The 144179-nt window shown below is 33.8% G+C and overlaps 1 protein-coding gene across 1 annotated transcript; it reads right to left on the minus strand.

Annotated features, from left to right (window-relative positions):
• Positions 1-9246: 9246 nt before the first annotated feature.
• Ndufs4 (NADH:ubiquinone oxidoreductase subunit S4) lies at positions 9247-110581 on the minus strand. Its single transcript, XM_005319642.5, has 5 exons — positions 110422-110581; positions 68472-68550; positions 37204-37376; positions 26663-26736; positions 9247-9460 (listed from the first exon to the last, which is right to left on the minus strand). The coding sequence occupies exons 1-5, from the start codon at positions 110517-110519 to the stop codon at positions 9357-9359; spliced, it is 528 nt and encodes a 175-aa protein (XP_005319699.1). The 5' UTR covers positions 110520-110581; the 3' UTR covers positions 9247-9356.
• Positions 110582-144179: the final 33598 nt, after the last annotated feature.

The raw sequence follows: 144179 nt of genomic DNA on the forward strand, positions 1-144179 counted from the left end.
CTTGATGGCCGGTTCCCGTGCAGAAAACCCTGCTGCAGGCCACAAGTAGGAACTCCGGCCATCACTCCTGTGTGGACCCCCATCTACCAATGTGGGGCTCTTCCAGTTGCCTCCATCTTGGGGCACTGCAACCACTTCCACAGTCTTCTACATGTGGTAGCCTGCACTTGGGAAACTACACTGGGACTGGTGACAGCTGCCAGTCACAATGCTTCATGCCAGAGCTGCATCTCTGAAAAAGCGGCCCAATGACACTTCCCGACCCCACCTGAACCACATCACTGAAAGCAGCTGCCTCCATCTTGGGACACCTTCGTCGCCATCTTCAGTTGGGGCAACTCCCAGATTAGAACACTGGCTGTGGCTTAGAACAATATCAAGGTACCAAAAGTCCCCAATTCTTCCCCTCTCCCCGGGAGGCAGCAGATGATATACACAAGTTAAACAGATCATTTGCAAGCTATGAAATAGAAGATGCCATCAGAAGCCTACCAACAAAGAAAAGCCCAGGACCAGATGGATACATAGCTAAGTTCTACAAGACCTTTAAAGAATAACTAATACCAATACTCCTCAAATTATTTCATGAAATAGAAAAAGAGGGAATACTTCCAAACTCATTCCATAAGGCTAATATCACCCTGATTCCAAAACCAGACAAAGACACATCAAAGAAAGAAAACTTCAGACCAATATCTCTAACAAACATAGATGCAAAAAACTTCTCAATAAAATTCCGGCAAATCGAATTCAAAAACACATAAAAAAGTAGTGTACCACAATCAAGTGGGGTTCAACCCAGAGATACAAGGTTAGTTCAACATAAGGAAATCAATAAATGTAATTCATCACATCAATAGACTTAAGAATTATATGATCATCTCATTAGATAACAGAAAAAGCATTTGACAAAATACAGTACCTTCAGGTTCAAAACACTAGAAAAAATAGGGATAACAGGAATGTATCTCAATGTTGCAAAAGCTTTCTATGCTAAACCCCAGACAACTTCATTCTAAATGGACAAAAATTGAAAACATTCCTTCTAAAAACTGAAACAAGACAGGGATGCCCTCTTTCACCACTTCTATTTCACATAGTTCTTGAAACTCTAGCCAGAGCAATTAGAGAAAAGAAATTAAAGGGATACAGATAGGAAAAGAAGAACTCAAATTAGCACTATTTGCTGATGAAATGATTCTATACCTAGAGATCCAAAAAATTCCACCAGAAAACTTCTACAACTAATAAATAAATTTGGCTAAGTTGCAGGATATAAAATCAACACCTATAAAATCAAAGGCATTTCTGTATATCAGTGACAAATCCTCTGAAAGAGAAACTAGGAAGTACCCCATTTACAATAGCCTCAAAAAAAAAAAAAATAAAACAAAACAAAAAACCTTGGGAATCAACAAAAAAAGGTGATAGACCTCTACAAATAAAATTATAGAACACTAAAGAAATAAATTAAAGAAGACCTTAGAAGATGGAAAGATCTCCCTTGTTCTTGATAGGCAGAATTAATATTGTCAAAATGACCATTCTACCAAAAGCACTATACAGATTTAATCCAATTCCAATCAAAATCCAAATGACATTCCTCATAGAAATAGAAAAATGCAGGCATGAAATTCATCTGGAAAAATAAGAGACCCAGGATAGCTAAAGATATCCTTAGAAAGAAGAATTAAGCAGGAGGCATCACAATACAATACCTTTAGCTATCCTACAAAGCAATAGTAACAAAACAGCATGGTATTGGTGCCAAAACAAACTTGTAGACCAATGGTACAGAATAGAAGACCCAGAGACAAATCCACATGAATACAATTATCTCATTCTAGACAAAGGCACCAAAAACATATTGGAAAAAGGATAGCCTTTTCAAGAAATTGTGATAGGAAAACTGGAAATCCATATGTAACAAAATGAAATTAAGCCCTGGTCTCTCACCATGCACAAAACTCAAAGTGGATGAAGGACCTAGGAATGAAACCAGAGACCCTGCATCTAATAGAAGCAAAAGTAGGCCCAAATCTTCATCATTTCAGATTAGGCCCTGACTTCCTTAATAAGACTCCCATATCACAAGAAATAAAATCAAGAATAAATAGATGGGATGGATTCAAACTAAAAAGCTTCTTCTCTGCAAAAGAAATAATCAGTGCGGTGAATAGAGACCTATGGAATAGGAGCAAATTTTTACCAAATATACATCAGATACAGCGCTAATCTCTGGGATATATAAAGAACTCAAAAATCTTAACACCAAAAAACAAACATATAACCCAAACAATAAATGGGCCAATGAACTGAACAGTCCCTCAGATGATATATCATCAATCAACAAATATATGAGAAAATTGTTCAATATCTCTAGCAATTAGAGAAATGCAAATCAAAACTAAGATTTCATCTCACTCCAGTCAGAATGGCAGCTATTAAGAATACAAACAAAATTAAGTGTTCATGAGGATGTGGAGAGAAAGGCACACTCATACATTGCTGGTGGGGCTGCAAACTGGTGAAACCAATATGGAAAGCAATATGGAGATTCCTTGGAAAACTTGGAATGGAACCACCAATTGATCCAGCTATCCCACTCCTTGGTCTATACCCAAAGGACTTAAAAACAGCATACTGTAATAATGCAGCCACATCAATGTTATAGCAGCACAATTCAAAATAGCTAAATTGTGGAACCAACCTAGATGCCCTTCAGTAGATGAATGGATAAACTGTGGTATATATATATATATATATATATATATATATATATATATATATATATATATACACACAATAGACTATTACTGAGCATTAAAAGATAATAAAATCATGGGATTTGCAGGTAAATGGATGAAGTTAGAGAACATTATGATAAGTGAAGTAAGACAATCCCCAAAAACAAATGCCAAATGTTTTCTCTTATATGAGAATGCTGATCCATAATTGAGATGGGGGGAGGGAGCATTGGAAGAAAGAGGAGGGAGGGGAAACGAGGCTGAAGGAGGGTGTAGAAGATGGTGAAATGAGATGGACATCATTACCCCAAGTACACGTATGAAGACACAAATGGTGTGACTCTTACTTTTTGTACAACATGAGAAATTGTGCTCTATATATGTACTATGAATTGAATGCATTCTGCTGTCATGTATAATAAATTAGAATAAATTTAAAAAGAAATCAAATGATAATTTTATTAACTTCCTATGTTTTTCATTTTCTAATCATTTCTTCTTCTGCTGGGAAGGAAAGAAATAATAATAGTTCCATTTCTAGTTCCTTCAGGCATGATGTTAGATTGTTTACTTGGGATTTTTCTTATTTTGTAATGTAGGTGTAAATTTTCCTCTAAGAATAACTTGTGCTGTATCCCTATAAACTTTGGTATGTTGTATTTCAATTTCTGTTTGTCCTAAGGCATTTTTTTTAGTTTGTCTTTTGATTTCTTCTCTGACTCATTCATTGTTCAGGAACATATTGTAAAATTAGATTTCATCTGTGAAATCTTGTTTATATCATTGTGGTCTGAAAGATACTAGACTTTAGTTTTAATTTTATTAAGATTTGTTTTGTAGCCTAACATATGGTCTATCCAGGAGAATATTCTATGTGCACTGGAGGAAATTTTATATTCTGCTGAATATAAAGTTCTATATATGTCTGCTCTATCTATTTGATTAAAACTACAATTTTAGTAATTTATTTTGTCTGATTTAATTACATATTGTCAAAAGAGGGGTGTTAAAAGTTCTCTACTCTTACTGTTTTACTACATATTTCTCCCTTCATGTTCATTAACATTTGCTTTCTGCTGGGTATAGTGGCGCATGCCTGTAATTCCAATGACTTGGGAGGCTGAGGCAGGAGGATCGTGAGTTCAGAGCCAGCCTCAGCAACTTAGCAAGACCCTAAACAACTTAGTGAGACCCTGTCTCTAAATTAAAAAATAAATAAATAGATAAAACAGGCTAGGGATGTGGCTCAGTGGTTAAGCATCCTGGGCTTAATCCCTGGTACCAAAACTACAACAACAAAAACAACAACACTACAACAACAAAACCTTGGTAACAACAACAGCAGAAAAATGGCTTTTTATAAGTCCTCCAATATTGGGACAGCTTTTGACTTTATGATTATTTTATCAAAAACAAATATAGCCACCCTGGATTTCTTTTGGTTGCCATTTGCATGGAATATCTTCTATCTTCTATCCCTTCATTTTCAGCCTTTGTATCTTTAAAGCCTAAATGAGTCTTTTATAAGGAGGATATCACTTGGATTTTGTTTTTTATTCATTTAAACAATCTGTTGATTGTAGTATTTACTCTATTCACATTCAATACTAGTAGAGATAGGTAAGAACTTAATACTGTTATTTTAACATTTATTTTGTGGTAGTTATATACTCCCTTTGTTCCTTTCTTCCTCTTAGTGTCTACCTCTGTGATATGGTAATTTTCTGTACTTAGTTTTGTGGTTACCATAAGGCTTATATAAAAGCTCTAACAGTTATAATCTACTATTTTAAGTTGATCATTTCTGTTGCATTCAAAAACCATAGACTTTTTTGATGTCACAATTTACATCTTTTTATATTGTGTATTCTTATCAGTTCATTGTAGCTTTAACTATTTTCACTATTTTGTCTTTTAACCTCATAGTAGAGATTTGTGTGATTTACACAATGTCATAATAGTAGTGGAGTATTCTCGATTTGACAATGTATTTATTTGCCTCTACCAGTGGGTTTATACTTTCATATGTATTTAGGATAGTAATTATTGTCCTTTTGTTTCCACTTGAAAAATTTCCTCAAGCATTTCCAGTAAGGCAGGTATAGTGGTAATGAATTCCCTCAGCTTTTGCTTACCTGAGAAAGACTACTCTTTTATTCCTGAAGAATAACTTTTGCATGGCATAGTGTTCTTGGCGGACAGATTTTTCTTTAGGCACTTTGATTGCATCATCATGTAGTCTCATGACATGTAAGGTTTCTGCTGAGAAATCCACTACAGTCTAATGGTAGTTCTCTTATATGTGACTTGATGCTTTTCTCTTGTTGCTTTAAAAAGTCTCTTTCTTCAACTTTTGACAGGTTATAATGTACCTTATAGAGGACCTCAATGGGGCTGAGTATACTCAGAGACAAAATTTTGAGTTTCAATCTGGATGTTCTTACCTATTTTTTCAGAAAAAAAAAAAATTCCCCCAATTGTCTCCCTCTTAAACTACTATACTGTAGATACCTGTTTGTTTACTGATGTCCCATATGCTGTCTTTATTTATTTTCCTTCCTTTTTTCTTCTGATGGAATAATTTCAGAAGACCTGCTTGGTTTTGCCTGACGCTCCCAATTGTACTTGTTACTTCACTGATTGGAATCTTCATTTTCTTTTTTAATAATCTCTGTTGAATTTCTCATTCAGATCATAAATTTTCCTGAATTCATTGAATTGTCTATTTGTATTCTCTTGTATTGTTTTCTTAAAGTTATTATTTGAATTGAATCCCTTCTTAATTTGTAAATTTCCATTTCTTTGAAATGTTACTGAAGTATTTTGTTCCTTTGGCATTTGACTTTTTCATATTTTTTATGTTCCCATGTTAATGTCTTTGTATCTAGTGGTGCAGTCATGTATTCCAACTTTGGAGTGGCTAGAGAGAATTCACCCATAGATAGTCTAAGGGTGCCAGTTGGGCAAGGTGTGGTAACTCTGGTTTTGTGTGGGTGTGGTGTGCTGAGAGCCATTGCGAGGTAGGAATGACGTATTGAAATTTCCTTGCTAGCGTACCCCATGTTGCTTAGAGGAAGGACTCGTGGAAATGGACTTGCCTTGGACATTTTGCAGTGACATTGCATGTATGTTTGAGAAAGGTGACCCTGCTCAAGGACCAGAGTAGATCCAGGTTTAAGGAGGATCCTACTGGATTAGGGCGGATCAGGTTTTAGGGAGTATCCTGCTCCTTGGGTTTAGGGTGGTTCCAGGTTTAAGGTGTACCCTGTGGGGAATAGGGCGTATCCTGCTGATTAGAGCCTGGTGGAGTACGTGATTTTTGCCCAGAACGTGAATTTCCCCAGAACGTGTTTGTAGAGGGCCGGTGTGAGTTCGGGAATAAAGAGTTGCTGTTCGAATCTACAAGGTGTGAGTGGCTCGTGATTGTGTGCCCAGCCAGACTGCGGCAGTGGTGGTGTGGTTTCCAAGCAGCTTCTTCAATTGTGATCAATGCTAGCAATGACTATAAATGCGTCAGTGGTCTAGACAGTGACAGTGGCTGTGCAGATTATCAGGGTAAGGGCTTTAGGGATGGATGTTCCTTTCCCTATCTTCCCCACAATGGGGAATCTTAACTGAGGGAATTTCTTTGGGTGCTGGGTGTGACCATCTCACAGACAACCATACAGGTGCTTAGAGCAGCAGTGGAGTCAGGTTTCTGGGTTCAGCACATTATGAAAATACTGTAACATCAGTGACTTTGAGTCTTGGGTCCCTCAAAAAGCCTGAAGCCGTTTCTCTGAGGTATCCTCCAGTAGCTCAGGCACAAGGGGCTGCAAGGTAGCCTTGATTCTTACCTACGTGGGAGGGGCACAGCGCTGGTATAGCTCCAAGGAAGAAAGGATGATCTAGGGGCTTAGGGCATAGCTGTAGTTTAGAACCAGAAACCAACAGAGCACATGGCATCTTGTGCTTTGAGGGATAAGATACCATGTAGTTATGACTCTGAGCCCTCAGATGGTGGGACATAGCAGTAGGACAGGCTCTGTAAGCCAAGGTAGAACAGTAACAAGGACCCAGAATTGGCAAGATGCTGTTAATTTGGGCTTGGGGTTACAGAGCTGTAATGTACCCACTCCTGAGGGAGGTGGGGTGCCTTAGGAAGCTCAGAATGCAGGGGAATATTCTACCTCTAGATAGGTGAGAAAACTAATAGCTCCACTCAGCCAGTGCAATTTATTCCGTGGCATGTTTAGCACCAAGAAGCATAGCTATATGGGTCACTGGACTGTCTGCATAATTAGGAATGGGGGTGCCACATCAGCTGTGATACTGGTAGGTACTAGTGCTCTGCTCTGATGATTCCAGAGGCCTGGAACCCCTGGGCACTGCTTCACAGGAAGGGGAGGGGTTACTTCCAGTGTCTAAGTAGCCCGAGTCCCCAGGAGGCAGGGTGTCACATCTGCTCTGGAGCCAAAGATATTGGTTTCTCTCCACACCCACACCTTGTAATGCATTTGGTTTGGCTTTGTGACAGGGGCAATGCTGGCTTTGTAAAATAAGCTTGAAACTATTTCTTGCTTTTCAATTTTTTGAAATTTTTATTAGTTCTTTGAATGTCTGGTAGAACTCAGCAGTGATGCCATAGGTTCTGGGCTTTTCTTTGATGACATTTCTAATACTGACTGAGTCTCTTTACCAGTTATTGGTCTGCTCAGATTCTGTTTCTTCATGCTTCAGTTGTGGTAGGTTGTACATGTCTATGTATTCACCCATTTCTTCTAGGCTAATTTGTTGGCATATATTTGTTCATCGTTATATGATCCTTTCTATTTCTGTGGTTAACAGTCTCTTCTTTTGTGATTACGAGTGTGCCCTTTTTTTCCTAACTAAATGTTTGTAGTTTTTTTCTTCTTAGTTTTGTTAGTTTTTGTTGCTGCATCCCATAAATTCTGTTATGTTGGAATTCTATTTGTCTGCCTCAAGATATTTTAAAAATTTCCCTTTTAATTTCTTCTTTCACTCATTTGTTGTTCAACAGAATGTTAATTTCCATGAATTTTATAAAACTGTTAACATCTTAACAGCTATATTTTTTCATTGCTCAAAGTTTACCTTTCACCTGAAATAACATTCTAATGTAATAGTTATTAAACAATACATATTTTCAAGAAAAGCTTAAGATAGCCAACATGAATTATAGTGAAACTTCATGTATATAACTGTGTATATATACAGGTGTGTGTGTGTGTGTGTGTGTGTGTGTGTGTGTGTGTGTGTGTGTATGGAAACATTTGCTACACTGTCACTCCCACTGTCACTTATTATTCTTGTTTTTTTTTATGTAGCAATATACTTGAACATAATTCTTAAAAGTTCATAGATATTTCTTGTTATTTTTAATAGGTGAATAATACACCACTTAACTTCATTAAATAGACACTGTTTCAAATTATTAGCTTTTAAAAACAATTCTGTAATAAATATTTTTGCATATTTATCTCTGTATACCCTCAGATTGTCTGCCTAGAATTAAATTTTTTAGAATTAACATTTTAAACAAAGATTTTCAACATGTTCTCCAAAACAAAGTTGTATAGATTAATACTCTGATGTATTTTCTTACTGATCTAGATCAACGTGCTATTTGTTTTTATGAAATGCAAATATAACTTTTAAAACATTAAAGAACATATTAACAATCCAAAGAAATAAGCTGTCATTAATCAAGTCTATTTCTTTGTAACCATAGTAGTTAAGGATATTTGCTTTAAAGACAAGATATAGGTGCCAGTCCTAGCTTTGGCACATAAGATGTGTGTGATCACGAGCATGTTATATAATCCTTGTAAGCCTTAATTTATGTTTTTCTTTAGTAAATTGCGAAAATAATAGTACCTATCTAATGGTTATTATGAAGGTTAGTCTACAAAGGTTTATTAAAGAGCTTAAGAACATATAACCTGATAGTTAATCAATAAAAACATGTATTTACTTATATTTTCAAAAAACTACTGAGAACACTAAAGTTCCCAACAATGAACTTTTTTTTTTTTTGAGTCTTTCATTTCCTAACTATAAAATCTTCACTGGACGCTTCATAGTCATGAAGTGTTGATGGGCAGAAATTAGTATGGAACACAATTCATTCAGTTTTATAAAAGCTTAGAAAATAAAAAAAAAGTTCTAATTAAAAAAAGAGTTTTAATAAGGAGATTTGGGCTAATGTTTATCAGATTGTAGTGTTATATACTTCTCTACTTATGATAGAACAGAAGAATTTCTAAACATTTTAATAATCATGGCTGATATCTTAAACACCATTAACTTGAAAATAGCTATATAAAAGGCCAAGCACAAAAGTTCAAGGTTGCAACTGATTTCAAGCATTCCCTTTTATAGATTCTAAGTATCACAATTTCCTATAAGTATGATCACCTAAAATCTCCTCTCTACATAGGAAATTGTAACGTGTTTGAGACATTAAAAAACAAAACAGAAACTGCAAAATATATCTATCTATAATTTTAAGGTCAAATTTATTAGGTGATTAAGAGATGTATACATGGGCTATAAATACTGCACAGCTGACTTTATTCACAGTCAAGTAGAGATACAGTCAGTGCCAATCTATTTTGTGGATACTCTTGTTCTTTTGTTCCAAGAAAAGTTTGCACCATAAGACTTGGACTTGGGTTTCGGAACTTTTCTCTCTTCAATGTCATAGCTCCAGCCTAGAAGGGGAATAAACAAAAATATAAACTCAACAGAAACAGAATTTAAGAGGATAACTGAAGAACACAGCAAGCAGTGGCTATTATAATTTAATGTTCATTTACCAAGTGTAAATGTCAACACAACAGACATATAAATACTTAGTAATTTGTTCCTTTATAATCCTCTGTGCCAAGACGGTCCAAACATTATCTGAATATGACTTATCAGATCTCAAAGGTATAATTTATGATTTAATTTCTCCTTACTCAAGTACTATGGTTATGTGTTATTTAAAATTTAGTTTTCTCTATGAAGCTTAACATGTGACTTCGTTAATAAATGCAAGGAAGAACAATAAAATTTGTCTCACTGTTCTTCTAAACTCTGGTGTCTGTATGTGAATTTAGAACTCATCTGAGATGATGGAAAAACTTTGTGTGTGTGTGCTGTGTGCACAGGGCATATATTCAGTTCCTTCACCAGTTTTTTTCAACATGTGTTTCAAGGACTATCTGTATCAGAATAGTGTGGAAGTACTTGAAAACTACAAATGGTTAGGCTTGACTAAAGGCCCATTGGATTAGAGTCTCTGGTTGGGAACCAGAGAGCTGTCCTTTAACTCTCAATTCCAGAAGCTTTTATGCATGGAAAATTGAGAACCACTGGTCAAAACTGTCTCCTAATTTCCTACAGTTTACAGTTTCTCTATACATTCTTTTCAAGGTTTATAATTTTGAAAACCGGTTTTATTTATGTCTACATATTCTTCATGTCCCTGTCCTTCAGTCTAAGAAAAGGGGAGAAGACTGAGCAACCCCTTTAACTTTTACTTTTCATCATAAGATCCATCTTCTATTCCTGTAATTTATCATTCTTCTATCTGAGGACTTTCTTTAAACAACTCACCTTGAAACATCTGATTCACGTCAGTCATGTATAAAATGTCCAAACTGAATATCATACAGTTCAAATAAGTGTTTCTTGATCTTATTGCGTTCCGAGGAACTCTAGTGCCTCTTCGTGAGTACAGTACTTGCTGCCACAAAGCTTATGTCTCAATAATGCTTTAGCCGAAGTTTAATTTTGTCACAAAGTAAAATCTTTGAAACTTAAGTCATTGAAATATACTACTTTGTGTCCAAAAAAGGAAAATAATAACATTTAACACAATACTTCAAATTGATCCTTTAAACTACCCTATTCCTAATGCCAGAACTCCATCTTCAAAGAAAAGTTCATTAGCTATATAGAAATAGGAAACATGAAGGCAAATTAAACATCAAAATGTGAGAGAGAAAATACTGATTCAATAATTTGCTCCATATAACCTTACTTTCAGAGTAGAAAAAATTGTTTTGAGTACTCTCCTACTCAAACTCACTCCTATAAAGTAAGTATATTTATAAGTAGTTATTTCTCTTTCAAACAATTTACTAAAGAACATGAAATAGTTCCTATGTCATAAGGCTGTCATGAGGATTAAGCAAATGTATGTAAAGTGCTTAGAAAGCATTGGCACTTAATCATTTATTGAGTTCTATGAGAAAGGTACTTTTTCTAAAACCTATATATAAATTAATGATATTCCCTTTGTATAGCTGAGTAAAACAAGGGTCAGACAGGTTAACTAATACAAAGTCATTCAGCCAGGAAGGGGTACAATTAGGATTTGAACATTTGATTCTAGAGCCCATGCCTGAACTATATTGCTGTGTTATCACTTGTGATTTATCATAAGCACTCAATAAAGGTTAAGCTATTATCCTAATTAATAGCTTTTGTATAAAGGGTGGACGTGAACACATTTCCATCACATTGGAGCTCATTAAATTTTAATTTGCAATGTTGTGAGAAGTTTGCTATAATTTAAACTAGTGATTTACTACAGACCGGGGCTTTGGTTTTCAAATAAACTCAGCATAACTTTATAAACTTCTTAAATACATCCCACAATAATCAGCAAATGTTAATAATTACAAAAAATACTCAATTCAATACAGCAGGTATAAACAATAATACTTACTGAACATTTGCTATTCACTTAATTATTGATTGCCTAATTTGTGTCAAGGACAATTTTCAGACACAGAATGCAAGACAATAAACTAAACAAAAATTTCCCAAACTTCTTTAGGTAGAAAAGAGAAATTAACAAGTAAGTGCATAATATACTAAGTTCTAACACAGTAATGCCTAAATTAAAATACTTATTATAGGCTAATGAGCACTAAGGAGACAACATTTCAGACCAAAAAGACAAAGAAGGCTCCTTTCTCTGAAAGGGTAATATTTCAGACTTTCAGGAGGTCAGGAATGAACCATGTCGACATCTCTGAAAAGAGCTTTCAGACAAGAGAACAGCAACAACTACAAAGGTTTTGCTATAAGAACATACATGGTGTACTGTTCTATGCTCTAGACCCTGTGTTAAGTGCAAAAAATGTACTTTATATATATATTTTTAAGTTTGTAAGTTCCTTGAATTATGAAGTATACCTTAATTTTATATTTAGTCATGAGGAAAAATAAAGCATAGAGAAAATAAATCCTAAGTTCACATGGCTAGTGAGTCCCAAAGCCAGAATTTTAATCCAAGTTGACTTTAAAGCTATGCACCTAATCACCTCATACAAATAACTAAATTATTTTAAAATTCCAAAATTGCAATTTTTATTTTGCCCATTTCCTTTCAACTCATGTGACTGTATAAATTTTTTCCAATTAAAAAATATTTTGAAAAGACTTAAGAATCCCTGGAAAATAAGTCTGTTTCCCCAGTCCCTGCTGCTCCATACCCAATTATGGAGAACATACATAGGTTCAAGTATAGTTTTATATTTGGTTATAATGGCCATTAGCAAATTACTCAAAACCTCTATAATCTTTTTGCTAAGTGATGGGAGTGAGAACTTGTGTTCTTTTCACCCTCAAAGGTTTCTGAATACACCTGCCAGATCAATAAGACCATTATGAGAGGAAATGCAGAAGAAACAAGAGAGCATTTGGAAATATTTAGGAATCGGAACTACAAACAAACACACAATTGAGAGAAAAAGAATTCATTTTACTACATCAGAACTTGGACATAGGTCTGATATCTATTGTGGTCAGAAAGTTTCAAAATGTTGCCAGGGTCACTGCAATGTGAGAAGACTGGAGTTGTTCCATAAAGGAACAACTGGTTTGGGTTTTCTCCTGGGAATTGTGAGCCAGATTCTAGTTGCTGTTGACGGTGATAACAATAAATAGAAATATCATGATAGTGTTTGGAATGTGGATGCAAAAAACACCCTAGGAAAAACTAACAAAAATACATGTGGAGGAAACCTGCATTTGTCAACATAATCTCTTTATTACTATGCTACAACCATCTATGATTGTTAGGTTTATCTCCCTCAAATTTTTCTGTGGAAAATAACTTTGTTACTAAAGATGAATAAACAACCATGCTTCTCTCATTAAGTCAAAGCAAAGAATGACATGAGGGAGTTTTATGGCAATTCATAGTAGAAATGGAAAATAAAACAAGACTAGAAAAACTCTCCTTTTGGTTTTTCTATCCATCATTCAGAAAACTTTTCTACTATATACGGCTGTTATTACAGTACATTTTGCTCCTTTTTGTTATACTGTTAAAGAGTCTGATCATATTTTCAAGCATCACCCCTCCAAAGTATTTTACCTTCCAGTGACTAGAAGAATACATTTACTGGTCTCGCTATACTTGAACGTAAACATTACTGGGGTAAGTGGTAAACTTTGGCCAAAAAAAGACAAAGAATAACAGCACTTGAAAAGACATTAAACATATACTTATCAATGGGAGAGTTACATGAATGACACTTGTCTTTTCTATATACACTTGAAATTTGTTTGTAAAAGGGAATAAAGCAATGTATCTTGCAAGAAATAAAGTACTGCAATTTAGGAAAGAAATCATTTTTTTTTAGCTTTTTTATTTTTTAAAATAACCCAAACATTTTTCTGATGAGTTCAAATGAAAATACTTGTACCCTCAAAAGAATGCTTATATGAAATGAAGGTACAGTCTAAAACAATGGTCCCATATGTTCTCTTTTTAGGACACTTAAAAACTAGCCTTTACTCTTCCCAGCTGCGCAATAGAAGATCAAAGCAACTGAGTCTGAGGCAGCAGTCCAAAAGGATGGGGTAAATCTCTTAGGGCTGCCATCACTTCCCTCTGAGCAGAGTAGCCATATGGCATGGATTTGCCACAAATCCAACCACCATCACCTAAATGATAAGTAGCTGATTCCTTTTGCTATTTCACACTGGAATGCTTTAAACCCTACTATGGGAGCAGTACCTCTGGAAAATGCTCTAGTAAAATAAAAACGTGATCTTTTAACAGCCAATGTCCAATTTTTTTTTTCAAGAAACATGTCAATTTATTTTGTAGATAACCATATTGTGGTTGGAATGTTCTATTTCCCATGATATGACTGTTTGGTGTGACCTTTTCATACACCAAAGGAAGAAAAAGCCCCTGAACAAAATCAGACAACAGCAATGAACTTAACAACTTCCACGTATGAGACAAAAAGATAATTAATTCCATTCATCTTTGTTTATGGAACCATTTTGTTTACGGTTCAGTAATGCAAAAATAAAGACAAAATTTCATTGATTTTTTTATTGTCTTACCTCTAATAATATTAATTCATGTCCTGTGAAAGATCTTGCTCCTTTAATAATATAATCACAACCCTGACTTTAGTTTGGAAGTGAAGTTTAATTTATGCCAGAACAAGAACCATCACATAATTTGGCACAAGCTGACATAACTGGAAGTTACTGCTAACTATGGGATCAGAATAGCAAAGCTTTGGGAAGCTAAAGAGATGGGCATTGGAACTTGCAATGTTTCAAGATTCCTCACTAGGCTGTACCCTGACATTATACCTGACTGAAAGCAAAGCATAAACCTAATGTATATTTTAAGGTGGGGGGATAGCTTTTCAGGAATTTCACTTTATAAAATGTCCCTCTACTTTGAAATTAACCAAGTATCTAATATAGCGATTCTGAGAGAGAAGGTTTAGAATAATTTAAAAGTATCTTAGATATTCTTTTAGGAAATATTATGGAGGAGATATAATAAAGTTTTGTACACGGGCAAAGCAGTTATTTCCATGAAATTATCTATGATTTCACAAGCAAATAATGTGCAAACATGAGGCACAGTTGAAATATATATTATTAATATCCTATAGTTACAATACCTCTCTAAACAAAAACTCTTTGATATCAGTTAAATGATCCCCTTAAATTTTATCTTTTCAAATAACAATTTGCTATATAGTTTATTCTTATTTTCAAAGCAGTAACTGGAATCAATGGTATTCAGAATTTGCCACAAATCAAAAGATTTTAATTATTGTAGCTTTGTGTTCCAAAAGTACATTTGAAACAATTGTTAGAAATTCATAACATGTTTTCTGAAGAAAGAAACTATACATGAATAGCCCAAAATCACTCCCAGAAATTTTGATGTAATTGATTTGGGTATGGGCTATGCATAAGAATTTCCAGAATTGTATTTGACCCATAACACACTAAGCCACTATGTGTAACTCTACCAATATGAGAAAATTTTATTTCAAATTTCTCTTCTTCCTCCACCTCTTTTGCTGCTTCCTTCCTGCCTTCCTCCTGAGTCCCTGGGACTAGAGACTAGAAGGAAAAGAGCTAGGTTAAAAAATAAACACATAAAACCCCAAACCTTTGTAGGTACAAATAAACCTCATTATTTGTGAATTCATTTACTAAAATTTGTAACTCCCATATTAACACTCTTAGTGGTCCTATGGTCATTTATGACATGCACAGAATGGCAAAAAATTTGAGTTGCCCAATACACATGTTCCCAGTTAAGGTCAAACAAGGTAATGTTCTGCCCTTCTTGTTTCAGCACTCACACTGTAAACAAGTGTATTTTTCAAGGTCTATTTAGAGTCACATTTTTTTTGTGTGTGTGCACACACACAAGTGCACACACGCGCACACTTCTTTTTGGTGATTTCATTTTTTAAAATGGTCCTCAAAGCATAGTGCTGAAGTCTGTCTAGTTTCCCTAAGCACAAAAAGATTGTGATATATCAATATGGGTGTTAGATAAGCTTGTTCGGGTATGAATAACAGTGTTGTTGGCTTCAAGTTCAATGTTGATGAATCAACAATAATATTAAATGAGGTGTCTTAAACAGAAGTACTTGGCATTGATCTGTTAATGAAAGGACATAACCAGAGGCTTGTGAAAACCCACCTGTGTTATTTCCTTAGGAACAATTGTTCAATATTTGCTAATTTGGTGTTCCTGGTGACTTTACAAAACATGATTATCATGAATAAGGTGAATAAACTGTAACTGACAGATACAGAAATTCTGTCCTGTCTCATTGTGATTTAATTCACCATCCCACTTACCCTAGTCCTGGAAAAAAAACAGTTTTGTTTCCATTTGCAATTTATCTCAATATTCCTTTACCCCACATAAACTTGTGTTGTCTTGACTTGTTTGAACTGGTTTATAACATCTACCAGAATCACATAAATAACATAAATTATTTAATACATGTTCATTTTATATTTATGTTAGAATTATGACTATTTTCCTGAAAATTTTCTCTCTACAATTTTGGAAATCCCATTGAGATATCAAACAGATTCAAAAACTAAAAGCAGGCAAACTTCTCCACCAAAGAAATGGCACACCCATTCTTAGGCCCACATATATCTTTTGTCTCCATGAAGTGAATCCAAAGCAGCAAGAGACCTTTGCTGTTTTGCTGTCTTTGATTTTGAATTAATTTTGGGAATTGGTTTTACAACAGTTTGACCATTTGATGATCTCTGTAAGCAGATTAATAGTTTATAGGGGTCTATTCTCTGTTGGGTAAGGTAAGACAGAGAATCTGGTTTATTAGTTCTTTGTATTCTGAGCTCAAATCAATTAAGAATTTATACTCAGTGAGAAGAGAACAGCTCTTTGGCATGAACCAGTATATTTCACAATTCTGTGTTTATTAACCCTTGGCTGATACTTTAGAATTGAAGTAATAAATTCTCTGTGTGACTGACAGAGCTACCAACATACAGTTATTACATACTATAATACAGAAAAACCTTTTCTGCTCAAGTGTATGTAGGTAATGTCTTTCTACCTCCAGATGACATTAATGAATTAAATTATAAAATTTCTTTAAGTTCTGTTCTGATTAATTTATACAGAAGTTATACTAATTGAATAACCCTAAAATTCTAAAAAACAAAACACCCTGAATTTCTAATATCTTCAATCTTCTAGATTTACAAAGTATTATTAAAGAGATTAACAAACATTTTAAGAATTCAAGTTTGCATAATGTAGGTAAATCTTTGGCAAACAAGACTAATAATTTTGGCTTAATAAAAACAATTATGTTTTCTGACTGTCATTGTTAGATAAAATACAAACATGAATTATTTTACTTCAATATGTTCTTTCTAAAGTTGTAAGAGTTTACTGATGGAATAAATTAGCATTTTTGTTTAATGTGTATAGTCATGAAAAATTTAAATTTGTATTTTAACCAACTTGATCAATTTTTCAGGAATCTTTGTTTCAAAAGCAATTATTTCTACAGTTATGTTACCTTAAAATTAATTTCTAAGATTATTCAGTAACTTAAAAACTTGGATGGTATTAATGGACATTTATTAGATACTTAGGTCACTTCTAAGTAAGACAGAATACTGAGCCATTGATTATGATGGGGCTCAGGATACATTATCTCCAAATGTGCCTCCTTGGCATTTAAGAAAATAGCAGAAGCAAAGGGCAACTCTTTCTAAGCCCTTATCCTTTCAAGCAGTACATAAAAGAATTCCTTGGCCTTCCTGTCATTTATCCTATACCCAGAAGAAAGGAATGCCACAGAGGGACACAGGATAATCTGACCAGGCCTAAGTTCTCCTAGTTTATTACCATTGGTTGTCCAATCAAAATTCTATACAACTATGCACTACTTCATTGAAACACACAGGTTTCCCTTTCTGAGTATTAATTTCTGAAGTCCATGTCACATAAAATTATATTAAATGAATTTGTGTAATTTCTCTATTTAATCTGTCCTTTGTTATAAAGTCTTAGCCATGAACCTAGTAATAAATGAGAAAGAAATCTTCTGTATAAGCACTAAGCTAAATTTTGAGTTCATACATACATTATTCTCCTTTTTATATGCTACTGACAGGCTCTAACTTTACTGAACATGTTCATTTTTGCCACTTGGAGAAGCTGTGGCATGAGTTCTGCCAGTTGACTAAAATACTGGTAAGTTTTAAAATTATTCCAGTTTCTCTATGAAATCAAAATAGCTTTGGTTAAAAGATACAATGTAAATGAATGAAACTCTACTAGAAGTTAATAGGGGCAGAGAGGTTATGACTTTATATTAAGGTAATGAAATAACTTTGTATGCAAAATGACAAGATATAAATTGTATACTAGAGGAAAAACAGTCATGTCCTAAAGTAAAGTGTGCCAGAAAAAAAATGGTAAAAGACAAAAACTGGACACAGAAAGTTATATAAGATTTGCAAGAAAGAAAATTTTATTTGCCTTAGGTTAGATTTTGTGCAAAAAAAAAATCTGAAAAGCTATGAAATATATTAAAATCTTAGCAAAGTTTGCTCAATTTTGCTGGGCTTGTTTCATTACTGTACTGTTTTTATGCTTTTTCACTTAAGAATTAAGATTCTGTATAAAGCAATAAGTTTTATTGTGACTTTGAAATAAGCAGTCAAATTTATCATTTCTTAGGCACCTATGATCCTGTACCTATCCTAAGTGTTCACATCTCCCGATGACTTTTTTTTGTTTTTGCAGCACATGCTAGGTAAGTGCTCTACCACTGAGTTACATGATTAGAACCACAACTTTTGATTTTTGCCTTCCTCAAATTAAATACTAAATGCAAAATAAAACTTTCAGGATATCTTTGCACCTAAAATTATCTTTGAGATTTTGCAAGAGGGCCTCTGGAAAATCACAAAGATATACACTTTCTTTCTGTAAAAAGAGAACTGCTTGAAATAATTAGGTTTATTTGATATATTACTACTAAAGAGGTTCTATGGAAGAGAGGAGATGCAGAGCAACCCTGATATTAAGTTTGATGGGTAAAATGTTATTAAAGTAAGTGTTCTCAAATTGTGTGATATAGGGATTTGTCAATGCCTTCAATGTCCACAATATGTTCTATTCATAAGAGACCTTGTACTATACTGCTTGATAAATAGATAACTGTTTTGGTCATATCTTTTGTTTAAATCTCGTATCTTCTAGGCTAGAAAATATCAAGTTGGAATCCACATCTCTTGTCTGACTTATATTAATATACAGATATTTAGGACCTACCCCTGACTTACTAAGTCTTTTCATAATTTCTATGTTTCTTCAGAATTTTTGTATAATACTATAAGCTTGGCATATTCATCTCTCAAGTTTTTTTCCTCTATAAAGCCTACTGTTGGGACTCAGAAAAATAACACCACAAAGCATGATGCTTTGGCATGCTAAGTTTCTGAACTAAAGGAAAGGAGCTCAGAAGGAAGATCTTTTTGACCTGGTCCTGCAGGCCAGAGAACCAGAATTCCTCTTCCCCAAAGGTGGGTCATTGGCACTAGAACTCCTTTTCCTCAAAATTAGCCATAAAATCTTAAAATATTACTCTAACCTCCCCTGACTTTCCATATAAGAGCTAGTCATAAGGAAATTCTCTGAAGTGCCTTATCTGATAGACATTAAGACCCTTCTTTCAGAAGTGGGTCCTGTCCTTTACCTAGAAAGAATGCCACACAAACAGGCAAAGAAGAATCTGAACAGATAGGCCTTGCTGCCCCGCCCTCTTGAAGAATCTCAAAGATAATTTTATTACCATTATGTCACACTCACTTTGTCCTAACACATTTCTAAAGGTCTATCAATTTTTCATTGTACCAAAGGTTTGTGTATCATATTAAAGCCTTGATTAGATCTTCATCATGTGGGATTAGGCCCCATCTTCCTTAATAACACTCCTATAGTGCAAGAATCAATAAATGGGATGGAATCAAACTAAAAAGTTTCTTCTCAGCAAAAGAAACAATCTGTGAGGTGAACAGAGAGCCTACATCCTGGGAGCAAATTTTTACCCCTCACACTTCAGATAGAGCACTAATCTCTAGGATATATAAAGAACTCAAAAAACTAAGCACCAAAAAAACAAATAACCCAATCAACAAATGGGTCAAGGACCTGAACAGACACTTCTCAGAAGAGAATATACAATCAATCAACAAGTATATGAAAAAGCGGTCATCATCTCTAGCAATTAGAGAAATGCAAATCAAAACTACTCTAAGATATAATCTTACTCCAGTCAGAATGGCAGCTATTATGAAGACAAATAATAATTGTTGGAGAGGATGTGGGGAAAAAGGTACACTCATACATTGCTGGTGGGACTGCAAATTGGTGCAGCCAATATGGAAAGCAGTATGGAGATTCCTGGGAAATCTGGGAATGGAACCACCATTTGACACAGCTATCCCTCTCCTCGGCTTATACCCAAAGGACTTAAAAACAGCATACTATAGGGACACAGCCATATTAATGTTTATAGCAGCACAATTCACAATAGGTAAACTGTGGAGCCAACCTAGATGCCCTTCAGTGAATGAATGAATGGATTAAAAAATGGGTCATATATACACAATGGAATTTTACTCAGCAATAAAAGAGAATAAAACCATGGCATTTACAGGTAAATGGATGGTGTTGGAGAAGATAATGCTAAGTGAAGTTAGCCAATCCCAAAAAAACAAATGCCAAATGTTTTCTCATAGTAGGGTAGGGAGGGGGAGCATGGGAGGAATAGATGAATTCTAGATAGGGAAGATGGGTGGGAGGGAAAGGGAGAGGGATTAACAAGGATGGTGGAATGTGATAGACATCATTATCCAAAGTACATGCATAAAGACACGAATTGGGCGTCAAAATACTTTAAATACAAACAGAGATAAGAAAACTTGTGGTATATATGTGTAATAAGAATTGTAATGCATTCCGCTGCCATTTATTTACTTATTTTTTAAATCAATAAAAAGAAAGCAAAAAAACCTTGATTAGATAAACCAGATGAGTGTTCACTGTTTTCTTTGAAAGTATGCTTCAGTGATTATATTTTACAGATATTTTCTCAACTATTTGGACTTGAATTTAAGTTACCTTATTTTTGTTACGAACTCTGGTGAAAAATATTTCACTGTGGTGAACTATTCCACTGGTGAAAATTACAACTAATTTAAGTCTTTTATGATCTATAGTTTTGTTTCAGGCTTATGCTTCCCTAAAAGCTCTTGTAATGAGTTATAGGCCAAAGGCCAAAGTACTTCATCTTCAACAAAGGAGCACTATCTCAGAATCCCATAGAAAAGGACTAGGGGATTATAGGTTTTTGATGCTGTCCCTTAATTTTAAGACCATTGCTAGTTGAATGGGTCAGGATTTCCAGTACTTTAGTCAAGAAGTAAAAACATTATGATCCACTAGAATAAGAATTATATAGGACTGAATGAACTGATAAAGGATGACCGTAGTTTTGTGTTTGGGATGTTACTGATACTGTTTTATTATTCTGTATTTTCAATATATCAGGAAACCCTTTCTTTTTCCTAAGATGTTACAACTCATTACAACTTAGTAAAGCTTTCTTTGTAAATGGAAATACTACAAATCTCATTCTACCTCCATGACACCTCCAGAATTTGGAATTTCTTACTGAATATGCTTAAATTTTATGGTAATATAATTATTTGCGTATGTTTAATAGCAATCTATCCTCCTTTTAATAGGATGTGATTTGGAGCATTGATATGGAACTAATCCTTACTTGTAATGAGATATTTTAAAATGATGCTCTTTAATCAGATATGAGCAGACACTGCTAAGGAACAAAGTTTGACTTTATGCAGGAAAAGTGGCCTGGCCCCTGGCTTATAGAGTTCTTTGTCTTATAGGGAAAATATTCTGGGGATTTTGAGAAGGGAAGATTTGCCCAAATCAATAGGTACTGCACAACACATATACAGTGGCAAATTCTTGGCTTGGATTCCTAATCTGAAGAGACTTAAAAAAGAACAATCTGAGATTCTTTATGAAAACTCTGACTAAAGCAAACTTAAGAAAACATATGATAAATTAATATTCTTAAAAATTAATTCTTGCTACACCTATGTAAATAATCAGGGCAAAAAAAGTACATCAATTTTATTTTGTGATCATAAATAATCCCTATTTGAGATTATTTCCTATCAAATAGGGAGAAGCCAGGTACAATGTTGCATGCCTGTAGTCCCAGATACTTGGGAGGTCAAGATGGGAGGATACCTTGAACACAGGAGTTTCAGACCATCTTGAGTAACACAGGGAGACCCAGCCTCAAAAACCAAAAATGTGGGGTTGGGAGATGGGGTTAGGGGAAGAGCCTGACATAATTTCAATAGAAAAATACAGACTCTAGCATATCCTTCTCCTTCAACATTATAAGGCTTTCAGCTCATTTTCTTGTCTTTATCTATTTAGTAACTCTTTTTAAGTTGTATACAATTATACACAAACAAACACACACACACACACACACACACACACACACACACACAGATTCTATCCTGTGTCCCACTGGTTCTTACAGACACCCTTCTTCCCCAAGGAAAATAACTTTTGTCCCCATTTGCAATTGACCTCAAATTCTTTATTCTACATAAATTTGTACTTGTTAGAACATCTGCCTTGTTCACTAATATTATGAAAATAAACTGTTCACTTATATCATGAAAAATAAATTATTTTACTTGAATTTTGTACCCATTATGAAGAGTTTGAAAGTTATCTTTTAAAAGTTACCTGGATATGAGGTTGAGCTCATAAGAGGTTAAAGTAGGTGGGAAGTCCAGACCTAACTGATAGAAAAAAAAAATTGCTGGAGATACACTTCAGGAAAGTTCTGTCTTTTTCAGGATCCAGGGCTGGACCTGTGGGCTTCCTTTCCTGCTTCTACCTTCTGTTACTTCAGAGGTTGGTTTTTCTCCCCAACAGACCCACTGTGAACACAATGCAATTTCACAGCTTGTCCTCTGCCCTCCCTTATTTTGAGAATTTCAAAGAGTTTTTATAGCTAACAGCAATGAGAAAAACACAGGGGGCAAAATGACATACCAAAGAAAAGTCACAAAGTTTCAAATTAGATCAAACAGGGGTGGGATGGGGGGGTGGAGAGGCATTTCTGGTTTTCATTAGCATGTAAATAGTAGTAGATCTTAGTCCTCTACTACCCACATTTTCCACAGCTGTTTTCTGCCACTTCTCTCCATGATGCAGCTTCCTTCTCCTCCCCATCCTTCACATAACACAAGGACAGACAAAAGCCACAAGGGTGAGAAAGGTGGGTCTTTTCAGTACACAAAGAGTTGAAGTAAGGTTCATCTACATTTCAGAGGAAGCCCCAGATATTCTCTTCTAATAAAGAAAGGTTATCTTTGAAGAGTTCCCTTTGGAATAGATGGTGAGCTTAAAGAGAGATGTTTAGGATGAGACCTTGCAATGAAAGCCACAGACACAGGGGTACTTATATTTTCTTGCTTTGTGTATTAGTATGTTGAGGGTGGGAAAGTGAAGGATGGGAAATGGGGAAGGAAAGAAATTGTAAGAGGCACTCAGTCTTTTCTTCTTTCCTTCCTACTATGAAATTTCAGAAAACCAAGCTTTCAAAAACAGCAAAAGCAGATAATTACAGAAATGATCAACAGCAGGTAGGAAACTACAGTTTCAGAGATGAGTGTACTCTTAACCATTTTTCTACAGGTCTTTTTATTTAAGAAAATTAAAACAGGTGTTAACAGGGGATTTTATAATGTAATACTGGTCTTAAATATTTTATTTCACTATTATATGCAGTATAAATTTCCACTTATCCTTGATTCATAATAGAACTCTATTAAGTATATAATTCAAAAGATGGGTCCAATGGCACATGCCTATAATCCCAGCAACTAGAGAGGCTGAGGCATGGGCAACTTAGTAACACCCTGTTACAAAATAAAAAAATAGAAAGGGCTGGAGATGTAGCTCAGGGGTAGAGTGCCCCTGGGTTAAATCCCAGTACCAAAATAAGAAGAAGAAGAAAGTCATTGGGCCAGACGGTAAGAAATAAAGGCATATGAGCTGGTTCAAGGACTTAAAATCCTGAAAGAATATAGTTTTGAGCATCGCCCAATCAAACTACTCATTTCAAAGATGAGATAAATATGTTTATCAAACATTAAGTGCAGTGAAGCAAGAACTGTTAAAGCTTTCCTGTGAAGGGGATAATTGTGGAATTAGAATCTAGGTTACCAGCCTCTTAATCCTATAAACCTTACATAATAGTACTGCTCAACTAATTTTTAAAAAAAAGTCCTTAAATTACCAAAACATTAGTTCACCTAATCTTCAACAGCACTGGTTCAAAATAAAATGATGATTGGTCTGAGGGGAAGGATTCTTTTTCACCTTATCACCTATCCAAAAGAGGTAAATCAGAATAGAGGGCATTGCTGAGGAATCTGGAAAAATTCCTCTAACACTTGATTCTGTAGCATTCCAGTACTGTTTATTTAGATCTAGCTTCCAGTATAGCTGAAAAAGCAAGACTTATTTATTAAAAAATACATAATGTGTGGTGGCACATGCCTGTAATCCCAGCAGCTCGGGAGGCTGAGGCACTGAAGCAGGAGGATCCCAGGTTCAGCAACTTAGCAAGGCCTAAGCAACTGAGGGAGACCCTGTCTCTAAATAAAAATACACAAAAAGAGCTGGAAAGAGCTGGGGATGTGGCTCAGTGGTTAAGTGCCCCTGAGTTCAATCCTTGGTACCAAAAAAGGCTGATTACAAATGAATTTTAGGGTGTATATAATAACTGAGGAGTTCCCCAGTTGATCAGAGTAGCTTCAAGTTATTGAGTAGACCAGTATATTTTAGAATGTCTATAATTTCACTTGCTACTAACATCATATGTCAGCTTTTGTGCCAGGTGCTTGGGACAAAATAGTGACCAAGACAGATAGTTCCTGCTGTGAAGCAGGTTAGAAATCCTAATCCACTGTTAGCCTTCAGTTTTTCTACTCACTATCCTCTATGTTTTTTCAAGTTATATTTCCTACTGATTTGGACAATATTCTTCAGTTTTCTTTCCTGGGAGGTAGAATTAATTGAAAAGGCACCTGATTTCAATAGCAGTAGTGGCTAATTCACACCTACAATTCACATGGCAACTGCTGTCATACAGTCCTTGTGATCACTTAGAGACTAATCAGGGATTTAACAGTTTAATTAGATTTCCTGTTATTAAACTCATGTTACGGACCTCAAATGAATAATTTTCAAGGTGGCAGTCATGAAATATAGTAGGTTGAAAGGATAGAAAACATTAACAAAATGTTTTTGATAACTGGTAGTTTAATTAAAATATTAGTCTAAATCAAATAATATCTTGATAATATTAAGTCAAAATAATAAAGACTGACCACTTTGAGAACAATTATGTAATTAAGAAATTTAGAACTTGTCAAACAAATATTAATATGGAAATGCACTTAAGTCCTTTGTAAGTTTCAGAAGTCTATTTTAAAAACAACCATAATAAGATATACTTATATACTATTATATACTTAGTATGTGTCAAAACCAATTTTAAGTATTTTGTTTTTTTAACTCATTTAATCCTCACAGCAATTCCCATTTTACAGATGAGGAAATAAAAATACAGTATATCATAATGACTCAACATGGATTCAAACACAAAGTAGTTTGGTTTTATACTATTTTTTTGTATACAGGACTGGAAAACCCCCAGGCTCTTGAGCATACTCTACCACTATGCTACACATCTTGGTCTGTGGCTTTAGACTTTTAATTACAATCTGCAGTATTAAGTGGGGAAGAAAAACATTTTAGATAATAATGATCTTCATAAGGCTTTCACAGTGCTTTCATATTTATATGTCAAATAGATTAGAAAGGGCTGGGGTTGTAGCTCAGTGGTAGAATGCCTGCCTAACATTTGTGAATCACTGGTTTCAATTCTCAGCACTGCATATAAATAAATGAATGAAATACAGGTCCATCAACATCTTAAAGAAATATTTAAAGAAAAAAATGATTAGAAAATGCTATTTTTTTACATTTATATAACGGCTTATAGTAACAATGTATTTTATGTATTGCCAAACAAAATACATTAGGTACAAATGTATATCAGCATATTTAAATCTGCAGGACATAAACAAAAGAAATGCCAGATGGAGGGAGATGAGGGTCAGAACTAATCTTTACCAAGTATCTATTATATACCAGCTTCTCTATTTCAAATATGAAGAAGCATTAAGTCCACTATAAAATTAATCCAAAATCATACTGGTTCAAGGTGGAATGATTAGATTAGAACCCAGAGTGGTCTAGCTGCACATTTCCTTTCATTGTACTATTGACTTAACAGCAGAAAATAAGAAAAATATTTTGCACTATTGTTGATAGTAAGATCAACATAATCCAATGGTATAACATAGTTGTCCCCCCAAACTAATATACTTTTAGACTACATTCATTTCATATCTAGAAAAGTAGCAAAGGCAGATATTTAGGCTTAATGAAAATTTAGTGAATATGATAACTATTTTCAATAAAAGAGCTGCTATATAGAATAATATGCATTAGATTCTGGATCAAAGTAAAAGAGAACTTAATAATAAAGTGTCAAAACTGCACTATGCTAACCTTATGACATAAGAGTTTAAATAACCAAATGTTAGTAATTTTGTAGAGGAATTCAGAAACAAGGTAGGTGTGTTAGACAAGTAGTCTTATTCCCTGCCCTGATCTGACTTCAGATTAGAGCATTTTGGCTTTTACATGTAACACTGGACATTCCATTTTAAATTTTTCTTTGACTTTCTTTTCTTTTGGAAGGGGGTTGTTCATCCTGTTGCAGCAAAAAAGCTAAGCACCACTGAACCAGATATTTACTGAAAGATTTCTTTCAACTCAAAATTTATATTCCTGAATGATTTTAGTTAAGAACATAAAATCATATCTTAACTTTATTTGTGAAAAGAAAAAAACAAAAATAGACCAATCATACCATTTTTTTCTGCAAAGGCAGCTGCATCTTCTTTAGTACTGAAGGTTAGAACCATATTGGACAAAGGATCAGCCCTGTAAGAAAAAAATTTTTTTAACAGGATTTAATATTAAGCTTTGGCTACAAAAATATATCAATATTTAAAATAAATATCTGGAAAATACACAGTTGCTATAACGTTGAATACATACATTCTTGATGTAACAGTCTATTTGTAACAATCTAAAACTGTTTGTGGGCTGGGTGCTGTGGCCCATGCCTGTAATCTCAGTGACTCTGAAGGATGAGGCAGGGGAATCACAAGTTCAAAGCCACCCTCAGCAATTTGTGAGGCCGTAGGCAATTTAGCGGGACCCTACCTTGAATGAATGAATGAATGAATAGGAAGGAAGGAAGGAAGCAAGCAAGGGAGAGAGGGAGAGAGGGAGGAAGGGAAAGAGGGAGAAAAGGAGGGAGAGAGGGAAGGAGGAAGGAAGGAAAAGAGGGAGGGAGGGAAGAAGGGAAAGAGAGTAGAAAGGAAAGAGGGAGGGAAGGAGGCAAGGGAGGAAGGGAAAGAAGGAGACAAGGGAGGAAGGGATAGAGGGAGGCAAGGGAGGAAGGGAGAGAGGAAGGAAGGAAGGAACGAACGAACCAAGGGAGGAAGGAAGCGAGGAAAGGTTGAGGATATTGCTCAGTTTTTAAATGTCCCTGGATTCTATCTCCAGTATATTCCTCTTGCCACCACCCGCCCCCAAATTTTTTTTAGTAATTTACCTTTTTCTGTGTTAACTATTGGGAGATATTTTATAACATGTATTGTCAAATAATACAATTTATAATTGCAAAGATATCCAGCTAGTCTTTAATAAAATAATTTTATTCAACATTTTAAAATATATTTTTTAGTTGTACAGACACAATGCCTTTATTTAATTAATTTATTTATTTTTAAGTGGGGCTGAGGATCATCGAACCCAGTGCCTCACATGTGCTAGGCAAGCACTCTCCCACTGAGCTGCAACACCAGCCCCCATTTTATTCAACTCTTTAAAAAAAGCAAAGAGCTGGACATGGTGGCTAACACTACTTGTGAGGCTAAGACAGGAAGATTCCAAATTCAAGTATAAACTTGGCAATTTGGTGAGACCTTTCTCAAAATAAAATTTTTAAAAAGGCAGCTGGGAGTGTGGTAGGGTGTTGGTGTCCCTGCAAAAGGGCCAGTGGTAAAATTCCTGATTTCAACCCTCAGTGCAGTGTGTGTGTGTGTTTGTGTGTGTAATTAGGGGTGAATTAAAAAGTCCAGGAAAATTCTCAAACTGATCTTATAAATTTAATATCAACATTACCAAAGAGTACAATTGCCAGTACAACTGGCCCCCAGTTTATAACGGTGTGACTTAGGAATTTTGATTTTACAGTGGTGCCAAAGCAATACAAATTCAGTAGGCATTGTACTTTAAATTCTAAATTTTGATCTTTACTTGGGCTAACAAAATGTGGTATGACAATCTTGCAATGCTTACCACAAAAAATAGACAATACTACCCACTCTTAACAACTTTTTACCATTAATAGTATTATTTTAGGGCACAGGCCTAGTTTTAAAAAAAATGCTACAAGATATGACATCCAGTTGAGTTCTTCAGTTTAGAATAGTGTTAATATTTACAATTCCATATATATTTTTTAAAAAGTGCAATGTTATTTCAAAGATGCTACTTTTTATATATGAAAAGGTGGGACAGTGTTTGCTACAAGTAAACTCTCAGAAGTAAACATAGCATTCTGAGGAACTTCATTTAGAAATATGGAAGAAAATTTAGAAAGGACTTCAGAAGTAATTTGGATAATGGAGAGCAATGATATATAAACAAAAGAGAACATGGAAAGTAGGTCTCCTTGAGTCAAAGTCCCACAAATTGTTGCTGAAATTCTGGTCATATACTACAGTTGCTATTCTGGGACTCCTATGATCTCCCTATAATCATATACATTCCTATCATAAACCCCTCTTGTATGCAAAAGAATTTCAAATGGCTGGCTATATTAGTATCAATAACTGATGGTTTTATATTGATATTCTTTTTGAAAGCGGATAAGTTTTCTCAGTTCTAATTAAATTAGTTATACTGAGAACAGAAGTGCCAACATAAATATGGTCCAATACTTTGATAAGTGTTGACAGGCACAATGTCTTAGTTGAAAATATGAAACAATAGCAAAAAAATTGTAGAAAAAATCGAGAACAGAGCTCTATTTTCTACAAAGGCAGTATAGCCTTTATTTAAATTATCCTAACTTTATTTATGAAAAAATATATGTTAATAATAAACATTTGTACCAGTAAGTCTCCATCTTTCAGCTATTTGGTTTCTACCTTTATTAATCTCCTTCATCTCCTATGTTTTGAAATTCTTGATGGATATGTTGCCACCAATATCTCCCTAATTGATCTTTTTGTCTCTTTTCTTAACTCCCATTTACTCCTTGCTACGTTACCAGATTAAGCTCAAAAACTTCAAATAGTTCCTACTTTCCAGTCTTTTTTTTTTTGTATCAGGAACTCTGGGGTCTTTACCACTGAGCTGCATTCCTATCTCTCCCCCTGCCCCTTTTTTGACACAGGGTTTTACTAGCTGTGGAGGCTAGCTAGGTTCAAACTTGGCAATTCTCCTACCTTCGTTTCTTAAGTAGCTGGGATATAGCTGGGCACCTGGCTGTTTTTTTAATTACTCCCCTTAAAAGTAACCCACCAGTCAAATCAGACTCTTAATTTTTCTTATAAACACAGTCTGTACTTTCCCAGCAGTTCAATTTGTTCCTTCAATTTAGAATACTCTGCCATCTTCACTAATGGAAGTCCATCCCAACCATCCCTCAGGTTCACCATAAATACCAACCTTTTCTATTAAGTATTTCATACCCCACCTTCCTCCAGCTATATATAATTTCTCTTTCAATCTTCATTAAATATAAGTTTGCTTTTATTTTTATATTCAATGTACTTAATTCTCAATTACTAAGGTTCCAATTGAGGCAATGACAGAACAGATCACAACTCAGTATTTGTGCCAAATAACTACTCTGAACAAATCAGAAAAACCTGTGTTTGAAGGGACCTGAGAATGACCAAGGAACTCTGGAGAGAATTCAACCTTTCAAAGGAATGGCGGGGGGGACAGACCCATACTGAATTAGATTCAAGTTTATATTCTTTCTCCCTCCTGTCCAGATAGTTAGGAACATAAGGAACTCAAGGAAAAGTCTAGTCTTATCAGCACAAGGAATATGGAGATGGAGTTTAGGAAATGGAGTTTAGGACAGCTAGAGCAGTTTGAAATTTTGTTGGTCAGGGATGGTTGTATAAAAGGGAGATTCTGAAGTGTACATGAATGGGTAAGGCTGAAAGAACTGAGCAGAGATTTCAGCAGCTGCCTACTACAGGACAAAATGAGTCTGGAGTAAGAAATTGGTAAACCAACCTCAGAGAGATCGTGCATATTAAAAATTTTAAACACTATGTTCTAGTTGTAAGCCATAAAACTGAAACAGATGCACTCTAACAAAGCATAAAAATCAATCCTCTCCAAGTTCAAGGTGTGCTCTACCAGTTATTTTTCTGCTAGAACAAAACGCATCACATAGCTGCTATCATTAACTCAAGAAAAATAAGGAATCAGAGAATTAATAGATTATTGATTCTTCTCTACAAATTTTTGAGATTATTAACTGTTTTAGGGGCTAATCAGCATATCAGGAATTTACACATTACTAAAAGATCTTCACTTTAGTATTACACATAACTCCAAATGAAAATGCTGCTTATCAATAGTGCAATAGATAAATTTTGCAAACATAAAGTTAAGCAAAAAGAAACCTGTTTCAGAAGAGTACATAAAGGATAATTCTCTTTAATGAAAAATAAATCTATATAGTTAGAAATCAGAATAGTGGTTATCTTTGGAAAGGGGCATGGAATGAAATGGGGACTGAAATGCTATTTCTCAATCTGGGTACATACTGAATAGATTTCATTGTAAACTATTACCCACAGTATTATTATTTTTTTAATTTTGAAAGGCCATTTTTTCATATGTAAGACTTTTATATTTATTTTTCAGTTGTATTGGATACAATATCTCTATTTTATTTATTTATTGTTTTATGTGGTGCTGAGGATCGAACCCAGGGCCTTGAATGTGCTAGGCAAATGCTCTACTGCTGAGCTACTACTCTAACCCCGTATGTAAGATTTTAAGGTTAACACGTGAAAATTAGTATCATAAGCATCAAATGACGTTTGACTTGACCTAAGAGAGCTATGACTGCATTAAAAATATTTGCAAAACCTTTGGCATTGAGAATTTTTATTAGATATTCTCTAGAAGGCAGAGAATGATAAGCAAATGAGTTTCTATGTGGGAAGGTTTGGCTTTCTTTTTTTTTTTTTTTTTGTTTCCAGTTTCAGTAGCACTAGTTGTTAGAAAGGGTTCTAAATGCTGTCATTGAGTAGCATCATTTAAAAATGTCAGGTTATCTTTCAGTAAACAGAATAAGGAATAGAGATAAAGACTAGAGAAAAAAGTAAGATTTATAATCAATATCTTATGGTTTTTTGCTTTAAAATATTTCTGAAGTAAGGAATGTCAGAGTCAGGCAATGATAAAACTTTAAACTTATACTCCGTTAAGGATAGTATGCGTATATGTGCGTGCAAGCACCTGCGCACGCACATACATACACACACACAAACTCTTCTTTCACTCTTACGCGAATTTCACTGATTGAGTGAGAAAATCTGAACTACCTCAACAAATTAAATCAAGCCAATATATAAATTTGTGCCCCATTAATAATTATCTAATTGGATCAGAAAATAGATAAAAATATATATAATTAAAGTCCATTACATGACAACAAACTAAATGTCCCTCAATAGATGTTGGGAGAACATTTAATAAAATTCAATACTCATTCCTGATTTTTGAGATGAGTCTCCCTATGTTGCCCAGGCTGATCTTGCACTCCTGGGCTCAAAGATCCTGCTGCCTCAGCCTCCTGAGTAGCTGTGACTACAGACATAGGAAACATTTCCAATGAAGAAGGAAAGAGACAATAAGAATGTTGTATATAACCATTAACCGTCAACAATGTCTGAAAATTCTACTCAATGAAGTAAGGCAAGAAAAAGAAATTAACTAAGTGTAAGAAGAAAAAACAAACTACTTCACGTTTTAGATTATACAACTACCAAATCAAAGTGAATTCCTTGGAAAGTCATAAAAACTAATGGGACAATACACGGGATGGCTCTGTGCAAAATTAACTTAAAATACTGGTGATACTCAACTAGAAAATGTAACAAAAAAAATCATCCAAAACAATAGTGAAAACTAACCTAGGAATAATTTTAATAAGAGATGTGGTTTTCCTATGATAAGAAAACCATCGAGTTTTGCCTTGAAGACCTATGAAGTCACATGTATGCATATACATGCAATGAAAAAAGATCCAGGAAAAACAATTATTGACAAAGTTCACTTCTAAGGAGGGGGAAGGTATGTGGACAAGAGACTAGTTTAATAGGTATGGAGAGGAATAATTGATAACATTCATAGTTTATACTGTATATATCCATACTATTTACATCTCCTGTGCAAAACATTCATTTACTTGTTCAACAAAGTCAATAAAGAAAAGTAACAGAAACCTTTATTGAAAGATAACAAAAAAAAAGGGCCATATGAGTAAAGCAAATTTTAAAAGTGCCTTTGCATTGAGGTAGAGTAGTGTAAGACAGAAAGATGGGACAAATAATACTTCCGTTTGCTACTTATAAGCCAAAGGACTATCTACAAGACTAAGTATCCACCACTTTGATGACTTATTATGGCTTAAGGATCAAGTATACTACATGAATAGTTAGGCAGTGAGAGAATTAGCAACATCTAAATTAGCATACACCTCTGCTTAAATTAGATGACCTTCTATGTTCATGATGACATGGAACAAATCCTTGTTTCCAAAAGCTGAATGACAGTTCACAATTCTCTATTGAAAATTATTTTAAAAATTAAATATGGAAGTCATACTTTTTAAATATAATGAAATTAACACAGAAGGTAATGAGTCCAAGACACTGATTATCTGTTGGACTCATTACCTTCTGTGTTAATTTCATTATATTTAAAACAAATACATTTAGGTTTTACTAAAATTAAAGTCCTTTATAGAAGTAAATGAAAACAATTATCATTCCAACAGATAAAAGATTGTTAAGAAACATTAACAACGTTAACATAAGATTATTAACCAATAAATAGCTATAGTATTAAATGGGGAGGAATCAACCAAACACCTGCCTTTGCCACCCCATGGGATCAAGATGATTTAAACAGTAAAAACCTTGGGTCAAACTCAAGGGAAGATTTTGAATCTTATTATATTTTTCATGTTTGCATAAAGATAAACCTTTTACCTTTGAATTCTAACATTTAAAGATTCAAGTAATTAAAATAGCATAAGAACAATTCAAATATGAAAAAGAAATGTAAATATAGTATTTTAAAATGTGAATTTAAAAACCTAAAAACAAAGATCAAGCACATTTATCTTAAAATCCTACATGTGAACAAATGTAGCCTTTTACAATTATAAAAAATACTATACAGAAATAAAACCAAAATTTATTTAGTGTATTTTTTTAAAAAATCATATTAAGACAACTTTCACAATAAGGCCTTTCTTCTGCCCTCACTGAAAAACATTTGAGATTTCAAATTTCTGTCACAAAATTACCACAAAGGTAACTTTAAATTACCTTTTCCATTAGCATTGCTTCTACTGTTCAAGGAAATAAGCATCGTTTTCTTTGTATTAATAGCAACTGCATGGAAAAAACCTCCAAAGGTATACAAAGATTATCTCTCTAAGTGTTATATTTGTCATCGTTTTTATCCGACATACTTCTTAACTCTCTGTAATACTCCTATGTCATCAGTTTTAGGTGTCTATTAAATTCTCCATGCCACTCCATCCATGTGGCAGATTCTAGCCAGACGGAGAAAATGAATGCAGTTAAGCACACATCCTCTATCTTATGAAACTTTGTCTTTACAAATGAACATATTTTGGGTATAGAATGAAAGGTCATTTCTCTTTTAGTATATCCAGGAATTATTTCTTTGACCAATAGCAAAAAATCACATTAAAATATTAACATTCTATTTTTCCCATTAAATAAAGTAATTCTCTCATTAAAAGGAAATATTACAAACCTATATATCTACCTAGGTTTTAAATACTTTTGCTATACTCCATAAATCAATGTTAGATAAATAATGATAAAATATAAGCAGACTAAGAATTTAAAACTGTAATAAGCCATGGATTTATCTGGGAAACAGATTTCTTAGTTAAAACAATGAACACTAAGTAGATGATGAGAAGCCTTCATTTTCCAATTATAACAATTTTATACAAGGGCTTAAAATGTCAGAAATTAGTATGTTCAAGCAATACTTATTATATACTATCTTTTTGTGTTAAAATGCTAAGAATGAAAAAATATAACTTTGATTCTAATATTAGCAAAGAGCCCCTGTTTTAATAAAATAAAATAATCAAATATTTAGACATAATTTTTTTTCATGTTAGTGGTTTAAATATCAGAACCAAGAGAAGTAGTAAAGATTTTCTGTTGTTGTTATTTAAGATTCAAAACAATGCTTCAGACAAACCAACTTTATAGAGAGTTCTATCATTTCAAAAATACTTTACTTTGGAAAAACTACATTTTGAAAAGAACTTTATTTCTTTTATTTCCCAAACATAGAGTATATAGCTCATTTTCAATTCATATGCAATAAAAGCAGTATTTCCCTATTCAGGCACAGTAGGTTTAATTTTGTTCCAAAAGCAGGAAGGCATTAAATAATAAGTATTTCAAAAGTTAGTTGTGCTATTTCTAGAATCAATACTATGATAATGATTGTAAAACATTTTGCAAGCAGAGCAAAGTAAAACTTAACCTATAGAAAGGGTTCAGGACATGCTACCCCAAAATATGGCATCTTGGCAGATGAGAAAACAGCAGAATCAGGAAGTTATCTCGGGTCTTTGCTTATCCTTCTCCCTTGAAGCAAGTTGTAACAATTCTCTGACCTCTTTCCAAAATAACCTGAGACCATCATTCTAAAGTGTCTACTCTATAACTAGAGGAAAGGGATCTCTGAAGACACAGGGGCACAGAAAAGAAAATAAACAGGCAAGAACAAAGTTCCCCCAGCTTATTACCATTAGATCATACCAGCTTTGTCCAATCATGATTATATACAACTTTTTGCCAACTTTAGTATAAAAATAAGTTTCCCTGTTTCTTTGGGTGTTCATTATAGGGCTATGTCACTTAAAAATTACTATAAATGAATCTGTTTGCTATTCTTATTAATTTATCTTTTTATAAATTGCCTCAGCCTTGAAACTTGTGGTGGATATGAAGAAAAAGTATTACTTTTTCTATTCTACAACTCTCAACCTCATATTCTTACATGAATAAGTATTCAAATAAGAGTATATCAATTTAGAGTACACACAAGGTACAAATATTCAAACAATGATTTATTACTGAATATTGTTGGAAATGTATTACAGCGAGTCTCAGATAACACATTAAAATCACATAATTCAAAATGAATGAGCACAACATTTCAATCATTGGGTATGAACAAAGTTTTTCCTTAAAGATTTCTTTAATCTTTAGAAGAATGTGATTTACAAAAAGACTTCATATATTACACAAAACAATTTGTATTTGCTATACAAATATCTACAAACTAGCTTTTGTCAATGATCAGATGACTGTGTTGGTTTGTATCTGTGTCTTCCATTCTGTTCCATTGGTTTGTGTGTATGGTTTTTTAAATTTTTTTTTTTTTTAGTTGTAGATGGACACAATACCTTTATTTTATTTAATTTTTATATGGTGCTGAGGCTTGAACCCAGTGTGTCACATGTGCAAAGCAATCACTGTACCACTGAGCCACAACCCCAGCCCTGTGTGAATGTTTTTATGCCAGTACCATGCAGTTTTTGTTACTATCGCTCTGTAGTACAATTTGAAGGCGGATATTGTGATGCCTCCTGTTTTGCTTTTTTGGCTTAGAACTACTTAGGCTATTCTGGGTCTTTTATTCTTCCAGATGATTTTAAGATTGTTTTTTCTTATTCTGTGAAGAATGTTACTGGTATTTGATGGAGATTTCATTGAATCTGTCGATTGCTTTTGTAATGTAGCCTTTTCGATAATAGTAATTCTGCCTATCCATGAATAGTGGGAGGTCTTTTCATCTTCTAGTGTCTTTAATTTTTTTCTTCAGTGTTTTATAATTTTCATGAGGTCTTTCACTGCCTTGGTAGGACTGATTGATTGATTGATTTTGAAGCTACTGTGAATAAAACTGCTTTCCTAATTTCTTTTTCAACAAATTCGGTATTGGTATATAGGAAAGCTATTGATTTTTGCCTGTTGAGTTTCCTATCCTGACATCACCAGCTTTTTATAAGTCTCTTGTGACTCAGTTACCATATCAGTCAGCTCTATGTCCTTTTCTCCCTCCTTTCCCTTTGCCTTTTTCCATTCCTTTTTCTTTTTCCTTTTTCACTCTGCCATTTTATAACTATAGAACTTAGGATAATATGTTTAATTCTCTGGGGACAAATGCATGGAGTACTGCATACATGCCTACATTAAGGGCAGCTAAGTGGCAGACGCCCCTCATGCTAGGGTGTGAGCAGCAAACAGCTTACCCATAGGCATAGCCCTGGGCATGAGACCACAGTGTTGCAGTCCCTGCGCTTGCTCCACCGCCCATTCCTCAATTTGTTGCTGCAAGGACAGTTGGCAAAAAATTGTATTGGTGGCTGCCTGTAATCTGCCTCGCTATTGCCCAAGTATATATACATGGTAACTGCAATAAAATCAGAACTGCTACCCCCCCCCCAAAAATCCTACAAACTATACCTGTATATCATTTGCTTAATAACATATAATTCTATTTCAATTGCAACAGGGAAGATTAACAAAAATTCTCCCAGGTATACTGAAAAGATGTCCCTGAAGAGTTTATTCCAATGCACTGAAAAAGTAATTTATTTTTCTCAAGAATTTACACGTTTTTCTCAAATTAGCTAATTTCTAAACTCAATTCCCAACTCCTTACAAACAAGATATGTAAAGGAGTTTTACTTTAAATTTAAAAGCAAGTTAAAAAGTGTCAATAAATTAGCAATCACATAGTATCTTAGACTAATATACCTAGCTTGAATACCAGGCTAATAATCCTTATAATGTCAATCATTTTATCTAATAAATAGTATTTAGAATAATATTTCTGGTGTAATGTGTTGAACCATATTTATTTGATATTTATATAAAATATATAAAGAGAAATACATATCTGTGTAGACTGTACATTAAGAATTTGAAAATCAACATTTTAAAGAAAAATCTTCACAGAAACAGAAAACTGAAAACAATATTTATGTTAAAACAAAATACTCACGTTGATGCCCAACCCATCAAAGGATTTTCCCATCGTTCCCTGGTATCAAACTCCATCCTCCATTTCTTTGTGTTGTTTACTCCAGATTGCATGTTATTTCGAGCAGGAACAAAGATCCTGACTTTTCTAGTTTTGATATGCTCTTCTGGAACACCAGTTAATGTAGTGATATCCTAAAGAAAAACAAGCAAACGAATATGTTTCTAACAGTCTATGTTCCCACTAATGTACTTTTGTTGTCCCCTATAATCATGCAATTCTATTCAAAGTTATTTATAAAATGAGATAAACTTTCTTGCTTATTTCACTACTACTTGGATATTTTACTACATAAAATATAGTATTCTATATTTTATAGAATACTATAAATACTGCCATTCTGATAACTGTAAATGGTGTATTTGAGAGGTGGTTTTAGGGAACAGTGGGAAAGGAATCATTAAACAAAATTTAAATCCCTTTGTCCAACAAAGCTTTGGTACTTCCTCATGCCCCCCAAGCACTCCCTACCACCTCCTCCACCCCAAGCACTCCCTACCACCTCCCCCCCCACATCCCCTCCCCACCCCACCCCAGCGCTGGGGATCTAATCCAGGGCCTCCTGCACAGCAGGCAAGTGCTGTACCATTGAGCTATACCTTCAGTACAACACTGAAAATTTCTGGAATCTACTTGTAAAACCTGTAGTCAATATGCTCTTATTTTGCAAGCAGGTTCAACAGGTCAGACAAGGAAAAGATGTAAGTAGATATTAAAAGTAAAAGGATGGGAAAATAGACAATTGTAAGCAGAAAAAAAAAATCTTATTACCAGTGATTTCTGTGTCAAATTGCTTAAAAGATACTCCCTTCAGAGGGAGGACTGAGCCTTTTTGTAAACAATCAAAATCAAATAACAACTTTAATTGGCAATTTATCTCTCTAGTGAAACCTACTGAAAGACTAGTAAAGCAAATCTAACCTATAAAGGTAAATAAAAGTTTCACAATTTTTGAAGAAATGGGAAATGAAAACAATAGTAACTTTCTTAACTCCCATTTTCTATTCTTTTATCTAGTAACAAACATACAACTGGAGCATGATAGAATTCTGATGCTACAGATTAGATGTGTTTGTCAAAACATAGTAGCAATCAGAACACCAAATAATAAATTCAGAGTTAAAATCTCCAGTTAATAAAGGCAAAAACTTTATTCTAGCAAAGTAAAATCACATTAGGGTTAACCATATCACTGTTTATAAGTATGCCATTTTAAAATCATTAAAACAAAAGGTAGAATTCAGTGGGAGAGCGATTTGCCTAGCATATGCTAGAGTTCCAAAATAAATCCTCAGTGCCACCAAAAAAAAAAAAAAATCACTACAATAAATTTTCAATCTTTTTTTCTAGTTAAAACCAAGAAAGTTAGCAAGAAAATGATTTTATCAAACCTGTAAGTACTAGAAAACTTAACCCATTTAGTGAATTTTCATTTCTTTATCATATATCCCCTAAAAAAGTTAATGTCTATTTCCAGTTCTAATCTATCAGTGCTATGAATTAGCATAAATACTTGGTGTTGCAATATGTACTGGGAAAACACTAAGCACATTTCTGAATTGAGTAGCTTCTCTATCCACAAGATTAAAAAACAATTCTTTAAATTTATTTCAGTTAGCAACCAATCCCTGCTTAACATAGTATTTTTCCAATTACACCAATTAGGTGTGGCTACTTTGTCACAACTTGTTTAAAGAAATGATCCATCAAATATCAAAATGATCCATATAAATATTTAAACAAATATGCTCTCCTAATACATACCTACGTTATTTTTTTATGTTTCTTTATATCTAGGATAAAGACAAGAGAATTGGTACATAACTTAAAAATATAAATACATTTTAATTGATCATTTTTAATTGTCAGGTTAAATTTCAAATCAAAGCAATTTTAAGTATTACTACATTTTAATGACCTTCTATAGCATAGTCCTCTAGTCAGGAGTGTGAAGTGACTCAGCTCCTGGGAGGTCCTCAATGCTTATTTCTCCTTTGGGTTCTATAATATTTGCAGTCTGCCATATTAGTTTATAATTTAATAGGGACATATCAATTTCATGATATATGCTATTTCCTCAACCACAGCTGAAGCAAGAAATGAACAAACACTGGAAACATGTTATAGAATTTTAAGGTGGGACATCTCCAAATTTCATAGCAACCCGTCCTAACAGGATCAGTTATCTGACTCTTCTTTAAACTGCCCATATTAAGGAAATGTTAAATTCTTACCACAAGTTGACTCAGGAAAATGAGAATACAGAAAATACTTTTTCTTTATAATTTCTATATTGTGATGCATACATCCCAAAGTAATTAAAAAGCCAATTAAATTTTTTAAAAAAGTGAAATAGGTCTTTTGATTTTTACCATATAAAGTAGAAAAGGAAAGAGTGAATTTTAGGATGGAAAGATCTCTTCATTTGACCACAAATTTGCTAACAAGCTGTTTATATTCTGAACTCATCACTACCAATCTTTCACATCTTCTCAAATTATTGCAATGATTTATAGGATATCTTTCCTCCAATTTAAAGTTGGCATTTAAAAGCAAACAAGTTTCTGAATTTTTAAGCCAAAGTCCTGACACAAAATCAATTTTTGCCTGCAGAAGACTGGTAAGGTACTGTAACCCAGTTGAGCTGCTGCCAAAGATGCAGAATAAAAAGGCTTGGCATCTCTAACATACTTGACACCTAAAGGGCATAGAAGCTCTAAAATTCCTAGTCCCTGTAGACACACTCTTAGTCTAGACAAACTGATTTCTCACACTTTTAAAATGCACCAAGACACTCTATTGTTATCATTTCATCCACACAGCTTCAGCTAGTGACAGAAGAACCTGTTTTCAATGGGCTAAAGCTCCCACTTCAAGATTCCATTAAAACAATGTAACACTTGAAAGGCACTATGTCCAACTCTACTTGTCTTCCATGGTGTTATCCCTCTAAATTTTCACTGAGCTACCTGTGACTCATACTTTTACAAACAATAAACATATAAAACATCTGCAAATTATTTAAACTATATTGAATTGATATTCTCCATATATTTCTACTTCTATATCCTAATACAAATCACATGAATTTTCTAAAAACCTATTTATAAGAGAAATGCATTAAGGTTGTTATTATTGCCTTTTGTAATTTCTCACCTTACTGGTAACATATTTTAAAATAATAATTCATAAATCTTCTGATTATAAAAACATTAAATCACACAAGGTATGAGAAGCTTTTGAGCTGGCAAGTAAAAAACCTCAAGACTTACCAGATAATAATTATCTGTATATTATAATGAAGCAGGTTACCCTAGAGATAATACATAGATTTACTGAATGTTAACCTTCAATTTGTAAACAATTGAGTCATGCATGAAATGTACATTTTTACTATTAAAGACTATGTACATAATTTTCATGCATATATAATTATGCTATTAGGAAGTGGTAGTCAGTTAATTATAATTCCCAAATGAAGGGCATCCAAATCAAAATTCGCTACTGAAAAGACACATGTTATAATTCCAAAATTCCATTCTTTCAGTACCATCTTTTTCATAATTAAAAATTTTGGAAGAACTAACAGCTGACCTTCCAATTTTGAAGTCTAGGTAAAAGAAAGAGCAATTTGAAAACTCAATAAATATATATATGTGTATGTGTGTCATTTTTTCAAATACCAATTTCCACTATAAAATATTAGTTTTCCATATAAAAACTGTATGATTCGGTTATCAACTGTCTTCATTTATCTTGTGTGAATTCAACTTTTTTTTTTTTTTTTAAACAAAGGAAGCAGGGAACAAGCAATGGGAAGTTGGTGTCAAAATGCAGAAAAACCTCCCAGCAAGCTTCTTGCAACCACCCAGGATTTAGAGTCTTGCTGGCCGCTCTCTTTTCAATACCAGAATTTCACACATTTCAATGACTATTATAACTTCAAAGAATCAAATTTTCATCATTGTCCGTCATCTGCCGGTTGATTTGTATAAAGGAGTTCTTCTGCATGCACTCCAAACAAAGGCCTCCTTACTTTTGTGGCTATATATCAAGTTTAAAAGTTTTGTTTGTGACAGTTGTGTCTTTGGTAAATTAGGGTAACACTGAAGGAGTGCAGCTGCTCTGCAGGAACCTCCTTTTTGGCAGCATTTCACTTAAATAAAAACTGAATAATTAGCTTCTGCCTTTATTAAACCACAAAAATGCCACTGGCCTTAGTAATTACTTCCGGTTGCCCCACCCACTTAACCTTAATAGTTTATACTAGTCATAAAGAGAAATAAAAGGATTTTGCACTTTGGAATAAAATTTTGCTAGCTTTCTTAGCATACCCAAGGAGGGCAAAATTTTTATCAGGCTTTTGGGAAATAAGTTAACTAAATATTGCATTTAGTATTGATCAATGTTACAGTTTTAATAGTACATATATTGGAACATTAAGTACAAACATTTATTATAAAAACTTAGTCTACTAGAGGCTATTAGTTACCAATGGTGCTCAAATTTATCTGAGTTAAAACTAATCTAAATTTACTGACTTTATTTTTTCCACATTTTTATTGGTGCATTATATTGTATACAATGGTGGGATTCATTATTACATATTCACATATGTATACAAGATAACATTTCTTGGCTAATTGATAACTACATTTATATTCTACTTCAACCATGAAAGATGCTAAAAGAAAAACAATTTTAGATCTGTAACAAAAACTTCTTTTCAAATAACCAGCAGACACTTACAACAAGGAACTCATTAAAGGTCTAATAATTAATGACATTTTACAAAATAAGTTTTAAAGCTAAAATATAGTTGATAGCATAATCATACCTATTTACTTACTATGGAAGAACTTCACACACTTCTAAAAAGTTAGTGGCCACAGGGATTCAGATATAATAAAAATGTTAAGGTAAATTTGAGTTGGGCCAGTAAAACAAAATTTTGTTTGTTAATACAACAAATTGTTGGAATGTGACATCTGTTAAATTTTACACTCTGGGCAAAGGTGTCATGGACACAGAAATATAGTTTTAAATGGATTATTGTGGAGCATGTAGGAATAGATCATGCAAGTGATGCTGCTAATCATATTTTTTTTCTCAAAAAAGAGTTCAAGATGTATTTCAAACTCAAAATATTTTTATTACTCCTAGATCCTTCAGAGCAGGCCAGAGAAGAACAACGGCTAAAAGCAAAAGGTTTGTCAAACTGGTTGAAATCCCCAACTTTCAACTTTAATCTTTGTAAATCACTTTACTGCATAAAAGTAAAATACAGGCTAAATGATGAACATAAAGTGCTTACCTTGAGCAACAAAAAGACCCTCAGTACCTACTACATATTAGATAATAGATACAACGTTTAACAGTATAGACATTTCTGTTGAGAAGAAATTACTAGACTTTTTTTAAAAGGATAGTATGAACAAGTAATGGGAAGTTGGTGTCAAGATGCAGAAAAAAATGAGTTAGTAATTAAAGTGTTGTAATTAGAATAGCTTCATGTATGGGGGAAGGAGAAAAACTTTAGTTTTTCCTTTTGTAAGGGCTGAATACTTCCTGCTTGTTTATGTCAATAACTGTAAATATGTTAAGTAAATTTAAGTGTACTGGGCACACACAGAGACATCTAGTGACATTCATGAAAATGAATAAGATATGATTTATCATTACTTGTTTGTTTCAATTCAAATTCAAAGATCCTACTGTATGCAAAGTTAAGTAGCCTAGGGGCTTCAAAGGATATAATGATAAGACTTTATTCCTGAATCTAAGACATCTATAATATATGTATCCATGGGGTAGGAGGATGGGAATAACAAATAATTATACTTTAATATTAGTTAAGAACAAGAAATTATGATTTCTGCACATCTGGAGGAACCAAAGCTCCACCATTTGCTACCTATGGATACTGACAAGTTTAGTTGCTTAAACTCTGAATGTCATTCTCTTCCTTTAAAATCTATACAACAAAACCTACTTCATACCTCTGTTGGAAGGATTAATTCCAGACATGAATAAAAGAGAAATCCTATTTGGTTTCAAAGATGGAAAAATGTTAGAAAATACCTGACAAAGGAAGGAGGCAGAATATTATTTTAGGATATTTATTTTTAAAAGATATTATTAAATATTATAGGAATATTAAATTTAAAATTAATGATAAGACTTTATTCCTGAGTCTAAGAAGTCTATAATTTATATGTCCATGGGGTAGGAGAATGGAAAATTAAAATTAAATTTAAAAACAATATATTCTTATGTGAAATGCCCTAGCAACTGTCTCCTTATCTGTACTACCTACCAATAATTATCCATATGCATATCTACTTTACAATGGCTAAACTACCTATATTGCATTGAGCATTCCTAAGTAACATAACATAATTTCCCTCATGAGGTTATCTAGTCTTAAAATCCCGTTTTAATGACCATAATTGACTTAAGTCAATATTTCATAACTTCTTATCCTATTTGTTTACAATGAAAAAATCAAATTTTTGTTATTAAGTACACATTACTACAATGAAAATCCAGTCACTTAATTCTTTTAAGGCTAATCACTAAAATTAGAATAAACTGAGACAAAAGTTATAAGAATTTCCATAGTCCCAGACATGTTAGACAATTACTTTCCAAAAGGGGGTCAAATTTCATATTGCTAATAATAATGTATAATTTTTCTTTGACTTTCAGGACACTTAGAAGCAGTTATATGTTAACTGGCTTGATGCTATTTAGTTTACATTTTTCCATTGAAAACTACATAAAAGAGGATGAGTTTGATTGTTGATATATAAAACCAAAAGGTAATAAAATTTCCTCAAAATTGACCCAACTGATAAGTTCCTCTGTAAGAGCTACTGCCATAAGAAATAAAAATACAAAGGAAACACTCACTTAAACCCTAATTAACTGCTTAAAAATATAACTCTTTGTGTAGGAATGGCAAATATTTTTAGTTATCCATTTATGAATTTATATTTTATAATGTTAAAGTCAGAACTCATTATCCCTAACATGGCATGTTGGAGATTACTCTCTGACTTTCTACCACCTCTCTCCCCTGAACCATGGCCATAAAAAAACTCTGGCCCACCTCACCCGAAAAGAGATCACATGAGGGGTCCTTCCAGTTTTACACTCAGTGGCCAAGAAGAATCTGAATAAAAAGGCTTTACTGAATTTCATCCAGTTAATTACCATTAGATCATATCTTTTTTGTCCCATCCTACTTTTACATGATTGTCCATTCTTCATTGAATCTAAACATAAAAATGTACCCTGGATCTTTGGGTATTCCTTTGTGAAGGCTCCTGTGTCACATACAATTTTGGTTAAATAAATCTCTAATTTTTCTCTTATTCATCTGTCTCTTAAGGTTTCAGACATGAACCTCATGATGGGTATGGAAAAGAAACTATTTTTCCCCTACATTAGAACATTATTGACATATGCTATATAGCCAAATTAAGTCTACTAAAAATAAAAAGCTATTTTATGAAAAAATGCCACAATTTTTTAAATTGACCTAAAATAATCCCTCCCCCAAATCAGGAAAATCTATTGGAAGACTTCTTTCATTTTTATAAGACACTTGAAACTATCTTTATTTTCTACTACTCTGTAACAACTGAAAGCTAAGTTGTTAAAAAAAAAAATTATGCTTAACAAATAAATACATGAGCAATACCGTCTTAATGAAAACCAGTATGCCCCACTAACACATTCTGAAAATTATGAAACTAATATTATTTTAATAGTTCCTAAGACAATGATCAATTTTTAATATCTAAAATGGCTTATTTTTAATCCAATATTCCAGAATTTCTTGGATTTTTAAATCATTGAGTCATATAGTTAGGTTAGGACAGTAACTTTTAAGAAGCTGTAATAAAAGGGGAAAAAAGTTTGGCCACAGGCACTTATAATTTACACAACATTACTTTTCGAAGAGAATCAATTTTGTTACTTTCTTAATCTAATAGTATCTTTCATCCCCTGGTAAATTAAAGGCAGAAATACAAAGCAACATGAACTATAAGTTATGAAAACAAAATGCATGGTAGCAGAGAACTAAATATAAAGAACATGCATAAACTTTGAATATCAAGTGATGGTTTTAGCAATAAGTGAAATTAATTAAACCCCAAAAGGAAGCTAGAAATAATAGAAATGAACTTAATGGATCAAAAGTTGAATGTCTTTAATTTAAAAAAACAAAAAAAATTACCGAGACAAGCCAGGTATTGAGGGCAAAAGCCCAGGAAACTAGGGCAACAAAGGGGGGGAAACTCATGAGGCAATGATATCTAGACACACTAGGTTGCAAGGAAGCACATTTAAAAAGTGTAAGTCAACCTTCTTATTAATTTGGCATAGTAATAAAAGTTAAACTGCTCAAAAGACTTCTTTCTGCTGTTAGGAACTGGTTATTTGGTTAGTTAAATAAACAGTAGTGAAAAATAGGATCACTAAGTAATAGACACATGTAACTGTGCCCACATACACATATATACATACACACTCAAACAGTGTACTGTAATACAAACATTATATATGTACATTCTTTTAATAAACTTCTGATACACGGTAATGCCTTTTTCTTTGATAGTAGAATTTCAACAAAATATACCCCTACAATTTATAGTTTTCATTTTTAAAATATAAAGTGAGAATTTAAAGATGATCATAAAATAATGAGAGTCCAAAATCTAAAATTTTATGACTTCTTTTTAAAACACAATCTTTTACAATTGTTTCAGCTCCATCTGCTTTGACAAAATTATTCCAGAGGGAAAGGAAATATATTTTCCTTTACTATGACACTGGGTCCCATTTAAAAAAAAAAAAAAAAGGCAGATTAACAAAAGAAAAAACATACCAATTTCTTTCATGTATGTTTTATATAACACAGGAGGTTTCATGAGAAAACGAATACCCAAATTAATAATTAAACCTGAGTGTTTTTATAGGTTTGATAAAGACTATATAGTTGTAGAAAAATATGATAGAGCAAAAAGGTATGATCCAATGGCAATGGATTGAGGGAAACTTAAGCAAGGCCTATTCATTCAGATTCTTCTCTGTGGTCCTTCACATTCTAAGATTAAGGATGTTCCTTTCCTCTAAGTATACATAGGGATGGCATCTCTCCCATAAAGATCATGTGCTGCTTCAGGAAAAGGTTAGAAAATCCTTTGTTTTATAATCAACTTTGGTCGCCAGCATGCACTCACAAAAAGTATACCTTGGGGAGCAAGATGGGCAGGGGTGAAGACCAGAGTGACTTTCCTGCTTCTGCCATTTTCATAAAATATTCAAAATACTGAGGTGTCATATTTTGGGGTGGCATAAATTGAAAACCATCACTAAAAATTCACCTTTATTGTCTTTTCAAAGTATTCAACAGCACTGTCATAGAAAGAACTCTCTTGTCCTCATATAGCATCAGATTATATTATTCAATTAAATTATATAATTATAATGTCAAGTAAAATTGGCAGAGAAAGGTACTTGAAATAAGCATACTGAGTCTTTGTAAAACATTTGACTCAATTATTGAGAGCTGAGTTTAGCGGTATACTAAATAAAGCCTAAATTAAACCATATATGTAAAATGTTTTAGATACAGAGCTGAGTGCAAAAATTGAACAAACTCTCAAAGGTAAAAAACTAAGGACTCATTAACAAAGCTATTATTGCAAAGAAATTACATGGAATTCTGTTATCATCCATAATGCAATAATAGGTAACAGACTACCACTCCTGACAAATACAAATGTAAGACTTGGAAAATTATTTTAAACAATTGTTTTTCAGATATGGAACAACTGGATAACATGCAGCCTAGTACTGAGCTTTTGGACAAAAGGAAAACTCAAAATGTAGTCTTATAATTGTTGTAGTCTTATGCCACTAAGGCACATTCCAGACTAGTGCAGAGATACACTATTCTCACTGAATAGAAAGGCTAAGGTGATTGGAGTTCAGAGATACTGAGAAAACAAACATTTGTGAAGCAAAGTTATGAAGAGGAAGAGTTACATAGAGAATGCATGGTTGAGATGGGATTGTGGCTTAGTGGTACAGTGCTTGCCTAGCGTGTGTGAGGCAATGGTTTCGATTCTTAGCACCACATATAAATAAATAAAGTCCACTGACAACTAAAAAATTATTTTTAAAAAAATGCATGGTCTTCGAGTCAAAGGAGACTGTGAAGTAGGACAGGTAATTAGAAGCTTGCCCAAGTGGAGACACTATGAATACTCCATGCTTTCAGTGGAGACACAAGAAAGGTCAAACCTCAGAAGTACAGCAACTCTAAACCCATCTAGACAATGTTTATTATCAATCACTGAAAAAAATCAAGTTGATCAGTCAGTAACTGGCTGCTGACACAAAATACTCTATAAAGAAAGACAACAAAATCTAGATGCTCCCCATACTCACCAAAAAAGCAATCAGAATATCAATTACACACTCAAAAGCCACTAACTACATACCTAAAAAGGAAAATTTGTCCCCCAAAAACCTACAATAACATAATCAATAAAAATATACCCTGAAACAATAAAGGTGCTGAGATTGTTTAAAGATTTTATACATGAACAATCTGAAAAGGAAATAACATAAACAACTCCATTAATAATAGTATCAAAATAATTAAAATAATAATTAAGGAATAATCTTAATCAAGAAGGTTTAAGACTTCTACATTGTAAAATATAAACATTGTTGAAATTAAATATATAAAGGAAAGGTATCTTGTGTTCATGGATTTATATAGTCTTGTTAAAAATGACAATGCTACCCAAAGTAATCTACAGATTCAATACAACAGACAAATGCATCCTAAAAATTCATACAGAAGTTTCATTTTAAAACACTGTAGAAAAAGAATAACAAGGTTGGAAGACTCACTTATCTTGATTTCAAAACAATTTTGAAACTTTAATTAAACTAGTGTGGTAGTGGCACTGAACAGACACACAGATCATTGAAATGGAAATCTCAGAAATAAACCCTTACATATATAATCAGTTGGTTTAAAACAAGAATGCCAAGACCATGCAAAAGGGAAAGCACCAACAAATAGTGCAGAAAAACTGAATAACTAAATGCTAAAGAATAAAGTTGCAAGCTTACCTTAACCATATCCAATAATTAAAACTCAAAATGCACCAAATACCTAAATTTAAGCGCTGACACTCTAAAATTAGAAAACATAAGGGAAATATTCTTGACATTGAATTTGGTGAGGATTTCTTAGATATGAAAACTAAAGTATATGCAACAAAAGAAAAATACAGAGACACTGGATTTCATCAAAAGTAAAATTTTCATTTATCAAAAGGCATCTAACACAGTATTAATAAGTCAGTAACATTGATAAAATATTAACTATTAGTATTAATAAAAATATCTTAAACTTATCCAAATTCAAAATGGAGAAAGAACTTGAATAAACATTTCTCAAAACAAGATAGACAATCAGTAGTAAACTCATGAAAATATGCTCAACTAGTCATTAAAATATGCAAATTCAAAATCAAAATGCGCTACCACTGAACAATGGATAGGCTGGCAATTATTTAAAAAATGAAAAATAATAAGCACTGGAAGAATGTAGAAAAATCGCAACCCTTATACATTGTGGAGAGTGGTGCAGCTACTGAAAAAATAGTATGGCAGTTCCTCAGAAAGTTAAACACAGGATAACCACATGATCCAACAATCCTATTATGGAGTATCTACCCTCCAAAATTGAAAGCTGGAACTCAAACACATATGTGGACATATATGTTCACAACAGCATTATTCACAATAGCAAAAAGGTAGAAAAACCCAAATGTCCATCACTATATAATGTGATATATTATACAATGGAATATTACATAGCCTTTAAAAAGAAATTCTGACACATGATACAACATGAACCCTGAAAACATGCTAAATGAATCAACAGCAAAAGGATAAATATTATGTTTCTGATTATATGAGTTATCTCAAGAGGGCAAATTCATAGAGGCAAAAGTCTAATTGAGATTAGAAGGGGCTGGGAGAAAGATGATGGAAAGTTATTGTTCAATGGGTACAGAGTTTCTGTTTGAGATGATGAAAAAGCTTTGGAAATGGATAGTGGCTATGGCTACACATCATAAGTGTGGTTAACACCACTAAACTGCACACTTAAACATGGCAAAGTGGTTAATATTATGTTCTGCATATTTCACAATTAAAAAAAAAGAAACCTGGGATGTCATCTTTAAAGTACTAAAATAAAAACTTTTAATCTAGGATTCTATAGCCAATGAAAATGTCTGTTATGGATTGATTGTTTGTATCCCCCTTAAAATTCATGTTAGCCCAAACCCTAAATGTGACAGTACTGGGAAATGGAAGATTTGGGAGGTAACTGGGGTTAGATGAGATCATGAGGGTGGTACTCTCATGAAGATAATAATGCCCTTATAAAAAGAAAACCAGATAGACTGTGCATGCACAGTTCTCTCCCTGCTCCCTTTGTTTCTCTCTCATCCATGTAAGGACAAGCAAGAAAGCAGGCTTCTATAAACCAGGAATAGAACCCTCAACAGAAACTAAACATGCTGGCACCTTGATCTTCAACTTCTAGCCTTCTGAACTATAAGAAAATAAATTTCTGTTGTTCAAGGCACCCAGTCTATGATATTTTGTTATGGCAGTCAAAGCTAATACAAAATCTTTTTAAGGGGAACACAAAATAAAGGCATTTCCAGATAAGCAGAAGCTGAGAGACTTTGTCCCAACATATCTGCCCTATGAGAAATAATTCTTCAGGCTGAAGGAAAAGGATATAAATACATTTATGAACAAAGTAAGAGTAACATAAATGGTACACTGGTAAGTAAATATAAAAAAGATTTTCTTCTCAGATCTTACAAAGATAAGTATTTATAACAAAAATAATAATTTACCATGGAATTTATAACATTTATGGAAGTAAAATGTGTCAACATTAACATGAAGGACTATGGTAAATGGAACTACTGTTTTAGGTTCTTACCCTACATATGTGATATATTATTAGTCCGTGGTCGACAATGAAAAGTTGATGATGCATTTTATAATCACCAAAGCAACTACTAAAAAATTTTTTTAATTAAAAAAAAAACAGAAAAAAGAATCACATAGGACAAGCAGAAAACACCAAGATACTAAACTTAAACTCTACCATATCATTAAATGTTGCATATAGGAGTTTTAAACATTAAAAGATAGATGTTATCAAAATAGATAAAAAACCAAGACCCAAACATATGCACAAACTCATAAATAAGCTAAAAATAAATGGGTGGAATAAGATGTACCATGAAAACTAAGAATAATCTGAAGCAGCTATATTAATATCAAAGTAGACTTCAGAATGAGGAATAGTACCAGGACAAAGAGAGAGGTCAACTCATCAATAAAATACAATAAACGTCACCATGTCTGGTAGTTTACATCTGTAATTCTAGCTACTCAGGAAGCTGAGAAATGAAGACAGCAATTTTGAGTTTACCATCAGTAACTTAGTAAGAGACCCTGTCTGAAAATCAAAAATAAAAAGGGTTGAGGATGTAGCTCAGTGTGAGAGTACCCCCCTAAATTCAACCCTAGTACCAAAACAAAACATTAATCTAGACAGACCTAGGGTTGGGGATGTAGCTCAGTGATGGAGCACTGATAAGGCACGCACAAGGCCTGGGGTTTGATTCCCAACCCAACCAAAAAAAAGACCATATATATTCTGGGTGATAAAAAAAAAGTCTCAAGAGTGGCTGCGGTTGTGGCTCAGTGGTACAGCACTTGCCTAGCATATGTGAGAGACTGGTTTCAATTCAACACCACATAAAAACAAATAAATAAAATAAAGGTACCATGCCAATCTACAACTAAAAAAAAAAAATTAAAAATCTCAAGAAATTTCAAGTGTAAAATCCTACAGAGAGTGTTATTCACTACAATGTAAATAAATTTGAAATCAGTAACTACAAAGTTCACCAAATAAATGATAAAGATAAGTTTTATAGATATCACCAGTGCTCTGGAAAGGCTTTATAAATAACAACAAAAGACCCAGACTGACATATAAAAATAGGAAAAAAGTTTCATTAACTTACTCAGATTCATTCTTTATACTACAAATGTTACAATAGTTGTGGTAATATTAGTTTAGTAGCAGCAGCTATAATTAACACTTCTGTAGCATTATTGGCCATACATTGGGCTATTTTATATATCTATGACAGAAATTCTGTCAAGTGGAATATCCACAAATTTATAGCACAATGATAGCTAAATTCATAATGTTAATGTACTAAGCTTTGAAGTACTAATTCAAGTACATTTATGTATTATATATTTTTATTGTCTTCTAATTTTTAGACATATGGTATTTATCTATTAGGTGGAACCTGCTACACCCCATATGTCAGAGACTGAAGAAATCCACAGAATTAGACTATATGTACTAAAATAGAGACTATGAAAAGTTATCTCTCTCAAATGATACAGAATCAATTGGTTCAAAATCTCTAGAAGTATTCTGTGTCAATTGTCTTTAGGTTATTAATAAATAACTTAAAATGTCAATGCTAGGTTCTTTGATTTAGTAATCTTACTTGAAAGAGTTGAACCTAAAATAAAGATGCTATAAAAGACCAAAACTTAGGTATAAAGACATTCATACCAGTATTTTGTATAATTGCGAAAAATTGTAAACAACCTGCAGTATAGCAACTATATACTGGTTGATACATTATGGTAGATACAATGGGTGGTTATATAATAATTTACAATTGTGCTTTTGAGCAATTTCTAAAACAATATGACATTCACAATAAAGTGGAAAAAAAGAATAAAAATGATTTGTCATATGTAAATATACTGGATATTAGTGTGGTTAAATATTCATATAAAAAAGAATTAACCAAGACTGAAAAAGTAATTTTAATTTTCCTCTTTATATTTTATCATTTCTAAATTAATGTTTTTACAATGTGTGTTTGTGTTTTGTTTTTTAAAGGTACTGGGGACTGAACCCAGGGGTGATCTACCACTGAACAATATCCCCAGCCCTTTTTATTTTGAGAGTGTTTGCTAAATTTCCCAGGCTGGCCTCAAACTTGCAATCCTCCTGCCTCAACATCCAGATTCACTGGATTACAAGTGTGCACCACTGCACTCAGCACATATTACTATTTTATTTTTCACATGTATTTGCCTTTATTTTTAATAAGCAAGAAAAACTATATATTTATGGTATAGAATGTAATTCTTAATATAGTCACGTGCTGTGTAACATTTCAATCAATAACAAACAGCATATATGATGGAGATGATAATGGGGCTGAAACATTCCTATCACCTAGGGACATCATAGCTATCTCAGTGCAACACATTACTCACGTGTGTGGTGATGCTGGCATAAACAAACGTACTGTGTTGCTAGTTGTATAAAAGCATAGGACATGTAGTTATGTATAGTAAAATAGTGATAATAAACATTATTGGTTTATGTATGTATTTACTATACTACATATTTATCATTATACTCCTACTTAAAGTTTACTATAAAATAGTAAAGAGGCCCTACTGAGTGAGTGATTAATATCAGTTTTGTATAACTATACTTCATGATGTTTGCATAATAAAACTGGTTAATGATGCTTTTGTGGTTTGGATCTGGAATGTCCTCCAAAGCTTCATATGTTCAAAGGTAAGGCTTTGGGAAAGTAGTCTTGACTATGAGGGCTCTGACCTCATGAAGGTATTGATTCTATCCTCTCCTCTTCTCTCCGCCACACCTTTCTGGCTGCCATCAACTAAGAAATTCTCTACTACCCCCTTTCGCCATGTTCTGCCTCACTTCTGGACTAGAACAATAAAGTCAACCATGGACTGAATCCTCCAAATCATGAGCCATAAATCTTTCCTCAAGTTGTTGTTAAGTATTTTGGTCAGAACGATGAAACACCGACTAACGCAGATGCATTTCTCAGAATGCATCCTCACTGTTACATAATGCATGGATGTATACATGCGTTACTACTAAAATCATTAAAAGGTATCTTTAATTGCATAGTTTGATGACCAAATATAATGTATAATATGAGCAGGTTGTTTAGAAACTTTGGAATAATAGTTCCAAATTTTCACCATTAAAAATAGATTATAGCTAGGTGCAGAGGTGCATGCCTGAAATTCCAGCAACTGGTGAGGCTGAGGCAGGAGGATTACAAGTTTGGGGCCAGCCTCAGCACCTTAGTGAGGCCCTGTCTCAAAATAAAAAAATAAAAAGAGGAGGGAATGTAGCAAGTGGTAAAGCACCCCTGGGTTCAATCCCCAGTGCCAAAAAAAAAAAAGAAAAGAAAAAGATTTTAAGTGACTAAAGAGATTTCTCATTAGAAGGATAATTGTTTAGCAATACAGTTACCAATAAAGGATTACAAAACTGTCCAAAGCTATGTAAGAGAAGTCATAATATTATAGATGACTTACTAAAATCCATAGGTTGTTAGAAAAGGCAAGTTATATGACAAAATTCAGCACCACCTGCATATATACATACATATAAAAATGAGCACACATAACTGATACAAAACTGAGGCTAACATCTTGCTCCCAAATCCTCTAGAGCTCAATATCTGAATAGCAGATGTAACTCAGAAGAATGGTATGCTTAATTAATTCACAATCAACAAGATATCAATTATAATCCAGGTTACTTCTCTTTTCAGACTAACAACTCCAATTTGAATGATGAACACAAATAAGACTATTATACTCTGCTGTTTCATGTATGTACTCAATTAACTTTCAAAAGAAATCTCAAAGCTATTATTTTTATTTTATAAGACGAGGACACTTATAGTGGTTAAATAACTTGCTTGAGGTTATATAGCTAAGAGGATGGGATTAAAGATCTAAGGTTATACCTATAAATAAATCTATGGTCTTTTTATTATTTCATGTTTCTCGTCAGGGTGAAAATTTCAAATAATATAATAATGTACAAATCATAGAATTTCTTTTTCCAGTATCTACATTACCCTAAAAGTTGTATTTACTTATTAAATGGGAAATAACGAATAAATTAAAAGAGCACCTGTACAGCAGGGCCTTCTCTGTCTCTCTCATTTAGTTTTACATGTAGTTCCCTAGCCATTTGAGGAGAGGAAAAAGAAAAATAATAAAAGAAACAGAAGTGTAGAAAAAGAGAGAAAGAAGAAGAACAGGAGAAGTAAAAGAGAAAGGAGGAGTGGAAAAAATAATGATGATGACATTTTATTCAGCTTTGTATCACTGTGACCAAAAGACCTGACCAGAACAACTTAGGAGAGGAAATTCTTATTTTTGCTCATACTTTCAGAGATTCAGTCCATGGTTGGCCAATTCCATAGCTCTGGGCCGGAGGTGAGGCAGACTATCATGGAAGAGGAAAGCAACTCAGGATGTGACATGAGGAATTAGAGAATTCAGTCCACCAGAGACAAAATATAAATCCCCAAGACATGCCTCACAGTGACCTGCTTCCTCCAATCACACCCAATCCACCTACATTAACACACAGTTAATCCTATCAGCGGACTAATCCATTGATTAGGTCACAGCTCTCGATCTAATAATTTCATCTCTGAACCTTCTTGCACTATCTCACATATGAGCAGCCGGGGCACACTTTGTGTCTAAATCATAAAAATGTCTAAAGAATCAAACCAGACAGAGACTGAGAGGAAGGGCAGAGAAAGAAACAGAAAGGAAGGGGGATAGGTATGTATTTGGGGGGTGAGGGAGCAAAGATAGTCACAGAGGAAGAGAGATGACTATCAGATATGTAGTCAGCAATAAGAGGAACACAGAGTCACAAAAGTAGAGGAGGAGAGTTACACAAACAACTGTGAAGAATGACAAATTCCAAGAGAAAAAGAGAGAAGAAGTGGAATCAAAGTTAAGATGGAAACAACTATCACCACCAGCCAAGCCACTGGCTGATACAAGGTGCAGTGCTTAGAGTATTTGGGTCTCATCAGCACCTACTTGGTGGACAGCAGCTTAGACAAATATTTTGTTTTTTTCTTATCTTTCTTGAACACTATGACAAACCTCCATCAACTCTTTTATCCTGTTTTTGGGGGATAGAGAATGAAGGGTCATAGAAGTGAGAAATTAGATTTAATCTCTAGAAACCCCCCTGTCCACCACAATGAAGAGCAAATTCTGAAGATTCTTTAATAGAAAAAAATTTACCTGTTTTATCACATATAACATTGAAAATGCAAACACATACAAATTTGTTCCTGTTAAAAAGAATTAAAAATTCACTTTTGTCAGTGTATAGAATGCTTTGCAAAAATCATAAAAATCACATCATGAACATCAAAAAGGGCAGTTGAGCACATAAAAACAGCAACAAAATAATCTAATCATTTCCTTTGTGAAGTCCTTTGAAGTGATTTTTAACCATAACAGCTATTCTCCAGTTTTTCTGATCAGTAAATCAGATCAAATCACTTTTTTTTAATTTTTTAAAAAATTTTTTAGTTTTAGGTGAACACAATATCTTCATTTCTATCTCTATGTGGTGCTGAGAATCAAACCCAGTGCCTCACGCATGCCAGGCGAACACACTACCACTTGAGCCACATCCCCAGCCCCTCAAATCACTTTTCTACTGAAAACCCTGTAAGTTTCCTATTAGAGGTAAAATAAAATTTAAACTTCTTACCATGGACCTGAGAGAGTCTAATAACCTGAGTCTACCCCACTGCTCGTATATCTGACCTCATTTTAGATCATTTTCTCCCTTTCTTATGGCATAAGTTTACACTTATGGTTATTAGTTTTTCCTCTACGTGAAATAAATGCTCTCTTGCAGTCTCACATAATTGGCTCTTTCCTATCATTCTAATCTTAGTTCATATACCACAACATCTCTTTCTTTGATTGTCCTATTTATCCATCCCAATTCCCAGCTACTTTCTATCTTGCCACCCAGCTTAACTTTTTTTCTATAACATTAATTAATTTATGAAATGTATCTTAATTATTTATAGAATTGGTATGAGCTTTCACTTGAGAATATAAACTCTAAGCACAAGAATATTCACTGTATTCCCAGCCTAGAATATGATATACAGTAGGTGCTCAATGAATGAAAGAAAAGTTCAATATATTTTAAATAAAAGTAAAAAAAAAAATCTCTTGATGGATCTTCACAAACTACTTCAGATTGTCTTAGCTGAAAATCACCAGCCCTAGAGAAGTTTTAGTCTTTGAATATTCTAGGCACAAACTATATGACTATAATTAAGTGTTTGATATATTATGATCTTACAAAATCAGGAACCTGGTTTTAGTTCTTTAATGTCAAATCTCAAACTACCCAAGTAAGTTCCAAAATGCTTTTCATTGATAGATTTTAATTATAACAACATACACTCATTGTATGTCAATCAGCACACTAAGCAGACAGAACCTCAGTTCTTCAATTTAAATTAGCATTCTTAGCCCAACATTTTGGTATGTCTCTGTATTTTATATGTTGCTTAGAGAAAACTAAAAAAAAAAAAAATAAAAAATGTCTATTATCTTAGAAGCCTTAAAATTAAAAAAAAACCTTCAATAACTGATATGCAATATACTGAAAGCCTTTTGAAGAAAAGCATTAAACATGAAATAGCAACTGAACAAAAACCCTATTAATACATTTCTAGAAAAACATCTCTTATAAAGACGTAGTTTAGTGGAGGCACATTATACTGCATATGGTAAGGTCTCCATATTACTGACCTATTATTTTACACCTACCCATCCTGTAAATCATGAATATTTGAAAACTTGCAGGTGGTATTTTGAAGAGTAGAACTGAAACTTAGAAAGTTTGAACAAAGAAAATAGAAGTTTGCTGCTCAGACATTAAGGTCTGCATTCCTCTTTCCTCTACTCTAATTCTACTCCATGAGACGTATGACATAGAAGAGAAAAAAATAACTGTCACCAAAAAACAGTACTCTTATTTTTTTTTTACTTTCTCTTATCCCTACCTTTATTTAGAATTTATTATAAAATGATGGGCATGAAGTTTTAACAAGTTAATATGGGTGTTTGGATGAATCCTTATGTTTTGAAATTGCCTGGCAAGCTGGAAATTTAAAAAGCTTTAACTCTAAATACAAAATACTATCAAGATTACAACCCTCCCAAAATATGCAACAAAAACATAATAGTATAAAAAATAAACCATCAGGTACTCATATTCTAATATAAATTTTAAAATTAGATTATATTCAGTTAAATGAAAAATTAGGTAAGCCATTTGCAAGGAGATAATATACACTTTACATACTTGGAATTCATTAAAGAGTAACAGATTAATGTATTTTCACATATGAATTGTATCATCTTTAAAACATGACAAAAACCCTTTATATAAAATCCAAACAAATATCAATTCTCCTTTATTGAAAGCCAAAGCTTCTACATAATAACATGCAAGAATTTAAAATTCTTGAAAGCAAGTGTCAAGTGCTATACACAATTTCCATACACAGCAGGTAGTAAAGCAAGGAAAGACCTACATAGTTACTTTCCTTAACAGAGACATACAATGGAGAACTGTTACACAGCCCTAGCATACTACAGGTCTATGCATTTAAGATGTTGTGGCTATTAACAGTTTAAATCTTTACTGTATTTTGCTAATTGGTACGTAGAACTTTAAAGCTTTTGAAAGATAAAACATTCCCGACAGTTCAATTCTCCAGCATTGTTCAAGTATTCCAAGTAGGAACAAAGAGGAAAATAAATCTGCTTTAATTGCTGAAGAATCACAGATAATAAGATGGCTGAATATTGTAGAGGAAAGATCTTTTGTTCTATAAACAATTAAAATATAGAAAGACACTCTCTATTTTAAATTTTAATGGTTCCTGTGTGCATGTAAAAACTATTATTTCTATCACTCACCTCCCTTGTAATATTTTTTAAATTAAGTTTTATGTAGCTTGATAATGTGAAAAAACAACTAGGCAAATATCTAAGAAAACAAAAACAAAGTCCTGCAATCATCTAAATAATTTTTTGAAGAAATAATTACATATAATAAGTAATATGTCTTGGTTAGTGATTATCACTGTTAAGAGTTAAATGCACTTGTTTTAAATTGTTATCCATTTAGACACTTTTCTCTTTTAAATGACCCAGCAACTCTATTTAGAAAATTTTTAATTTTTATTTAGAAATGTTTTAATTTCTCAGCATGTTCAACCCCTAAACATTAAAACTATTTTAATATCAGTTCACATGCTTAGGTATGTATATCATGTTATAGGAATTTGAGACACAATTTAATAATATAAACAAATGAAAGCAATCACTCATGATTAATATTATGCGTACATAATACGTTTGCTTATTAACCTTTTAAAAATTACAGAAAGAACCTTTCCTTCTAGTTTTACTAAGTCTTAACATTTTTTCATTGAGTCTTTGATATTTTTCAAAATCAATTCTCCCTTCCCTCCCATGCAAGAGAGTACTAAAACACAGTCCAAGTAAAGAATGACTATTTCACTGTAAAATTTATATTTTCAAAATCATTAACTAATATTTCTTAGAATTTTAATCAATAGTATAAAGGCTATTCATCAATTTTTTTCAGCAGTTTGGGTAGCATAAAAACCAAAATAAGGAAGTATGTTGTAAAACACTACAGTTGTTTTTAAAATACAAAATACATTACAAACTAACATTTATATTCACTTAGTGGTTTTTATCTTTTGATTTTAGTAGTCTTACCTAACTAGAAGAATATAAATAAGCATTAATGAAGATGGGAAAACTTGAAGAAACATTATCCATATTTAGTTAAACTCTTAAAGAAAAAAAAACTCACATACTAAACTGCCACCATGGTAGGTTCTCAAAAGCTGCTATTCTTTGATGTAAAATGAAATACTACTTAGTGAATAAAACATTAAAAAAAAATTCCTGTCTTCCCTTCAAAGAGACATATCCTTTGACCCAGTGCTCCAGACTAAAGCCTTGAAATTTTTGCACAAGAATGCTGTGTGAGTAAAGTCCAGACAAAACAGACACTTGAGATGCTAGAAGGCTGTATAACCCCAATCACAGACACTACTCCTTATAATCTAGCAGAGATAGTGCTGCATACACCAAAAGAAAGTAATCTCACCAAAAGAAAACTGACCCTTTAAAGGGGGGTGGGAGGGGAGCAAACAAAGTAAATGTAAGCCTTTAACTGAGGTTTATCTTCCTGTGCAGGTCACTTCTTAATGAACAATTTTTAAGTCTGCAGATTTACAAAATATTTTCATCCATAAACTTTCAGTACATTAGGAAGAAACACAATATAAAACACTTATAACAATATAATAATTGTTTAATTTTGAAGGTCTGTGAAAATCATTCAATCTTACAAATTTTAGAACAAGTTAAAGTCCTGAAAAAAATTTTAAAAACTCTTACTGACAAAAAAAATGGATTAAACCACTTGCCACTTATATACATTATAAAACACTAACATGAAAACCTCATTGACTAAGCACGCTGCTAGTATATGTGCTTATTAATCAAATAGCAATTCCTTAATGCAAAAATAAAGTTTTAATTGCTATTTTATTGCTATTTGGAAGAAGTTGTTAAGAAATAAAACAACAAATTGGCAACATTCAGAGCACTGATTCTGTTTCACATGCACATGTCTGAAATGTTAGGATTTTACATTTTAATAGCAATGACATAATTTTTCAAAAATGCTTTGAAATGATAGCTGCCTTTCTCAATTCCACATCATCTCCCAACAGATTTAAGATTTATAAATTACTAAATGTCTCTTTTTTTCACGTGCATTTAAATTGAGAATACATATATAACTAAGCATAATACATTTATGAAAATTAAATCAGGTGATGCTTAATGGTTTTTAAACAATAAACCATGTAAATAAAAACAATTTAGAGTATGCAAATAAACACAGAGGCATAGTGTGTAAAACATGCTCTGCAAGCATTTATTGAATAAATAAAGAATGAAGGAAAGAGGACAACATAATTTTTACAAAATCATGAATAAATCCAAACATTCTTACATTTTATGGAAATTCTTTATCTATTTTTTGTATTAATATTTTAACCGTCACAGTAATAATTAATATAAGGCTACTGTGACAAATGAAATAAGTAAAAAACAGGTACTAAAAATGATTAAAAAGCAAATTGAAAGTATACCTATGTAGGTCTAATTTATGCTTTGTATGTTTTAGGGGGGAGCATCTACTCAAAATCTTTAAAGAACATTGCAAATTTAACTTCTCTCTTTTATATAGTCAAACTGAATATAAAAAGACAACACGTGCACTGGACGTGGGTATTCATCAAATATACTGAAAGGAGATTGAGGTGGGGGGGACACATAAAGGAAAAAAAGTTACCCTCTTAATAAAGCACAAAGGCAAAGACATTCTTCACCTAACCTCCATGGCACAGCTTCTCCTGCAACAAAACCCAAGGGCCAATCAAACATCCATTTGTAAGAGGTCCTTATTATCTGCAGGAAGTATCACATATTTGGAAACCATGTTACGACCCACAAAAAGATCTTTTTTAAAAACATTGTGCTTCTAAACATAAATTTACAGGATTATTCTAAGATGTTGTCATCTATTTTTTGATATTTAAATTCGTTTTAGTTGCAAGAGTAAATAAAAAGATTAATTAGCAGTTTATACACAAGACATTCTTAAAAGTGATTGATCAAAAATTTAATATGTATTCTGATATAAAATTCTTTATTAATAGTAATATAGAATTATGACAATTTTATTCTCCGAAAATTTGTTCTCTATCAACAGACACCCCATTTTAAAATAAAGATAACAGAATGTTCCTTATGCTAAAAAAAAATGCTACACAGATTGTTCACTTTCTACATTTTATGCCAAGAAAAAAAGAATAGGATATACATTGTCAATATACAATTGAAGAAAACAATTTTTATTTGTACTTACAATGGTACTAACATCTGCAAAACACTATGAAAATTTCCTTAATTTATTAAATTCTACAAATTCTACATGTAAGATGTAACAGTAAAAATAAGCTTCACTTGGTAACAAGTCCTTTGAGTGAATATGAGAATAACAGTTAAAATAATAAGCAGCACAAGCTCAAGGAGGTAGAAATATGACTTGACAACAGTACACATAAAAGGATCTGAGGTTTTGCCTCTCCCTGAAATCCAGATAAAAACTATGAGGACCTAAATTTTAAGTGGTCTTACTAGAACTGCTATGATTAAAAGGAATAGAGATAATAATCCTTATCACACCCTGTACCACATGTGTAGTATAAGAAAACATGGCAACAATATTTTAAAGAGATTTAGTGCAAATGGGAGGTAATCAAGATGATTAATTACCTGGAATGCATGTGAAATAAATCAAAGTCCTGGGATGGTTAAATCAGGAAGGAGAAGACTTAGGAAAACAATATCATCATCATCAACATCATCATCATCATTTTTGTCTCAGGACTCATTTACACTGTTGTTGTTTTTTTAAAATATCTTTTAGTTATCAATGGATTTTATTTATTTATTTATTTATTTATTTGGGATGTTAAGAATCAAACCCAGGGCCTCATACATCCCAGGCAAATGTTCTATCCCTGAGCCACAACTCCAGCCCCTCCTTTACACTCTTAAAAGTTACTGGGACAACAATGAGATTTTGTTTACTTGAGGTATTTCTATAGATATTTACCATGTAATAAAATAAAATGGATAGAAAATTTAAATGTATACTAAATTTAAAATGTCAAAATATTAATATAAACAACATTTTAGCAAAAAATAAATATATTTTTAAAATTTAAAACGTCAAGTGAGGAGAGTGGCACTAATTTGCATTTTCTTAAATCTTAGGGTGAGGAGAGGATTGTAAGTTCAAGGCCAGCCTGGGCTACTTAGTGATAATATCCTGTCTCAAAATTAAAAAATAAAAAACAGCTGGGATGTAACTCAGTGATATAAGTGTCTCTGGATTTAATCCCAACTAAGAAACGGGGGGGGGGGGGGGGACACGGATGGACACAAAAGGAGAGAGGGAGAGAAGAGGGAGGGAAGGGGGGAGGGAAAGAGAATAAAGGAAAAATGAAGAAAGATTGATTCTTTAATGTCTAGCTTAGTAGAAGACAAGATCAATTCTAACATCTGTTCTTGTATTCAAACTATTTTGCCAGGTTGTTTTGGTTAAATGAATAATGAAAATCCATCATCATACAGATATGAAGTTAGAAAAAGAAGCATGGGGGCTGGGGTTGTAGCTCAGTGGTAGAGTACTTGCCTAGCATATATGAGGCATTGGGTTCAATTCTCAGCACAGCATATAAATAAATAAAATAAAAGTCCATTGACAACTAAAAAATACATAAAATTGGGGCTGGGGATGTGGCTCAAGCAGTAGCGCGCTCTCCTGGCATGTGTGCGGCCTGGGTTCGATCCTCAGCACCACATACCAACAAAGATGTTGTGTCCGCCGAGAACTAAAAAATAAATATTAAAAATTCTCTCTCTGTCTCTCTCGCTCTCTTTAAAAAAAAAAAATATATATATATATATATATATATATATATATAAAATTTAAAAATATATAAAAATTTTTTTAAAAAAGAAGCATGATGTCATCCATAGTGGCACACACCTGAATGCAAGTTCAAAGTAGCCTCAGCAACCTAGCGAGGCCCTAAGCAACTTAGTGAAACTCTGTATCAAAATATAAAAAAGAGCTAGGGATGTGGCTCAGTGGTTAAATGTCCCTAGGTTCAATCCCTGGTATCAAAAAAGAAAAAAGAAAGAAAAGAAAAAGAAGCATGGTGGCACACACCTATTTCATCTCCTTGGAGGTTGAGGCAAGAAGACAGTGAGTTCGAGGCCAGCCTGGGCATCACAGTGAATATTGTTCTCAAAATAAGTAAGTAAATAAAATTAAAACTTCATACTTGGTTACAACAAAATCCATTGTTTTGTCTTACACTTTATTTTGTTTCTGTGGTGCTAGGGATTGAACCCAATGCATGCAAGGCAAGCACTCTACCAACTAAGATATATCCCCAGCCCCATCTTGAACTTTACATAGAAGTCTTTACCTATTCGTGAAAATAACCCTATATGGAAATATGCCTACCTTCTAAATGTTAATATGTTTCATTACTAAATGTGTTTGTGTGTGTATATGTATACATATAAAATACATTTATTTATATCTTCTCCAATCCCAATCCCAATCCCATTAGAGCAGTCTTTAAGTCCTAGAAAGGTGTCAAAATGAATCACATCACTGGCAGAGTCAAATGCTATAAAAATTCTAATTCTCACTTGAAACTTTATTACAAGCAACATTTTAAAGTGGGAGGTTAATTTCTGATAAAATATCTACTAATCATAATTTGTCATCTGTTGTTTTTCCAAATAAAGGTTATATATAAAAAAGTGGCTAATTCAGTTTATAACAGCAATAAAAGCATATAAAGTTTTTTCCTTAAACACTGTAGTCTATGTTTTATGTGTTCTTCTGTCTTGCTATATGGGACATTAAAAGAAGATGTTTACAGAGATGTGGTGGCACAAACATGTAATACTAGTGACTTAGGAGGCTGAGGTAGGAGGATCACAAGATCCAGAGAGCATCAGAAACTTAATGAGACCCTGTCTCAAGATAAAACAACAACAAAACATTTGGGATGTAGATAAGTGGCAAAATACCCATAAGTTCAATTCCCAGTACCAAAAAAGGAAAAAGAAAAAGAAAATATTTTCAGCGCTTCACTAAGTAAACTGGAGTCTGGGTTTTTTTGTTTGTTTGTTTTTGTTTTTAAAGAAAAGTTGACTGCAAGGAAGTGCTGCCTTGATTTGTGCTAAGATGCCAACAGTTTTATCTCAATTATTTTGTACCAATAGTATAAATGTCAGCACATAAAAAAAGGCAAATAAAGATACTGTATAATTATAAAAATGGTCTGACTGGGTGGACCTCTTAAAAAAATTCTCAGTCTCCTCTACAGATTATCCTTTAAGAACCACTGAATCAGGAGACCAAAGAGCTGATTTCAAATTCGGTTTATAGAGGTTGTCATATAGAAAAAAGCAAGCCATATAAATTATTAGTTCAGATTGTGAACCAACTGATAGAAGTTATAAAAAGTAGATTAACACCAAACTGAGAAATAAACTTCATCTCCTTTATAAAAATTGATGTAATTTATAAATAATGTACAAATTTTATGGTTTTTCTTCTTTTACAAATGAACACAAATATGAGCTTTAAAAAACAAGAAACCACCACCTCAATCAAGAATAGTTACATAATTCTCCAAATTTCATGTTTCTTCAGGTTCCACATCTAGCCTAGACAACCACGGATCAATTTTCTATTCCTAGAGTTTTGCATCATATAGGAATAAATGAAATAACACAATATGTAGCCTTTTGAGGTTGGTTTCTTTCATATGTGTTGTTTATATTTTCTGAATATAATTCTTTAATCAGGTATGTTTTCTGCAAATGTTTTCACCCAGATGGTGACTTCTCCTTTCATTCTCCTAGCAATGTCTTTTAAAAATATGGTTCACACTTTTGGTGCCATAACTAAAAAACATTTGTTTAGCTCAGAGTTACAAAGATTTTCTCCTACATATTTTATTAGTTTGAAATTTGGCACAATGTTTATACTTAGAACCTGAGAGTTAAATATGGCACAGGTATAAATGAAGGTTCTTGTAAAAAAATTTTCATATAAATACACAATTGTTCCATCATCATTGGTTGAAAAAAACTATTCTTTATCCATAGGGAAAAGCTATCTGATAGGCTGATCGGTAAAAACAGCAGCATCAGAAAGAAATGAGTCAGTTAAGTGGAAATTTTTAAAACCAAAGTTGGAGAAACAGATGTTCAATCTAATAAAAAAGGGCAAAAGATTAAACTATTTTTCCAAATCTCACTCCTTGAAATCCTCTCAGAACTCAACTCTGGAGCCTTATAAGTGTTCGCTGTATGCCCTGCCCCAAATCTTATCTCCGTTAAGCAGTTCAGCTTTTATCTACTTTATTACTATTACATTCCCATGTGAGATTTCTCTTGAAAAAAAGACTGAGTCTCTTTAAAATTAAAAATAATCAGATTCAGTAGCATCACTAGATAACCTGAAGTTATCCTCTAGGCTTAAATTTCTAAGATCTGTTTTCAGAAAAGAGAAATACCTACAAATAACCATAAAAACCAATCCTCAACTAAAGTTAATTCATACACAAAAGCCCTAGGCTTCATATTCATCTTTTTTTAATTTAAAAAATATTATATATGAATATCTAATAGAGGTCATGATAATGGGAATTTCTCATAATTTCAGTTAAGATTCTAGCTTCCATCCAATTTCAGGTACAAATATGACCATTATCCAGTTTTGCACAGTTAATAAAAATATTATACTAATCTAAAAAATTGGCTTATATTATATAATAGGTATGTTAAAATGATGTTTCCAAATCTTTTATAATACTCATAGGCTTTGCCTTATAATTTGAAATATCTTTATCATTAATGTTGGGATATATTTATATTTCAACCCTTTTTTTGTTCAAAATGCAAATATAATCAACTCAATTACTCAGTATTTCCAGAAGGACCCTCTTGAGCTCCTGGTCTTGTCATTATGTTACTTACTTACTGATTGAGCCCTCCATTGGGGGTGCATTGGAACAAGATGCAAAAATCTATTAGCATTATGTTACTTACTGGATTACCTAATGCTTTAATTTTGATGTAAAATTAAATGAATGGTTAAAACTCAGGTTTGTATTAAATATTTGTATTAAATATTACTTCATTAACTATAAATAAGACCTCCTTTGATTTCACCTGGAATATCATACTGACATTTTGATTCAAATACTTCAAGAAAGATAAAACAGGAAAACATATACAGAGCAACAAAATCCATCAAAGGTACGTAACTAATTTTAAAATATATAATTAAAAATACCACACTAGTCTATATACCTCTCTGGTATTCTAAATAACACCTTGTTTAGAGTAGTATGTTTATTGGCTAATTCATTCATTCCTTAAACTTGAAATAAGAGAACTCAGAAAGAAGTATTATTGGACTACTCTTATGCTTTAGGCTGAAAACTTTTATGCCTCCGGCTGAAAACTCTTATGCCTCCTGAGTATTACTCAAACCATTACACTAGAATAAGAAGTCAACCTTTTGGGCTTAAAAGAGATGGTCATAGGGCTAGGTGTGGTGGCACATGCCTGTAACTCCTAGCAACTCAGGAGGCAGAGTCAGGAGGATCTTGAGTTCAAAGTTAGTCTTAGCAATGGCAAGATGCTAAGCAAGTCAGTGAAACTCTGTCTCTAAATAAAACACAAAATAGGGCTGGGGATGTGGCTCAGGGTTGAGTGGCCCTAAGTTCAGTCCCCAGTACTCTCTCCGTTGCCCCCCCTAAAGAGATGGTCATAGGAAAAATTAGAATACTATCCTCATTAAATAATGAGCACATGGAATGTGAAAATCCTTCTCTCACACATATATAACTGTCTCATCTTTTTATACTTAAATAAACAAATGATGTTTCAGTAATAAAGAATAAATTTTAGATTGGTGACTGGATAAAGATCTAGGGACTGGTCAAAAACATGTAGGCTGCATGAACAGGAACTCTGAATGCTCTGAAGCAGGAAAAAGAACAGGAAGTTCCAGGGTTGGTATGGCTGGAACACAGAATATTGTAAAAAAGATATTAGTACAAGATAAATTAAGAGGAAGGCAGGAGTTAAATCATATAACAACTTGAAGACTATGTTAGGATTTTAATGTTTATTCTAGGGGCAATAGGAAGCACCAAAGGATTTCACAGTAGACGGTGACAAAAATAGCATTTTAAAATAATAATAAATAGCTATCCTGGGGAAAATCAATCAGAGGAAGATTAAAGTGTGTGAGGAGATCAACTGGGAGACTTGAATCAGTCTAGATGATGGCAAAATCAGTAAATAGCCTAAGAGATAACCTGAAGATAAAACCAGCCAGCTAGCCTGAAGCTTAAGAGTTTTCCAAACTGTCTGCTTGTTTTTCTATTTATCTGTCTGTTATCTTTAATGGTGCAAACACAAATCTGAGTGTGACTTCTTACTTAGATTATGCTAACAGGCTCAAAATTAAGTGATAAAACACTATGCCATAAAAAGGGGAGTAGTTACGAAATACATCCACATACTTGATAATAGTAAACCAGACATAAAAGGCAAAGCACACTTAAACTATTATACATTTCTATCAAAAGTCTTGGAAACATTACAAAAATTTATGCTATTACATCATGTAAGCATAAATATCAACTTGCATTTAAAGTAACAGGCCACAGACTGAAAATTTCAGTGATGGCTAGAAAAATTATATTTCCTGATGAACAAAGAATTATTCATTTGTTTCTAGTTGTAATGTTTTAACTTAACTCTCCTGTGCACACAGAAATGCTATGTATGTAAATGTATATATAATATGTATAACAATAACATTGCATGGTTCTGGAAAAACCCAATATATTTAATTTTAGATAGTACTGTTAAGTATCTTACAACTTAAATAAGAGTGTTACACTGAGAAAATAAAAAATACTTCATTATAAATAAGCATTCCAATCACTACTTATAAACACCATGAAAGCTTTCATCATTTTAATTTAATATTTGTATATGACAATATTTTTGTATCATGTTTAACATAAATGATTTTTTTCTCTGAAAATACTTAAGATTTATGTATAATCACTGTGCACAGTGGTGCACACCTGTATTCCCAGAAGCTCAGGAGGCTGAGGAAGGAGGATCATGAGTTCAAAGCCAGCCTCAGCAACTAAGTGAGGGCCCTAAGCAACACAGTAAGACCCTGTCTCTAAATATAAAAGGGCTGGGGATGTGGCTCAGTGGTTAAGTGCCCCTGAGTTCAATCCTAAAGTACAAAAAAAAAAAAAAAAAAAGATTTATTTATAATCTAGAAATTCAAACTTGTATCACTTTCCTAGAAGAACCTAGAAGACCATATTGAATATTGTTCAAAAATAATCCTAAACACAAAACCATAGCAGAATATAGTAAAGAATTCTTACCAATTTTTCATCAACTGTTATAAGTTGAGTGTCTCGAGTTTGGTCCTGTGCCAGCCTCCATGTGGATGTGCTCAACAATCTGCAGTACAAGACTTCAAGTTAAAAAGTGATCCACGCAATGAGAAAAGAGAAGCAGACAAATCTTACATAAACAAGCTACTTTAACAATATCTGTCTTATTAAAAATTAAGAAAGAAAGAGAGGAGGACACAAAAGTCCTTTTTCTCCCCAATTAGTTCTGTCTGCTAAGTTTTTGGCAGACTCTCACTTTACAGTTCACAACAGGCAGCACTTTATGTCAGTCTACAGGCTCTCTGTCACAGAAAGGCCACCAGTGACAAGTACTGTACTGCTCTCTATGAGAACACAGTGGTTGGTTTGTCAAGACCAAGCAAAAACATGCAAAACTATATCAACTACTCTGGAATGCTGATTCCTAAATGATGGCATCAGAAAGGAGGGAAAATCTCAATCATAAGAAAAAATTTCTTTAAGTTTAAACCATAAGTAATTTAAATATAAATGATGTGTGATTATTTAATTAATGTTAACAAAATAATCCTGTATCCTGTTCAAAACATTTGAATAAAGTCTGAATGGTTAAAACAGAAATATTAAATTGTAAGTAAAACAGGATTAAAGTCTATTTCCTTTATATTAAGCATCTTCCTATTTCATTGCAAAGAAATTACTTAAAACCAACAAGGTTTTTATTTTTATTTCATGTACACAATGTCATTTATACTAACAAAATGTCATATTAATCCCTAATTCTGACAACTTAACACTTTAGATTTATCCAAACTATTAATCCATCTTATATACATTTTTCTTTCAAAAGTAAGCTAGTGCCAGGCATGCTGGTGCATACCTGTAATCCCAGCTACTCAGGAGCTGAGGGGAAGGGGATCATAAATTTAAGGCCAGCCTTAGCAATTTAGTGAGTCCTCAAGCAACTTAAGAGAGATCCTGTCTCAAAATAAAAAGTTAAAAAAGCTGGTAATGTAGTTCAGTGGTAAAGTATCCCTGGGTTCAATCTCTATACCACAAGAAAAACAAAACAAGACAAAACTCAACAAAAGAAAATAGAACCACCCAATTAAAAATAGGAAAAGGACATTTATACATTTATACAAAAAAGACATAGTCAATAAGCTTATGAAAAGATGCTCAACATTACTAAGAATCGGGGAAATACAAAGAAAAATACTAGGAGATACTATTTCACACCCTTCAGGAATGTTAGGCAAAAACAAAATATATGTGTGCTGACAAAGATGTAAAGAAACTGGAACCTCTGTGAGAATATAAAATCGAAAAGCTAGTGTGGAACACAATATGCTGGTTTCTCAAGATATTAAACACAGATCCAATCATTCCATTTCTGGGTATGTATCCCAAAGAAATGAAAGTAGGGACTTGAAAAGAAACTTGTACAGAAATGTTTACAACAGCATTATTTAGAATAGTCAAAAGCAAAAAACAGCGAAAATTAAAAGACACACTTTTTATTGGGCAATATATCATAATTGGAAGCATGCATGTAGAAATAATGATTAACATGTAATCATCAGAAAATAAATGGTAATTTTACTTAAATTTAGTAAATTTACATAGTATTGAGTAATCTTCTGAGAAAATAAGAAAAACTTTGCCTTTATTTCTGCCTACCTATTTGTTTTATTAGTCTGTTCTCATTTCCAGTTTCTGAAATATCAATCTTAATTTTGAGCCCAAAGGATAATTTTGAGTCTGAGGGGCATGACTATTATTATCAATTACCATTATTAAAGTATAAAGTCATTTATTATATTTAGCTTTTCTGTATAAGTTTCCTGTAAGAAAGAGATTGGAGATCAAGAGATCTTATTTCTAACCCTGGTCCTATAATTTACTAGGTATCTATGAACAAATCCCTTAACTTCTCTGTATCTAAGTTTCATTCTTTGTAAGTCTGTAAAAAATAAGAATCATGTTGTTCTAAAGTCTCTTTCAGTAATGACAATCTCCGTGATTCTATTAGTGAAATGGAGTATGGTTCTAGTTGATTTTAATAATTCTCTATGGAAATTCTATGTAATAATTACTCAACTCATAAAATAATTTGTTCTTTAAGCCTATGCAGCCAGGCATGGTGGTGCACGCCTATAATTCCAGTGGCTTGGGAGGCTGAGGCAGGAGAATTACGAGTTCAAAGCCAGCCTCAGCAATGGCAAGTAGCTAAGCAACTCAGCCAGACCCTGTGTCCAAATAAAATACAAAATAGGGCTGGGGATGTGGTTTAATGGTCAAGTGCCTAAGTTCAATCCTCAGTACAAAAAAAAAAGTCTGTGCAGTTACAATTTATAAAAATATATATGTAGACCACAGTTTCTTTATCCATTCACTCACTGATAGACATTGGGTTATTTATGCTAAAAACATTCATGTGCATGCTCTCGTATGAACATACAATTTCAGCTCATTTGAGTAAATATCTAGTAGCACAAGTGCTGATTCTGTTAAGATTGTTTTACCTTTGTAAAAAAGTGCAAAATTGTCTTTGAATGTGGCTGTATCATTTTGCAAATTGCATTCCCACCACCAATGAATAGGATTACTTGTTCTTTTCATCTTTGCCAGCATTTTGTACAGTCTTGACCATACAAAATGTTTAGGATATTAGTAATCCTACCAGGTGAGCAATGCTATCATTATTGCTTTAATATGCAATTTCCTTATGACATGATGGTGAATATCTTTTTATCTGCTCATTTGTCATTCATGTATGTATATATATGTGTTATGTGTGTATGTACCTCCTCTCTGAGAAGTTGTCTTTTCAGACCTTTAGTCCATCATCATCATCATCATCATTATTATTATTATTGTTATAATACTCTATAATAATATACATCATACTCTATCATTGAGCTATACCTTATTATTATTATTATTATTATTATTATTATTATTTGCTAGAGATTGATCCCAGGGCCTCATGCATGCTGAGCACATCATAGTCTATCATTGAGCTATACCCTATCATTGAGCTATACCCTACAGACTCATATCCACTTTTTGACTGGACAATTTTGCTCAGTTCTTTAGGTATTATAGATACAAGTCTTTTATCAGATATGTTTTGCAAATATTTTCTCCCAGTCCGGGCTTGTCTTGTCATTTTCTTTGCAGTATGTTTCACAGAGAAGTCCAATATTAATTTTCTCTTTTATGAATCATGTTTTTGATTTCTTCCTATCTATAATAAATGCTTATTAGGGTCATCTTAGAATTTCTTTTCTTTCAGTACTGAGGATTGAACCTATAATTCCACCACTGAATTATACCACCAACCCTTTTTATATTTATTTGAGACAGGGTCTAAGTTGCCTCAAACTTGTGATTCTCCTGCCTCAGCCTCCTAAGTTGCTGGGATTATAAAGTGTACATATAGATCATATAAATACTGTTTTTGTTTGTTTGTTTGTGAGACAGCAACTAGTGGAGGTTGGCCTCAAACATCTAGGCTCAAGCATTCCCCCACCCTGAACCTACCAAGTATCTGGAACTACAAGCATATGCTACCATGTCTAGCTTACAAACACTGAAAAGATACTTCTCATAATCTTAAATGGTAAAAAGATAAAAAGAACTCATTTGTACTAAAAAAAAAAGTATCCAAATAAGAATGATATCACTGACCCCTTTTGGAGCAAATAAACTTTATCAACTAAGAATAATTTTTTCAAACTCCCCTATTTCCTGAGGCAGTTTGAAAATAGGCTCCAAATTTCTTTGACCCCCCTCTCTGCCACTAAGAACCTGAAATTTATATCCCTCCTCCTAGAATATGAATTCTCTGACTGCATGATCACTTTATGACAGTAGAAATGAAGGCTATGTGTTTCTAGGGTCAAGACTTAAGAAGTGGCAGTTGACATTTCCTATCCTTTAGAACACTGTTTCTTGAGATATTTCACTCGGAACCCAGCTATCACTTTGTGAGAAAGATGAGGCTGTCCCATAGAGAGAACACCAAAAGAAGAACTGACAGCCAAAACTACTTTACAAGTTATGTAAGTAAGTTATGTTGGACCTCTAGCTGAAGTTGAGCTATTCTGGCAGACAAGCTTCCTTGAAAAAGCCAGTGCAAATTATAGATTTGTGAACTAAGTAGACTATTATTGTTTTAAGCAACTGAATGTTGGATGGTTTGTCATGTGTATGTATTTATATGTGTGTGTGTGTGTGTGTATACACACACACACACACACACATATAAATACATACATACAGGTATATATGTGTGGGGGGGTGAGGGGGTGAGTATGTGCATAAATATTGCCTTTCTTTGGTGAAATGTCAGTTATAGGGTTTTTTTTAAACTCTACAAATAACCAAATATGGCTAAAAACATTAAAAGTGAATTAGTAGACCGAGGAGAGGGATAGCTGGGTCAAATGGTGGTTCCATTCCCAATTTTTCAAGAAATCTCCATACTGCTTTCCATATTGGCTGCACCAATTTACAGCCCTACCAGCAAAGTATGAGTGTGCCTTTTTCTTCACATCCTCGCCAAAACGTATAATTGTTTGTATTCATAATAGCTGCCATTCTGACAAAAAACAAATGCCAAATGTTTTCTCTGATATAAGGAGGCTGATTCATAGTGGGGTAGGGAGGGGGAGCGTGGGAGGAATGTGGGGGGGAAGGGAAGGGGTATGGGGTTAGAAATGATGATGGAATGTGATGGACATTATTATCCAAAGTACATGTATAAAGACACGAATTGGTGTGAATATACTTTGTATACAACCAGAGATATGAAAAATTATACTCTGTATGTATAATAAGAATTGTAATGCATTCCACTGTCATACATAAATAAAAATATAAACAGTGAATTAGTAGTCTTAAGGGACCAGAAATAACCTGTTGGAGTTTTAGATAAAATGGAATCCCTAATCTTCTAGAAATCTTTTAAGGAATTAATTAATACTTAGCCTTTTGATTAGAGCCAATTATGTTTTTTTTCAATCTATTAAAAATTTATCAAACCAAATTCCCATTGAATCAGAAAGGGTTTAGTTCTATGCTAAACTATAAGAAATATTACTGAAAGTTCTAACTGAAATTATTATAAATAATACTAAACACTGTCCTTGCTACAATAATCATCTTGGACCTAAAATATGTTGATATTTGAGTCAATCACCTTTAAATTAATGATCTTGAAGCTTTTTAAGATTTTGAAGAGAGAAACTTTAAAGTGTGTTCATCATATTGTACTCTCTCAGCAAAAGCAAGACAAAATCAATTGTCCATGGGAAAATTAAAGCGTTAAGGAAATACTTAATATTTGGGAAAAATAGAGCGAATGAAAGAAAAAATTCTACCAATCCTTTGGTTACTTCAAAGGAAATAGGAGTGAAGAAAATTCACTTATCTCTTTATAGAATCTAATTTCCTTTACCCTAATTCTAAATTATTGCAACAATTTCTAGTCTTTACCCATAATACTTAATATGTACTTAATATCATCTTAAAATGTTTAGCTGTTAAAATTAGTAAAAAATTAGAATGACTTTCTACTGATGTCCTTTTTCTCATTCTGAGCCAGGCAGATCTAGTGGCAGGAACTATTATGGTGCATGCCTGTAATCCCAGAGGCTCAGGAGACTTGGGCAGGAAGACTATGAGTTCAAAGCCAACCTAAGCAATTTATCAAGACCCTATCTCTAAATAAAATATAAAAAATGGCTGAGGATGTGATTCAGTAGTAGAGCAACACTGAGTTAAAGACCCCTACAAAAAAAAAAAAAAACAGATGTGTCTCAGATAAAAGTCTAGCCCCAAACTGAATCTTTTCCAATGGACTAAGGAGAGATTAGTGAAAGAAAAGTAAAGGTAATCATGTCCACATACTACACTTTAGAATGGAAATGAAGAGTAATGAGAAGACTGTGGGCAATGTATTAGGAGGTAATAATAAAGAAATTGTAGGGAATGATGGAAAATGTAAGGAGAAAAGAAATATATTCAATTTATAGCAATAATTTAACAAGATAAACATACATAAAGTAAAATAAGGGGAATAAGTATACATATGTCATGATAATGAGAATAATTATATTACAAATCACAAAGAATATATGATAAGTTCAAATTTAGCTAAGTCATATCACTGAACTCTAATGACTACAAAACAATACAGTACCTCTACTGCTCGAAAATGTTTTAGAGGAAGAAATTGTGTTGTTGTACTTTCACATGTCTTACAAATAACAGGAAGCAAATTTACCATAAAGATGTCAATTATTAGCCTGAAAATTGAATACAATAGTAGTTAAAATCCTAATGACATTTTTATGAAATTATATGATTCTCACTGGGAAGAAAAATATTCACAAAAATAACCAAGAAAAATTTGAAAAGTAATAAAGAAGTAGAATTTGCCTTGCCAAATAATATGTTACAGTAATTAAAATACCAGGGTATTATCACAGGCACAGACAAATAGATCGAACAGTACAGATCAGATTACAAAAACAGACTATGCAGATCTGAAGATCCATTATATAATAAAGGTGAAATTTCAAATTAGTGGTAGAAGTCTGAAGTTATATTTAGACAACAGGCTATTCTTTCATGGGTAAAAAAATCTGAATTCCCTTCTAAAACAGCTGCACTGTATAACAAAGAATTCCAGATGGACTTAAAAATATACGTATCCACATATATACTATACATGTGCACCTGTGTGTAAAAATACTAATTATGATTTCTTTTTTAAAAATTTTATTTTTGTAATTACAGATGGGCAGCATGCCTTTATTTTATTTTTTTAGAATTTAACCTTTATTTTTATTTTTTGTTGTTTTTGTTTTTTATGTGGTGCTGAGGATCGAACCTAGGGCCTCACCAGCTACAGTCCCAGCCCCTAAAATATGATTTCTTAAAAATAACTATTGGGTAGATAAAGTCTTCCAAGTCAAGACAAAATTCCCACAAACTATGAAATTAGAAAGCAAAAACTGTCATGGAAAAAGACATACCATGCTAACACTAATTAACTCTTTCTGCAGTAGGTACATTCATTTTCTAAAAAGCAGACTTCAGTGTAAAAAAAATTATCAGGGACAAAGAAGGGCATTATGTAACAATGAAGGGGTCAGTTCTTAAATAAGATATTAACCATCTTCAAAGTGTTTGCACCTAACAAGAGAATGTCAAAACATGCTAGAAATCCATTGTTATACTTGGAAACTTCCATATTCTTCTAGAAGTAATTGAAAGAACCAGAAGGCAGAGGTCCAGTAAGGACATAGTTGAACTGAGCAGCACCATTAACAAATTGAACATAACATCTATCAACTACTTCATTCAACAATAGCAGAACACATTCTTTTCAAATTCAAAACATTCACCAGATGACATTTTAAAGACATAAAATGAACCTTAACAAACTGAAAAGAATAGAAAACACAGAATGCATTAAACTGTAAATCATTATCATAAACTGGAAATCCTCAATTATCTGGAGATGAAACAACATTCCTACATGATTCATGAGTCATGGAAGAAATCCCAACGAAAACTTTTAAAGTATTTTGAACTAAATGAAAATACAACTTTCAAAATTTGTGGGATGCGGCAACAGCAGTGCTAAGAGGAAAATTAATAGCACTGAACACATACAATAGAAAAGAAGGTCTAAATTTGATAATCTAAGCTTCCATATCATAAGAAATAAGAGGGAAAAAAAAGAGCAATAAACCTAACACAAAAGGAAAAAAGTTTAAATATTATAGCAGTTATCAATGAAATTATAAATAGAAAATTGGTAAATAAGATAAACAAAACCAAAAGGCTATGGTTTGAAAAGATCAATAAAATTTATTATATCTGGGCTGAGGCTGTAGCTCATTGGTAAAGCGCCCGCCTCTCATGTGTGAGGCACTGGGTTTGATTCTCAGCATCGCGTAAAACTAAATATTGTGTCCAACTACAACTAAAAAAATATTTTTAAAAAATTATTATACCTCTAACCAGGCTAATAAAGTTTAAAAATAAAAACAGATAAATCACAAACAGAAGTGAAACAAGTGTCACTACTTCTGATCTCATGAACATTAAATATAATAGGAAATAATTATGAATATTTCAAGTCCATAAATGGACTAACATCTGAAAACACAAAGTATCAAAATTCACGAGAAATGATTTGAATAGACTTACATCTGATTAAAGATATTCAATCAATAACCTTCCAAAAAAGAAAGCACTAGGCCCAGATGGTCTCCAAGTAAATTCTACCAAACATTTTAAGAATAAACAATACCAAACAAATACATCCTAACTTATTCTTTTGGACCAGTATAATCTTAATATCAAAACTAGATAAAGGCATTGGAAGAAATAAACATTACAGATCATTCTTTTATGAACATAGCTACAAAAATCCTCAACAAATGTTAGCACAGTGAATCCAAAAATGTCAAAAAAGATGAATACACCATGACCAAATTGAATTTATTCCAGGTAGGCAAGGCTTGCTCAATATTTGAAAATCAATTAATTTGTTCTAGCACACTGGCAGGCTAACAAAGAAAAATTAAATGATCATACTAATTGTCATATAAAAGGAATTTGACAAAACACATATCTGAGCTAAAAACTTTGTACAAACTAGAAACAAGGGAATTTTTGCAACTGGATAAAACAACACTTTCATACATTCTACAACACACTTGACACTTATAGCGGAATAACTACATGTTTGAATGTAAGTGAACTAAATTCCCCAATTCCCATAAGCTGAATTGATACACCAACAAGATCCAATGATATGTTGCCTACAAGAAACTCACTTTACCAATTAAGACACACACAGACCAAAAGTGAAAGGATGGAAATAGATATTTCATACAAACTGAAAGAAAACAAATGAAAAACAAAAGTGAGCGGGTATAGCTCCTCTTATAGCAAAGTAGACTTAAAAACAAAAACTGAAAGAAAAGAAAAAAGTTCACCATACAATGATCAAGAGATGAATTCAATAAGATATAACAATCACAACTACATATGCACCTAATGCCAGAGCATCTCACTTTCATAAAACAAATATTATTAGTTTTAAAGGAAGAAAGAGAGTCCAATAGAATAGTAGTGGGAAACATAAACACTCCACTTGTATCCATGGACAAAACATCTAAACCATTAAGTGTAAAAGCTGGAGTCTGACAGCTGGGGTTCAAACCCTGGCATCCTCTCTTACATGCCATATGAGTTAGAGCAGTAAGAGAACCACTCTATTCCTCAACTTCCTTATTAGAAATGGGGAACAACATCGGAAGTTATCTCATTAGTTTGAACAAAAAGAACTAAATGAATTAAACATACAGCCCCAGAAGAGTACCTCTCACCATCAATTATTACTATCCTTTTCTTTTTTGTGCTTGACTCATTTGAGTGCCCTGGCAAATGTCTTTCAAGAGAATCTTTTTCTTTATCCAGAAAAAAAAAAAAAAATCCAGACCAAAAAATCAACAAAGAAACATCAGAATTAAACTATACTATAGATCAAATGGATTTAACATTCACAGATTCAGAACACAAATTCTTTTCATCAGCACATAGAACATTTTCTAACATAAGCCATATACCGAGCCACAAAAAAAGTCTCAACAAATTTTAAAAAATCAAAATTATATCATGCATCTTTTTCTGGCATCATGGAGTAAAGCTACAAATAAACAACAAAAGAAACTTCAGAAATTATATAAATTCATGGAGATGTAACATGTTACTGAAGGAACAATGGGATATAGCAAAAGCAGTACTAGGAAGGAAATTTATAGGAGTAAACACCTACATTAAAAAAAATAGAAAGGTTCCAAACAACCTAATGATATATCTCAAGGACCTAAAAAGAAAAAAAGATCAAAAATTAAAAGAAAAAAAAATAACAAAAATCAGAGCAGAAATAAACAAAATAGAGACTAAAAAATAATACAAAAGATCAATGAAACAAAGTTAGTTAAAAAAAAAAAGATAAGCAAAATCAATAAACCTATTTAAGTAGACTGAAGGGTTCAGGGCAAGAGAAACCCCAAACAAATACAGTTACAAATGAAAAAGAGAGACATTACATTTGATATCACAGAAATACAAAGGATCATTAGAGACAAAGAGACGAACCCACATACATACAGTTATCTAATACTAGACAAAGGTGCCAAAAATATACTTTGAAAAAAAGATAGTCTTTTCAACATATGGTGTTGGAAAAATTGTAAATCCATATGTATAAGAATGAAACTTAATGTCTCTCTTTCTTCCTGAACAAAAGTCAATGCAAAGTGAATCAAAGACCTAGGAATTAGCCTAGAAACTCTAACTGCTAAGAGAAAATATAGGCCCAACATGTTGGCAAAGGAACAGACTTCCTTAACAAGATTCCTAATGTGCAAGTTAAAAAAAAAAATCAGTGGATGGCATCAAACTGAAGATCTTCTGCAGGGCTGGGCATGTGGCTCCAAGGTACAGCGATTGCCTATCGTGTGAGGCATTGGGTTTGATTCTCAGCACCACATATAAATAAATAAAATAAAGGTCTATCAACAACTAATACAACTTTTTTTTATAAAAATAGGATTTTTATTAAAATTCAAAATTTAGTTATCTCAAAACTAGCAACAAAAGACCTAGAAGTTACTAACACATTATATTTGTGGAATATATGTATTATTTGCATTGACATTATTAAACATACAGAAATACATTTAATATAGAAATTATGTGGAATATATGTATTATTTGCATTGACATTATTAAACATACAGAAATACATTTAATATAGAAATATATCTGAAATTGAATCTTTTGTGTGTATGTGGTTCTAGGGATCCAACCCAGGGCTTCATGCATGCTAGGCAAGTACTCTACTACTGAGCTGCACCCCTAGCCCTTAAGCTAAATGTTAATACTTATAAACCTAACATTTTGCTATTTAAATTGATGTTAATTTTAAGAAGCAAGTCCAAATAACCTATATGATTGGAACAGGGAATACTGTTAAAAAAGAAAAAGCTTCTGCACAGCAAAGGAAACAATTAAGAGCATGAGGAGAAAGCCTACAGAATGGGAGATCATTGCCACCTGCTCCTAAGATAGAGCATTAGTATCTAAAATGTATTAAAAACTCAAAAAATTTACATCAAAATAGCAAATAATTCAATTAATAAAGGGGCAAAAGAACTTAACAGACATTTACCAAAAGAAGAAATACAACTGGGCAACACTTAAATGAAAAAAAGGTTCAACATCCTCAGTAATCAGGAAAATACATATCAAAAGTACACTGAGATTTCTTCTTACCTCAGTCAGGACAGCAATCATCAAGAATACAAATAACAATAACTGCTGGAGAGAACACAAGGGGAAAGGTACCCTTACACATTGTTGGTAGGACAATCACTTTGGAAAGCAATATGAAGATTCCTTAAAAGACAAGGAATGGAACTGTATAAGTGGTCCCTTCACCTCCTGAATATAGCCCTCACTGCTCTAAGGCTTATTTTAAAAAGAAAAAAAAAAAAGTTTTTTCTCTCTTCTCCCCTCTCCCCATCCCTAACAAACAAGATTAATTCCCCTAGTTAACTGCCCTTGAACACACCCACTTCAGGAAAAAGAGGATCTGAGAAATAAATATCTCCAAATTAACAAGTGAATCCCAACAGCCACCAGGGCGCCTTGACGGGCCCTACCAGAGCTTATCTGGATTACAACACTAGAAGAGTTCCTGTAAACCTCCCAGTCTTTCCTGATGGGGAGAGTCACAGCCTTTGGGACAGGAGTACCCTGTGTTTCTCCTTTGCTAGCAAAGCAATAAACCTTCTTTTTTCCCTTTCTCAAAATCATATCCTCATTATTAAATTGGCATTGATGGCATTGGGGATGGGGACTGGCATTGGGGATGGGGACCCTGTAAGGTCCTTGCTTGGCATCTGGACAGCCATCTTTGGCGACAGCTGTCATTTTAAGAAAAACTTTGCTTTCCCACCCAAGGGCGTTTCTGAGAAAGTCTCACCACTCCCTCAAACCAATCTAATCCTTCAAACCACATTCTTTCCCTTACCAACCCCGCCTTAACCACCAGCTAAGGAACCACTGGGGCTCTAATCCTGAGCCTGCCCCACAAAAGTCCAGAACCCCAAGCCTGTTTTGCCTCTCTCCTTCTATGGAGAGATGTGCCTTTATTTGTCAGCTCTCACAAACTCTTGTGTATATCTCTCCCTGGTCTCATCTTTCATCTGGTTCACCTGTCTCCTGGTTCCTCGTTTTCCTATCAGACCAAGTTTTTGGTTAAAGAACCACCATATGACCAAGATCCCACTCCTTGGAATTTATCCTAGAACTAAAATCAGCATATTAGAGATACATGCATACGAATGTTAATAACAGTGCAAGTCACAAACATCAAGTTATGAAAACAGTCTAGGTGTCCCTTAACAAACAAATGGATTTAAAAAATGATATAAATACACAATAGAGTCTACTCAGCCTACACAAGAATGAAATTATGTCATTTGCTGATAAACAAAGGGAACTGGAAAACAACATGCTAAGTAAAACAAGCTGGATCAAATGTTTTCTTTCATGTGTAAGCTAGAGAGAAAAATAAAAGGCATAAAGAAGGGATCTCAGGCTGGGGATTTAGCTCAGTTGGTAGAGTGTTTGCCTTACCTACTCAAGGCCCTGGGTTCAATCCCCAGCATCACCAAAAAAAAAAAAAAAGTTGGGGGAGCGTGGTCTCATGAAAACAGAAGAGAGACAGAGTAGAGGAAAGTGATCTAGAGGGAGAGGAGAGAGTAGGGCATGGGGAAATACTCAGAACAAAATCTACCAAATTAAGCCATGTCCATATATGAACATACCACAATGAATCCTACTTTTATATGTAATTATAATATACCCATTTTAAAAATAATAGAAGAGAGATCAATAGTATACAGCAAATGAATTGGGGGAGAAAGGAGAGAAAGAAACTGTACTGTGGAAAGACCAAATTATATTATGCCATATTTGTACAAAAGCACAAATATGGCATAATAAATCCCATTATTATGTATAACTATAATGACCCAACAATAAAAAGAAATCCCTATAGTTAAGTGACACAGGACTATAACTAAACATTTAGGTGTAACTCTAACAATATGTATAGGAGCTTTAAAAGGAAAATTAGAAAACTCTGATGGAGGAAATAATGAACATCTAAATACTAAAGGGATATTCCATACTCATGAATAAAAATATTTCACATTGTTAAAATTGTCCTTGATTTACTCTACAGATTGAACATAATTTCACTGAGAAAAATAAAATACAGCAAGTTACTTTGTGGATATTGATAAGCTAATTCTAAAATTCATATGAAAAAAACAATGATCCAAAATAATCAATACAATACTGAGAGATAATTAACAAAGATAGAAGACAGACACTACTGTATTTTAAAGCTTTCAACACAATCACATTAATAAAGACAGTATTGGGGAGCTGGGGTTGTGGCTCAGCAGTAGAGCACTAGCCTAGCATGTGTGAGGCCCTGGGTTCAATCCTCAGCACTGAAAGAATTCCCCACGCAAAGACACTTTGCCGGGAGAACTCCAATTTTATTGTAAAAGGCTGTGTTTATATAGATCTAAGGGGAGATGGTAGGGCTTAGATAAATGGCAGGCCATCCGTTTATTGGCAAGTTCTTCCAGATATCAGCTCCGGAGCCCAGGAATTCGTTCTTATTGGGGATAAGGTTCCCTGCCAGCAAGAGAGAGTTCACATGGGCGGGAACTTTTCTCGCCAGTGAGAAAAAGGGGAAAGTAGGAAGAGGAGGTCATTAGGCGCCATGTTGGTGTTTTTCTCTGGGGTGCGGCTGCCGTTTATACTTTTCCCAACAAGCACTACATATAAATAAACTAAATAAAGACACTGTTTCCACCTACAACTAAAAGAAAAAAAAATTAAAAATAAAGATACTATTGTATTGTCTAAACAATAACCAGGTCAAGGAAAAGAACTGATAGCCCAGAAATAAACTATTTACATAGAGCCAACACATAAAGTTATTGAGAAAGGAACATAGGCAATTCAATAGTGTTAGAACAACTAGGCATCAACTTGCAAAAAAATGAATATATACAATGACCTTCCAGCTTTCACAGAAATTAATTCAAGGGGCTGGCAGTGTAGCCAAAGACAGACCCTGTCTAGCATGTGTGAGATCCTGGGTTCAATCCCCAGCACCCAAACAAAAACCTCAAAATTAATTCAAAACAGAAAAACCAAGCTTCTAAAAAGACAATATAAGAAAATATCTAGGTGACCATGGGTTTGGCACTGAGTTTTTAGACACTAAAAGCATGATCCATGAAGGAAAAAAGGGGTAGGTTGCACTTCATTGAAATTAAAAGTTCCTGTTTTATGAAATATATTGTTAAGAGAACAAAAAGACAAGCCACGCACTGAGGAAAAAAAAAATGAGTAAAACACATATCTGATAAAGGATCACTGTCACAAAAAAAAAAGGGGGGGGGCAGAGGATCACAATTTTGAGGCCAGCCTGAACAACTCAGTGAGATACTGTCTCAAAATAAAATTTAAAGATAGGGCTGGGGGCAGGATGAGGACGTGGCTCAGTGGTAGAGCACTGGCTTCACACATGTGAGGCACTGGGTTGGATCCTCGGAATCACATTAAAAAAATAAAATAAAATAAAGGTACCCATCTACAAAATGAAAGAAAGAAACGAAGCTATACCAAGGGCACTATTAAAAAAAAAAATAGGGCTGGGGGTGCAGCTAAGTTCTATGAATGATGTAGCATGTGAGAGGCCCCCAGTTCAAGCCCCAGCATCAGAAAACAAACAATTAAAACAAAGTTCAACAACTAAAAAATCATTTAAAATAAAGAAATAAGTATTTAAAAAAATAAAGAAATAAAAGAAAGTTCAACAACAAAGTAACCCAATTAAAACACAGACAAAAGATCTGATCAGATATCTGACCAAAGAAGATATACAGGGGCTGCAGCTGTAGCTCAGTGGCAGAGCACTTGCCTGGCATGTGTGAGACACTGGGTTTGACCCTCAGCACCAGATAAAAATAAATAAATAAATAAAGATATAAAATAAAGACATTGTGTTCACCTACAACTACAAAAAAAATTTTTTTAAAGAAGATATATGAATGATGAACAGGCACATGAAAACATGTTCAACTGCATACATCATTTAGAAATCAAATTAAAACAATAGTGAAATGATACTGATCATCTATTAGAATAGTTAAAATCCAAAACACAGACCACCAGATGAGAAGAACATGAAATCTAATAGGAATGCTAATAGGAATGCAAAAATAGTCACTTTTAAAAGATAAGTCTCAGTTTCTTACAAAGCTAAGCCATGGTCTCAACACATAATGAGTAATTGTGTTCCTGAACTACAAACTTAAGTCTACACAAAAATGTGTGCCAGAATGTTAGGGAAAACAAATCAAATCAAAAACCCCTCAAGATACTCCTTCATACCCATTAAAATGAATGGCCATTTGTAGTGGTGATGTGAACTTATAAGCAACTCAGTAGGCTGAGGCAGGAGGATCACAAGTTTAGGGTCAGCTTCAGCAATTTAGTGAGACTCTGTCTCAAAAAAGAAGTGGAGATGTAGCTCAGAGGTACAGCATCCCTGGATTCAATCCCAAGTATGGAAAAAAAGAACAAAACAAAACAAACAAACAAAAAAAGATGGTTGTTATTACTAAAATAAATAGAAAGTATCAACTATTGGCAAGGATGTGGAGAAACTAGAACCCTTGTGTTCACTTCTGGTGGGAATGCAGAATGATGCAACTACTATGGAAAATAGTGTGGCAATTCCTCAAAGTATTTGAAATGACTGTATGATCCAGCAACTCCACTTTGGGGTATTTAATCAAACAAACTGAAAGCAAGGACTCAGACATTTGTATATCCATGATTATAGGAGCATTATTCATGGTGGCCAAAAGATGGAAATAATTCCAGTGTTCACTGACACATGAATGAATAAACATAGTATAAATATACAACAGAATATTATTTAGCCTTTAAAAAGAAACAAATTCTGGCACATGCTACAATACAAATGAACCCGAAGACATTAAGTGAAATAAGCCAATCACAAAGAAAAATCAGTATATGACTCCATTTATACAAAGAGTCTAGAGTTAGTCAAACTTAAAGAAAATAGAATGGTGGTTGCCCGAGGCAGGGGATGGGAGAAGGTGACTGGAGTTGCTGTTTAATAAGTAGAGTTTCAGTTTGAGATGATGAAAAGGTTCTGGAGATGGACAGTGGTGATGGTTTTGCATAACAACATGAAACTCAATGTCAATGAATTATACTTAAAGATGGTTAAAATGGCAAATTTGTATGTATATTTTACAATAATTTAAAAATAAAGAGTATACCTTATGAAGAAACTGTTGAACTCTGGTTTCTACTACCAATAAAGAATAACAAATGCAAAAGTTTGTCTAAGCTGAAGATTCAGAACTTTGCCTAGAGAAAGCCTCTTCACATATGTATGTAGAAATACTATGTCTGTATATATTAACCACCCATTTCACAAAATTCTAGAAGTCCAGATTGAAACTGTTGAACTTCAATATAATTATTCATTTGTACTGCCTCATGTAGCAAATTTTCCAAAATTATACACTTTTTAAAAACTTCTAGTGCATGTCTATATAACACAAAATATGGTGATACTTTTTGTTACCATATGTCCTACCAATTACCAACCTTGTGAGTTTTCAGACCTTTCACTGGCACCATTATTCAAAACATCTTGCATAAAAATAGGGGATGATTTTGAATCTTTCTTTACTAATAGATTTGTTACAAGCAAATACATAATATCAAATCTTCCTTAATATCCTTATGAAAATGTAATGAACAAGACAAGGAAAAGTAGGCCCATAAATCAGGTGACTCCTCTAGGTAAATAAATAATTACTGGACATTTTCAGGTACCTAGTTTATCTTTTAGTTTCAAAACCCATGATTTGATCAAAACAGGATTACTTCAGAGCAACTTAGTTAGCATCTGTTTAAAAAGTTAATGTACTAATCAACTATGAATAATATGTATATTCTTCAAAAGACTTGTGTTAGGGCTGTGCACTAATGCAATAGAACTGTACACTAATATTTCAGTTCTTCTAAGCATATGGTGAGGTTATATTTCCTTGCCACCTCTGGAGTTGGGTGTAAGCATGTGACTTACTTCAGCCAATGAAATATGAGAGGAAGTAACACTATTTTGCACAAGTTTTAAAAATCAATGCCTAACTATTCCTCTGCCCTTAGAAACCAACAGTGGTCAGTGTAGGACACCAAGTGTGGGCATATGGAATACTGTTCCTAGTTGTCCCACAAAAGGTATGTATTATATCATGAAGAAGAAACAAATGTTATTTTAAGTCAGAGATATTTTCGGGTTTAGTATCAAACTGATACAGCTTGATATGCAATTCTCGAATCATGAATTTCTTTATGGAATGCCATTTGATATGCTATATGATGTCTGTTTATACTGTATGAGGTTCACAGTATTATATCTTGAGAGTTCCCTATTTTCAACTGAATAAAGATGTTACATTTGAAAAGCTACATTTTGGGTCTAAAGGACAGCACGATTTATTTTATTATGCCTCTTTACAAGCTCAGAAGGGATCAAAGAGCCTTTGGATAATTTCTTCACAGCAGCTCTAAAGCTACTGTTTCATCTCGGACAATCTACCTCCCAAATAAAGAAGAAATGGCTCTGCATTTAAAAATTTCCAATTTGTTAATTTTTACTTTAGAATCTTTTGGAATCTGTATCAGCCATAAACCACTGACATTATCCTTGCATCGTAATACTTTAAAACAGCCCCTCATGGTTGCCCATGCCTATAATCCCAGAGACTCAGAAGGCTGCAATAGCAGGACCCAATTTGAAAGCCAGCCTCAGCAAATCAGCAAGGCCCTAAGCACTTTAGTGAGACCCTGTCTAAAAATAAAAAATTAAAAGATCTGGGGCTGTGGCTAAAGGTTAAGCAACTCTGGGTGCAATCATCTCGGTACGGGGTAGGCGGGGTATTCTTTAAACAGTAAATAAGATTGCAGAAAGTATGCTGAAATTCTAAGACATGACGACAGTGAACAGACTAACAACATTATATCATAACAACATCAGAGAAAAAGCTAGTGGTAGATGCTGCTTGCTCTACAATTCAAAGACAATGTGTCTGTCCACTAGCAAATATGACACTCTTGGACAAATATTTCTCGAGGCTGATGATCACATGATTAAGAATAATAACAATGTATTTAGAAGAAAAATCATTAACATTTATAATTTTTTCTAATAGTGTTAGACCCATGTTAAAATTTCAGATCTGCCACTTAACAGCAACATGATCTTGAACAAATTATTTCACAACACTAAGCTTCAATTTTCTCATCTGCACAAGAAAGTATAATAATGCCTCACAGAGTTACTGGTAGAATTAAATAACATGTTAAGTAATTGGTATGCAGTGCCTAGTGTAGAAACAAATGTTCATTTCTTCCTTTAGCAACAAGCAGAACCAATTCATTTAGTGACAAGAGTAGAGAGAATACTACAAAAAGATGATCAAGCACATCTCTTCCAGACTTTGTCTGAACAAATGTAAATAGCTGACATTTTTCCATACCATCAACTGCAAAGTACTACCAAATCCACCTCTCTTTCTGTCTCCATTCTTTCTCACCTGGACTAATAGAACAATCATTTAACTGGCCTCCCCGCCTCCAGTCCTCTCTCAAAAATATCTTCCAACCACTCATGCCACTCTTTATTTAAAAGTTTCCATTTTTACCTAGAAAATAGAAGCATTTGGGGATGGAGTACCATGACAAGTATACTTGTTATGAGAAGTACACTGTAAATGGCTTAGGTAAAAGAGAATATATGCATCTTACTCATTCATATCCACATATATGCAAAATAAGCAGAAGGATAGCAAAATATTAATAAATGTGAAATTTAAGTGGTTGTGGATTCATTGCATTCAAATTTTTTGCATGTGTGGAAATTTTAATAAAAGTAGTAAAATTGAAATAAAAATCATAATTAATATACCTCATCTTTTGGAAAAATGCAGAATAAGAAGAACAGATTTTCTTGAGTATGCATAAACAAATTCCACCAATTAGAAACTAATAACAATTATTTGGAAGGTGCTGGGTGGAGAGAGCAGTAATAAACAAATAGGTAGAAGAAGAGATGAGAGGGAATTACACAAAATTTATTTTATGCATATATATATGGATCTTTCCTTCTCCCCCTCCCCCTCCCTTTTCATATATGAAAAGGGAGGGGGAGGGGGAGAAGGAAAGATCTCTTTGCCATCAACTATTCAAAATAGTATACTGAAAAGCAGCTGGGTGCGGTGGCATGCCTGAAATCCCAGCAGCTTGGAAGGCTGAGATAGGAGGGTCTTGAGTTCAAAGCCAGTCTCAATAATGGAGATGTGCTAAGCAACTCAGTGAGACCCTGTCTTTTTTTTTTTTAATGTTTTTTTTTAGTTGTAGTTGGACACTATTTATTTATTTATTTATTTATTTATTTATTTATTTATTTGTGGTGAAGATTGGACCCAGGACCACACATGTGCTAGGTGAGCACTCTACTGCTGAGCCTCAACCCCAGGGAGACCCTATCTTAAATAAAAAAACAAAAATAGAGCTGGGATGTGGCTCAATAGTTGAGTGCCCCTGAGTCCAATCTCCAGTACTCTCCCCTACAATATTATACTGAAAAGCAATGGTAACTGTATTTCTACTTATGACATATGGTTACTGTGAGGATTAAATGAGACAATGTATATAATAAAGTCTTAGCAAGTGCTTGGCACCTGGTCAATAAATGTTTGCTAGTCCAGCTGTAAACACAAGGAAAAAAAACCTTCAATATTAATAATACTACCTAATGTATACAAGTTAATTTAAAGTACACCCTAAGGATAGTTATTTACACTTTCCAGAAGAGGATATTCAGGGACATGTACTTTATATACCATTATTAAAATTTACATTAGGGACTAGGATTGTGGCTCAGTGGTAGAGGGCTCGCCTAGCATGGGTGGGACCCGGGTTCGATCCTCAGCACCACATAAAAATAAAACATGTTGTGTCCACTGAAAACTAAAAATAAATATTAAAAAAATTTTCTCTCTCTTTTTAAAAAAAGTTACATTAAATATGGGGATTTTTTAGTTGGCATAAATCAAGGTTTAAATGATTTTTCCTTGATGAAATGAGTGGTATTTAAAATACATATTGTTGGCTAGAAAAACTATATGAGCACCACTGAACAAGGTTTCACAATGTAACGAGCTCAGCACACTAACACTAACAATGCTAAAAGCTCAATCTAGGCCTAGGCTCTTCTACATTGTGGAAGACATTGTTCTATGATCTGACCAGTCCTGCCATCAAACTACTATGGTTATTTAGCTTTACTGAATCAAGATTCTCATCATAGTCCCTGAGAGCCTTCTTCATCAACGACATGCTGTTTGACTTGACTATATGGATGACCACTCATATCATCAGAATGTTATCGTCCTATACTACCTTTAGTATTGTCTACCTTTTAGTCAACCAAAGTATCACCTCATAGAGCTACTTCGAAGATTAAATGAGATATAAATGTTAAACACTTAGCACAGTTCCTGACATAATCCAAGCAAAATTTTTAGCAACAATCATTATTATTAAGTTTGAGAAACTAAAGTTGTTAAACTAACAACTGAATTCCATTTAGAAGCTTTAAAAGTTTTTATTAGCTTAATCTTAAAATCCATGACAACTTTAAGGCATGGATTCAGCTAAAATAGATTCAGATTGAAAAAATAAATAATTCATTTTCCTAAACAACTATAATATTTTCTATCTAAGGCCTATTCTAAAGCAATCATTGTTTTGAAATCAAATACATACCAAGGAAAGATTTAATAACAAATTACTTTATCTATCGGTGAGTTATTAATAAAAGAAAAACTGAAAGTATTCTGTACTACTAGGCAAAGCAGTGTCATTTGGAAAAAAAATAATTCATGTTTGTAAACTTGATAGACCTATGAATTTGTTTAAACTTAAAAAAGAAAATCCCAGTAGAATTTTAAAACAAAATTATAAAATATGGTCATCTATCACCTCAAAAATGAAAAAGAATGAAATATATATGAATACCAGTACTAAAAGCTACCTAAAAATAAATTATGACACACAGATACAAACACACATAAAACTTCATAGTAGTTAGCTGAATGAAGACTAACCTACTTGTTATTAAATTTGGTTTTATAGGCCTTCGTACCATTTAGGAAAAATTTACCAATCATTTTACAATTCATCCAAATCCAGTCAATTTAACTGTGACCAGAGTAATTTAAACTCCCACTGTCTTCTCTTAGTAAATTACCCAACTAGAAGTCTAAGCCAATGACTTTTTAATAAGAACTACTGTCAGAATTGCATATGCAATTTGATTTTAATCATAAAACCAACATAATAAAAAAATAAGCATAAAAAACAGTACTTTTTCCATGGACTATTCATACTAACATTTCTTCATTTAAAAAAATACTTACCTGGCCTGGGGACGTGGCTCATAGGTAGAGCACTTGCCTAGCATGCACCAAGTCTTGGGTTCCAGCCCCAGTACCAAAAAAAGAAAAAATAAAGAGGAAAAAAATTCACCAAAAGAAGCTATTTTAAAACTTTAAAATAGTTTTTTGTTATATTAGTAAACACTGAAGCAATAAAATACATGGGGTTTAGGGGGATAGCTCTGTAGTAGAAACCATGCTAGCATGCTTGAGGTCCTGGATTCAATTTCCAGCACTGAAAATGAAAACAAAAGAAAATGACCACAGAAAGAAAAAAATATAAAATACTCTGAAGAGGAACTGTAAAAACTTGGCAAGAGTTAAAACTGATTAACTATATAACAGTGCACAGTGCATCTACCTTTTTTAAAAACTCAGTTGAACTTTGTAGACAATATATACTTAAAATTTTAATTGCTATTCTCAACTCATCAAATATCTACTGAAACATCTACTACATAGATCTTCTGCACAATTCTAGCTAGACCCAATAGCTAGCTTTCAAGATTTTATAGTTTACTAGGAGAAGTTAGACATATAAACATAATTTCAATGTAATTGATTTGAATGCCAATTACAAATGATTATTCAAATTATTCAAATGATAAAGGTATATATGAGGTATTTTTTCTATGCATAGAGGAAAAAACTATGTATTTGAGAGTAGTGTGGTGTAATTACGTAGAACTGTCAGAAAAAAATTCCTTAGGAAACCATACTGAAGCCTATTTGCCTGTCCTGTTCAGATACTTTTGCTTTCACTGAGTATCCAATGCCCCAGGATTAGGAAAGATTTTTAAAATGTTTAGCAATAGTACTGGGGAATGAAACTAATCAAACTATGTTATGTGCATGTATGAATATGGTACAATGAAACCTATTATTCTGTATCATTATTATGTGCCACTTTAAAAATGTTTAGCATCACATTACTATGAATCATTCACATGTTTAGCACTTGTTATGGTTTGGATGTGAGTGTACCCTAAAAGCTCACATGTTAGACAATGCATGAAGGTTTGGAAGAGAAATGATTGGGGATAGCCTTAACCTAATCAGTGAATTAATCCTTGATGGTATTAAATGGTAACTGTAGGCAGGTGGGGTGTATCTGGAGGAAGTAGTTCACTGGGGGTGTAGCTTTGCGGTATATATTTGTATCTGGCAAGTGGAGACCTCTCTCTCTACTTCTAGATCATTATGTTGGCCACTTCCCTCTGCCATACTCTTCCACCATGATGTCCTACTTTACCTCAAGCCCCAAGGAATGGAGCCTGCTGTCTATGGATTGAGACCTCTAAAACCATGAGCCCCCAAATAAACTTTTCCTCTCCTAAAACTGTTCTGGTCAGATCTTTAAGTCATTGCAGCGAAAAAGCTGACTAAAAGAGCACTTATTATGAATAGTACAGTTTTGTCAATCAGATCGATGATTTATTTTTAAATTTAAGCATACTATCATATAACCAGTATTTTAATTTTGGTTGAAAAGACATGAATTCATGTTCCCAAATATTTCTATCAATACTTATTTTTGTCTCTTTCCAATTCCGTTCCAATAAATTAAAATGGTAAAATGTAACAAAACTATAATATTCAAATATGCCTTAAACCATAGGAGATTGTTTTTGAATTACTTTTATTTCTAACATAAATACAAATTAATAAATTTAACTGAATAAAATCATGTGGTTGTTCAACAACAGAATCTTTTCAACCTCCAAAGCCAAGAGACTTTATTTTGCATTCTGAGCAGTCCACTATTCCAAAATCTATAGCATAATAGCTGTACCATTATTCATTACAGAAAATAATAAGAATAATACTTTACTATTGGCAATTCATTAGATTTGAAATAGATTTCCATTCTTTTATGGAAAACTTTAATATTCTAAGAAGAACCCAAATCGCACAAAAATCTGTCTTACAGAATTCCACTTGCACCTTTTAGTAAACATTGTCTTAAGTTAATGTTTATGATGCTATTATTCAATAGTATGGAAGAAGCAAGAAGCATCATAAAACTACAAAAGCTATCATTTTTCAGTAATCTGTGACATTTATTGTTCAGGATGGTTATATTTAAAACCCAAAGTTATTTCATAAGAAAAAGAATCCCTAAAATGCTATTATTGGGCTTATAGGGATGATGCTGTGGAACATATGTAATCTCTACACTATTCCACCATCAAATGAGTCCACAAATGTATATTAAAAATCTATTATATAATAAGCATTGTGTAATGCTGAAAAACACACTGGTAAAGAGGAAAACAGTTCCTGATTTCAAAGATCTTAGTCTAGAGGGAAACAAAGACAAGTAAATAAGGAATCACAATGAAGTATAGGAAATACAGGTTGAGCATCCCTAATCTAATAATCCAAAATAGGAAATGCTCCAACATCCAAAACTTAATGAGCACCAACATGATACTATAAGTGGAAAATTCCATAGTACCAAACTTTTTTCATGCACACATTATTAAAGACATTACACAGAAATATCCTCAAGCTATGTGTACAAGGTATATATGAAGCAAATGAAATTCACATTTAGACTGGAATCCCATCCCCAAGAGATCTTATTATGCATACACATATATTCAGAAATTTAAAAAACTACAAAATCCAAAACTATTCCAGTCCCAAGCATTTCAGGTAAAAGATACTCAATCTGTACTAGAAAGAGGTACAAGGTAACAACAGGAACTCTAAACCCACACCAAATTAGTACTTAATCTAACTCTGTAAATTCAAATAATGTTCCTCAAAGAATGTTTAAACTGTTAGCTAATGAATAAATAGGACTTAAATGGGCAAAGGGTGTTAGGGGTGGAAGGCAGGGGCACAGCAGGCCCAGAGACAAAGGAAGAAGAAACAGTCTAGTAAAACAGAATCTTAATTACAGAGAGAGAAAAAGCATTCAGGAATTGCAAGTAATTCAGAAACACTACAACATGGACTTAATGTATAGCTGAAGATCAGTCGAGGAAGAAACTATTGAAAATATGAATGCCTAGGAATGGACAGAAGATATGAGCAGTGAATATGAAGGACTCAGTGACATTCTAAGAAGTTTGGACTTTACCCTGAATGCAATATGAAGTACAAATTAACACTGATCAAATGGAGACTGGTCAAGAAGCAGGATGATAGTAGCAACAACTGCAGCAAAGATGGAAACTGAATAAGAAAATGAGTACTAGGATTTAATAACTAATCGATATGAGGTCCAAGAGAGGAAGGATATAAGAACAAAGCATAGGTTTCTAGCTTAGACAGCTGACTGGGTACTGGTGACAGTAACTAAGAAGGGAAAAATGATCATCAAATTGTTTGAGATATGCTGAGATGGAAGCATATGCCTGTGAAAGTCCAAAGTAGATTAGATCAAAGTGCCTAGAATTCAGAAAAAGACAGAATCACATCTTAAAGCAGAGAGTAATTTTAAAGTGTTAGAAACACTTAGATTGACTTAGATTGGCAAAAATAGCAACTAATAAAAATAACCCTAGAAAATTATTTAGGAATAATCCCCCAATGAGACCCACAACCATCTCTCTTAAGACAGACAGTTCCACAAATTACTCTTCCTCTAGTTGAGTACTAAACTGCCACAGTCCGGCTGCAGCAAAATGGGGGGGGGGGGTGACGAACAACTTGTGTACATTGATACAGCAGGAGTGGGAGCCGTTTATTGAAGGCCTGCAGGGGTATATATACATTCCACACAGCTTACCTTATTTAACATAAACTTGATACAGCAGTCAACCAATAAGGAATCTCCACACTTAATGGCTCGCTGGCATTACTTCACAAACCACTCCCTCTGGCAAAATGCCAGGCGCCATCCTGACTTGTTTACAGACTCTAACACTAAATGACTGTCAAGTAGAAAAAAATGTAATGATGAACTTCTGATTGCCATGTATGTGTATTAATTTTCTTGAGTTAAAAAGTACATAAGAGGGCTGGCGTTGTGGCTCAGTGTAGCACATATGAGGCACTGAGTTCGATCCTCAGAACCACATAAAAACAAATAAATAAAATAAAGGTTAGAAGAGAAAAAATGCTTAAAAAAAACAAGTACATATGATAAAAATGAAGTATACACGTTTAGGATTTAAACAGATGATAAATTGAAATCATGGTAGACAATGAGATACAAGGACAATATATGAGTTCCCTATAGCTGCTGTAACAAAGAACCATAAAGTTGGTGGATTAAAACAACATAAATTTATTTTCTTTTTTTATAAAATATTTTCTAGTTATAGATGGATACAATATCTTTATTTTGTTTATTCATTTTTATGTGGTGCTGAGGAACGAACCCAGGGCCTCACATGTGCGAGGCAAGCGCTCTGCCACTGAGCCACAACCCCAACCCCATAAATTTATTTTCATACGGTTCTGGAAGTAAGAAGTCAAAAATTAATTTCCCAGGCCTAATATCAATGTACAAGCAGAGGTGGTTACTTCTGGAGGTTACAGGGCAGAAGTAGTTCCTTTCTCTTCCAGCTTTTAGAAACTGCTTGCATTTCTTGGTATGTGATTCCATCATTTCCAATCTCTGCTCAGACTACACTGCCTTCTCTGACTCCTGTGTTCTTTTTATAAGGACCATTGTGATACCACAAGTTCCACCAGGATAACTCTCCATCTCAACATCTTAAACTTAATCATAACTGCAAAGACTCATTTGCCATATGGTAACTTTCATAGGATCTAAGATTTAGGATATGGACATATTTGAGGAACCATTTTTCAACTTTAAAATGTACAAAGAAAAAAGGTACTGGTATCACCAGAATTTATTTTGCTATTATGCTTCCTAACATATTTGTTAAATATACTCATGTGTATGTGAAATATTACACAATTTACACATTTAGAAATTTGTTAAAAGTGTAAACAGCTATAAATCAAACTCTAAGAAACACTAACAGTTCAACGATTGATCAAAAGATAACAGTTTTCAAAGGGAACTGAGAAAGAGCAAAGTCAAAACAGAAGGGAAAGGAAGAATCTTTCAAGAATGAGGAAGTCATCTGTTTGGATTGCAAAAGTTATGTAAGATAAAGACTGAGAAAACTCTATTCAACCTAGCAACAGGGTCACTGCTGACATTAATGAAAGCTATTTCAGTGGAATGGTGAGTGCCAAAGAAAAATTGCTTTGGGTCAAGGAATACATGGGAGGTCATAATCTGAAAAAGTCAGGTGCAGAAAATTCTTTGATACACATGTGAACAAAACACTATGAATAAATAAAGACAAAATTCAGGATGTTCTGACAACCTAGGAAGAGAAATTTACAAAAGGAAAAAAAATATAGAGAAAGGAGAAAGGAAATTAAAAAGAAAGAATAATGATGATGGTGTTCAGCACCACACTATGTACTTTATATACTTTGCAAAATAGCAATTTTATCTTTATTTTACAGAAATGAAAATAGGAACAAATAAAGCACATAAATAAAAAGTATCAGAGGTGAGACTCAAGTGCAGATAGAATTAATCACAGAACAAGCTCTCCTAACTACTAAGATAAATGAATGTAATAAAGTAGTTCAAGATGAAAAGGCTAAGAATATAGCCCAACAATATGGCTAATATCAACGTGTAATAGAAAAGCTCTAGAAAGCAGTGTTTCCCAAAACTTGGATCAAGGACTTGTTAATAAATTATTAAGGGAGCTGGCCATATCAATAGTTGGAACTCAAAAGCAAAAAGATTCAAGTTAGGACCAAAATTAAAACCTGAGGCCTAACAAGGGGCCACTTGTAAGAAATAACTAGGATGGACTCATCAAATCAACAATGTTGTGAATGTCAACCAAGGGATAAGGAAACTAAATTTGTGAAATAACCTCAGATGAATGTTATATTCATCCCAGTGCTAATCATGCATTAAAATAGTATGCTGAGACATTAATAAGATGGAAGACAAGACTACCACCACAGTTATCAGGGAGAGATAGCAGAAAGGGAAGAACAAGAGCTTAAAAGGCAGCTGTTGAAGAAAATGAAAATATGTGCTTACCCAGGAAATGAGATCTTCTAGGCCACTAGACTATCTATCATATTCTCAAATAAGAGGAAACTATAGATTGATCTTTCTTTGCTGGAATGTTATACTGTACACAGTTCCTGGTCAATCCTGGAACATAACAGTTGTCTCACTAGGTTCAAACACTATTTACCCTGAAAGCAAATATGCCAAAAATACACATACTAATAAAGTCTATAGAAATTCAGGCTTTTAAAACTAGAAACAAATTTGTCGAATGAGTGAATAAACTCCAGAAAAGTTTCAGAGTTCATTAGAAAGGAGGTCAGCCTATACAATATTATACAAACTTTATTCATTCCCTACAGATATTGCTATATAAAATATTCCTGTTCTTCATTTTTGAAGGCAAAAGGAAGCTTTCATTACATCTGACTTCCAAGGTTCCTGGGATCTATATACATATGATACAAAGAATAAGTAGAATTACAAACACTGAGTATAATAGTAAAATCTGAGGCTGCAAATCAAGTTTTTCCCTAACACCTACTTACACATCTTTCCTCTCTCCCTCTCTTCTTTTCTTGCTTTCTCTCTTTATTTATTTTTGATGAGGTTAAATATTGAACTCAGAGCTTCATTCATACCAGACAAGAGCTACAACTTCAGTCCCTCTCCAGGATTTTTAAATTTGGTATCAGAAAAATGAGATTTTTCAGTCCTTCTCTGGTAATAAAGCTATAAAATATAAACCTGAAAAAAACTACCATCAGTTATGACACCTTCAATATATGGAAAAAGTAATCTGTAGTAGTAAAGTGACTCAGAGAAAGATAAAGATATATTATAAAAAGACAGCCTGGTAGCTTTCTTGCTCTTTTCTCTGAAACAGTTAGCTGTCCCTTATCCTTTCCATGGCTTGGTGATATAGTGCAATTCCTTCTTTCTGCCTAAAACAGTCATCTGAGTTTCTAGCCTTCTGATATGTTAAAGTAAAAAAAGATCTAACACAAGAGCTAGCATAAACAATATAATTCTAATTTTATGTGTGTGTATAATATACATATTTGTGTATGTATTCTATTTATTAATTTTAATCACCAAAACTTCCACTGGTTATTCAAAATTCTGACCTTCATATTCTCTCAAAAAGGTTAACAATTATTGTTTGATGGTCTAAATTAATGATCCAACATAATTTTCTGCCTCTAAACCACTTACAGACTTCCGTCTTTTATTAAAATGCCATCATTTTCAACCAAGAGCACATGTATTTTGAAACTCTTTCTGTGCTGCATTTCTAAGATTCTGATAAGATTCTGATAAGATAAGATTCTGAGTTGAGAATCTGACCATATAAGAATTTTTTTTGTCATTTTAATCCTTCAAATCTACTCAGATATGCTAGAATGCAAGAAATATTCCAAATTAGCTTTAAAAATAATTCATTCTAGGATGGTAAGTGTAATTAGCACACTTCACCTTGTCTTTCCCACTGAATGCAATAATAAATCTGGACAAAATACTTGCAGCAGAAATTTGGAGCCTCTGAAAAGTAAAAAGCAGGCAGACAAGGCAAGATCACCAGAAATCACTGATCTAACAGTTTACCTTATTTTTTGCCTCAAAGGTCCCCTGCCAGAATTTAACTGGAAACCAGAACTGCTCTTAGAAGAAGCCCTCTGCCCCAAACAGCAAGAAAGGGAATTTATGCTGAGAGACTATGGAAAATGTCCATTTATTTTCTCTCTTCCTTTTATTATTACACACCATGGACCAGCCTTAAGCGATACTATGACCACATGCAGTGGCAACAATGGAAATCTGCAAGAGCCAAAACTCTACAGGAGTGTTTTCTCCTTTCATTGGAGCTGTGGTTCTAAGAAGGTGGGGTCAGCATCCATTGCTCTTTTAGATTCCCCACCCCACCTCACCCGCCTCACCTCACCCCCCCACCCCCCCACCCCACCCCCCTCCTCACCTCACCCCCCCACCCCCCCACCCCACCCCCCTCCTCTAGTTCCTTAGCTTCTGCTTTTGATAGAACAATGTTATAGATCAAGGTAAGGAAACCCACAAGTTTTGTGATAGATACCGCAAAGGGAAAGCCCAAGGAACTGGATTCTCAGAGAATAATGAAATTAAACTAGAAATCAATAAAAGAAAGAAAGAAAGAAAAATCTCTAAATACCTGGAAATTAAGCAAAACGCTTCATTTAGATTATTTAAATCCATGGATCAAAAATCAAGCCTTGGGGAAAATAAAATATTCTGAACCAAATGAAGATAAAATACAGCATATCAAAATTTGTGAAATGAAGTTAAAGCAATACAAAAGAAAACAAGATGAGAAAACAAGTGTTTCACTTCCTAGCTTATGTTATGAGTCCAGCATCACTTTGATACCAAATTTAAACAATGATAGTACAAAGACAGAAAACTAAAAATCAGTACTCTTCGTAAACATAACGTATAAAAATCCTCAACAAATTCTTAGCAAATCAAATATGGCATTATACAAAAATAAAACAACACAATTAAGTGGGGTTTATTCTGAGAATGAAAGGCTAGTCCAATTTGAAAATCAAATAGATGTAATCCGTCACATTTAACAGTTTAAAGAAAGAGACCCACCAAAACGTACCAATTGATATATAAAAGGCTTCAGGCAAAAAAAAAAAAAAAAAAAAAAATGACATCCATTCAAGAAAAAAACTGTTAGCAAACCAGAATCAAAAGGGAACCCACTTGAATCAAACTGTGAAAGATGATGTATTAAGAACTGTGTAATGTTTTGAACGACCAACAATTAAAAAAAAAAAAAGGGAACCTTTTCAATCTAACAAATGGAATATCTATTTTAAAAAAAGAAAGAAAGGAAGAAACTTTATCTAACATTGTACTTAGTGGTGAAAAACTGAAAGTTTTCCCTAAGAACATCTAACTTAACAGCCTCTTAGAAATAAAGAACCTAGAGATTAGAAAGGAAGAAATAAATTGTTCCATTCCAAAATGCATGGTTATCTACTTAGAAAATCACAAAAAATCTATTTTTTAAAATTACAAAACAAGTGAATTTTGCAAAGTTTCAGGATATAAAAATCAACACAAAATTAATCCTACTTCTACATACAGCAAATATACAATTAGAAAATGAAACTTAAAAAACAATGCTATGGGCTGGAGTTGTGGCTCAATGGTAGAGTATTCGCTTAGTACGTGTGAGGCACTGGGTATGATCCTAAGCACTATGTAAAACTAAAATAAAGGTATTGTATCCACCTACAAATATATATATTTATTTATATTAAAAAGTGCCATTTTATCACAGGTTCCCAAATTGCAATACTTAAGCATAAATCTAAAGAAATATATATAGGATACGCATATTCAAGTCACAAAACATTCATGAAAGAAATCAACAAATAAAAGACATGCCATGTTTCTGAATTAGAAGACAACATGGAAAAAAATGTCAACTCCCCCAAACTGAATTAAAGCAGTACTAATCAATATTCCAGCAGGATTTTTCAAAAAGACAAATTGATTATAAAATTTAGATGGAAAAAAACTAGAATAGCTTTAAAAAAATAAGAAAAAGTAATATTAGAAGAATCATAACTACTCAACTACAAAAAACATATAAAGCTATAGTAATAAAAACTGTGTGATACTGACAAAGGGATTTAGGCAAATAGATCAAAAACTATTTTAAAAAAATAGGAATAATTAGATAGTCTGGGAGTGTGGCTCAGTAATAGGGCACTTGCCTAACTAGTGTGAGGCTCTAGGTTCCATCCCCAGCATCACCCCCCCCAAAAAAAAGAAAGAAAAGAAAATGTAAAAGGAAAAACAAGACTTCAATAAGTGGTATTGGAACTGTGTACATCTATAGACACAAAATATTAACCTTGACTTAAACATTGCATTTTATACAAAAGTTCATACGAAATAGATCAAAGATCTAAATGCAAAACATAAAACTTCAAAATTTCAAGAAGTAAATATTTTTTAAAATCTTCATGGCCTATCGTTAGGCAAAAAGCCCTTAAATACAATAAAAGCACACTTCATTTAAAAAAAAAAAACTGGTAAACTGGACTTAATCAAATTTAAGAACTTTTGCTCTGTGAAAGATATTGTTAAGAGAATGAAAAGCTACAGATTATTTAAAAAAAGTTTATGAACTACATACCTGACATAACTATACCCCAAAATATGCTACTTCGGCATACTGTAGAAGCAGGAAGCACTCTCTCATCTTTGTCCCCTACCCTTCTTCCTTAAAGCAGGTTATAAAATCTAGGAAGGGATTTCACAATCTTCCCTGACACACATCATTAAGACTCTCATGTGAGTGGTGCTCTCTCTATGCCTACAGGAAAGGCACACCCTTTATTCTGAAGTGTCAAAGAATGAACAAATATGGCTTGCAAAGTTTCTCCTACTACCCTTAGATCACATTCTTTTCCCTATGGCATCTCTCCTGACTATTCACTCTTGATCAAAACTAAGAATAAAAAACATAGGTTCAACTGTTACTTTAGGTCTTTGTTTCCTTAAGAAATCTCCTGTATCAAGTAAGACTTACATTAAATAAAGTTGCATGCTGTTCTGTTCATCTGTGTTTTATTATAGGGGAACTCATCCATGAGTCCCTAGGATAAGTCAACAAGGATGAGAAAAATAACTTTTTTTTTCCTGCCTTAAGTGACAAAAAAAAATTTTATCCAGAATATTTAAGAACTGTCAAAGCTAAGGATTAAGAAAATAAAGAGCCCGATTAAAATATGGGCAAAACACATAAACAGATTCTTCACAAGTTCAATATGGGGAAATGCATATTAAAATCATAATGAGCCAGGCAAAGTGGTGTGTACCCGTAATTCCAGCTACTAGGGAGGCTGAGGCAGGAAGATTTTGAGTTCCAAGCCAGCCTGAGCAACTTAGCAAAACCTTGACCCCAACACTAAAACAATGACAACAGCAATGACAAAAAACCACAATGAATTAGCCATCACAGAAATGCAAATCAAAGACATGATATCACTTTATGCTCAATAAGATGGCTATAATTTTTAAAAAAAAAAAAAAGATAATATGAATCTGAAAGGCTATGAAGACACCAAACCCCCCATTCACTGCTGATAAGAATGTAAAATGGGGGCTGGGATTGTGGCTCAGAGGTAGCGCACTCGCCTAGCATGCATGAGGCACTGGGTTCAATCCTCAGCACCACATAAATATAAAATAAAGACATTGTGTCCACCTATAACTAAAAAATAATTTTAAAAAAAATAATGTAAAATGCTGTAGCCACTAAAGAAAACAATTTGCATTTTATCCAAAAGACTAAACATAGTTATCAGATTATTCTGCAATTCCATTCCTAGGCATACGACCCATAAAATTGAAACACGTCCACAAAGAAGCTGGTACACAAATGTTCATAAAACATTATTTGTAATAGCTACAAGGTGGAAAAAACCCTAGTGCCCATCAGTTTATCAGACAAATTAAATGTGGTACATCCATACAACAGATGATTCATCAACATAAAGGAATCAAATACTGATACAATCTATAATTTGGGTAAACCTTGAAAATATTATTCTAAGTGAAAGAAGCCTGACACAAATACCATATACTCTACAATTCCATTTATATGATAGGTCCAGAACAGGCATATTTATAGACAAAAAGTAGATTAGTATTTACTTAGGGCTGGAGGAAGGGAGAAACAGGGAGTGACTGATAATATATATAGGGTTTCTTTTTTGGAATGATGAAAATGTTCTAAAATTCACTGTGGTTATGGTTGTTCAATTGTGTCAATATACTAAAAATGATCAAATTATATACTTTGATGAGTAAATTTTATGATATGTGAATTATAGGTTGATAAAGTTGTTACAAAATAAAAACTCAATGAATATCGTTACTCACTTAGAATGGCTTTGTCAAAAATACCAATGTTAATTAAGATGCGAAAACAACTAAAACTTTCATACACTGGAGGTAGAAAGCAAAATGGGACAACCACTCTTGCAAAATGGTTTGACAGTTTCTTATAAAGTTCTACATACACTCATTAAACTCTGATCCAGGAATCTCCTCCCCTGGTATTTGTTTACTCTTAAGAGAAATGAAATCATGTTCACATAAAGCCTGGTAAACAAATGTTTATAATAGTTCTATTCATAATTGCCAAAAAACAGAAATAATCTAGATGTCTTTCAATAGGTGAATGGATAAATAAAATGATACATCCTCATAATGAACTATACTTAGCAGTAAGAAGGAATGAATTATTGATATATACAACTTGGATGAATCTCAAAGACATCGTGATGACTAAAAGAAGCTAATCTCAAAAGGTTGTGCACTGTATAATTTCACTTATATTACAGTTAGAAAATTATTAATCTATAGAGATAAAGATAAATGTTGCCAGGGATTACAGAAATCAGGGAGGGATAACATGAGGGAGTGGGGTAATGAAGTCTTTTGGTATTCTGTACTGATTATGGTGGCTATTACAGAACTCTCTACACCAGTTAAAATTCTAAGAACAGAATGGATGTGTGTGTGTGGGGGGGCAGATTCTAAGAACTATATGCCACAAGAAAAAGGTAAAATTTCTTTCATGATAATCTTTAAAATAAAATGATTAAAAATTTAACCTAGTGTCAATTTTCTTCAATTCAAATTTAGCTGAACTATAATCTGATAATCTCATTTAATTAAAATATAGAACACAGTTTAAAGAAAGACAATGACAAAATGGAAAACATTCCTAGGGAGTACCAAATGGCAGTAAAGCATCAGGAAATATGGTCACTAATAGAGTAAGAGATCTGAAGATGCTAAGTCTAGAACATAGACCGGAGGGAGAATGAGTGAAAATCAAGTCTTCAATAATGTGAGGGGTTGAAAAGTTCACAAGGGGTTAAACCTGTTCTGCATAGTTTTAAAGAGAAATATAACGTATCAAGGAATCTAAAAATATTGAGCATTTTCTAGAGCTTCCAGAAATTCACCATACTTCCTCAACAGCTAGATAATCAAGAAGAAGAAAAGTTCTCAAGACTCTTGCATTAACAAAAGGATTGGGTTGGATGATCAAGTCCAATATTATAGGAATCTACGAACTATAACTTGTAAAGTTAACATATGATAGAAGACACTGACCATACACAAAGGTATTCCTTCCTGTCAAAACATCACTTCTTATCACACAACAATGTTAACAAAGCATTTTAAGTTCCACATTTTAAAAAAGTTGAATAAATACAAGAAATGAACAAAAGCTATGAGATGTATTTTACTTCTACAAATCTCATTTATAATAAGAATAGTAAAATTATTACTATCAAATTAAGGTTAATGAAATAGAAACAAAGCTTATATGTTTCATGCAAATTTCTATAAGTATACTGAAAAAAATTTCTTGAAAAAAGAAGTGCTCTTTTCATTCAGAGTGGTAGTCCTCTAAAGAACTGTAGTACTCAAAACATCTGTATTCACTTTAAATCTCATCAAGACAGACTGACATTTTTAGGAGAACCATATGGCTTTCTTAACAGTCATCTAGAACAGGATCTTTAAGTCCTATTCAAGGACCCTTTACTTATGTATGAAGCAGCTGAATAAAGGAAAGAACATATTTCTAAGCCCTAGAAAACACAAAGAAATAAACTCTTCATCTAGTTTTGTTAAGGATATAGCAAAACATTATAAAAGCAGTCAGATCTTTACACTCAAAGGTGGTGCTCCCCAACATCTGAAACAATTCTAAAAAAAAAAAAAAAATCACCAAAACAAGAGAACTCTAGAGAAGCAAGAAACTTTCTTAGAGAACTACAGTCAGCCAAAGACCACCTCCCCCACAACAAAACAAAACAAAAACATTTCCATTTTAAAGGATAAAACACTTTCTTCTTAAAATGTTGAAGGGCAGAGTTCAACAGCTGCTCTATATTAAACCTGAGCCTTCCAAAAGGAAGAACAAGAGTCTCTAGAGAGGAGTAATATGGTCGGCTTTCTCCAAAACTATCAAACTACCTTCTCTCCCTTTTAACAACCTCCTCCCAAAGCCTTTGTATTGCACATGGGTGAAAAGCATAAAACTTAATTTAGATTAAGAAAATATTCATCAATAAAAGCAATTTTGTTTCTGGAGATTTCCCCTATCTCTCTCCCAAAGAAAACTATTTCTGAATGAAAACTTACAAAAAAAAAAAAAAAAGTTTTCAGCCAGCTTCCCATCAGAACATCAGAATCACCACAGAGTTAAGCCTCAACCTAAACATACTGGACCAAAATATTGGGGCCAAGGCATCTGAATTTTGTATACATAAAACTAGTAATTTTGATGCACAGCAAACATCTAAAAACCACTGAACTGAAAAATGATCTCAGAAAAAAAAATTAAGTCCACTGACTCTAGACAAGAAGAAAAGATTACATTTGAGCAACTAATTATTAAGAACCCAAGGTTGTATTTAACTATCAAAACAACAGATAAAAAGAACTGAACTTTAAATAGCACTTCTAAGTTGTTCTCCTATCAGTACGTAAAGGAGGCAAGACTTAAAATAGTTTACTAAAATATTCAAATATTTTAATGACAGTCACTATAAAAAAAGTGGCCACTGCTTAATTCAGTTACAATAAAGTTCTACCAGAATCTTTTTTTTAAATTTGTTTTTAGTTATACATGGGCACAACATCTTTATTTTGTTTATTTATTCTTATGCAGTGCTGAGGATGGAACCCAGTGCCTCACATATGCGAGGCAAGCACTGAGCCACAACCCCAGCCCATCTACCAGAATCTTTGGACTGTGCAAACAAAACAAAGTTATTAGAACTCAAATATTAACTGTATAATCCATCAGCCTTAAAGAGTTTATTTTAATTACAATAAAGTTCAGCCATTATCAGAGCTTAATTAAGCCTACATAATCGATAGATTTAGTTGCTTAATATTCAAGCATATGATAAATGAAAAGAGGTGGTGAAACAGCTAAAGGAAAACAGGCTGGCAAGAAAGAATACAAAGGGCTGGGATTGTAACTCAGTGATAGAGCACGTGCTTGGCAAGTGTGGGGCACTGAGTTTGACTCTCAGCACTATATATAATAAAGGTCCATAAACAACTAAAAAAATATTTTAAAAATACAAAAACATTATTAAAAATACTATTAAAAAGCTGACATAAGCACTCAAGTATCATATACACACTTGATAAGGTTTTGAAGGTAGCAGAATATAATAACTGTTTTCCTAATTATCACTGCAGTAAGGAAAACATAAAAAGTTATGTTCAGCATACCTCATTTAAATGTATTTAAATACATACAAAATTATGTATTTTGTTTAAGAGGGTAAAAAAATATAATGAAGTCACCTATAAGAAGTCACTCACAAAATAATTACAAAATTGAGGGAAAAAATCCATAGTTTAAAAATATTAACCCCTTTCATTGTACAAAAGGAACAAGAATAACATAAGAATATCAGATAGTTTTGCAAATAAAGAACACAACTTGCTGAAAGGCAGAAGATACTGAGGTTTTAATGTACAATTATCAGATACAATATTCCTAACTGCAAAAGTCAAAATATTCATTTAAATAAATAGGGCTGTGGATATAGCTCAGTTGGTAAGAGTGCTTGCCTCCCATGTACAACTAAATCAGAATATTTTCCAAGCAATATAAACTTTAGTAGTTTCACTTTTGTACCCTCACCTGAAAAAAAAATGAGAACACTGAGTTCATAGGGTTACTGTGGGAAATACATGAGATAATGACACACTAGCTGATATTCAGGAAGTTAGAAATAAATGCTAGCTGCTGTTATTCATTGGAGCTCAAAATAAATACATAAAAATGATACTCAGATTGGGAATATAGTTCAGTAGTAGACAGCTTGCCTGGAAAGGGTTCAATCCCCAGGACTGTACCCACCCCCAAAACATCAACTTTTACCAAGGGATATGATACATTTTAGAAGTTTTTCCGTTTGACATTGTTTGTATTTGGTAGATTTGTATTCTGCCTGAATTATTCATTTACCTCATCCCCAAACTGACCTCTTCCAGCAGGTATTACACAGGAATCAAATTATTCCATCTTTCTCCACTAAGCCCCTCATATAATTAAAAAGTTATATATAAAGATGAAGTTAGTTACCCTAATTACATGAGGCTGTCATAATCCAATGAATACCCTTTCCCAAATAAATCTATTTCTGCCTCTTGCTAATTTTTAAACTGAATAAAAAGAGGGGTCAAGATGCTTATCAAAGTATATGAGTACAAAATCTATGAATAACACAATTTCAATCCAGAAATTAATAGAATTCAAGGTGAAAATCCTAAATTCAAGCCACTACAAATAATTAGAAAAGAATAAATATTTATTGTAGGTATTTTTTAATTCACATTTATGTATGCTACTATTTATCTGGCATTCACTGATGAGACTATTATCAGAAACACTGCCTATGGCTTCCTGCTTTTCCTCACACTCACTCATTTCTTAATATATATTTCTTCATCTATGTGATAAGAATTTACTTGCTGTGTGCAAGCCATTAAACTAGATGCAGTATAGTATACAAAAAAAAAAAAAGATTTGTTGCAGCCTTCAAAAGGTTTGTGATTTCACTACTGATATCCTTATTTCATATGCTAAAACCTGCTCATTTGCAAATGTTTGTGTGTCTGTGTTTAAAAAAAAAAGTATATTTGTTATGCTGAAGAAATCAACAAACCAAACATCTTTGTGGCTTACAACAAAGCTTTATTTCTCATTCCAGTTACATTTTATACAATCTACAAAAACCAGTTTCTGCTTTGCTCCATGTTGTTTTTCTGGTCTAAAGGAGCAGACTCCACCTAGCCCATGATTATCTCACAGCAAAGAGAAAAGGTACATGGCGGAATAGGACAGCTCTTTGGGCTTCAGTTTGGCATGGCACATCATTTCCACTCATAATTCACTGGCCAAAGCAAATCGCCTGGCTGAGGACTAGGGACAAAACAATCTATCACAATACCTATCAAAAGTACTAAAGAAGAGAAAAATATTTAGCAGATTCAAAACAATAATAAAATTAGCATTTATTTAGGGAAGGTTTACTATGTGCCAGACACTATTCTAATATTTATATGTATTGAACTATTCAATTTTCCTGAGAAGAAATCAACAAACGTGTATGCTATTGATGAAAACAAATCAACCAAGTTTGGGAATTTGTAATGAGGAAAAATATTTCAAATATACTTCAAAAATATTTCAAGCTCTCAAACACTGTCTGATACATTAACAAAGACAGCAAAAGTAGCTAGCTGCACCTAAGGGATAGGAATCTGTTTATCCATTTTATCTGAAGTAGAAGTCAACCTATTGATTTTAAATGTTCCAAAAGTTTCTCAAATTTTGGCTGAGCCTGTTTCACCGAAAGATGAAATATTAGAACTGTTATTAACCTTAGGACCCCTTGCTCATCAGTGGTCCTTGCAGACTCAATTGCATACTGGGAAATAAAGCAACAAGATAAAACCATAGACTGGAGCACAAAATAAACTTTACAAAGAGGTCTCAATCACTTAGTCCCCACTATAGTCATTAATTAACACCCACTGAGGATCTACCACCCTAAGAACTATGTTTGAGGTAAACACAGATCAAGTTTAAATTGAGAAGTTGATATAGGACTAGGTGAGATAAATATATACGAAAACATCAAAATGAATAAATAAATAACACCACATCAAATAACCTAAATCCCAAGTATTGCTATTTTGAAAGAATGCAAATTTATCTGGTGACACATTGCTATCCTAAATAGTTAAATTTACGCTGGAAAATTCCTTAGGAAAGTGAGGATAAATGTAGATGATTTATCAAGTTTTCTCTCACCTCAGGCTCAATCCAGGGAAATGGACAACTCTATGGCACAAGCTCAGTAGATCAGCTGAAATCACTGGCTCTATTTAAATAACCTTTTCTCTAGCTTGTGTGTATATGTTGTTGGATTTTGTTTAGATTTTTGATTTTTACTGATATACTGTAAGTAAATTCAAATGTTAATGTAGCAGCTTACTACTTCCTTGATAGTTCTTTTCCTCTATTCCTGACTCCCCTCCTTCTTATATGCCTTCTGATTCCACTCTCATATTTTATTCAAAATATCTGAAATGTCATTTGCAAATTTTTAAGCATTACAATAAAATTTGATGCATTATTTCCCCATTAGTTGGTTCTTTTTTCACTCAACCTTTTCAGATTCTCATTACTCTCAAAGCATAATAGTAAAAGAGAGCTTCAAAATAATATTTAAGGGAAAGGAGCCACAAATTTCCCTCAAAGTAAGATGAACATCATTGGCTCTCTGGGGAAAAAACAACAACAAAATGTGTAAAAAGTAAATAAATGTATTAATTTGTATTTAAAAACTATTTTCCTTGGCTTAAGTTTTTAAGATGTGAATCAAAAGTCATCCTGAATGATTTAAAATTTTATTTTCAAATCTCTCATAACAGTTGGAAGCAAAAAAAAAAACTCTTAAATTTGGATTTGTAGTCAATAATTATCATCAATTCCCAAAATCTAATATTTTAGATTTAGAGATTTATCTATAAACCCCCAAAAATGGCTGTGCCCTAAACTTAGATATATTGACATGTTTTTATTAACCTACAGCAATGATCCCGTCAAACTTGATTTCAGTTTTAGGGCTACCATGAGTACATTATTATTTATGAAAGTACAATTAATCCCCAAAATGTCCAAGGGGGAAGAACTAAACAGGATTACCTCTATACTCTAACCTTAAGTTATTTAGTAGAGTATTTTACTTTAGAGAACTACTTTCAAGTTCCCCAAATGTAGAACCCTAAATTAAAAATTAATTCCTTATCTTTCCCCAATTTGAGAACCTTACTTTTTTAGCTATTCGACATTATATATTGCTCCACAATTGCCTTCAAGTCTTTTCAGAAGCCACTAAATTTATCTAGCAAACCCTCTTCTTTTCCACATAACAGTATTTAAAAGCCTAATAAGTCACCTCCAAAAGTTCCAATTCACTCGTTTAACTCTGCATTACCGCATTCCCTTTATGTTTGTTTAGCGTTATATTAATAGCACTGAAACACGTTTTCTATTCAATCTTTAACCACTCACATTCCTCCTCCCACCCCAACCCTACCCCTGTCCAATCTTTTCAACTTGGTCTAAGCATTTAGGTTAGTCTCCACAGCATGCAGTTGACATTTAATATAAGCCCCCAGGTTGTATTTATAATAGGCTGTGTAAAAAGCGACAAAACATTAAGACTTTGCTGATGAAAATGCTAACCTGTGTATGTAACGTGTGTACACTATTAATACTGAAATGAATTCAGAAAAATTCAGAGAAATATGGAAGTGAAGGATTAAGTAAGGCAGTAAAAAAATAAATAAATAAAACCACCATCACATTGTATTGCTTCAAAGCAATACAATAAAACAATTGCTAAATTATTGTGACGCTTTAGTAAAACTATGGATGGGGACAATTCGGGGACTACCATCTGTCTAAAAAATTACCTTCCCTGGCTTGGGATGTAGCTCAGCGGAACAGCTCGCACCTGGCAAGCGAGGCCACGGGCTCCTCCCCAACACCGTAAAAAATAAGAACTAAGAAATGTCTTCCAAAATTACTAGCAATGACATTTTTAATAACACTAAAGTCCTAAGAAAAAAGTTTTCCTGCCATGCAGACTAATTAAACAATCTTTCTGTTCGGAAGCCCAATAAACACCACTTACACCAAAGACCGAAGTGGTGAGCAAACAGGTGACAAATGGAAGGGCCGCGAAGGTGGGGAGAGAAACCAAGGAGACTCCTGTCCTTCTCTGAGGGCAAAGGTTCCGCTCAGAGTTCCCGAGACAACCACTCCCCAGAGACCCTCTACCTCGGCCACGGACCAAAAGTTTCCAGGAAACCAGAGGTCCGGCTCCCCCTACCCGCATTCAAGCCCCCAGTCGCCAGGCCAGCGCCGGCGAACGCAGCTAGTCCCAAGTCCGCCGCCCTCTCCCGAAGAGAGGGTCAGCGGAGGACGCTTTCCCGAGGCCTCCTCCGGGACCCGGCCAGCAAGGACTCCACAACTGTGGAGGAACCTGAGAATCTTGAAAGAGAAGCCTGACAATTCTGTTACCTGGTTTGAACCCTGGAAACGGAAACAGCAGCTGTAGCCGCTGCTCTTCTCCCCAATAACGCCTGCTTCAGCGCCACTGACATTAAGACAGCCGCCATCTTGCTGCAGGCAAATGGCAGGATGGGAGGACGGATCCCCGCAAGGGTCTAACTTCCTTCGTTCTCAAGCCAGTACAACCGCAACATAAGGGATTCGTATGGTGTCTGCTTTCCTTCCAATACTGGGGTTTAGAAAAGAGTTAAAAGGTTTGGTTGAAAGAGATAAGAAGGAAAATGAATGAAAGAAAAATGAGGAAGTGCATTGAGTGTAAATATTGCCCCATAAAAAGGATAATCCTTATTAGTTGGTAGGACTTATTATTTAAAATTATAATGGAAAGGCCAGAAGAAAATAATTGAAAATTTAAACGCCGGCAACTCATAATTTTTCAAAGAACACAAAATATCAAGGGCTGAGCCCATTGGGAGAGCCAGAGAGCTCGTTGAGTCCTTGAGAAACAAAAGTAGCACTTTCCCAAAGTGTTACCAGATTGAATTTGCAAGCTCCCAGGACAGGACTGTATTCAGTTTGAATTTCTGTAGTTATAATGATCACATTTTCCACAAACAATCTGGCCTCTTGGAGGATTTTTTTCAACATGTGGACTCATATGAAACCCAATAGAACCTAATAATTTTAAAAATTTTAACGTTTGTTTTTGATTCAAATTATTAAACATGTATGAAGTATAATGTGGTGTTTCGTCACAGGTATATCTTGCATATGGAGCACTATATTTGATATTACTATTTCCTCAGTAAATCCTGAACGTGTGATTATAATTCATAGACATCAAAGTTATTATTATTTTAGTGCTGGGAATTGAACCCAGGGCCTTGTTTATGCTAAGCACAAGTACACTCCTAGTCCCCCAAATATTGTTAATAGTATTTATTTAATTAAATTTAATTTATTAAATATTAATGCTCAGTGCAATAAAACAAAACCTATCTTCCAAAACAAGTGTTGGATATGTGTTTGTATTGTGGACTACTGACTTTTAAGAACAATGATTAGCTGTAAAAATTTAAAAATGGAAACTAGAAGTTGCCAGTGGTTAGGACAAGAAAGGATTAGCCCTAGAGTGACCTTTGTTGTGATGGAGTAGTACTGGATTTTGATTGTGATGAGACAAATTGACATGTTAGAGAATAATATAGGACTATACAAACACTTTACATCAATATCAGTTTCCTAGCTTTGATATTGTACTACTACATTTTGAGACTGTATGATTCTATTTATATAACTATAAGTAGATTTATGCAATTTGTGACCTTTTGGGATTGGCTTCTTTCAGCATAAAACCCTTGAGATCCATCCAAGTTTTTGCATGTATCTATAGTTCATTTACTATTTTTTAATGCTGTGTAGTATTCAAAGGTATGGATAATTTAACCATTCACCTCCTGCAGAACATTTTGATTGTTCTCTGTTTAGGGCAATACAAATACCTGCTTTGAGCAATCATGTACAGGCTTTTGTGTTTTCATTTCTGTGAGATAAATGTCCCAAAATGCAATTGCTAGGTCATGTGGAACATGTGTGTTTAGATTTTTTTTAAAGAAGCTACCAAACTGGACTGGAGGTATACATCACGTCTGTGGGGTGTACAGCAAAGTGTTAGAGTGTTTGCCTAGCATGCATGAGGCCCTGGGTTTGATCCTCAGCACCACAAAATTACAACAAAACTACTTGTCTAGGGCTGGGGTTGTGGCTTAGTGGTAGAGCACTTGCCTCTCACGTGTGAGTCCCTGAGTTGGATCCCCAGCACCACATAAAAATAAGCAAAGATAACCGTCTCCTTCCACCATCCTTGCTATTCCCCTTCTCTCCCACCCCCTATTCCCTCCCATGCTCTCCCTCCTTACCCCACTTTGAGTCATCGCCCCCCCCTTAAATCAGAGAAAACATTCGGCATTTGTTTTTTGGGGATTGGGTAACTTCACTTAGCATAATCTTCACTAATGTCATCCATTTCCCTGCAAGTGCCATGATCTTATTCTTTCTTACTGTTGAGTAATATTCCATTGTGTATAAATGCCATATTTTTTTTTATCCATTCATCCACTGAAGGACAGACATCTAGGTTGGCTCCACAGTTTAGCTATTGTGAATTGTGCTGCTATAAACACTGATGTGGCTGTGTCCCTGTAGTACGCTGTTTTTAGGTCCTTTGAGTATAGTCTGAGAAGAGGAATAGCTGGGTAAAATGGTGATTCCATTCCCAGCTTTCCAAGGAATCTCCCTACTGCTTTCCTAATTGGCTGCACCAATTTGCAGTCCCACCAGCAGTGTATGAGTGTGCCTTTTTTCCCACATCCTCGCCAACACTTGTTGTTGTTTGTCTTCATAATAACTGCCATTCTTACTGGAGTGAGATGGTATCTTAGAGCAGTTTTGATTTGCATTTCTCTGATTGCTAGAGATGATGCGCATTTTTTGGTATATTTGTGTAATAAAGCTATATTAAAATTGTAATGCAAAAAAATCAATGAGAGCTCATGCATAATGGCATAATTTGGCGTGAACATACTTTATATACAGAGTTATGAAAAATTGTTCTGTGAATGGATAATAATGAATGTAATGCAATCCACTATTGTCATGTATGAAAGAAATTTAAAAAATAAACAAAGATAAAGATCTTGTGTCCATCTACAACTAAAAAAAAATTTTAAAAAAAACTACTTGTCTATTTTCCAGAGTAATCATACTATTTTATATTCCCACCAGCTAGTTATAAAAATTCAGTTTCTCCATATACTCATCAGCATTTGGTATTGTCACTGCTTTTTTTTTTCTCTTCCCAAGCTAAAATAAATAAGTCTAGTGATATCTTATCATGAGTCTTAATTTGTGTTTCTCTAATGGCTAAAGTGTTGAGTTTTTGTTTGTTTGTTTGTTTGTTTTGTACCATAGAGCCACACCCCCAGCCCTTTTTGTATTTTATTTAGAGACAGGGTCTCACTAAGTTGCTCAGGGCCTCTCTAGATTGCTGAGACTGCTTTTGAACTCATGATCCTCCTGCCTCAGCCTCCAGAGCCACTGTAATTACCCACATGAACCGCTGTGCCCAGCAGTGTTGAGTATTTTTTACGTTCTTTTTTGCCATTGGTATATTCTGTTAAATGTCTCATGTCTTTTGCCCATTCTCTAATTTGATTATTTCCTTTTTTCTTGTTACACTTTAAGAGTTCTTTGTGTATTCCAGATATGAGCCTTTAATCAGATATGTGACTCAACTTGTCTTTTTATCCTATTAACAGGGTCCTTCACAGAAAATTATTTTAAATTTTGATGTAGTCTATTTATTAACTTTTTAAATTCATGGATTCTGCTTTTGCTGTCTTTTCTAAGAACTGTTGACTGCCCTCCTCCCTGAAGACTTTCTTTTAAAGGTTTTCTAGTTTTACATTTAAACCTATGACCCATTTTTAGTTAATTTTAGTGAGGTTTAGGTCACGATTCACGTTTTTAGTTTGTGCATACCTAATCCAGGAATACTTGTGGAAAAGATAATCCTTCTTCTGTGAACTTGCTTTTATACCTTTATTCAAAGTCAGTGGGCCTCCTGAGCATGATGACACACACCTGTAATCCTAGCTGCTTGGAGGGATGAGGCAGGAGAATCCCAAGCTCAAAGCCAGCCTTGGCAATTTAGCAAGAACCTAGATAACTCAGTGAAACACTGTCTTAAAATAAAAATTTAAAAAGGACTAGGAATGTGGCTCAGTGTTTAAGTGTCCCTGGGTTCAATCCCTGGTGCCAATTAAAAAAAAAAAAAAGTCAGTTGGTCAAGTACATGAAAAAATATTCAACATTTCTAACAATTAAGGAAATGTAAATCAAATCAAAACTACACTTAGATTTCATATCACTCCAGTCAGAAGGGGCAACCAATAATAATAAACGTTAGAGAAGATGTAGAGTAAAAGGAACACTTCTATACCCTTGGTGGAATTGTTAATTAGGACAATGCTTCAGAAATCAGTATGGAGGGTCCTCAAGAGACTGGAAATAGAACCACCTTATAACTCAGCTATAACACTCCTCAATATTTATCCTAAGAATTGAAGTTATCTACTATGGTGATACATGCATACCCACATTTACAGCAGCACAATTTACAATAGCTAACTATGGAACCAGCCTAGGTGTCCATCAGTGAATGAGAGGATAAAGCAAATGTGGTATAAATACACAATGAAGTTTTATTCAGCCATAAAAGATGAATGAACTTATGTCATTTTCAGGAAAATTGATGAATATTATGTTAAGTGAAAGAAGCCAAACTCAAAAATTCAAGGGTATATTTTCTTTCATATGTATTAGCCAGAGAGGAAAAGGAAAGAAAAGGTGTGTGGGGTCTCGGGGAGAGGTCTTATGGAAATTGAAAGGAGATTAGTAGACGAGAGGAAAGAGAGGGACCAGGAAGAAGGAGGAGAAAGCTGGTAGGGGAAATACTAGGGAATAGTATTGGACAAATTATATTGTAATATTGTGTGCATGTATAAACATATAATAAGAAGTCCCGTGATTATGTACAACTCTGTGCGCCAATAAAAAATTAAAAGAAATGGAAAAAATAAGTCAGTTGGCCATATTTGTGTGTGGCTATTTCTGGGTTCTCTATTTCAGAGGGAATTTTAAACTCAGGGGTAGTTTTGATGTTTGGGTTAAATTTTAATAATGATTTTATATATCAAGGAGTAACTTATGATGTGTCCCAGTGTTCAATAAGGAAATTACTCTAGTCCTGTTACTATCCCTATTAATCAAAATTCAGCCTCTTCATGTACTGATATTCTTGTCCCCTCTTCTAAGGATTTTGAATCCCTACGAAAGCCTCCACTCTGTGGTCTTTTTGTCTTCTACACAACCTGTGACCCAAGATTAGCATTGCCAAGCTTCTATTCCAACAAAATCTCTGGATCTCTTCACCTCTGCTGGATTCCCTCAGCCACAGGTACCTGAGATTCTTCCTGAACTTACATACAGGATATAGGTTTGGGGAAAAAAACAGAAGTACCTTATGTGTGCCTTTATTAATTGATTGATTGATTGCTGTGGTTTTCACTTAAACCAGAGATTTTACCATTAAGCTTAATAGAATGTCTTGGTCTAAACATTATTTTTTCAGCAGGAGAACTAAAATGTGAATTGGTTTTACCTTTTGCTTATATTTCATGTACTGTGACCAGACTCTTCTTCCTGAAGCATTTTGTTCAGCATTGCTAAACAAAACAGTAACCCAAGACACTTGATTTACTACCATGAGTATTATCTAACTTTATCTGGTTCTTCAATAGTTTGATATAGCTTTACTTTTTTATTTATTTTATTAATTTTTTTTTTAGGTTCTAGGGATTAGGCTCAGGGCCTTGAGCATGTACTATACCACTGAGCTACCATCCCATTCTCCTTGGTTTTTTTGTTTGTTTTTGTTTTATTGATTTTATTTTTTTAAATACATGACGGCAGAATGCATTACAATTCTTATTACACATATAGAGTACAATTTTTCATATCTTTGTATATAGAGAGTATATTTGCACCAATTCATGTCTTTATACATGTACTTTTTTTTTGCATTGCAATTCTTATTAAACAAATACACCACAATTTTTCATATCTCTGTTTATATATAAAGTATGTTGACACCCAAATCAATTTCCTTATTTTTCTTTTAAGAGTCTGGGTCTCACAATGTTGGCCAGGCTGGCTGCCAATTGGTGATCCTCCTGCCCCATCCTCCCAAGTATTGACACAGTTTTTCATTTACTTAATATCCGTAATATCATTTCCCAAGTGATATTCTGGGGAACACTAATTTTGCGAGAGTTCAACAGATGTTTCTTAAAAATGATTTCACATTATTAATAAATGCCTGATTTTGGAACACATAATATCCTTGGAGTAATTCTTTTGTTGTTGTTGTTCTAATTAGTTATACATGACAGTAGAATGCACTTTGACACATCATACATAAATGGAGTATAATTTCTCAATTCTTCTGGTTGTACATGATGTAGAGTTAGATATGTGCATAGAGTAATAATGTCAGATTCATTCTACTACTGTTCCTACCCCCATACCCTCTCCCCTCTGCCGCAGTCCGGCTGCAGCAAAATAACCGGGGGGTGACGAGCAACTTGTGTAGATTGATACAGAAGGACTGGGAGCCGTTTATTATAGGACAGGAGGGGTATATATACATTACACACAGCTTATCTTAATTAACATAAACTAGATACAGCAGTCAACCAATAAGGAATCTCCACACTTAATGGCTCGCTGGCGTTACTTCTCAAACCACTCCCTCTGGCAAAATGCCAGGCGCCATCTTGACTTGTTTACAGACCCTAACACCCCTCCCTTTACTCCCTTCTGCCTAATCCAGAGTACCTCTACTTTTCCCTAGCCAACCCCACTCTTGTTATGAATTAGCATCCACATATCAGAGAAAACATTTGGCTTTTTGTTTTTTGGGATTGGCTTATTTCACTTAGCATGATATTTTCCAGCTCCATCCATTTACCAGCAAATGCCATAATTTCATTCTTCTTTAAGGCTGAGTAATAGTCCATTGTGTATATTTACCACATTTTCTTTATCCATTCATCTGTTGAAGTACACCTAGGTTGGTTCCATAGTTTAGCTATTATGAATTGAGATGCTATAAACATTGATGTGACTGTGTCACTGTAGGATGCTGATTTTAAGTCCTTTGGGTATAAACCAAGGAGTGGGATAGCTGGGTCAAATGATGGTTCCATTCCAAGTTTTCTGAGGAATCTCCAAACCACTTCCCATAATGGTTGCACCAATTTGCAGTCCCACCAGCAATGTATGAGTGTACCTTTTTCCCCACATATTCATCAACATTTATTGCTGCTTGTATTCTTGATAATTGCCATTTGAACTAGAGTGAGAAGAAATCTTAGAGTAGTTTTGATTTGCATTTTTCTAATTGCTAGAGATGTGGAACATTTTTTTCACAACATTTTTTTAAATATATTGTCTATCTTCTGTGAAGTGTGTTCAGTAAACCCATTTATTGATTGGGTTTTCTTTCTTATTTTTTTGGGAGGTGTTAAGTTTTTTGAGTTCTTTATATATCCTGGAGATTAATACTCTATCTGAGGTGCCTGTGGTAAATATTTTCTCCCATTCTCTCCCATTCTCTAGGCTCTCTCTTCATGTTATTGATTATTTCCTCTGCTGAGAAGAAGCTCTTTACTTTTAGTCCATCCAATTTATTTATTCTTGATTTTACTTCTTGCACTTTAGGAGTTTCATTAACGAAGTCAGATCCTAGGCCAACATGGTGAAGATTTGGGATTAGTTCTTCTTCCATTAGGTGCAGGGTCTCTGTTCCAGTGCCTAAGTCTTTGATCTACTTTCAGTTGAGCTTCATGAGTGGGAAGAAATAGGGGTTTCATTTCATTTTGTTACATGTGGATTTCCAATTTTCCTAGCACCATTTGTTAAATATCTTAATATCACCTCAATCTTTAAAATATATCCAGATTAACTATTTTCCTAACTCTACTGTTACTACAGTAATCCAAGTCACCATCACCTCTGTATTGATTCTTGCAATAGCCTTCCACTTGCTTTCACACAGCAGTCAGAATTATTGAAAAATAAGTCAGATCATACCATACCTATGTTCAGAACACTCATGACCTTCTTATCTCATCAGAGTAAAAGCCAAAGACCTTCTTATGATATTTAAAGCCCTGTACAGCCTGCCATAATTTCATTCTTCTTTATAGGTTATAGCTCAGTGGTAGTTTCCCTGGGCAAGCACACATGGGAAACACCCTGTGTTTTATCCTCAGCTTCCAGAGGAAAAAAAGAAGGAAGGCTCTCTGGCCTCATTTACTACTCTTGTCCCCTTTAGTCATTGCACTCTAGAACCACTGGCCTTGGTATTCCCAGAGCACACCAGGTACATCTATATCCAAGGACCTTTGCACTTGATGTTCCTTATGCCTATAGGATGCTATTCCCTGTGTCTGGAATACTCTTCCTCCATACATCCCCTATCTCCCTTTTTCCTTTCCTTCCTCCCTCTTCCTACAGTCTTTTCTAACCACCATATCTATAATTTTGGCACCACACCAGGGATTTCTATACATTTTGCCTGCTTTATTTTTTTTGCTTAGCATTTTATAACTTTCAGTACTTTGTGAAATTTCTATGATACATATGAATTAAAAATAAGGGCAAATATCCTTTGATAAGTCAGATCTATCTTCCTCCAGCAATAAACTTAAACTTTTTCTTGACTTCACAGGAATGCTACCAGGAACCATTGTTCTAATTCAGCAATAAATATTGATCAAATGAAAAAGTTTTTACTTAATTTATACTAACTAGTAAACTACATAATTTTTATGTTTGAATAGCTATTGGTTATTTAGGTTTTATTTTTTTCAAATTATTTTTTTAATTTTTTATTTTTTAATTTGTTCTAATTAGTTATACATGACAGTAGAATGTATTTTGACACATTGTACACAAATGGAGCACAACTTCTTCCTCTGGCTAAACATGGTACAGAGTCACACTGGTAGTGTAATCATACGTGTATATGGAGTAATAATGTCTGTCTCATTCCATTGTCCTTCCCACCTACACACCTGCTCACTTCCTCTGCCTCCCCTCTGCACAATACAAAGTCCCTTCATTCTCCACCCCTCCCATTATGGATCAGCATCCATTTATCAGAAAAACATTTGGCCTTTGGTTTGGGGGTTTGGCTTGTTTTGCTTAGCACGATATTCTCCAACTCCATCCGTTTACCTGCAAATGCCATAATTTCATTCTTCTTTAAGGCTGAGTCATATTCTATTGTGTATATGTACCACATTTTCTTTATATATTTATTCTCACTTTTACGTAGACATTTACTATAGTCCCCACTGAATTTTCATATTCATTCTGGCCTTTAGCTTATATAACATCACTTCTAAAATCCCTCCAATGGTCTACCATTGACCTCAGAATAAAAACAAAATCCTGATTTGACAGAATTCACATGGTCTCTTCCCCATCTTCCTCTCTAGTCCACCCCACATTATGTCCTTACCTGTACTGTCCCTGAATCCTTCATAGGCTGTTGCTTCCTGGACTGCTCTTCCTTTCCTCTTAGCTAGTCTTCTCACTTGCCCTTCAGGTCACAGCTGAGTTACTTCCTTTAGAGTCTCTGCATGTATTAAAAACTGTGAGTATCTTACAGGCTTTTCCCACCTCCCCATTCCTTACTGACACAGACTGACTCCTACAATAGGATGTGTAGAGTGAGTGAATGAAGCTAATTAGAACTTCAAAATGTCATAAATAAGAAAAAAAGTGCTATTTTTGCTTAGAGAAAGCTTCCACAAATTATATTGAACGTGATTGTTCTTTCAGGTCTGTGAATCTTATTGTTTTCTAAAATTTCATCTTTGATCAAGTGCCATTTCCTGAAGACCTTGATAGGATATCTGGTATAAGGGCTCTGTATTGTTGACAAGAGACCTGAAAGCATAAATCTACTTTTTACTAGACTTGCATTAAAAAATTAATAACCCCTTTCATTCCCTTATTTCTCACATTTCAAATATCGGATATAAATCTGAGAATGGAACAGAAATAATTTGCTGTGTGCATTTCTTTTTTTACAATTTCACCCAACTATAGATTATAACAGTAAGTTTAATAGAATGTCTAAGTTCCAATGTCATTTTATTGTTTCAAATAGAAGTATTAAAATGTGAGTCAGCCTTATTTTTTGATTCATTTCATGCATGGAGGCCAAAAGAAACATTTAATTTATTCTTTCTGATAGCATGTGAAGTTTACAATGGATTTGAAGCTGTCTGTTTTTAATTTTTCCCTTTGCACATGAGTCTTTAATAAAGCATCCAAAAAAAACCATAAATTAAAATCAGACATTTCTATCAGAAGTTTCACATACTAACACTATAGACTGACAAAATTCCACCATCACTTATTTGCCACAAACTAATTTTTAAAAATCACATCTAATTTTTCCCTGCTAATTTAATTGAAAACCTTGAATTAGTAATATCTTATCATCTTGAAAAATTGTCACAACTGGGCAGGGCTTCTGGGACTTTGGCAACCAATGAAATAATTTCTACATAGAGTAAGAAACTGCCACTTGAAATCATCTTTGAAGAACAAAAGATACAATCAAAATTCCTAAGAACTCAAGGAATTTTCCCACATAAATTTGATCACATGCCTCTTCACACTCTTAAATTCCAGTCCTAAATTTTCATCTGCTTATGTGGCATTCTCAAACTTAACATGTAGAAAACCATACTAATTATATTTTTTCCCTTTCTCTTACTCCAAGCAAATCTGTTTCTCCTCTCTAGTATTCCCTATCTTGGCAAAATACTACCATCTTTCTTCCAATTGAAGATGTCATCAACTATAAAATGCATCATTATCTTCTGTACTATTAAGAAAGAAAAAAATTCAGCAACTGATCCATGACACAGAACCAATTATATATTTTGATTTCAAAGAGAAAATGCATAGATCAGAAGCAAAGAAATTTAGTAATTTGCTACCTCAAGTATTTTCTTCCTTTCATTGTTAGCATTAGAATCTAGTTGTTGTTGTTTGGTTTTTGTTGTTGTTGTTTTATTAATTTCTAAAGACATTTTTTTTCTCAGCCTCCTTATTGCTATGAATACTACATGACTAGGCTGTCCAATTAAATGTAAGGAGAAATATAATGTGGCAACTTCTAAACAATCATCACAGTTACATCTCACCCAACCTTTATCCCTGCCCCCATTCTACTACCTACATGTAAATGTATAAACTCAGATTAGGAGGACAAGATTTATGTTCTTTGAAGAAAGAATAATGAAGTGGAAGGAGTTTGAATACATAACTATACTTTGATTCCAAAGACAATTGATTTTTATCACCATTTATTTGTTCTCTACTCCCTGGATGAGGATTCTCTGCTTTTATCCAGATTAAATTTCATGGTCAACTATTATGATTCTTTACTTGCTTACATACACAATACCCTTGCTTTTTCACTTTTTTTGTACTCAGCAAAACTATCGCCTACCTTGAATCGAACTCTCTTCTCCACCTGCACCCAAACAGCTTTACATGACTGGGGAAGAGCACTGGACCACAGGTTTGTCTCTCAAACCTCAAGTTGGCCCTAATGCTCTTTGGCAATCATATTGAACTTCCCTGTTTTCTTATCCCCATTCATTTTCTCACTTTATTAGCTGAATCTTTCACACCTTCTTATCTTTCCTCAGATCTGTTACTGCCTCTTCTATCCTCACTTGTTGCCAATGATATGCTGCTTCACTGGGAAAATTTAAGTGATCAGAAGGACACTTCTTCAGACATCCACTACCCTTCACTTTCCAGCAACTAGTCACACACTCTACCTTCCCTCCTATTACCATAGATAAACTATTCATGCCACTATTAAAAGCTAATCCCTCCACTTAAGCATGAGATCCAATTCCATCCTGAACTACCTGCCTAAGACCTGCCCCTTCTCTTTTACTGGCAAATATTTCACTCTCTGTTGGAACATTCTGTCTGGCTTACATGCATGGTGTTATTTCTTTGATTTTCAGTGTATTCCACCAACTATTGCCCTATCTCTTTGCAACAAAACTCTTCTAATGAGTTGCCCTGCCTCAATGCTTCTCTCTTCAACCCACTCCAGTCATACTTTTCCTCCTCTGAAACCTTTCCTTCAATGTCACCAGTGTTGCTAAAACCAAACATCAATTCTCAGATTTTTATGGTTTGACACAACCTAATTTGCTTTCAGGACATCATACTGTCCTGGGTTTCCCACTAGTTTATCTGGCTGCTTCTTTTAGGCTCCAATGCTGGTTCCTCCCTCTCTTCCCAACTTATTAATGTTGGAGTGTCCAGGAATCAATCCTTGGTCTTCTTTTCTTCTACCTTGTTGATGTCACTCAGTCTCATGGCCTTTAAATTTCACATGTACTCCAACAATTCCCACATCTTATCTCCTGCCCTGTCCTTTTTCATGATTTGAAAATTATATTTGCACCTGTTTATTTACTTGCCTGAATAAAGTAGATGCTGCAAACCTAACATGTCCAAAACTGCACCCCTGATTTCTCCAGAATCTGTTCAACTCACAGTCTTTTTTCCTCATCTTAACTGATGGCAACTTCAGCTTTTTGGTTGTTCAAGCTAAAACCTTTGGTGTTTTCCTTGTCTTCTCCTTTTCTCCTTGGAATACTAATTCTGAAACATGTTGGGATGTTTCTTAAAAGTGATTCTATACTACAGAGTAGCTACAAAGTCCCTATCTGTGAGATTTTGACAACAAAGACCTTAAAAAAAATTCAGAAACTGCTTTAATGACTTTTACCGTTAATATTGGGAGCTGTCCAGAAGAATGTAAGGAGAAAAAAAAATTGTGCCAATATTTGAGAGCACAGTGATATTCACACCATCAAAGTCCTCCATCATTACCCCCCTACACACACCTCTGGAATTGAACCCACAGAAGCTTTACCACTGGGCTAAGTCCCCAGTCCTTCCCTCCCCCAGTTCTTTTTATTTTATATTTTGAGACAGGCTCTCACTAAGATGCTAAGGCTGGCCTCAGACTTGAGATCCTCCTGCCTCTGCCCCCTGAGTTGCTGGGATTACAGGCATGCACTACATAACTTTAACTCCTCTCTTTCACCAATAAATTACTTTGTCTCTACCTTCAAAGTACCACAACAGTATGACCACTTCTCAACACATTTGTCGCTATCACATAGACCCAAATTATCACATCTCTTGTCTAGATTGCTCCATATCTTTTAATGTTTCTCCTTTCTTCCATTCCTTCTGAAGCATCTTTTCAATACAGGTACCATGGAGGTTTTCTCAAAATATAAGGCAATTTATGCCACTCCCTTGTTCTGCACCTTCTAATGGGCATTCACATTGTAGTTGATCTGCTCCATTACCTTTCCTGCCTTAACTACTACTATTCTTTCCTTCCTCACTCATGTTTTCTTAAACATGCCAAACATGTTCTCACATTAGGGCTTTTGCTTTCATTATCCCCTCTCTCCTCCTGGAATACACTTATCCTATATATCAACATAGCTAACTCCCTCCTTAAGTCTTTGATCAGATGTCGCCTTTTTAGTGAACCTCTCCCTGATGTATATATCAGTCAATGTCCTGTCAGGAAAATAAATCACTTTGGATATTTCAAACAGAAGACATTTAATACAGGGGAATTGTTTATACAGGTGATTGAATTGCTGAGAAGCCAAACCAGGAAGTTACTAGTTAATTCAGATATTAGAGTCAACAGAATGTGCTATCACCCCTAGGGCTAAAGCATCACAGGGAGTTAGGGGTGTTACCAGAGCTCCAAAGCCTAGGTATCCAAGGAAATCTGATACCATAGCAAGGACTGTTCATAGAAGCTGAGATCTACAGAGGGAGAGGATGTCCAGCAGGAATTAGAATCATGGTAAAAACCATAAATGCACTGCCAAGTATAACCCCACCCCAAATCCTGCGGGAGTAGGGGCTGGGAGGGGGATAGGGTAGACTGGGGGAGAAGAAGAGGATAAATATTCCTAACCTGCCCTTCAATCTGCCATTGCCTCCCACTAGCTGAGCCTACCTAGAAGCTGGAAGGAAAGGAATGTAATAGTGAGCGAGCAAAGGCCAGTGTACCACCTTTTCCAGTCAAAAGCACCCACTTCCCATACCTTCCACTTACTACCAGAGCCTTACCACTTATTGAGAGCCTTAACTCTGCTCTACATTCTTGTCTTTTAGGATTCCTAGTTGTAAGGGATAAAAACCTCTGTGGCTTTAGAAAAGGAAGTTACTGAAAACAGATAGGAAATAGAACCACAGGAGGTCTGAAGAAATAAGCTAAATTTTAAAAGATCAGTAACAGGGGAAGCTAGATAGAAAGCAGTAGCAAAGTTAAATCATGCCACAAAAACAAGTCCCATGAGGACTCCAGTATTGTTCTAAATACAGATGCACAGCTGCCCACATCTCACTGCTGGAGCCAGGGCCACTGCTGTCCATGAAAACTGCACCCACTGCTACCTGGCTCCATAACTAGGTTCTCCACTTCCCTGGCCCTTTAGTGTGAAGGACTCTGTATCCATAATCCATGGCAAATGTGTCTGAATGCCTGAATCTGAGCTCATGCTCTCTTTTGGTTGCTTGCTAAAAGCACTCTTACTTTCTCCATTTATTTTCACTTGTACTATAGGTTCAGTGGTTCCACAGTCTTCCTTCAAGTTCTTCTTGGAGACAGTTTTACCATGTGTTTTGCTTCTGGATATAATGATTCACTATCTTTCTAGTTTCCTCATTGATTGATGCCCAACCACTAAGCCAATGTCACCAAAGTTCTTATTTTCTACAGTATGTTGCTTCCAATATGAGATGTGTAATAATTCAGAAATAATATACATTTATTTCTCACTCCCATAAATTCCAATATTGATATTCCTGATTGCTGATTCTCCTCTAAAATGTTTCTAGAATCAATGCTTATTCTAGTTTATGGCTCAGCCTTCTTCCTCATAAGTTTTCAAAGTTGCCATGCTCTGAACTATGTTGACAGATGGAGAAAGGGCATAAATGACCATGTATGAGAGAGACTTTTATGGGCCAGAACTGTCAGTGAGCACATCATATTAGTTAAATACATTCTATTAGCAGAAACTCAGTCACATAATTATACTGACTGTAAGGGAAGCAGGGATGTGTGGTCTAGTTGTGTGCAGGAAAGAAAGAAAGAAACAAAGAAAGGAAGAAACAGATTTTTTGGAAAGCCTGCCAGTCTCTTCTATCTTTGGTCACAGAAGTGACAAGATTTGCTCAGTGCTCAGTTATTCACCAATTTGTAGAAAATGTAAATGTCATAATCTAAATAACATTGTGTATTGGACTTTGGGAGGTATGTTCTGTCTGCATTTGAATATGTATGTGGTTGATATTCTTGTACTAACCCTTTAACCAAATAACATGCACTATATAGATATTATTTCTGCAAGGTCAGAAGACGAGTCAGTTTTGCCCACTAGTCTCTTTTAAAATCATCTGCTCATGTTTTGAACTATTTCAACAAATATGGTGATCAGATTAAATGTAGAGTAAGTATAATGCATAATAAAATAATCAGTCAGTATAGAACCAGAAAGCATATGGTCCACTTCCTTTAATTTTGAAATGACTGTTGTTGCCCTTATTTGTTGTACTATTAGTGCTGAATTTAATAAGCATGACAAGAATATTTTCAAGAAATGAAAAAGAAACAGTGCTGAGTATTTAAAAGTTTACCAAAAAAAAAAAGTACTACAACTTTTTTATGATTAATTCAACTTGGAAAAATTGCTTTCAAAGTATAATTGTCACCAATTTCTGTAGAATTTTTAAAAACTGTCAACAGGTTCTCCAAAAAGGTAAGATTTGTCTTTTTAAATTCTTAAAACCTCATTATGAGAGAAACTAGTAATTTTATGTACTGAGTCTTCTCTTGCCTCATAGCTCTGGAGTTACCTCCTTTTAGGAATTAAAGAATTGAGCAAGAGGAGTCACTAGATTATATTTCCAGAAGGAATATTAATTTCTGGAAGACATCAAGATTCCAAAGCTTGCCCTGAAATCATCAGTTAATCACGTGGCCCAATTGCAACAATTGAGGAAAGCAGGATGGAGCTATCCCATGCCACTAAAAGGCTTAGCATACTAATGGCCCTTTGACACTACCAGCCATTCAGAAATCAGACTTTGTCATGCTGAAGAATAGACCACTCACCCCCAACAGGAAGCATTGGGGAGGCAAACGTGACAGTAATTCCCTGTCAGATAAAACTGAGGTATTGTTTTGGATTCCATCATATATGAAAAGAATTACCCAGTCATAAATTTAAAATATTCTTTCTTTACCTGTTAGTCCCTCCGCGTTCGAGTTAAGTATTTGTGACAGATTAACACTTTTTAAAATCTAGGTGTTTTTGAACAGGTCTCAGAAATTAAAATAGGGCCACCTGCTATATTTTGGTAATCTAAATATTGCTAACGATCACAAATACAGATAGGGAAAGGAAAAATAATCAAGATTCAAGTATTTCCCACATTTAATTACCCAGAAGGCAGAAAATAGTGTGAGAAAATAAGGAATGGTAAGGAATCATCTGCTTCAAGGTTACTTTTCTCTGTATTTACATAGTTCTGAATGAGCCGGTATTAATGTGCAACAAAACACAGAAACAATTCAGTGCAAAGCCAGCATAGAAACCTAGTAACCGCCCATGGAAACTTAGGGAGTTGGGGAGACTGGCACATTAACACATCAAAACTAATTTGAAGAGGATTTAATTGATCTGTGAGTTGTCAAAGGAAGACTTCAGCTTGTAAATTACAAGTGGTTGTCTGCTCATTACCTTTTTTCTTTTGAGAATAGAAGGGAGAGATATAATCCTAGTGCTTTAACTGTTTTTATTTATTTATTATTTCTCACTTTAATCATGTATTAGTACCTTATTTTGCCCAATTATCTTTTGTTTAAATCATTTTTCAAAAGGGGAAATATTTATTTCAGGGTGATTATCTCTTGTGCCATGAAAGAGGAAAAAACAGGTTCAAATCAGGGAGACTTCATCAAAGCGACTTGTAATCCCTATTGTGTCTATGTATTCTTCCCATTAGTTTGGAGAATGTGATAAATATCTCTTTGAATCAAGTAAAGGCACTTACTTTTTTCAAGCTCTGACAATTTAAATGATGTGGTGCAAAAACAGGATATTCAGATACAGTAATTTATTTACTACATTAAGTTGCTTTTGAAAGTTAAAAACAAAACAAAACAAGCTACTTGTAGTTCTTTTAGAAATGCTTCTTTGGGTAGAAGTAGATTAATTTTTCTCCATAACTTTTATTGCACTATTTTGGGAGGGTGGAGAAAAATGAAATAGAATTATTTTTTGCAACTCAAAACATTTCAATAAACCAAATAAATGAATAATTATAAAAGAAAAAGAAACTTTTAAAGGTTTTAGTTAGCACTGAAAACACTCCCCAGACTGTCAACTCCAGCTGCGTTCTGCAAAATCAAACATCAGAGTTTTTGAATAGCACATGTTTACAACAACAAGGATTTTACTTTTCCTGGTTGCTCATTTACCACAAATTCAAAAAGATTAATTTCCAAATGTTAATTTTGTCATGACCTTCTTACTAGTTTCCGTGTGGTTTTAATTTAATATGTTTCAATTAGTTTCCTTATTACTCCATGCCTTTCTCTTTTTGAGATACACTGGGTAAATTTTTTCTTTTGATACAATAAGAGTGATCAAAGTTATTAGATTTTGAATTATCAAAATACATTTTTGAAGATTTTTTTTTAGGATTGTGAGAAGTTATTTTAATTAGTACATTATAGTCATACATAATTGTGGTGTTCATTTTGAAATATTCATAAATGCATATTTCATAATTGCTCCATTTCAATCCCCAGTATTTTCCATTTCCCTGCCATCCTCTCTCTCCCTAATGAGAACAGTTTTCATGAAAGAAGAAAAGTGCATACTTTACAGGATTCTGTTGTCTGGAGGACAATTACATATTATAAACTTTGTTTTATTGTCCTGGGAGGGAAAAACTCCTTATTTTAAAATTAGATTTGGCATTGTGGTTGATTTCTGAATATCATGGGCTTTATTTATTTTCTAATATCTGTAAACATTTTAAATTTCACAAAAAAATCTGCAGTAGAGATATAATATTGCTGGGCGTGGTGACACACTCCTGTATCCCAGTGGCCGGAGGCTGAGGCAGGAGAATTGCAAGTTCTCAGCCAGCCTCAGCAAAAGTGAGATGCTAAGCAACTCAGTGAGATCCTGTATCCAAATAAAATACAAAAAAAAAAAAAAAAAAGGGCTGGGGATGTGGTTCAGTAGTCAAGTGCCCCTGAGTTCAATCCCTGGTACAAAAAAAAAAAAAAAAAAAAAGATATAATATTAACAAAATACCAAATACCAGTAAGATCATCATATACATGAAATATTTGAAATAAAAAATTTGCATTAGTTTTGTCCCTGATTTTCCTTTTGACATGCTAAAATCAAAGTACTTAGTGCATAAAGACTATGTTTTACTAACCCTACCAGTCCATATTTTTTCTTTTTAAAATTTTTATTTTAATTTGAAGGACTTGGATATTGAAAAGAACTGGTAAGATGTACAATATTTTCATGGTGAGTAAAAGTCAACACCTTCTATGACATTCTCATCTTGTGTTCTCCTTCCTTGTTCTGCAATTTTCATCAGGAGCTAAGAAACCCGGAACAAGTTGGAGCCTCATTTCACAAGATTATTTGGTTCCTTGGTGATTTTGCCTTCTGTACGCACTCCTGTATTCCAGTGGCCGGAGGCTGAGGCAGGAGAATTGCAAGTGACTTGTTCTTTATGGAGATGAACATCCCGTCCCCTCTGCCTACCAGACACTCAAATCTGCAAGGAAAATGTGGTCGGCTGCTTCTTGGAGCATCAATTTTACTCTAGGATAACTAATTGTAAATTTTATTTTGCATTGAAAATACAGTTATATTATGGAATACAAAGCAAAATTCTCATAATTGTTTAGATCAAAATTAAAACTTAAAAGAAATCTCATTGTTCTGGAGGCCATTCAGGTATATTCTCAAGTTCATTCTTCCTTTACTTTTAGAGTCCCCAAGTAGGAAAGTGTGAGAAACCTGAATTAAAACATAGAAATGTGAAGTCACTTTTTTCCTTGCTAACTTTATAGAAGTTCATGTATACATTGTTATCTTCAATGAGTTTTCCTAATTCAAATTCCTCTATCTCCTAAACTTAGGCTTTTGAACAAGATAAATCTCAGAACAACAGCACAAAATCAACTAAAATTCAAATTGAATTATTGTTTCAAGATAATTGTATTACTGAGCCACATGTTGAGAAATAATGTTATTATTTTTGTTTTTTCTTCTTTCTTAAAAAATGAAAAATTTCCTCTACTTGTAAAAATATTTCTTATATGAAAACATAATAATACAGATAAAAAAAAAACAACTAAAATTCACCCTGGATCTTATACCATGAAATTGACAATGTCTATTCAACAAAATATTTATTGGGTGCTCATTGTAATACTGAGAAATCTTTCTACACACACACCAAAAAAAAAAAAAAACCAATTTTACATTGATAGAAACATATCACACATACAGTTCTAATACTTGCTTTTTATAATAAAAAGTGTCACAGACAACAAGTAAATGTGTGTATCATCATTTTAAACCATTGTGTAATATTCCTTTATGCAATCCTAGACAGTTTATGTAACTATTCTGTTATGACCCTTCTTAATTTCTTAATGAAGAGATGGATATGAGGACATCAAACACATCAGTTGATATGAGAGAGTGATGATGGCCTCATGTCACTCTCTTGGATGCTAGAGCCTTCTCAAGTTTACTCCAAAACTGAATATTTCTATCCTCTTGTAACTTTTTAAGAACAGAGTGCCAAGGACAGTCTTCATAGATATTTGTGAGTTTTTATATGTATGTTTGAAATATGTATGTGTTTATCTTTTGTCATATTCATTTTTAGACTCTATTTTTAATTAAAACAATTCCCTCTAAAGGTTAAGAAAGCCTAAATACCTTTGCCAGCTCCATCAAATGTTTTTTTTTTTCCTATCTAGACTATGTAAGCCCCCAGCTTATAGAACAGTCACTTCCTTTAAAAGATCTCCTTCAGAACTGTAACTACTGTCTTGAGGACAAATACATCTAACTGGAACTTAATTCTCAGCATATTTGCACAACTCCAGCATGTCTTCCTTGGTTATTCTTGTCCCTTTCTTTGTGCTTCATCTTCTCATGGAGTTAGTCACCCAAACTGAATTTCCTTTGGGGAAACTGTATGTACATTTTCTGCATAATCTCTTTAGGTTAAAGGCTTTGAGGATCTCTTTACATAATGGGAGCAGAGAGTCCTTTGACTACAATTGTCTTAATCCTTAAGATGTTTTGTGTGTCGTGAATGGGGAAGCCATCATTTCTTCTAAGGCCTCCTGAGACAGGATCTGTAAGATATTTACTTCTCAGTGATTTTATTGAGTAATACATTGAATGGATGAAGTTAATAATTACTAAATAAGCTCATGCTAAATAAATTCTCTATATTTTAAGGCTGATTTTCATTCTCAAGTCATATCTAAGTATACATTCTAACACTTAATAATGAAGAAAGCATTTGTCTTATTGAGCTAAGTAAGCGATTTTGAAAGTTGATGATAGGGCTTAAACACAGTATTCCTAGCTGAATTTGGCATATAAAAAAATCTCTAATTGCAGAGAAATTTTACTTTCTGATCTTTTACATAAGAGATAACACTTTGCTTAACAATTATTTTGTTATCAATATCAACATCTTAAACCAGAGTTCATACAGGAGTCTGTTATAAATAGAATCATAAATTAATTTTGTGCTGTTTGTAATAGCTACATTGAATGCAGAATCAAAGGAACAGTCTCTCCTTTGTTTCTTAAATTGTTCCCAAAAGAAAATTCATAGACTCACATCTCTCCTCCAGTTACTTAACCTGCAGAACATTGTCAAATATAATTGATATATTTAAGAACATAGAAGCCCAATGGAGATATTGGGTTTCTCTTTCTAAAATACTTCTTATAAAAAAGACTTTAAAATTTCACTTGAGTACATCTTGCCATTAGGGAATAAAATGAACAAGGTGACTTCTTAAGAGCCCCTTCACCCTTATAACAGGGTGGTCCTAGCAGGCCATTCCAGGTTCACTTAGCTGTCTCTTATTTTTAATCTCCTCAAGAGATAGACGAACCATGACATCTTTGGTGGCTGAGTTACAGTTCTTCAGAAATCTGATTTCCAGAATCTATTTTTTATTCTTTTTTGCTTTGGCTCTGGAGATGGAGGCAAATAGAATTTTAGATAATTTGGAAAATCACTCTCAACTCTTCCATGGTTACTCATTTATTACTTCTCTGTGAATCCAACTCCAATCACATATCATACAATTAAACTTAAAAATAAACTTAAATGATTATTAAAGTAACACATGCTTGTCAAAAAATACCATACACAAGAATAAAAATTGTTCATATGTTATTCTCGAGAGATAACCACTATAGTCATTTTGCTGCATGTTTTTCTAGTCTTTCTAACTAGGCATGTAAATTTTTATCCATATATGAATTCAAATTTTTTGTTTATCCACATGAAATGTATTTGTAGCTCAGTTGTATATCACTTGCCTAGATTGGGCAAGACTCTGGATTCAGTCCCTTAAGACAGATTCCTGGGTGAGGGATCATTAGATATGAGTATGGATTTTTTTCCCCTGCTGTGTTAGGGATCAAACTCAAGGCCTTTTGCATGCTAAGCAAGTGCTATACTACTGAGCTACATTCCCAGCCTGAATATGAATATTTTTAATGGTCTTGATTCATGGTTGCCTTATTCATGCTCTGAATAGAGTTGTACTGATTTATATCTTTCCAATTTGTGTGCAAGTGTACCTACACATGCTTTTTTTCGGGGGGGGGGGTGCTCTATTGCTTTCATTGTATTTTTATTCAATTTTGTACTCTAATAATTTTATTCCTCCAATAGATATGCCCACATCCTCATCCTTGAAATCTGTGAATATTGCTTTCTATGGCAAAAGGGTGAGTATTGTTTTATATAGCGAAAGATGTGATTAAGTAATGGGATTTTCTTTCTCTTTTTCTTTTCCTTTTTGTGGTACCAGGGGTTGAATTCAGAGGCACTCTACTACTGATCTACATTCCAAGCCCTTTCTGTTTTTTATTTTGAGACTTGGTTTCACTGAGTTGCCCAGGCTGATCTGGAACTTATGATCCTCCTGCCTTCGCCTCCAAAGAAGGCTGGGGTTACAGGCCTCCATGTCCTGCTTGGAAGTACATCTTTCAAAAGTGATTGAGAAGTTGAGACAGATCTGGGAGAATCACAGAAGAATTGTTTCTAAGGACAAAGTTATCAACAGTGTAAAACACTACAGGATTTTTTTTTTCAATGAAAACCCAAAATGTCCTTTACTAAAAAGAGACATTTTGGTGGTGGTGGCACCCATGGAAGGTATGCTGCTCAGATTTTTCTTCCAGACAGAACTTTGCAGCTACCAGAAGTGCAGTGTGTGGATAGAGCCCAGATTTTGGCACCCTCAAGAGCCACCTCAGCTTTCATACTCAGTCCAAACTATTTCTGAGCAGCTCCAGCCAATGATGAATAGCAGCTTCAAGTGAGGACATTTCTTTGTCCCAGAGTGACCTCTGGGACTACCCAGGAATTTTCCCCATCTTGATCACTGTATAAAGACCTTCCATGCTCAAATCTTGATTCCTCTCCATTTTACATTTCCCAAACAAAGCCTTTGCTCTCGTAGCTCTGTCTAGTTTTGTGGGACACAGTGACCTTGCAAGAGCAGTTTACATGTAGTTACAGGAATTGGAGGAAGTGGAAGAGTAGATGCACAGTGAAGTTCAAAACACTTGACAATACAGAAGAAAGGAGAGGAAGAAGCTGAAGGAGGACATGAAGGACTTCTTTTTAAAGATGGGATAAGCATGAAATGATTAAACCTGGTATCTTCAAATCAGTAGATGATAGCCCAAGAACCCTAAGTGAAAGGGATGGAATCCTGAGCATAGCTAAGATCAGAATTAGGCTGAGGCAGAAGGAGAAATTGCTCTTCCATTGTGGGAGAAGGAAATGAGGAAGGATACACAGGCAAGTCTACAGGTGCAGAAGCAGGAAGTTTAGGATATTTCTATTGGATGGCTCTAATTTTATTTACAAAGTAGTGGGTAGATGATCTGCTGAGAGGGAGGGTGGAGGTGGTCAGATGGGTGTTAAAGGATACATAGTTTCCTGTAGTTGCAGTCTGGTTAATGGTGGAACACTAGAAGCATTCCAATTTAAGTTGGCCTAGATAGAAGTGTTCACTATAAACCATTTTGTATCCTTTAGGTTACCAGCAACAAATAGATCACATTCAAATTGGGATACTATGAGTGTAACAAAGGGATTATTTATAAAGATCTAGGAAGCATATAAGGGAAATTGGAAGTTTTAGTGCAACACATAGGACTGGAAACCCAGGGCACTGTTATTACTGCAAAGATAAAGCCTAAGGTGAGGAAACATTGAAATCAGAGATCAGCTAGTGGAGAGGCTGGCTTTTCAGAGCAAGAACTTTTGATAGAACCAGAAACACAGTCATCCATAGGGAGTAGGGTAGGGAATTGAGAGAATAAATACTTGGATCTCACTTAATCCCTTTAATCTGTTTATTGGAAGTCCCAACCAGAAATCACCGGGACTACAGAAACTGTGCTATAGTTTTAAACAGATCAGTCTCATGGGACCAGGTCAGAAAATAGTAGGCTGTCTGGTGGGTTATGATACTACCTACTACGTGTTAAAATGTACTGGAAAGCTACCAATAACAGTGTGTTATTAGCTCAGAGATAGATAGGTTTAGAGAAAAAACTGGTAACTCTAGAAATAGAATCAAATATGTATGTATAGTCATTAATTATATGTAAAGGTGCATTCAAACTAGCAGAGTAAAGATGGATTATTCATCAAATGATATTTAACAGTTGGCTAGTGACTTAGAAAAGATAAATTAAATTCCTACATTCAGATTTTGACAAACTCAAAGGTAAATCAGTTATATAAGTGTAAAACAGTTTGGAGGAAAAAGCTGGACCTGATGGTACATGCCTATAATTCCAGAAGACTCAGGCAGCATGGTCGCAAGTTCAAGGCTAGTCTGAGCAACTTGGCAAGACCATGATTCAAAGAAAATAAAAAGAGCTGGGGTGTAGCTTAGTGGTAGAATGTCCCTAGGTTTAATTCCCTATACTAAAAAAATTTTTTTTAAAAGATTGTAGAAAATAGGAGCATATGCTTATATTTTATTGCTTAGAAATTGCATTAAATTTTAAAATATCTTTATGGCAAAGAACACTGTATACAAACTAAATAATAAATAATTAAAAATTATGAAAAATTCACACATATTTTAAAGGATGAATAGTAATGTACAAATGGGTAACTCTATAATAAAAATCACCACACAAAAAATCATTGATAGCCTTACCAGATGAGTATTATATAACAAACAGAGTTGACAATAAATATGAAAACATATTTAATTTATTAATAATCAAATACCCTTAATTAAAAGCTGTAAAATAAAATAAAATAAAATAAAATTTCCATATCTACAAAGTTTCTTTTTTCTGCCAACATAAATATATGGAAGCTTCTTTCTCTACTCAGACACCATCTTGGCAAGAGAGATGGGAAGAGGAAAGCCTTATAGCTGTAAGAATTATCTTTAATATAGAGTTAAAAATATAATTGATTAAGAGACTTTTAGTTAGACAGAATAGTTAAATTTAGGTAGATCATAAAGTTTTCTTTATCATTGACAGTGAGGACTCGAGAACAAAATGAGATCATTAAAGAGGGCGCAGGGAGCAATTATTGCATATTTAAGTAATTCTGGGTACATTTCAACCCATATTGTAAAAGTCTGGAGAACTGCAATTATTAAGCTTATTGCTTAAATAAGTCACTGTGTCTCCCATTGCTGGGCTTGAATTAATCCTCAAAAAATGCTTTTGCAGGTCTGGGGCTGTAGCTCAGTAACAGAGCACTTGCCTCGTATGTGTGAGGAACTGGGTTCAATCCTCAACACCACATATAAATAAGTAAAAAAAAAAAAAGATAATAATAATTAAAATAAAGATCCATTGAAGACTGAAAAACTTTAAAAAATACTTTTGCTAGAATTGAATCAACTAAGTAGTCCTTAATGAGCAAATTAAAAAATTAAAGTAGCCAAATGTAGCCATTTTAATGTTGTCATATTTGTTAGTATAGGGATGTAATTAGATAAAGAGAAATGTGTAAATAGAGAACTACATGTAATTACATTCTGGGTGTTGTATTGACAATTTTGATTCCATCTTCTTCAAACATCCTGAGACCAAGAAATATTTCCCACCTTATATTCTTCAATCACTATTCCTAAAACTGTTGGTCATTTCTTGGCTGCAGTGAATTCAAAGGTTGATCACCATCCCTAATGGCCCTATGCCATTTACTAATTCCTAGAAGCTGCTTATCTTCCTCAAGCAATTTAACACTGAAAATGGCTCCTTTGGAGCACCTCTAGGGCTACACCATGTACCTCTTTTATCAGTGACTCTGGGCTGAAACTATTGACCAGAACCAGAATAAAAGCCCACCCCCTCCTCCATAAACTATTTTTCCCTTCATTTCACACAATTAAAAACAAACAAACAAACAAACAACTTTCAACAGGCTTACATTTAATTGAGTCAAGGTCAGTATAGTACATGATAATATAGTATTTGTTGATTTATCCGCGGGAAAAAAAAGCCTAGAAAAGCAGTGTGTGTGTTTTACACAATCACACACACACACACACAATTTTAATATAAAATATTTGAGAAACAAGAGCAGTGCTATTCAAAACAGTGTTCAAGGAAGCAAGCTTTTAGTACTCTGGGGGAGGGTGTCATTTTACTCCTTCTGGCATATTATAAAACAATAAAGATATTTTTGGAAGGTAATAACCTTGGCTTTGATATTGGATGACTTTTTTTTTTTTTTTTTTTTTTTTTTTTGGTACCAGGGATTGATCTCAGGGACACTGGACCACTGAGCCACATCCCTAACCCTATTTTGTATTTTATTTAGAGACTTGTAATAATTAGAGACTACTAAATGGCAATAGGGCCATTAGGGATGGCGATCAACCTTTGAACTCACTGAGCCAAGGGTCTCACTGAGTTGTTTAGAACCTTGTCTTTGCTGAGGCTGGTTTTGAACTCTCTGATCCTCCTGTCTCAACCTCCCCCACCACTGGGATTACAGGTTGGATGACTTTTTGAAAGCTTGAGCTTATCATTTGCTTTTAATCATAGCCTTTTAACGTCTTCCGGGGCACATGACTAAAAAGTCCTCTCTTTCTTGAGAATTTTGATATTGGTATTCTTTGAAGAGCCAGAGGTATAGTTCAGTGGTAGAGCACCTGCCTAGCATACATAAGACCCTGGATTTGAAACCTAGCCAAAAAAAAAAAAAAAAAAATCTTTATACTCTTCATTGTGTGTGGGTGTGCGCACACACACGTGATGGAATAATAATTCTCTTATCAGAAAGCCTTCTTTACTTTGTTAGAAACTTCCTTAGCATTTAACTTGCTCAAAGTAATAAATTAATTTAGTGACTGCAATTTCCACCATAGATCCACAAATTTAAAATAGGACTTCTCAGAGATTTCAAGGAATGATTTAAGCTGAATAATTTCCATATATGTAGGTCCAAAAATAGGCAAATAATGCAAATTACTCAGGAATATGATAATTCTCAGGTGTGGAGAATCATATACAAAATTCTGTGTAATGATGGGTTATTTTAAAACAGTGTAGCTATTCATTCCACAGATTTCTATTGAAGGTTCCCTATATGTCAGGCCCTATCTTAGTTGGTGAGTTGTAATGGAAAACACAGATATTATTCATGAACTTGGAAGTTGAGAATCCCACAGATAATAATGTATTGGTAATAGAGAGGATGATATAAAATTAGATGACCAGAGTTTACCTGATGCAAGACAATGATCCTTAGAGTGATGGAAAACAAAGCATTAAGTTTCCTTTTTAACATTCCATTTTAAGGAAAGTCAAGGTTTGGGTCATATTTTATATCCCACAATATTTAGTTCTGTGACAAAGAAAGTATACAATTTTAAATTCTTGACTGGTGCAGGTGTTAAAGTGGCTTGAAGTTTTGTTGTTGTTTTTTTTTTTAAATTTGTTTTCATCTTTAACTTTTTTTTTAATGGATGTATTTTTTTTTAAAATTAGGCTTTGGGAAAATATGCTCTGTATTTATCTCCTCCTTCACAAATTTCAGAAACATCTGACAAACTTTTAAATATTGATAAAACATAAGAGTAAAAAAAATCTTGAATCTTTGGCTTATATCCTAAGAAAAGCAAAGTAATTAAGACTAAAGTCAACATGTCATGGTCCACATGGGGAATAGATAACAAGAATCACATAAAAGTGTTGCAAATTTTATAAATTCATCCATGCTTCAGATAAAATTCTGTGGATATGACCTTCATTTAAGTATGAAGAGTTTAGTAAATTATCACAGAGAAGGGAAACTTGAATAAAGTAAGCAGGTAAGTTTTAAAAGTAAAAATCTCCCTTATTGGCAATAGAATCATTGCTTAGAGTTTTTAAAAAATTATGCTTCGTGTAGAATAAAATCTTGAAAAAAAAGGAAGAAGCCAAATAAACATCAATAAATATACAATTAAAAAAATTAGTAGCTGGGAAGATGAACAATTAGTAAAAACCAGGATGTTGTCTTTCAGCAATTGCACTGGCAGAGTTTGTTTGATGTAATTACTTTGAAACAATGTACCAACCTATTGAAGGTTTGAAAATCCCTGGGAAAGGCTTGGACTATAAATTGTGTTGTATTGTAGAAGTTACCCATTTTCTATCACTGGCTGGAGTCAGGCATCTGTGCATATATTCCTGGAGCAATCTGAGCATAGCTTACAGGAGACAGGATGGGCAAAAAGGACCTTGTCATCCATATATTAGGGATATGTGTTCTAACTATTGATTGCTGCTTTGGATCACTGATATTCAAAGATGTGGGCAGTTGTAGATGTTGTGCCTCCCCACATTGCTGCAATTTCCCCGTCTTATACATAGTCATTTTTCAGGGGATTTAAATTTAATTTAGTTAAATTTAATTTAATCCCCCTAATTCTTTCTTATTCCATTTTTGGAATCCAGATAGTAAAGCCAAAGGTATTCAAAAACAACTGCACACATAGGGAGTGGGGAGTATTAAAAAGTGGCATGGCCAGGGAAAGGCACAGGCTCAGAAAAGACCTGAGAATATCTTAAGTTTACACCTTAGGTTGATACTTGGCACAGAGACAACATACAGTAAGAGATAAAATCAAAATGAAAACAATAAGTAAAAATAATAATGAAGGAACAAATACGTAGCAGGGGGAAAATTTACTTCTAGATTTACCATGTTCTTAAACTCAAATATCCAGTTTTCAAATTAAAAAAAAATCACAAAGCATAACAAATAAACAGGAAAGAATGGCTCATTTAAAGCAAACAAACAAACAAACAAACACCAACAGACATTGTCCATGAAATGGTCCTGATGACAAATCTGTTAGAAAAAAATTTTTAAACTACTCTCTCCAAGAGGCTTAAAGGACTAAAGGAAGATATGTAGAAAGATAGGGAAACAACGTGTGAACAAAATGTAAGTATCAATGAAGAGCTATTAACCTAAAAAGAAACAACAACAACAACAAAATTCTGGAGTTAAAAAGTGTAATAACTGAAGTGAGCAAAGCACTAGAGGGATTAAAGGGCAGAGTTGGGGAAACAGAAGCAAAAATCAGTGAACTTGAAATGATTGAGTCTGAGGAAAATAAAGAAGATTGAAGAAATGTGAACATAGCCTAAGGGGCTTGTGGAATACCATCACCCAGGACAGCATATGCATCCTGAGAGTTCAAGAAGAAGAGAAAGAGGTAGAATAGTTCAAGACATAATGGCTGCAAACAACCCAAATTTTGATGAAACACATGAATATAAACATCCAAAAGGCTTAATGAATTCCAAGTATTATGAACTAAAAAAGACCCACAGGGGGATACATCATAATCAAAAGGAAGAAAAAAAGGAAGGAAGGAGAGGACTTAACTTGATAAACCAACTAGATGTAACAGATGTTATATAGGGCATTTTACCCAAGAAAAAACAGCATTCCCATTCTTCTCAAGTGTACAGGGGACATTTGCTAGGACAGATCATATGCAGGATCATAAGTTAAGTCTCAATAAATTTTAAATAAAAGATACTTTACAAAATATTTTTTTTCCAACAGTGACAGGATGAAGTTAGAAATCAATAGCATAAATAAAGCCAGAAAATACACAAATTTTAAGAAATTAATGATATCACAAAGGAAATTAGAAAATAGTTAGGTACAAATGAAAATGAAAACACAACATACCAAAATTTAGGGGCTGCAGTGAAAGCAGCAATAAGGGGAATATATATATTTTTTTTAATTTTAATTTTTGGTACCAGGAATTTTATTCAGGGGCACCAGACCACTGAGCCACATCTCAACCCCAATTTTTTGTATTTTATTAGAGACAGAGTCTCACTGAGTTGCTTAGCGCCTCCCTGAATTGCTGAGGCTGGCTTTGAACTCGCCATCCTCCTGCCTCCGCCTCCCCAGCCGCGGGGATTACCGGCGCCTGGCAATAAGGGGAATATTTTAAAACCATAAAATTACATTAAAAAATAAGAAAAAAATCAACAACCTAATTTTGCTATTTAAGAAAATGGAGAAAGAAAAAAGATCAAACTAGCTCAGGTAGCAGAAGGAAGAAAATAATGACGATCAGAGCACAGATAAATAAAATAGAAACTAGAAGAACAATAGAGAAAATCAATGAAACCAAAAGTTGGTTCTTTGAAAAGATCAATACAATGGACACATTTTTAGCTAGATCAACTAAGAAAAAGAGAGAAGTCTCTAATTGCTAAAATCAGAAGTGAAAGTGATGACATTACTACTGATTCTATGGAAATAAAGAAAACTATAAAAGAATAATTATGTGACAATATTTTGGATAATCTACATGAAATAGATAATTTTCTATAAGGACAAAAACCTACCAGGTCTAAATCACAAAGGAATAAAGAATCTGAAGAGACCTGAAAGTAACTATGTAAGTAAGCAAGTTTAGTAAGGAAATGGAATCAGTAATCAAAAATCTTCTGATAAAGAAAAACCCTGATCCTAATGTATGAAATATGAGATGTCAAGAGTTTTGTAATGTTGTGAACAACCAATAAAAAAAAAAAAGAAAAACCCTGGACCTGATAGTTTCACTAGTGAATTCTAACAAACATTAAAGAACTAATGCCAATTCTTTTCATGTTTTTCCAAGAAATTGAAGGGTAGGGAGTACTCCTAACTCATTCTATCATGCCAATATTACCCTGGTATTAAAGTCAAAGACATTATAAGAAAACTACAGACTAATATCTCTTATGGACATGGATGCAAAAATCCTCACCAAAATATTAGCAAACTGATTTCAAGTGTATAATATTACAAGAATATATACTATTCTTATACATTAATTATACACTATGACCAAGTGGTATTTATTACCAGAATTCAAGGTTGTTTCAATATGCAAAAATCAGTCAATGTAATATAACACATAAACAGAATGAAATAAGAAACATCATAAAAATTTTTAAAAATTATGAAAATAATTTCATTCATAGTATCATGAAAAACAATAAAATGAAGGATTGTATGATGTATAAAATATTGTTGAAAGAAAATAAAGGAGACATAAATAAATGGAAATGCATTCCATATGATCTATAAATTTAATGCAGTCCCTATCAAAACCTCATTGTCATTTTTTTGCAGATATAGAACAACTCATCCTAAAATGTATATGAAATTTCAAAGGAACTTGAATAGCTGAAACAATCTTAAAAAATGAAGAAAAAGCTGGAAAAGACATTTCTAGATTTTAAAAATTATTTTAAAGCCATAGTAACCAAAATAGTTTATTGGAACACAAAGATAAACATATGAGCAAATGGATAAATAGAGAACCTCCAAATAAATCCTTGCATATATGACCAAATTATTTAAAGAGTGCCAACACCATTAAATGGGGGGGCCTTTTTCAACAAAAAATTTTTGGGAAAACTGAATATTCCCATGAAAAGCATAAAGTTGGACTTTACCTAACCACTATAAAAAAATAACTCAAAATTACCTAATGTAAGACTTAAAACTATAAAATTTTTTATAAGAAAAAATAGCTTTGTGCCATTGAATTTAGCTGAGATTTCTTAGATAAGACTAAAAAGGGATAGTAAACGAAAGAAAAAATAGACAAACTGAACGTTTCATGCCTCAAAAGAGACTATCAATGAGATAAAAAGACAACCAAGAGATTCAGATAAAATGTTTTTACATTATATTTCTATAAGGAGATTAATATCCAGAATATGTGTGTGTGTGTATATATATATATATGTATATATGCATATGTGTGTGTATCTATCTATATCTATATCTATTTATATCTATCTATCTATCTATCTATATATCTCCTATATCTATATCTATATCTATCTATCTATCTCCTAAAACTTGGAAACATCAAAAAAAAAGAAAAATCTTAAAAATGGGTGCACCTGTAATCCCCGCAGCTCAGCAGCTCAGGAGGCTGGGGAAAGAGGATCACAAATTCAAAGCCATCCTTAGAGAGGCCCTAAGCAACTAAGTAAGACCTTATCTCAAAATTAAGAAAAGAAAAAAAAAAGTATGGAGATATGGCTCAGGTGGCCCTGGGGTTCAATCCCTGGTACAAAGGTTTTTTTGTTTTGTTTTGTTTTGTTTTTGTTTTTTAAAGCAGATGACCTTTTTCCTGAGAAGATAAAAAAGCATATTCACATGGAAAAATAGTCAATATCACTAATCAGGAGGTGAATGAAAATCAAAACTACAGTGGAGATACTACCCTATACCTATTAGGATGGCTAGTATCAATAAAACAAAACCCCCCCAAAAAGAAGAAAGAAAAGTGTTGATAACGATGTGGAAAAAGTGGAACACTTGTGCAACTCTTGTGAGAAGTGTAAAATGGTACAGCTGCTATGGAGAACAGCATGGCAGTTCCTCAAATTCAAAAATAGAATTACCATATGATCAGGCAATCCAACTTCTGGATATACACCCAAAAGAATTGAAAGAAGGGTCTGGAATATATACTTGTACACTTATGTTTGTAGTAGCATTATTCACAATAGCTAAAATGTGGAAACAACCCAGGTGTCTACTGATGGATGGAAGGAAAAGCAAATATGGCATATGTGTGTAAACACCACACACACACACACACAAACACACACACACATACACGAGTGTTATTTAGTATCAAAATGGGAGGACATTTTGAAATATGCTACAATATGGACAAAACTTGAGGACAATATACTATGTGAAATAAACTAGTCATGGAAGAAAAAATATTGTACAATGCCACTTACATGAGGTAGTTAGAATAGTCAAGATCACAGAGACAGAAGTAGAATAGTGGTTGCCAGAGGCTAGAGGGAAAAGGGAATAGGGGATTATTATTATTCAATAGATATAAAGTTTCAGTTTTACTAGATGAAAAGAGGTATGAAGATGATAACAGTGATGGTTGCACAACATTTTCATTGTATTTAATACTACTGAACTGTACATTTAAAAATGGTTAAGATGGGTAAGGTGTGGTAGTGCATGCCTATAATCCCAGCTACTTAAAAGGCTGAGGCATGAGGATGGTAAATTCAAGGGCAGCCTGGGTAAATTTAGTAAAATCTATTTCAAAAATTTTTTTAAAAATCAAAAAATGGCTAGGGACTTAGCTCAGTGGTTTGAGTGCCCCTGGTTTCCCAATCCCACCACCACCACCACAACAACAAACAGTTAAGATGATTGTTATGGTTTGAGCATATCCCAAAATTCACGTGTTGAAATAATATCCATTGTGCTGGGATTAAGATCTAGGTCTTTGGGGAAGTGATTATTAAGTCATGAGGGCTCTACCTTCATGGGTAGACTAGTACCTAATAAAAGGTGGGATGAACTAGCTTATACTCTCTTATCCTCAGTTGCTCTCATCATGTGAGAACAGCATTTATCCTCTCTGGAGGATATAGCAACAAGACGTCATCTTGGAAGCAGAAAACAGCCCTCTGAGACATCACATATGACAGAAGTTGATACACACAATTCGACTCCCTAGGCCATGTCTCTCCTCTTTACCTGGAATCACAGCAGTGGTCCTCTAAATGAGCATGCCCCTCCTCTTCCCTCTTTCCCAGTTGATTCACCACACAGAAGACATAAAGTTTCCAAAAAATTAAAGTCTGATAATAGCCTTGCCCTGCTTGAACTCATATTTATAGCTTCCAATTGCACTTCAGATAAAATTTTAAGTCCTACATGTTTTTATAGGATCTGGCCCCTTTCAACCTCACCAGCTTCGTTTTCTTCCTCTCTCTTTTTCCCTTGTCTAGTTTTAAACTCAAAGGCCTACTTGCTCTTTCTCAAATAAACCAAGCTCTGATCCTTGAGAGTATTAGAATCAGTTGTTCCTGTCTAGCTGGGAAAGTCTTCCACTACCCCATCCTCAACCCAGGTCGCTGATACCTGACCAGTTCTTCTTCCACCTTCAAGTCTGTACTTCAGGTTGTCCAGTCCAGATGAAGTTATTTATTGGATTCCTTGGAATTGCCTACACTTTGTCTTTCTACATACTACTTGTATAAGCAAAATAATTCATCCTGGTTGTAATTTTAATAGAAATGTGATTAACTATTATCTGTTTTTCTCACTTGATTTTAAGCTCCGTGAGAACAGGGACTATGTCTATCTTGTAGATTTCTGAATTCACTTAC

The sequence above is a fragment of the Ictidomys tridecemlineatus genome, chromosome 1, assembly GCF_052094955.1.
Source record: "Ictidomys tridecemlineatus isolate mIctTri1 chromosome 1, mIctTri1.hap1, whole genome shotgun sequence".
NCBI lineage: Eukaryota > Metazoa > Chordata > Mammalia > Rodentia > Sciuridae > Ictidomys > Ictidomys tridecemlineatus.

Excerpts from the sequence above, each read along its gene's own strand:
- Ndufs4 (XM_005319642.5), bottom strand. The coding sequence starts at position 110,519 with ATGGCGGCTGTCTTAATGTCAGTGGCGCTGAAGCAGGCGTTATTGGGG. Across the intron at positions 26,737-37,203 it reads TTGATGGGTTGGGCATCAAC|GGCTGATCCTTTGTCCAATA; the intron begins GTGAGTATTTTG and ends TTTTTCTTACAG. Across the intron at positions 9,461-26,662 it reads TGCCTTTGCAGAAAAAAATG|GCTGGAGCTATGACATTGAA; the intron begins GTATGATTGGTC and ends TTCCCCTTCTAG.